The sequence below is a fragment of the Pinus tabuliformis genome, chromosome X (genome assembly GCF_031772625.1).
Source record: "Pinus tabuliformis cultivar Carrire ecotype Pingquan chromosome X, CPIR1, whole genome shotgun sequence".
Taxonomy (NCBI): Eukaryota; Viridiplantae; Streptophyta; class Pinopsida; order Pinales; family Pinaceae; genus Pinus; species Pinus tabuliformis.
The window spans coordinates 1,195,092,848-1,195,237,026 of NC_142308.1; the positions used below are offsets into that span (position 1 = coordinate 1,195,092,848).

The 144,179-nt window shown below is 35.9% G+C and overlaps 3 protein-coding genes across 3 annotated transcripts; all 3 read right to left on the reverse strand.

Annotated features, from left to right (window-relative positions):
- Positions 1 to 70,393: 70,393 nt before the first annotated feature.
- LOC149144229 (FBD-associated F-box protein At2g26860-like) lies at positions 70,394 to 70,981 on the reverse strand. Its single transcript, XM_089452076.1, has one exon. The coding sequence runs from the start codon at positions 70,979 to 70,981 to the stop codon at positions 70,394 to 70,396; it is 588 nt and encodes a 195-aa protein (XP_089308202.1).
- A 35,690-nt stretch (positions 70,982 to 106,671) lies between these two features.
- Positions 106,672 to 107,964, reverse strand: LOC149144230 (nematode resistance protein-like HSPRO2). The gene is made up of 3 exons (XM_089452077.1): positions 107,821 to 107,964; positions 107,418 to 107,655; positions 106,672 to 107,279 (listed from the first exon to the last, which is right to left on the reverse strand). The coding sequence occupies exons 1-3, from the start codon at positions 107,962 to 107,964 to the stop codon at positions 106,672 to 106,674; spliced, it is 990 nt and encodes a 329-aa protein (XP_089308203.1).
- A 6,352-nt stretch (positions 107,965 to 114,316) lies between these two features.
- Positions 114,317 to 115,441, reverse strand: LOC149144231 (F-box/FBD/LRR-repeat protein At1g13570-like). Its single transcript, XM_089452078.1, has one exon. It carries the CDS (start codon positions 115,439 to 115,441, stop codon positions 114,317 to 114,319), a length of 1,125 nt encoding a protein of 374 aa, XP_089308204.1.
- Between the last annotated feature and the right edge of the window lie 28,738 nt (positions 115,442 to 144,179).

Consider the following 144,179-nt stretch of genomic DNA (forward strand, 5'->3'; position numbering starts at 1 on the left):
GTTAAGTCTGGTAAGGACCAGATAACCAGGCACAAGTTGCATGTATCTTGTTGAGGGCTTTGGGCCTGCAAGATAGCTCGGGGGGAGATCCCAGTCCTGGCGACGGATCTCATGGTTGGGTGGTCAAGAGCAAACAAAGGATACAGGTGAACTTCTGTAGCGCATCTACAAACCCAGGCGGACCAGGTAAGTAGAAGCTTCTGGAGAAATTATTTTCAATGGTGAATATACTTCCATGATATTATTGTCAACTGAAAATTACAGTAGCCTAAATACAGTAGAATAGCTGTGAAATTATTTGAAAATATACATTTCTTTTATCGTTATTATGCATGCTGTAATGCTATCTGCTCAAAACAAATATTACAGAGGTACCAATAAATGACTGATAAGAAGGGCCTAATTCTGTTACGGTTATTGGTACTTCAAAACACAAAACAGAGGTCAATCATCACTGTATAGAATACTGAGGAATTAATTTACATATATAAAGGAAATAAATAAGCTTTCGATGACTATGAGTCTGTTCATCTTAGCAGAGGGTAAGGTAGCGGGTCCCGAGCCGGGATTACCAGAACTGTGGTAGAAAAACTCACCGGAACTAATAACCTTAACGGCTACAGTGTGAATGTTCATTAAAGGAATTCGGGAGACCATACGAGATTTTATCATATATGACAGTCTGCACAAACTGTAGAGCGAATATATATATATATATATATATATATATATATATATATATATATATATATATATATATATATATATATATATATATATATAACGTAAACAAGAAAATACATATGACAGAGGTAACTAGTAGACAGTGAAGGTGTGAGTAATCCTAAGGGAAGGTTCGAGAAAACAATGAACCAGACCCTAACTGTATCATTAGTTAATAAACATCGAAGCTGCAAACTGCATGTTTTCACCATAATCACAGTAGCAAAATGCGACAACGGTAAGGAAATCTACCGTTCGAAACCAACTGCACATTTATTTTCAGTAATAAACATAACCCTTCCATCATAATTATTACATCTTGATAGTAAGGAACGCTAGCAGTTCAAAGAAGAACAATAAGTCGAAACAGAACAGAAAGCCTACGTTTTTCCCTTAAAGACAATGGCAGTTACGCCGTAACATAGAATCCGAGAATATATATATATACGAGTGTAATGATATTATAAAACACATAAGTTACTACAGAAAGTCGAGTTCACAAGGTACCGGAGCCAAGGCTCTCATGAGTAAAGTATTGTCTGCTATTAAACTTTCCTGAAAAAAAAACCAAGAAATAAATTCACATTTATAGAGTTAAGAACTCATTTCGGAGACGACGAATTTGAAATAAACAACAATATTCATTGGAAAACAGAGAGGTTCCATATTCCACGACCCGGTCCAAGCTAGTAGTCTTTACTACTCTGTTTCTTAAATAATTACAACTGGATAATGGTTTATAAAATACAGAAAGGAAACCGAGATAATTTAAACTACTGGGACTGCCAAGGCACCTCCCGTTTGAAAGGAACTGACTGTTCCTCACAACCCAACAGGGCAAGCCGAGACAACGAAGCCTGAGAATATGAAAACCATGAGTAGCCTCGGAGGCAAACCCCAAGGACCCTGTCCTGGGTAACTTCTGTCAAGTTATGGAAATCTGAAAGCAAGTAAAAGGAAACGAGTATGTATAAATCTCGTAGCCGCAACAGTCAAAAGGGAAACCCCAAATACCGCACCCAGGAATCAATCGAGCATGAATTGCTTACCTGATATGCGGCGAAGAAGGTCGGGTTGCCGAGGGCCCATCGTCCTGCATATCGGAAGATTTCATTACCGTAGCATCCACCTTCATGCACCAGAGAAATACGAAAACTATTAACACACATATAAAATCAACGGTGAGACCTGTAAGAAAAGAATATTCATAATAGGAAACTGTGAATTCAACTGTGAGAAAATGCCATCACCTGCGTGGGTAAACCCCTGGGAAACAGTTGAATAACTCTTGGGTAGCGGATGGAACCTCGGCGGAGGATTGAATGGGAGAAATCCCCTGTGCGCGGAGAGACAAGCCAACCTCGGAGCGGCGCCAGGTCCAAATGAGCTGAGCGAAGACTCAAACAACTTAATATGAACCCTAAAACCCTCCGGCAAACCTCCACCCTCGGATCTAGATCGGTTGATCCACACCGTTGAAATGAAGCGGGAACCAAAGGCGCGAGGAATGAGGGTACGGGACCCTGCCTGTTCACATGGCCGAGCAGGAAAGGCAGGCCAGTTGTACTGAGGAGCATTAAACAACTGTCCTTAAAATTTAATGTAGTTCAACAACTCAATGCCGAATTATTACTCCGGTCACTATGTAAACATGCCAGCGCACATAACCGGTTGCCATGTATCATAACTGATGCATACAAACAAAACCATAATATAGACATTTGATTAGACTTTCGTTGGTCCGAATATTCCCTAACGAAATTGACGCTGTTTGATATGGCAGAGTGTATGCGGGTTAAGGGGTATGGTAAAGTTGAGAATGTAAAGACTAATAATATTTTTTTTTTTATTTATCTTGGGTAGGATCGTGACATCTTGGTATTTACATTTAATATTAAAAAAATAATATTTTTAATTTGAATTATGTTTTATAATTTAGTTATTAATAATTATGGAGTGGATGATAGGGATTTGATCTCCACACAAAAAGTAAGGGTAAAGAAATTGGAAGTGGATAACAACAAGGGATCAAAAGCAACAAATTCTCTAAGAACATGGATTGGCAAGGAGCGCTAGCTCCAGCTCAACAAGAGAGAAAAAGCATCTCCCTCAACCATTTAACTTCACTAAAGTTGAACCACCCAAGTAGCTTTCCTAGCATGTTTTTTGGCTCAACAAGAGAGAAAAGCATCTGCCTCAACCATTAACTTCACTAAAATTTTACCACCCAAGTAGTTTTCCTAGCATGTTTTTTGCAAATATATGTTCGACAAATACATTTTGTATTTAGGAGTCTTTTGGAAGTTAACCAACATAGATCCATCTTAACTCCAAATCTACCAAGCCCCTAGACAAGTCAAATCTCATAATCTCTTATCAAGTTTTGCATCCTTTTGCATTTTAAGATATTTGATCCCTCTAGATGCTTGATAAGTCCAAGATTTATGATAATTTATATATCATAAATACCCTTTTTTTTTTCTTTAACATCGAGAAAATTTAGGACACAAAAATGTTTTTCAGTGTGATAACAATTTACTAAATTAATATATATGAAACATTAATTATTTTTTACTTTGACAAAATTTGTCTTGCACCAAATTAAGCATTTTAGGCAACATTTTAGTTTTGTAAGTATTTAAATTGCATACAACATTTTTCATGCACTTAGAGTTGGACATTTTAGTTTTGTGAATATTCCAATTTCATGCAACATTTACAAACCATAAGAGTTAACCTATTTTTAATAAATTTCAATTTTTGGCAAATTATCTTATAATATATTTTTTTATAATACAAAGAAAAAAACAAAGAATGAAGAATGGGTGTTGAAAAGTTTTATATCCAAGTGAGTTTGTTGTCTCAATGTGAAGCTAGACAAAATTTACAAACATCTAATTTTATTTCATTATTATAGGTTGCACCTTATATAATTAAAAAATTTGAAGAACAAATATACTTTAAAGTTTTTTGGATGGATATCCTTGGCTAAAGAAACCTTATACTCTCTTTTTTTTCTTCAATTATGTCTACACTTGGTTTCTTTTTGTGATTAATAATATTATGGTATATATGTGCTTCTTGTTAAATAAATTAATTATACCAACATATTCAATATTATTCTTTTTTTTATTAATTAACCAACATATTTTTAAAGAAAAAAAATGTAACATTACATGACAACCTCTGCGTGGTATATACAATATTTCTCAACTCAATTAAAAATATATCAATTTAGTTTTATAGTAAATTGAAAGCATAATAAGAAAAAAAAACTTATTGTATATATAAACACTTGAAAAAATAGCTAAATATATATAATACTAGTCTTGTAACCAAATTGTACTTATAATATAAAGTTCTAACCATTTTTTTGCCCTATAAATATAAAAAATTAAATAAAAACAACATAAAGATTCATTCAAATAATTTTTTAGCAAAACCTGTAATAATTAAAAATTAGGTGCATGGTTAAGGGCTATAATGGACCATATATCCATTTTAATTCACTAAAACAATCCAAAATTTTCACTCCAATTCAACTTCAACTTTTTTATAAGATAAATCTACTCTCACTAAAACCAGATGCAATTCAATTTCAACCTTTTTATATAATTAAGAGAAAAATAAATAACATGGTATAAGAGAATAATTTTTCACAATAAATTACAGAATTTGGATAATTTAGTGAACTATCCTCAAAACAATTATTATAATTTTTCTACCCAAAATTAAATCTCACTTAAATAATTTTACCTAATATCATTTTACGAACCTCCACTAATTGCAAATTCCCAAGCCATACAATGCCAACAACACCAAGTAACAACAACTCCATTGAAAATAAGTGTTAATTTTATCGATACCCTAAATTAGAGTAATACAATCCATTGATCCAATAATAAGTCTTTCTCGGACACATGAAACTCAAAACACTTGTGCTTTGTTATGTGTAAATGTGCAAAGACAACACTCTGCACCATATCCTTGTAACACATCCCTGTAACACATTTGGTGTTAGGGAATTGTCAAGGTTACCATTTCTTTATAGAGAAAGGGTGGTGTCAACAAACACCATGAGCAAATGAGTAATAAAAAATAGGAGAACCAGTAACAATCAATTTGAGACCTTTCAAACAAATGGAAAACAAGTGGTTGCCCTCGATATGAATTCCATGGCACCCTGAACTTCAGTGGATCATGCAAACGACAAAGATTATTACTAGTTTTTAGGAGTAATTAGTAATGTAACATCATTTTAGACACGTTGATTGGTTCTTAAATTGGTGATCACAACTTTTTTCTAGATGAAAATATATGGCGTGCACTACAAAGCACAACTGAAACTGTGAGAACAAGCGTAACACAAATGTCGATAGACTAGCTATTATATTAAGCCAGAGCCAATGAAATATGGCAGAGCTCGAGTGGTACAAAAACGTTTGTGAAAAGGGACAACAACACACATCATATTATGATTCTTTCAAGAATGAAAATGATAGGAAATATATCGAGGCTAATGGGGGGAGGTTAAAGCTCGCAGAGTTTTGGGATGATATTATTGAAATTGTTGGGGATTTTTCTGGTAAAATCACAAAAACACACAAACAAACTGCACACAGAGACAATGCTCTGTTTTTCTCCAGGATCTTTTGCACAGGGAAGTTTAATCTTTTTTCTGAGAACAGAGTATTACACACCCATAAAATGATTTGTATTCCTTAAAATATAATGTTGTAAAAACCTTTTACATATACTGCCGTAAAAACAATTTTTACATATGCTGCTCCAAAAAGGAAAACATTATGTGCTTGCTCATTAAAAAAAACTTTACCACACAAAATATTACATGCTCTGTTCTAATCTTTCCTTCGTCTTCGCACTGCTGTGCGATCCATACATACAAAGTTAACCTCTCAAGAAAATCTCCCCTGCTTCTTCTTCTATGCACTGCTGTGCAATATTTGCCTTACATTATACAATGTTCGTCTTCGTTTTGTTTTTCATTCACACATTGCACTGCTGTGCAAACCTCGATTTTCTTCACAAAAAAAGTCAACTGAACAATTACATAACGCATTACATAAATAAGTGGAACCCTTGCAGGGTTGACCCATAAGTGGAAATATACAACAAACACTTCCATTACAAGATAAAAAATGTTGGGCATTGGATAATCCAACGCTCCTCGCATGTTTAGCAACATGGCTTAACCATCTCTCATGGATCCGTTAACTCTGGAAATGTGTTTGTTTACTAACAACTGTGAGTTTTGGTGCAACGCCAATCGTGATTCCAACAAGTGGTATCAAACTTGTTAGCACTCCATAAATTTCTCTAGGTTGAGGAGAGAAATCCCAGAGGTAACCACAAACCACTTTTAGGCTAAGGTCCAGTCCCCCTAGCCTAGAGAGGGCTCTCTTGCTATGCTTTTTTGTCAAGAAATTGAATGACTGAAGGGATTTGGGTTTTAGGTTGGTTATGATAATCAGAGTGAAAAAGTTTTTAAAATTGTGGCTACAAGGTGAAAGAGATATTCCATTGGGCACGGAGTCAAAAATAATGTTCCAGTAACCAATCACAATCAATAGAGCAATTTGAACTAGGGCGAGGTAGGTAGACTTATGGATCTACAAAAAAATTTGTAGTATGGTTGAGATTAAATGAGAGTATGGATCCATTAAATATAAAGAATGTATAAATGAATCTTATATCTAACTTCAGAAGAAAACACTAAATTGTTTAACAAGCATGAGCAGGTTACCAATGTAAAATCAGCAACATAATTTTCTTTCAAACAAATAAGACGAAAAGGTACATGTGAGAAATTGAAGGGAATTCAAATCACAAAGAGAGACACATCACCAATATGTTTGACACAAGAATCCTAGAACAAAACAATCCCTGTGTTGATGTACTGATCACTGCTTTAAAAATTTCTCCAATGTTTTGCAAAGTTTTCTCTTTTCACTCCCTAATTCCCTTTTACATGTTTTTACATCGTTAAATACAATAAGGAATTCGAAATTACCACTCTTTGTTGTCGAATTCACTTCAAAAAAGTATAATAGTCTAGATGCAATGCATCTGCAGAAAAGCAGGAACTACCATATCGAAGTTATCACAATTTAGAAACATCATTGATTTAAAACTTAAAATAGTTTAGAAACATCATGTCTAGAAACTCAACTAAACTAAATTATCCACACTTATCCAACCAACAAAATCACTTCTAGAAGGTCCCAAAATACAAATTTACAAAAATAACCATGATTGATAAACTTGCACAGCAGAGGGGACTGATATGTTTGTGCAACAAAGGGGACCGAATTTATGGAAAAATAGGGTTCAAATACAAGCTCATATATCCTGAATCCTGATAGATTTTACAAAACTGAAAGTTACTTTTGTAGATGGGGGTGTCTTTGAGAGAAACCTCTCTCAATTTCCAAATATTCTTCTCCAGCGCTTCAGAATATGTACCCAAACAACATAACTAAAACAGGAAAAGCCAAAACCTGAAACATAGACTGTAAAGATGCATTTGAATATTCCAATATATGACACATTTATAGAAGTTGAAGGAGGTTTTCGTTCTTTGGCCCATTCTTGGAAAAAACCTCTTTCGGTTTTCCAAAATTCATCTCCATTTGGTCGAAAACAGCTTTTGAAAATGATGACAAAAACAATCAGTTTCGCAGCAAATTCGCAACGATTCTTTGAACTCAACATGCAACCTCTCCTTCGGATTTCTTAATGATGTATTTCAATTTCAACTTAATCCAAAGCTAAAACTAGACTTTGGATGATATAAAAAGAGAGAAGTTTCAAACAATTTTGAATTTTTAAGCCGCCTAAATTCCTCTCATGTCACGATGATGAAATTTGAAATCATGGAGGTATGAGAGATATAAACCACTAACATACCCATGACAATACCCCTTCCACTCTAATAATGACCCCTCATGGACTATTGAACCTTTACAAATTCGACCAATATTTTTACCATTTTACACAAGGGACTCTTTAGACTATGACACATACTGACTCATAAGCTAAAATTGACAAACAAACCTCCAAAATGAAATAGTAAGATAGGAAAACACTTTCATTCCTAGACTATAGGACCAAGAGCCGAAGGTATCAAGTTCGAATCACACCCGGCTCGCGCTGGGGGAAGATTGTTGGGCATTGGATAATCCAATGCTCCCGTGTGTTTCACGACATGGCTTAACTATCTCTCATGGATCCATTAACTCTGGTGATGCGTCTGTTTACTAACACCTGTGGGTTTTGGTGCAATGAAAATCATGATTCCAACAAAAACCTCTCAGTCATTCTAGAATTATTAATGGCCGCTCGTCTGCAACAAACTATAACAACCCTGGTGAAATTTTAATGTAATAAAAGTTAATAAAGGAAAAATAATAACCATGGTTATGGGACCCTGATTCCTCACTGAATGTTGGGAAAAACATCCTAGTGTGGGTGTTCATTTGGTTTATTATGGCTAAGGAAATTGGCAAAGGCAAAGGAAAAGGCTTCGGAAAGACAAAATGACATTTTTGGAAATTTATTTATGAAAATAATGGAAATTAGGAGAAAAGGAAGGTGAAAGATCATAGGTTGCATGTGAAGAGGAAAAAAAGGAAAATCATGGAAAATTGAAGAAAATAGAGGTCTCATTAATAAAAAGGCTTCTGAGGATCAATTGGTACCTTTTTTAGTTCAGTTTCAGAGCTCTCTCTCTATTCTCTCTCACACATACTCTTAGACACTTTGATTTTTCTTGGAGCACTTCAGCATTGGATCGAGAATGGCAAAGAGGAAACACAAATCAAGCAAGGAAGAGCAGGATCAAGCATTTACAATAGGATTCTTTGCAGGTATCGTGTTGCATGTATGATTTCCTTGCTATTTTTCACATGCATGGTTATGCATCTGTGTTCTTGGTTCTCTTGTTGTCATTGGCATGGGTTTTTCGAGGTGTGACAATGTTCCTCAACCTTGTCTTTCCAGTTTTGGATAACCATGGTGTAATGGGTTTCTCATGATTTAATTGTGATGGATTGTCGAATGGGTTCTGTTGAACCTCAGAATTACCCTCTCCTTGACATTTTTTCTCACATTTTTCCCTCACTTTCTCATAAGATTTTAGACCCAATCAATGAAAAATGCTAGGTTTTGTCTTAAGGAAAGCATTAAAATGATCGCCATATTATATTTTCATGTTCTTGCTATTTGAATAGATTTTTGCAAATTACCTACAAAACGCAGCCTATTCTGCAACTAATTGTGAATTCTGTAGCTACTCTCATGGTTTGGCAGGTTCCAGGTGTCAAATGAAGAATTGGACCACATGGGCATTTCTACAATCATCTCCACATGGATTCTATCATATTCACTCGGTCCAAATTGACGGAAAAGCAAGCCTAAGGTCATGGTCAAAGATGGAGTCAAAGTACATTATCTGAAAGAAGGAGGCCTCTTGATTTTCTCTTTCATAGCTAATCAAGAGTCTAACAATTATGTTGCAAATATAATTCGAATTAGCCACCTGTAGCTAATCAAAAGTTTAAACAGTCCTATTGCAATTTGAATTAGCCACCTGTAGCAAGTTTATCTCATAAACAGACTTTATGTTATTTTCCTTTAAATATCGGTTGCATGGAATCGAGAGGAAGTTAGAAGTTAGAAGGAATTATGTGTTAAGTTCAGGCTTTTTGTTGATACTCTATATTCAGACTTCATTTTTTTCATAATACAAATTTTGTGTTGCCAATGATCGTTTAAAGTGCATCCTTAACTAGCTAGCATTCCAGCCACGTCAGTTGCGGAGGCCCCCTGCACTGAAGGAGGCTTTTCATTTGTTGTTTTTAGTTCAATTTCCATTACTCTGTTTTCAGCAAATCTGTTTTCTAAATTAGGATGATATTTCATTTCAGTTTTTAATCAATAGCATAATGATAAATCACAACTGTGTAGCCTTGTTCTTCTAAGATAATTCGTGGAGAAAAACGACTCTGTTTCCAAACTGAATTAAGATTTAAGTAATAAGAATACACAATTACTTAGCTTTCTTATTGTTTTGTCATTCATTTTCTTAGAACATAATTGTCAATTAACTATGTTAATGGATGTTTTCAAAAGAAATTTTAAGATGATGATGATCCTAAACTAAATGGTTAAATGTCTAATTCATATAGTGATTGAATTTACTCAATACATTGTTATTTTCCTAGGAACTTAGGAACTAAGGTATAATTGATTTCTTGCACAACACTTCAAGAAGGTAATGCTTCACATTTGAATGTTAGAGAAAGTAAAAAATACATTAGTTGTTTACAATTAGTTTTACATGATTTTACCTTTTTTCTTTCAGATCTTCACTTAGTTGCATCACTGATATTCCCAATAATCATTTCAAGGAGATTGATTTAATCATATTCCAAAATTGAATGGTTGAATGTTTAATGAATGTAATTACTGAGTTACCTTCTGCATCAATTGCATTCTTGGTATTAAAAATTAGATCCATGGATTAGGACCAATGATAAGATAAAATAGATGCTCTGTTCTTTATTAGGTTCTAACTAGCCAACAATTCTTGGTCCATTTTTAGGAAATTATATTAACTTAGGAACATTTCCTTCCCTTTAAAATTCATTAGATTCACTTAAATTTTCTCATATTTTTAGGTTGTACATGATTAGACATCAAAGAACAGAAACCCCCCAAAAACAACATAAAATACAAAACAACGAAGTAAGAAAAAGGTTAACTAAGCACATATAGTGCACCACACTTCATCAGATTACAAACCTCGGTTGATAATTTATGCAAGCAATTTAGGACACTAAATTGACTAAACAGGTTCGAAACTGAGTGAGGTTGTCTTTGAATAAGAACACATGGCTTAGTGATCCCTAAACCAAACTATGCATTGCGGTAAAGACACTAGCCTAGTAACCCCTGAACCAAACTATGGGTTGTGGTAAAGCCAGATATTCTGTGCCTTAGTGTGCCTAGGAATCCTTGACCAGTGAATGGCAGGATATATGATAAAGCCTAGAGGTGTGTGCCCTCGAGAAGGTCTAGTGATCCACTAGGGATTGTGGTAAAACTTGGAGGGTGGAGCCTTGCTTAGGCCTAGGGATACTCAATCGTTGTATGGCGGGATGTACATTCTGCATCAATTTCATAGAATTAGATCCATGGATTAGGACTAATGATAAGATAAGATAGATGCTCTGTTTTTTTATTAGGTTCTAATTAACCAACAGTTCTTGGTCCATTTTTAGGAAATTAGATTAACTTAAGAACATTTCCTTTCCTTTAAAATTCATTAGATTCACTTAAATTTTCTCATAGTTTCAGGTTGTACATTATTAGAAATCAAAGAATAGAAACCCCCAAAAACAACACAAAATACAAAACAACAAAGTAAGAAAAATGTTAACTAAGCACATATAGTGCACCAAACTTCATCAACTTACAAACCTTAGTTGATAATTTATGCAAGTAATGTAGGACACTAAATTGACTAAACAGCTTCGAAACTGAGTGAGGTGGTCTTTGAATAAGAACACATGGCTTAGTGATCCCTGAAATAAACTATGGATTGTGGTAAAGACATTGGCCTAGTAACCTTTGAACCAGACTGTGGGTTGTGGTAAAGCCAGATATTGTGTGCCTTAGTGGGCCTAAGAATCCTTGACCAGTGAATGGTGGGATATATGGTAAATCCTAGGGGTGTGTGCCCTCTGTTAAAATCGGCATAGTCATACCTCCGTCAGAGATCAAAAACTCTTTATTGCATTTCATTTTTAGGTGTCTCATTCAGCTCGATCATCTGCTTCCACTAGGAGCATGCCATAATCTGACGGGAGGGCCTTGTCACTCATTCCCCTCAGGTTATCTACCTGCTGGCTCATCATTTAAAAAACATATACAGTCTTTTCATCAAAGTTGCAAAAGTTGTCTTTAGGGTTTTAGTGTCAAGTAGGTCTAGGGTTTCATTAGGGTTTTGTCAATAAATGCTTCAGAGTGTCCGATAATCACCAGCAGGCCATGAGGATGTTCTATCGCCAATAAATTTTGTTAATAAGTATCCAAAAATGTGTTTTGAGGAAAAAACAGAGTATTTAGCTTTATTTGTACAAAATCATGTAAATTTTGTTCTCTTCATTGTAAATTCCTTCACCTGCACTTTGGTTCCTTTCCTTAGCCTAGAAGCTCCAACACCTGCAAAGACAAGCCAAGCTCAGGTCATTTCATTCATTACAAAGTGAAAAAGTAGTGAAAAAGTCCAAAACAGAGGTTGAAATAAAAGTTATTTGCAAAACATTATAAAACTGGGTTTTTGGCAAAATTAATTTGAAAAGCCAATGTATAAAGCATGTCTCCAAATTTTGAAAGTTCATTTGCATGCCAAGAACAAAGAGGTGGCAACTCAAAGTCATTTTTGTGAACGAGTGAGAAATTGGGCAAAAAATCGCTGCAACTTGCCGGCGTGGCACATTGGGCAGGAGGCACGGCACACTGGGGAGGCGCGACGCACTGGGAGCGAATACACAGTGCATTTTTGCACAGGCACATCGCACTAGCAAGGTGCAGCGCATTGGGTGAGCTGTGCAGTGCACACAGCAAAAGGCCCCAAACTGTTAAGAATTGTTCCAAATTTCCATTAACTCGCACGAATTTGCCAGGTAGAGCCTCCATCTTGGTGTTTCATCCAATTTTGTGATAGTCTATGGTGATTTATGGATGATAATGGTTAAAACAAAAACATCAAACCCTACCTCTTAAAGTGCCTCAAGGAAACTTGCTGTTAGGGTTTCAAAATCACTGTTTTGTCACCAAAATTAACTCTCTCATCCCATTGGTCCCTTGTTTTCATCATTTCCTAAGTTTCCCTATCCCCCTAAGCTCATTAATTCCCTTTCTCAAACCCCTTTCCCAAATTCTTAAACCCAAAACCTCAAACCCTAACCCTATACAAAAATTCCCAACCCTATACATAAATTCCCAAACTCTCCCATATTTCCCTAACTGATTTTATCCCAACAGTCCCAAAATTTCCCACTAGTTTTCTCCTCTCCTAACAGTCCCCTGTTTTCCTCTTGGTGACAAAAAGCAGTCCAACACAAAAGTCAGCCCAACACGGTTTCATACATCAGCACCTGTTTCTTCAAGCCAATTTGTCTATCAGCAGTTATGGCATCCGAGCATTCATCTGATTATGAAGTGGAAATCCAAAGTGACTCACCCATGGAGGGACATGAACCCCGGAGGCCTCATAGAGGTGGTAGACATATCAGAGAAGAAGCAATCGCCCTCACTGAATTACAGGCCTGCCCTCTTGCCATCTCTTGTTTCCAGCGTCAGTCATGTTATGAGTTTTGTGAGAAGGTTGCTAATGTTCAATTTCATCATGAATTGGCTCGTCTGTTTGTACTTCATTTACATGGTGATCAGGCCACTTTAGCTGGTGTGACTTTCACACTAACACCAGAAAGCATTTCATTGGAAACCAGCATACCAAACATTGGAGAACCATGGAACAAGAGGCAGAAAATTGACCAGCAACACTATGAATCATACATTAAACCTGGTTTTCTGAGGCAGCTTAAGAGAGTCTTTCCTTTTCGGTTTCTCAAGGATGAGTATGCCCCTTTAATGAAAGTCATCATGAAATATTTCACCTATGACGACCGATTTTGCTTATCACATCAGGTTGCTGATGCATTTCATTCGGGTACGAATGATGAACATTCCTTATTTCATATGCCAAAACATAGAAAGGATGACCACCCTTGTGCAACAGAAGACCCCTCAGTAGTAGCTTAACAGTGTTTATCATTTTTCTCTCATCAAGATTTTGGTTGTTCATCAGCTTGGATTACAGGGCATCACTTGGGATGACTTCATCTCACGTGAGTTTTTCAGAGCTTCACAGGTACCATCAGAGGTTAAATGTGAGACAGGTGGACCTTCTCATCAGTATGAGCGCCATGAGACCACTAGTGTGCCAGTATTCGTCACATATTAGAGGGGCACTAGACATTTGTTTGCAACAGCAAAGCGAGTGTTATCTCCACCCAGTGTGGAAGTGGCCTCGCTTCCGACATCAGCACCATAGGTACAGGACAAAGGCAAGAGGCCAATGCAGGATGAGGGGCCTTCAGGTGAATGAGAGACCAACTTCATTCTCATTCAGGATGACGATACTGACATGGGCTCACAAAATGCAAATCTTAAAGAGATCATTCAGGTGCAGCAGGCGGACATTGATGCCTTGTCCACTCACTTAGATAGAGCCTAGTGGACTATACAGTATTTGGAGCGGAGGAATAAGCAGCTAGAAGATCAGCAGGAGGTGATGGAGTTACAGAACATTCGGCAAAATCATCAAGCTGCCCAAAGGAGGAGGATTGAATTCACTTCATTGGAGCAAGAGATTAATGATGATCGGGAGTCTAATCTCGAGAGAGTTAACATCCACTTAGAGAGACTGCTGGACAAGGCCAATAGGGACAATGCATTGCTGAGACACATGGCTTTCCACTACATGGCGCAGAACAAGGTTTGCGAGGCACGAATAAGGAATCTAAAGGCAAAATTAAAGAAGGCAATAAGGAAGCAAAAGAGGCAAAAGGAGCATGATCGTCTTCAGATATTGGCCGAATCCTCTTTAGCCGACTGCTGGACAAGGCCAATAGGGAGAATGCATTGCTGAGACACATGGCTTTCCACTACATGGCGCGGAACAAGGTTTGCGAGGCACGAATAAGGAATCTAAAGGCAAAATTAAAGAAGGCAATAAGGAAGCAAAAGAGGCAAAAGGAGCATGATCGTCTTCAGATATTGGCCGAATCCTCTTTAGCCCAGCATGACACTTGATAGAGAAGGTCCAGCCCAAATTTCAAGAAATTTGGAGCAATTTTTGGAATTTTGAAATTTTTTGCACTAAAAAATAGGGTTTTCCTCCCTATGCGCCGCGCCACGTGGCGCTCGCTTTTGCTAGAGGGCTCCAAATCCAAAAAGATTGCATTTCTAGATTTTTCATCATAAATTATGGTTGCTTGTGCATGGCCAAGAAATTTGGGCAGGTTTTGAGCCCTCAAGAGGCTAAAAACACTCAAAAATGACCTCACTGCCCTTATTTTGACACATAGGAAGCAGTCTTGGGAGATTGAAGTTTTGGAGGGGCAAATGACATCCAAATTCCGAAATTCCACTTGGGTTGGAAAGTATACAGGTAGGGCTTTCGAACAAGCTATCTTGGGCTAAATTTGGACTTCAGAAAGTGCCTCAAATTTAGCTCCAAAGTGGCGCGACGCATAGAAAATTTGGGCGCGGCACATAGAAGATTTTTGCCTATTTTTCACTGTACAGCTCAAAAATTCGCCCAGTTTTGACCAGTTTTGCTTTTTGATGTTACTCTTGACCTTTCATGGTGTAATTCGATAACCATGATGTAATATTGGCACATTTTTACTTGTTCTAGAGGATTCATTCACTAAAAAGTGAAAAATTAAATGAATGAATAAGTTTCCTAGCATATAGAGGCAAGTTGTTTGATGGCCTAGATTTCAGTTCCTTATTTAGAATTGGTTGAAACAGCTCCTAAAATGATGGACTCGATCCCTAGAGGCAAGGGAATGAGTTAGGCTTGTCTATATCATGTAATTTCTCAGTCATTTTCAGGGTTGGATACTTGGGATTGCTTGGCACTCCATTGTACATTTTATCTCTGCATTTTTGGCTAAGGAAAGACCAGGGTTTTGCAGCACTTGTTGGGATCCATGTGGCTCTGTGCTTTGATGATGTTTTTCTCTATGTAATTGTAAGTTCACTGATGTTTATGTGTATCATTTTCCTTTCTCTTTTCTTCTGAAATTAAACAAATGAGTGATTAAGGTAGAATCCATTGACTGCTATGCTCTGCCTTGAAATTTGTTTAATTTTCCATGTTTTCATATGTTTGAGGAGGAATCTCGAGACTCTCTTTCCCTCCTTAGATCCTCACCAGTTTGATCAATCCATTCATTCAATCTAAAGCATCAAAACTATTACCTTCCTTTCCCCAATCAGAACTCTGCAAAAACTGTGCCTCATCCCCGGACCTAAATTTGCCTTTCCCTTTCTCCAACAAAACCCTTCCCAAAAATCAAATCAAAACCCTTGTACTTCATACCTAGCCTAAAATTAGCTTTTATTTCAGTCATCTCGAGCCCCATCGATTATCTTTTTCCGAGATTGACCCAGAGAGAGCCCTCTCTTGTCCTCGTAGGGCTAGCTACGAAGCTGAGCGTGGTTTGATGTCGACCTAGAACCTTTCCTTTTCAGCCTGAGGCAAATCTAGGCTCTAACACCCTCGGGAAGGTCTAGTGATCTAGTGGGGATTGCGGTAAAACTTGGAGGGTGGAGCCTTGATTAGGCCTAGGGATACTCGACCGTTGTATGGCGGGATGTACGTTAAATCATAGAGACTAGGAGACAATAAAATTCCTCACAGTGTAGGTGGAGAAATTTGGTGGCATCCATGCTTGTTTAGGGCCTAGTGATCCAATGTGGATTGCGGTAAAGCCCAATTCTATTGATGAGGGTGAGGTGGTGTAGCATCAGGAATCCCTGGTTGATTTTTGGTTATGATTCCCATATTCATGCTTAGAATATGCCATGGGGGTGATTGGTTGAAGAGAGATTTGGTTTCGTGAATTTATGGTCAGGTGGAACATGGAAGTCCTGAACCTGGTTGGCCTATTCATTCATTAATAATTTTTTCTTATCCTTGGTATTTTATGTGCAAATACATTGGTTCATATGTGGAATTTATGGTTTTTGTATCCTTTTTAATTCTATTGGTTATACGCTGGTTATGAGTACATTTTATGACAATTATGATGTATGACACTCATCATGTTTTGATTGATAAATGAATGTACAAGGAATATATGAGCTAATAGATGATAATGAAACCAATGTGATAAGGCATCAATGCTTCCTTATGAATCTCAGATAAGTATGAGACCCTTATGCTCATATATGTTGTTATGACTTGTAGATTACATCTTTGTGACAATTTTGACGAAATTTCTGTCATGGCTAGTAGGGGTCTAGTTAAGTCTTTGATCAAAGTTTTGCATTAGTACTTTTGTTTCAATGTTAATTATCATTTTTGAAAGTCTCTTGGAGTTCTGGGAAGTGGCCAGAGTCCTGATCCTGAAAAAGTGGTACAGAATATGGGGTCGATAGCACTAGACTACCTAAAAAAGTTCACAGTTGTTGGGATGGCCTTGTTGTGGGAGCGAGTGGAGGGTTCCAGTCGCATTGTTACCTTGTTATGGAAGCGATTGGGGTTAAGTCATTAAAGGACAAGTTGCTTCAGGGGTTAATCATCTGGTAAGGTTGGTTGGCTCCTGTAGGTTTTGTAGCTTGTGTGGATGTTCATTTTGGTTGTGTTCCGCCAGCTCCACTTCCTTATGGTCACCTAGGAGGTTGAATCACATCATAGTAGCCTCTTGTCACTTGTTTACCCCAGTGGACTAGTTATCTTAGATAAATGTTGGAGAAAGGTTTTACAGGGTGATAACAGAGCATCGTTCACCTCTTGGACTGGATGGGCAGTGTGTGTTGGTCATGCATTCATGTCGGTTAGATATGTTTTACCTATACTTATAGTCTATGTGCTTATTGCATATGCATGGTGCTGGTCATGGTTGTAGTGGCATCACAATGTTAAAATTTATGGTGTTGTTGTTACATGTGTCGTCATGAGTGTATGATTGGTTATGTATTGTTTATGCATGTCGGTGTTCACATGTTGTTATGCATACATTGATATGGTTGTAGTTGTCATGCATGAGGTCACGGTGTGTGGTCAGTATGGTCATGCATGGATGACTGGATAATGGTTGAAATGATGTTTAGATATGTTGTTATGATTATGATTATACATGTATCGTGCTAATTTGGTTGATCTTGTAGATAAGATATCCTTCCGTGAACTATACTGAGGTATGTTGGTTATTTTTATGTTTTAGTTTTAGTTGACATTGTATACTTTCCATGGAAAATTTTAGGGGCTAATATTCGTAGGTTGGTTAATTTTCCATTATTTTTCAAAAAAAAGATTCACCAATTTCCATTTTTTATAAAAAATGATTCGCCCAAATTTTACAATATAAAAGTATTTTACCTTAAAAATCGCCAAGATTATATAGAGAGTATATATAAAATCATTATAAATTTGAATGATTTTACAAATACATCAATAAGTATTTTATATTTTTCATATTAGGGATTACTAAGATTCGCCAATGTTTTTAAACTTCAAGATAATTTTCCATCCTTAAAATTTTCCCTGATTTGCAGGAAAGAGATTAAAGATGACTATCAAGATGGTAAACTACAATTCACAAGATTCTCCTTATGGGTCAGATGAGCAACATGGTGGTGGGAATTCTTTTGACTTAGTAGATACATCAAGGAGTTTGAAGGCAGAAAAAGAAGTTGCAAAGCAAACAATGATAGAATCATGCAGGCACAGGAGAAACAAGTAGAAGTCAATGCAGTAATCTTTCAGAGTTTGTTAGAATTGCAGAGACAAGGACCACTTTGGATCAACCATGAGCGGGAGGATAGGACTAATGGGATATATTCCTGTGTGTCACATGGTGGTCACAGGTCAGATAGGGATGACACAATTAGATATGTTAGGCCTTTGGATACACCAGATAGGAGGGGTGATGGATACAGGTACTATTCTAGTTCTAGTTCTAACAGGCACTATGATCATCATCATTATCATCCTTACAGGAGGAGTGATAGAGGATATTTGTTGGATGAGTTCAAGAAATCAAAGGCACCTACTTTTGATGGGGATTTGAAGAAGTCGGAGGATGCAGACACTTGGTTACTTGGGATGAAGAAATTCTTTGAGTTGCATGAGTACACAGAGAATATGAAGGAAAAAATAGTTATCTTCAACATCAAAGGGAAGGCAAACATCTAGTGGGAATATGTGAAGTGGGTCAAAGACATTAGGACAAAAGACTTGAGTTGGCATGAATTCAAGAGACTTTTCATAAAGAAGTACTTGTCAGAGAGGTACTACAACAACAAATCCAAGGAGTTTTATGAGCTTAAGATGGGATCGATGATAGACGATTTGTATACGACTAAGTTCCTAGAGCTACTGGGGTATATATTGTATCTTAAGGATGAAAAGGCTAAATTTAATAGGTTTTTCAGTGCATTTCCATTATCATTTAGAGATTGGATTGAGTAAGATGAGCCTTAGTCACTTGAGGAAGTCATTGGGAAATTGAAGCACCATTATGAGCATTCAAAGCGCAAGAATGAATATCAGCAAGGATGGAAATGGAAATACAAGGGTAAATGTAAATGGAAGATGAAAAGAATAAGGCCTCATAATGCAAAAGAGAAAGAAAATGTTGCACCATACAAGAAGTTCAACGTAGCTAGACAGGGACATGGGTCACAACCCAAAGGGCATCAGAATAAAGGTTATGGCACAGGACGGTTGGAGTGTGGACATGTGGTAGGGAAGATATTAAGAGGGATTTTCTATAGAATAATAGTGGTAGGCCTTAGATCTACAGCACATAGGAGGCACATACTCTTGAAGATGTTGGGAAAAGCATTGCTCATATCTTTACATCACTGGATAACAGGCAGGTGGATCATCAGAAATTTATCATTGAGATGTACGATAAGCTTTATGATCAAGTTGTTTATATTTTTATTGACCTTGAATCTAATTATAGTTATGTTAACCCTGACTTGGTGGATAAGTGTGGCTTGAATATAGCGGTGCATGTAGAATCTTGGTAAGTTCAGTTCGCTACAAGTACAAAGAAGAGAGTTCATCATTGGGTAAGAGCTTTTGCTTTTGAGTTGAATGATATGCCTACATCAACACATTTAAATGTTATTCCATTGGGATCGTATAGTATGATTTTGGGTATGGATTGGTTGTATCTTCACAGGACTAAGGTGGATTTTTATGACAAAGCTATTGAGTGTTTGGATGAAAATGGGGAATAAATATTTTTGTAGGGTAAGAATAAGGAAACATCAGTTATGATAGTGACAACTATGTAGGCAAAGCATGGTCACAAAAAAGGGTGTGTGTTATTTGCAGTGCACATTTATAGTGATAAATGTGAGGAGGAGGAGGATTCATAGATGTTGAGTAGGTATCTAGTTCTACAAAAGTTTCAGGATGTGTTTCTCGCAGAGATTTCAGAGTTGTCAGCTCACTGAGAAGTGGAATTTTCTATTGATTTGGTACTAGGGGTAGCACCAACATCGAAGGCACCGTATAGGATGAGCACTCTAGAGTTAGTAGAGTTGAAGTTCCAGTTGAAGGAAATGTTTGAAAAATGATACATTAGGCCAAGTGTATTGCCTTGGGGTGCACCGGTATTGTTTGTGAAGAAGAAGGATGGTACTCTTAGGTTGTGCATTGATTACATGAAGTTGAACAAAGATACCACCAAGAAAAAATATATGTTGCCAAGGATTGATGACTTGCTTGATTAGTTAAACGGAGGAGAAATGTTCTCAAGGATTGATTTGAGATCCAGATATCATCAAGTACACATAAAGGAATAGGACATATACAAGACATATTTCCAGACTAGGTATGGGCATTATGAGTTTGTTGTAGTTCCATTCAGTTTGACTAATTCTCCAACTACCTTTATGTGCTTGATGAATATTGTTTTGCATCCTTATCTAGACAAGTGTGTTATTGTATTCATTGATGACATCTTGATATATTCTAAGAATGAAGAACATACCGAGCATCTAACATCAATGTTGAGTTTTCTAAGAGAGCATTAGTGGTATGCCAAGCTTAGCAAATGCAGTTTCTGTCAGATAGAGGTGCATTACTTGGTACACGTTATTTCCAAGGAAGGCATAGCAGTGGATCCAGAGAAGATAAGGGCCATTATGGAGTGGGAAGATCCTAGAAATGTGGAAGAGGTAAGATCATTTATAGGGCTAGTAGGATATTATAAGAGGTTCATCGGGAACTTGTCTCAAATTTCATATCCTATCATGTCACTGTAGAGGCAAGGTAACAAATTTGAATGGAAAGAGGAATGTGCAACGAGTTTTGAGGAGTTAAAGAAGTTGTTGACAAATCCTCCAGTCCTAAAGATTGCAGATCCAGACAAAGAGTTTGCGGTGTGTATAAATGCTTGTAAGAGGGGACTTGGTGGATTCCTTATGCAGGAAGGATAGGTAGTGTGCTATGAGTTACCTAAACTAAATAAAAATGAGTAGAATTATCCAACACATGATCTTGATTTGACAATGATCATCCATGCATTGAAGATGTGGAAGCACTATCTTCTTGGCAGGAGGCTTGTACTGGTGAGTGATCACAATGGATTGAGATACTTGTTTGATTAGTTGAATTTGAATGGCAAGCAATCTAGATGGTTGGCCACAACTATTGAATTCGACTTTGAGATCGGGTACATCAAAGGTAAAGAGAACAGGGTTGCAGATGCCCTTAGCAGGCATATACAAGTGAATCATAGAGTATTTATGAGTTCCTATGGGATGGACTTATAGGATCAGATCTTATGAGCAGGACCATTGTTATAGCACCATTTACCACCCTTGGTATTTGTGATGCTTGGTTAATGGCTTAGGGCAACCCCTCCTTCCAGACTTGGTCCAAATATTTTAAGAACAATGTTTTATTCCCTGTATGCTACTTTCCCTTGAGATAAGAGCGTGTACACGTGGGTTAGTCAATACCCAACCCGCATATATGTGTTAAAACACTTAAAAAAATAAATTTCCTTAATTATGGGCAAAGTTCACGGTTTTTACCTGTTGATTACCTCTTATTTCCCATGGCCCAACTGTTTCCCAACTAAAAAACTAATTGGGAGGAGTATAAATAGATTTCTATGGGAAGGCCTTAAGGAGGAGAAGAGATAGAGTTATTATACTGAGATTATCCCTGACTGAGTCTGAAGTATCCCTGTGCTTCAGCACTTCCCCAAATTTCAGGAAACCCTTGTTTCCTTGATTGTTGATATTCTCCCTCTTGCTTGAGATATCATGGTATTGGTTATGGAAGGAGGCTGCTGAAGACTGGGATTGGATGGATTTGGAGGATGGTTCCACTTGGAGCCGGAAGAAATATACTTAGATGAATTCTCTTCGTGTTAGTTATAGCTTTCTACAATAAAAAGAAGCGTTGTCTTGTTCTTGAGATTAACTGTGTTTATGCATCAAATAGTGTTGTAATTCATATATGAATTGTTTTTGATATATAACTAATCATTTGCTTATATGATACAAAGTTAATTTCATTAAAATTATTTATCTATATGCTGCTATGTATGTTCGAATTGGTTGATTTGCAGATTCGAAGATCATCAGGAATTGCAGAGGGTTTGAACCCTGCTGGAACTACCCAAACGAATGACATCCGAGTATGGTCGCTATCACATAATTTGTTTATTTAAGCATTTTTCCAGAGTTGTATGAGTGTTTCTTACTGTAGTTTGCTCTTGCTCTGTTGGGGTTCCAACCCAAAGCCCTATGGTACTTATTCCCGTAATAGAATTGGCAACTCCACTGGGGATAACAATCTTGTTATTCCTAGTTTGGGTTGTTCAGTGTCAATCAGGGCTTAGTTCTTGGTTTGCTTGCTGTGATAGTATTATTTGGTCTAGTAGAATCTCAGACCTTAAGTTTGACCTTTTTTATTTGGCTTTGTTTCTTATTTTTCTTGCAAAGCTTTGTATACGCACTTTGGTCTGTTTTCAGTAGCGTACACACGCTTGTTTCTGTGAAGTGAACCCGCGTATATGCGAGTTTCCTCTATTAGAAGCATGTGTACACGCCTCCGTGCTTGAAAACAGTCGCGTATACCAATTTTTGCATTGTTTTTTCAAATCTCTCTGCCCAGAAAGATTTGTTTGTTGGTCTGTTTAGTCTCTCAGTGATCAATTTTTGTCTATAGAATTTTATTATTATGTGAGCTTATTGTTTTGAAGTCTCTTCCGCTTTGAAAATATTTGGCCTAGGTTTGCTTTTGAGTGAGTTTTATGATTTGTGTTTTGGCACACAAGACTTCGTACAGAGGTTCTTGATTGTTCTGGTCCTCCATAACAGCAAATTATTTTCAATCTTAGTGTCAAGCTCGGTTATTGGTCTACTTGCTTTGCTTTCCATTATTTTGTGGCCTTATACCTTTTCTAACTTTTTGAAAGTTTCTTTTTGAAGAATTTAAAAGTATTTCTTTCCTGACTTCTTGGTCAGTTTGTCAAGCTCTTTGTTGCTGTTTGGGTTGTTTAGTACAAGTTGAAGCATTTTTGTTCAAGTTTTCGTTCGTTATCGAATTTGTAACTTGCAAAGATTCCTTGTGCTCCTCTTTCAGTCTTTGAGTTTTAAGTGGCATTTAGAGTGCTTTCGAAAGGTTGTTTTCATTGCTTCTTGAAAAAGAAAAGATCTTAAAAAACATTGTTTTTGTCTTCTTTTTCCAAGTTTGACTTTGGTTTCTTTTGATTTTTTGAAAGTGAATTGTGATCTTTTTGGATTTCATGTCCTTCTTGTTTGGAGAAGATTTTGTATTCAAAATTTGTATTCTTTTCGAGCACTTAAGTTGGCTCATTAATAGTTATAAACAATTGCTTTCATTCCTTTTGGAGTAATTTAGGATATTGCATCTTCATTTACACCTTGCATTAGGGTAGTTTTGCATTATTAAAGCATCAATAGTCTTTTTAGTTTTTGTATGTGTGAAGTGTGTTTTAAGAAAAGAAAAGAAAAAGTTTTTTTGCTTTATAGAAGTTTCGTAGAACCCACGTAGAGATCTCTTTTCATCGAAGAACAAACGATTGCATTCATATAAGTTAGTTTTTCATTGATTTCTTTTGTGTCATACAAACACCCTTGGTTTCAGTTCCATTTATACCCTTGACTTAAAAGAACAACCATTAAAAACCAAGCGCTTAATAAAATAAACTAAAACTTTTGTATTGTCATCAGAATACACCAACAAATTTAAGTTTATTAGGGTCTTGGATTAGGCGAGAAGAGAGTTAATTCTCCAAGGCTGCTCTAAATTGTAAAACATAGAAGTTTGATTAAAGAGTGAAATCTAATAACATTAGGGAGACCGGGAAAGCTCCGTGACTGGGAGTAAAGCACGAGAGTTAGTGAAGATAATGACGAGAGATACCCCCTCTCTTACTTGTCGGATCCTACCTCACGATTGTTCCACCCAGCTTCTAATACGAGTTGGTGACCATAGTTGCCTATCCTAGGATCCACACAGGTGGTTGCGGAGGGGAATCCCGTGGCACCTAAGGTTGATGTTGTATCACGTTCAACAGTACTTTTGGAGGGCACCCTTGCGAAGCTTAGGGGCTTGCATCGGCAAAGGCTGTTGTCTAGAGGTCAGTGTAACTACCTCTGATACCTTCGATAGTAGGCCTAGGGCATAATTACCCCAGCCTATTTTCGGAAGGCCCTTATTATTAACTTTCTTGTATTTTGGTGTCTGGTCCTAATCACCTTGACTGGAAATACTTGGCAGTTGTTTGATTGGTGATATCTTTAGGGACATTTTAGTGAGTGTTTTGTGCTCCTAGTTGGCCTAGATTTATAATTTTATTGAGTGTTTAAGTAGATCTTTTAAATAATTTAAAGTGGCTGACCGACCATCTCGATGGTCTTGGAGACTTTGTGGGCTTTCACCTACGAGTCTGAAGCCTTCTCCTAGAAGGCGTAGGAGTGATTCTGCCAGTGGTTTACAACCAGTGGCAACAAGTGCATTGGAGATTGATCCTCAGCTTGGGGACATTAGTTCATAAGATAGACATGGTACTAATATAGAGTTAGAGAGGAACACACTAGTTATTTCTCGAGTACTCTTCCAGTCGAAAGATAGTATTGAAGTAGAAGAGCTTTCAGAGTCGGTTGCGGCTCTAAATTCTCCTCTCCCTCCTAATCATCCAGACGTTTTGTTATATGTCGGAATTCCGACTCACAAGCCTTCAAGCCCAGGTCCACATACATTTATCCCTTTAATGACCACTACTAGAAGCATGACTTCCATGGCAAGTGTTGCAAGCATGCAGACTCCCATATCTGTACAAGGGGGGGGAACTATTTCCATCCCTTCTAACACTCCCAGCACATCTATATTTGGGTCTACTTCCATTCCGTCGACGAGTGGAATTTCTCAGCCTAATGCATCCAGTTTTGGATTTTTCCCTTTTGGAATGCCCTCTCAAGGTATTCCTTTAGTTTCTTTGAATATACCATCAACCGCCTCTACATCCATGATGAGTGGATCAGCTTCTTTTCAAGGTTTCCCATTTGGAAGTGGTCATATACCACATTCCAATCCGACAATAGGGTCAATGCCTTTCCTTTTACAAGTCAAGGTAGTAACCCCTTTCAGAGTTGGACAAACCCTGTGGTTAGTGGGATAGGAGCTAGGAATCGATTTTTTGGCCAACAAGGGAATGTGTCATATTCTTCAGTTAATTAATTTCAAAGTTTTTCACACTTTGCTAATGCATGGAACCCTCATCAGGGGCTATCAGCTCCTTTCAATACTTTGTTAGGGGGTAACTTCACTAGTTACGGAGGAGTTTTGATAGGAGTTTGTCAAATTCTGAATTTTGATGGACCACAAGGATCGCCCTTTGGTTCAGTAGGCTCTATGAGTTATTTCGGGCAACCTGGTGCCTTTCTAAATCCAGGTCATTCTTTTCAGACCTTCAGGAACCCAACCCATTCTGGATGGAATTCCCAAGGTCCTCCACGACTTCCTTTTCTGGCCACACTTAATTTTCCAGACTTAACTAAATTGACGAATGATCCAGTTAGGTACAATCCGGCTTGGCCTCCGGTCCAAACTAAAATTCCATCGGATATTCCAAAGTTCGAAGGGCATAGCGGTGAAGACTCGGGAGACCACGTGACCACATTTCACTTATGGTGCTCATCCAACTCCCTGATAGATGATTCAATCAGGTTGAGGTTATTCCAGTGCACCATAACTGGGAATGCGGCCAAATGGTACATAGAGTTTCCAGGGGGCACCTATACTTCTTTCGTTGATTTGGCTAATATTTTCTTGAACCATTTTCAGTTTCTTGTCCGCTATGAAGCCAGAACCAAGCTTCTGGACAACTTTCATCAAGACACAGCAACTCACATTTTGGATCATATCCAGGAATGGAGACGGAGAAAAAGGCTTATCAAAGCCAAAATTCCACCAAAATTTCATCTTGAATGGTTTCTCAAATCATTACAACCTGAGATCTCAAAGGATGTTTCGCTTTCTGGTGTTTATTCGGAAGAGAAGGCTATTTTTTGAGCCCAACAATTAGCACTAATATATTCTTAGTTTGGGACTCTTCAGAAAATCCTACCTAACGCTCCTAGATCCAAGGTTGATTTAGCCAAACCAAAGCCAAGCCCTCACGTCGATGGTATAGTTGGATCAATTGACTCAAATACGATGAACCTTTTGAACCAATTGCAGCAGCTGTCTCTACAAACTGCTTCTTCTAACCGGGAAGCACCATATACACCTTCGCCTTCCCAGCCTACCTCCATAAACGTTGTCTAGACTTCTAATCCCAAGGGAAATCAACAATTTGATGGTAAGAAGAAGAACCATGAAGGGAAGGGTAATGTGAACAAGCTCGACAACAGTGCCGATGAGGGTAGAAAAGAGTCTAAGAAGAAGGTTAAATTTCCATGAAAGTTATGCAATGGAGATCATTTGACTCATCTCTGCCCTAAGATTCAAGATGCTCAATGCTTGTTAGTGCAAGAAGGGTCCTCTAGCTCTCAAGTTGTCCTGACTAACCCTTTTCCCCAAGGGTAGCAATTACTTGCTGGCGTGAACTCGAACGCTGGTACCTCCACAGGGGGCAACCAGGAAGGGGAAAATTCCTCAAATGTTTATATGATGAATTGTCATGTCGACGTTGCCACACGAGCACGTGATTATAGTGAAACGGAAACATCTAGGGCTAAATCTATTCCCAAAACCACAGACCCACTTCATATTGAGCAACCCTTTGTTAAGTCTATATCTCGGATACCGAAAGGTTCTGCAAAGCACTCAACTATTAACCCTAATGCTAGGGCAGCCTAGAACTACTCGATTGTAGAAGATCTGGCTCAAAATCCTTGTGTTATGTCTACATTGGAGGTACTCCAGTCGTGTCTTGCTCAGAGAAGTGCTTTGCTTTCGGCAATTGGGGCAGTGGATCCAAATAATTCTTTAGTGCTCACTTTTGATATGCTAAATGTCAAAAAGAGACTTCCTTACCATATGGCTTTCCAAATAAAGTCCACTTACCGAAAAATCAATATTTTTCGGACAGTTATAGATGAGGGAGCTTCCACATGCGTAATGTCTATGTCATGTTGGAAGGCCATTGGATCACCTTCATTTGTTCCTTCACCAACTCTCTTAACAACATTTGATGTACATTCTCATAGGCCACACGGAATTATCTCAGCCTCTCCTATATGTGTTGGAGGAAAGGTCATTAATATTGAGGTATAAATCGTTGATGCCAACCTAGATTACAACCTCCTCTTAGGAAGGAATTGGATTTATGAGACAGATGCCATAGTTTCATATTTATTCCGCATCCTCTGTTTTCCTCATGAGGGGAGAATTGTTAAAATTGACCAGTTAGATTATTCTCCAGGTGACTCTCATGCAACTTTAGATTCTACTGTTCCATTGGTGGATAATCCTCGTCAACCTATAGAGAATTTAGGAGTTGGGATGTACTCTTCCTTTTTGGGTATATTTGACCTTCCCCCTCCTACAGCTAGAATCAATGCAACTTCATCCTCCAAGGGGCCTTCACGGAAATAGTTCTTTCGAACTCATTATTTTTCAAACCCTTGGACCTTACCTTCATCTACGACCACATTAGATGGAGGGCAGGTTGGTGGAATGGCATTTCCCATGTCTGCAGTAGAACTTAACTATCAATCTATTGTTAACTCTAGAGACAACCATCCCACTCCTTTTTCAGAGGAGGAGTTACATGGTGATGTGGCTCGAGCTTGGACCCTTGACTCCACTTCTGCTCTAGATTGCTTAGATACAGTTCTACCATATGAGGAAGCAATTTTAGAAGCAATGATGGGTTTAGATCGACCTTAGGAAGATTTACATCATCGTTCATATTTTTATCCTCCATTGCATGAAGTTGAATCTAGGTTCTCCAATATTCTTACTAGCGATGTTCGTACAGTTTCAAACCCTTTGGCTCCAGCACAATTATTTGCCGAAGATAATATGTCGATTATCTCAAAAGTTGTACCTATAAACATCTATAGGAATACTGACGTTATACAAAATGTCTTCATTGGAGCCGATTGTTCCCCTAAAGAGATTCAAATTTACACCGGCCTCTTTAAAGAGATGTGTTCACTTGGCCTTATGAGGAAATGCCTAGTATTGATCCATTTATAGTCCAGCATGAGATCAAGACGTACGAAAATGCCAAGCCGATTCGTCAGAAGCTTCAACCGGTCAATCCTAAGAAAGCAGCAACTATTAAAGCTGAAGTTGAAAGGATGCTTAAGGCAGGTTTCATATACCCCTTTCCTCTAACGGAGTGGGTTTCCAATCTAGTCCCGGTAGATAAAAAGCAATGAACGATCCAAGTATGCATCGACTTTAGGGATTTGAATAAAGATTGTCCAAAAGACAATTACCCCACACCTTTTATTGATCAAATAGTTGATGAATGTGCGGGTAATGAAATTTTTTCGTTCATGGACGGATTCTCTAGTTATAATCAAATTTCTATCCGTCCAGAGGACCAGCATAAGACAACTTTTATTTGTCCCTGGGGCACGTTTGCATACAAAAAGATGCCTTTTAATCTTAAAAATGTTGGAGCTATGTTTTAGCAGGCCATGTCTTATTCTTTCCACAGCATCAAACATGTCATCGAATCATACTTGAATGATTTAGCTTCTCGTTCTCGAAAGAGAATCGATCATCCCAACCACCTTCGGTTAGTTTTTTAGAGATTTCGATTTTATAAAATTCGGTTTAATCTGTATAAGTATGTTTTTGTGGTCACATCTGGTCGGTTGTTAGGATTCATCGTATCGACTGAAGGGATTCAAGTAGATCCCTTCAAGGTTGAGGCAATAATTCAGTTGCCTCTCTTGGTCTTCCATCTGTCAACTTTAAAGTCTCCAAGGAAAAGCAAATTTCTTGAGAAGATTTATAGCAAATCACGTTGAGATTACCAAAGGATTTATGCGTTTACTTAAGAAAGGAGTTCCATTTTTATGGGACGACTTTGTGCAACGATCTTTTGATGCCTTGAAACAAGCACTAATCTCTGCCCCATTATTGAATTCGTTTGATTATGGCAGATATTTCCTTTTATATCTCGCAGCGACAGAATCAACCATAGGTATGGTTCTGGTTTAGGAGGATGATGCTCTCAATGAGCATGTGATTTACTACTTGAGTCAAGACTTAGTAGGTCCTGAACTATGCTATTCTCCTATCAATAAATTGGCCTTGGCAGTTGTCCATGCTGTGTAGCGGCTTCGTCATTATATTCTGCTACGCAAAACGTTCATCTTAGCAGTTGTCAATCCTTTTCAGTTTGTCCTTAGTAGGCGAGTGATTGGGGGCAAATACAATCGATGGATTGTTATTTTTCAAGAATTTAATCTCAAGTTCTTGTCAGCCAAGTCTAAGAAGTCATTGGTTTTTGTGGAATTAATTTTCGAGTTGCCTTGTGAGGAAGACATTGTTTACGAGGAAAATTTCCTCGATGAGCATTTATTCCTCATTTCTTCACAAGATCCCTGGTATGGAGATATCATCATATATCTCCAGACTTCGAAGTTCTCGCTTGCTTCCTCCAATGATGAGCATCGAAAGTTACGTCACCTTGCTAAAAGCTATGTTATCATTGGTGATACATTATATCGCAGAGGGGTTGATTCAATCCTTAAGCGTTGCTTAACTTTGGAGGAAGTCGAATCTGTACTCAATCATTGCCACAGTGGAGCTTGTGGCGATCATCTATCAGGACTTGCAACAACCCAGAAAATTTTGTGTGGCGACTACTTTTGGCCTTCAATTTTCAAAGATTGTATTTAAGCGGTCAAACGTTGCCACCCTTGTCAAATCTATACTCGGAAAATGTGTGTGCATCCAGCTCCACTTTTTCCTGTTATCACTCTCGGTCCATTTACGAAGTGGGGCATTGAATTTACTACTTGTAATCCGCCTTCAACGGCAAATCACAAGTACAACATAGTGGCCGTAGACTACTTTACGAAGTGGGTTGAGGCCATGCCTACTTACAAAAACGATAGTGAAATAACAGCCTTGTTTCTCTTCAATCAGATTATTTCATGTTTTGGTATCCCAAGAGAGATTGTCAGTGACCATGGTAGTCACTTCCAAAATCAACTGATGACCAAGTTGTTGGCATTTTGGCTCAGGTATGGCGCTATGATACAGGTGTTGTCCTTGATGGCAACTCTCTTTGATGACAGATCTCCGTTCAGTCTACAGAATGAAGAGAAATCTCATATACGCAGGTTAATTAAGTCCAAGTTGCGTATACACGCTGGTGATATGCATACTAAGTCGCGTATACGCAGGAGAGCTATATAATAAGGCGCGTATACACGCAGATGCATGAACAGAAAAGTGCGTATATGTCGGGAAGTTTCCTTTTGGTCCATGGTAGTTAGTCCTCGGTACTTGTGCCCATGTCTTTGGACCAAAGTACCTCGACAGTCGTGTAGATCTCTAGTTTCGCAGTTGATGGTTTTGGATTTCTATGGTTTTGGCTCCTGGTATTGAGCAAGGCCTAAGGCTATATAAGGAGAAGAAGATCATTAGGCAAGATCATCTTTCGAAAAGGCTTGAATATCTGAAAAGGAAAGAGATCTGATATGCAGGTTCTGGGTTGCTTGATCTAAGCCAAGGAGAGATCACATCGGTTGATGGAAGACTAGATCTAAGGATAGATCGGGATCTAATGGTTTGAAATGCACTATCATGATATGGTTGATTATGCGTATTTCTAGATCTGCATACTGTCGCAATGTTATGTTCTGGGTCTAACTGATGTCTGGTACAGCTGCAAATTGAGAAAGTTTATTTTTAGATCTGTACGCAGGTTGGCTTCGGTAAAAGCGCGTGTATACGCGGGTTTTGCTCATTGAAGTAGCGTATATCTTTTGAAGCTTGATTTTGGGTTTACAGTTGGGTCTGACTGTTATTGCAGAGTTCTGTAGTCTGTTCTGTGTTCTGGTAACTGGTGATTGACAGGGTTCAGTGGTTCAGTGATTCAAAGTTTGGTTGTTTTATGCTTCAATGATCTGTTGTGAAAGGTGAATGAATTGTGGCCTTCAGATTGTAATGTTGTGCTTCAGGAATATCCAGTTTGAAAATGTATGAAAGGTGGTACCTGAAGGAAAGAAGATTGTAGGTCAGCACCTACGTACTAGTATCTTGGCTAGTACAAGAGCAAAGGGGGTTGGAGCTCCCTTCCAAGGAAGTTTGGAGAACGAGAGAAGGTTGTAGCCTTCTGCAGGTTGTAGCCTGCGTACTGGTATAAGGCTGCACCAGTACAAAAGATTGTAAACTGAAGTTTCATATTAAAGAAAGATAGAGACAACTTGCAGCAGGTGGTTTTCACCCACATTGGGTTTCCACCTTATATCTTGGTGTTCATGTGTGTGGCTTTTGATCTGTTCTGTTATACTGCACCTATTTACTGTTAATGTGGTGAATAATGTCCTGATGAACTTAACTGAAGAATAAGCTAACTAAATTATGAGTTTTCTTCTTATACGTTGTTTTATTTAGTCACAGTAGCGTGTACACGCTGGTTCACTTAACTGAAGTAGCATATATGTTTCTGAGCATTGAAAAAGTTTGATTGATCTGATAATACTGATTCACCCCCCCTCTCAGTATTATTTCCAACACAAGTTGGCTCTTAAGTTGGACTTCCGGCAGAAGCATTCATCTCCGTATTATCCTCAGGCCAATGGGCAAGTTGAAGTCGTGAATAACTCCCTCAAGACTATCCTACAAAGGACAAATGACAAAAATCGCTCCAATTGGCACATCATGTTGTACCCGGCTCTCTCAGCATACTGGACCTCGGTGAAGACTACCACCGGTTTTACCCCTTTTCAATTAGTTTACAGGTTGGAATCTATTTTTCCTATCGAATGTGAAATTCCGTCCCTTAAGCTAGTTGTAGAACTTCTTTCAGAGAAGTCTAGTCTCGAAGAACGCCTCATTCATTTGGAACATCTTGATGAGTAGTGTCGAGATGCTGCCATAATAAATGAGGCCCATAAGAAAAGGGTTAAAACTCAGTATGATAAAGCTGCCCATCCTCAGGTCTTTTATGAAGGCAACCTTGTCTTAGTCTATGACCAAGATAAAGATGCCTTAGGGGCAGGCAAATTCAAGTCTATGTGGTATGTTCCCTTTATAGTAAAACGATTTGTGGGCAAAGGGGCTTATGAATTTGTTGATTTTGAAGGGAACAAGTTGGCGGAGCCCTGAAATGGGCTCTACCTTAAGAAGTATTTTTCTTAGGTTCCGACCGAGCAATTGCTTGTTTGTATATATTGTATTTTTGTACATATTTGTCAGGAATTTTGTCATATCGACATTTTTTGATATGCTTTGGCAAGTGTTGATGGATGACTTGATATATTTCGGATTCGCTGATGGTGCTAGTCAGCACACTCGGAATCTTGCTTCTGCAGCTTGGGTGATTTATTATCCATCTGGCTAGTTGATGGTGTCAAGGGGAGTATGTATTGGTCCTGCTTCAAATAACATTTCTGAATATACTGTCATTATTAATTTACTATCCAAAGCAATTTCTTATGGAATTGATTTGTTGGTAGTTTATCTTGACTCACAGTTGGTAGTGTCATAATTAAATAACATTTTTTGGGTTCGTGATCCTTATTTATATCACCAATTTTTTAGAGTGAGAGTGTTGCAACAATCATTTGTTTATATTACATATGTTCACATTCCATGATCTAAGAATTTAGTAGCAGATTCTATTGTTAATCAAGCATTAGATTGGCATATCAATCATTCATCAAATTAAACAAACATCAAAAATTTGGATCTATATATATCTCATAAACTACCTGTGTATAAATAAAGTGTTCAAAAAATAATACACAAAATTGGGAGAAATGCCCATAATCATGTCCAGTCTGTCTATCAACCCGGCTCAGGATGAGCGACTAAAAAGTTAACTACTGCATTGGCTACACGCCAAAGTATGCGGATCCAGTCCCGTAGTACTCCTACCACGCAATGCTGCATCTCCTCAGGTAGATCCTCTATGGCTATCATCGGTACCTGGTGAGTCAATCTCACCAAGTTTCCCTGAATTGCATATAGGACTCTCTCTGTCTCAACTGCTGCCTCTTCGGCACCTCTTCCACGACACTTGTGCCTCGGAAATCCATTTGGTCTCACTGGACCCACATCTGGAACATGGTAATTTTGTCAGTATTTTGTCCCATCAAAAATATTTCTAAATTCATTTCATATTTAAAAAAGAAAAAAATCTTAAAAATTTACAAAAAAGCTTAAAAATTGTTACCTATATCTCCCCATGCTGCGTTTTGTGGCAACACCAAGTCTGGATCTCCTCAGAAATCCATACCAGCATAAGGGTAGTTGTCGACTGTGATGATCTGTTGGTCCCACGAGGCGAGAAACTCATCATCAAAATTCGTTCTAGGCACGTCCCTGCCTCCAAGGCGTTTCATCAAGTCAGCCCATCTACCCATCCATGGATCTCGTGGGCTGCTGATGGAGACAGATACTTTGGGATGTAGCCCAAGTACCTTCTCGAAGAATAAGGAGCATAAGATAGTCCCATATCCAAAGTTCTTTGTCTAATCCTTCTGAATAGAGGTCAGCTGGCTCTTCATGTTGGTCAGAAGAGGTGTGCACCAGTCAAAAACCGTGGTAAGGCATTCCACTGCCAGGCTCATGGACACTCATGAAGCCTGATGCAGTGAAGCTGATCCATTCACCCTCGCAATGGTAAACAACAGAATCCTCAGAGATAAACTATCCATGTGTTTGATTGGAATCTGACTTCCAATCTTTTCCGGGTGCCCAAGACAGTATATATGTACATAGTCTTCTACTGAAAGACTATTTATTGTCATGTCAGTCGAATGCACAACCTCCCCTCTTCGGGAGAGACCTGTAATAAAGTAGATGTCTTCAACCTCAATTCATGGATACATCTGATCTATCATGAAGGAACCATCCTCTACACTTCAGTAGTGGATCAACAATTCGAGCAGGCGTGTGTTGGCTTTCATGTTTGGCATTTTGAAGAATTTCAATAGGCCTCACCCTCTCAATGCATCTAGTGCATTTTGGTCATTCATGACCTCATTGTCAATTGTGGTATGCTTTCTCTCTCTCCATGTGATGGTCATCTTGAAAAAAAATGAGTTTCAACCGTTAGGTTTTGTGTTTAAACTTTAACTCGCATACACGCAGGTTCCCTTTACACACAGTTGCATGTAGGGCTATCGTATACGCGGGTTGATCACATCCAACCCACATGTACACAGATTTGTATTTTTTGGCATGAATTCCCACGGTCAAATCTTAATGAAAACTTCTAAAAACTATCACAAAACATTGCAAGCATGATTTGAGGGTTACCTGATAACTTTGATGTGATTTGAATGGTCCAATTCTTCAGAGGCAAGTTTGCTCCCTTTTGATCCACAACTCTTTTTCAAACATAAATAAAGAAAAAATTGTGAGTCCAAAAGTCATTATATAACTTTGAAATTTCAAAATATTTTTTCAAAACCTGATTTTTCGTCTCATGAATTTGTTGACTTGTGGGCTTGGATTGTCGAGAATGGATTATTTTTCAGGATATTTTGGAGACTTCTTCGAGATGTTATTTTGGTCCCATGACCGCTAACCCTTCATGGCAGGTATCATTCACTCACTGGCATATAGGTTAGGAAAAACCATTTTTTCCATTGCATCTTGCATACTAGCCTCCATTCAGCGATACATTAGCCATAGGGTCGACCCCATTGTGTCTTGGTTATAAAAGCATGTTCACTCATCGATTTTTAAATAATGATGCGATGGTAGAGCCATCCTTTACATGGGCATCTTAGTTAGAGCCTCACTAACATTGGTTTCCCATGCTGTTATACTGAGTAGGCTCGGGAATCCTCTTTAGTCCCGCCATGACTTGTGCATTGAAGACACATTCTCCTTGATTCTACACTTATTTATGGCTTATACCCTAGAGGCTCCTTTGTGTTGAGTTGTACTGTTGCATTGCATTTTGACTATTTTCACCTTTTGGCCTTGAGCTGGCTTCACTTGGACTCGTGTTTAAGCCACTTATTTGACCATGTCTTCTGAAAATAAACCATGTAATCACTTAGCTTCTTCAACATGACACATCCTTTGACCCGTGGAAGGAACAACCCTTTGAGTCCCTTTGACCAGTTTCACCTCCCTACATTGAGCATAGGATTGTTCCCATCCTAGGAACTAGATCATCTATTTCTCTAACACTCGTTCTTCCACTGTACTATAGCATTCTTTTATTCTTTTTTCATCTTAAAGAAAAAGACAAAAAAATTATATATTTCAAAAAGAGCAAGAACGGGAAAACATTTCCATATATGGTTGGCAGCTAGAGTCAGTCGTGTCGCCCTTGAACAAAGCACTCAAAAGAAAGTCTCTCCTCCATTTTGGGCGGGATTTAGTTTGACTTAGGTACGCCTTAACCTTGTTATTGAGTCAGTTCTCCTCCAATTGGTTAACTCTTCCAATCATATGGAGAGTTCGCTCGTGCCTCCTGCATGACAAACTTATACAGAGTTATCATATGCTGCCATATAGTCATCATTGTGTCGTGCTTTTGTTCAAGGGAAGTAAGCCTGAGTCGGCCTCTCTGCGGTGTCTCTTGACCTATTTTTCGCTCGGCCATCCCTGGTTGTCAGTGTCATGTTTGTCATCACATTAGTTATATTGGTCCTTTGCTCATGCTGGTTTGAGAAGGTCTCCATTGAATTCTTGCTGGCGGGTCTTGTCCTTATTGACGATGACATTTTGCTCTGAGGGTAGGCTTAGATCCGCACCCTAGCCCTATTTTCATTATTGATAGGTCACCTCGGGCTCAGCATCGATCAGTGTCATGGGTCTTTGACTGAGTGGTTTCCCTTGTGTTTGACATCAGCTTTCATTAACACACATTGGGAGTCATGCAGTTCCTTTGTTTCAATTTGGCCCTATTGGTTGATTCCTCGCCTCTATGTTAGCTTTCATTATTGGTTGATTCAGAGGGTTTCTATCGTGCGCTAGCTACATCTTGTGTATGCCAGAAACATGCTTCGGTTGGGTTACTACATCTTTTTCATCCGATTCCTTCCACATTATTGGCCTACAGGTTACACTCACACTATATTGATGAAGGATGCCTTAATGCCTTCCTTCTAGCGATATTTTCCTATCGACTATGGCTCATTGCTCTGGGACAAAGATCTAGAGTCCATTTGGCAGTACCTTGGGGTTTGCAGTCATCAGTGGCAGATTCCTTCGCTATCGACAGTGGGAAACCATCATTGTCCCCTGATTGATAGATTCTTCTAGGTGTTCGACTTCAGCTCATTCATTCACACTTGTTAGATTGTACTGGGTACCTTGACTCTCATTATCATTATCAACGAGTAGTCTCGCGTTTGTTAATGGTATACATCAATGATTAGTAATCAAATGATTTCTCACATGGTCGACCTCAGATCATTTATTCCCATTGTGTAGAAATGTACCACGACGATTAGTGAAGACCTTGGGTTGTATCAGCATGTTTTGGTTCACTTGTCAGTTGCTCTTGCTACTGCTAGTTGACACCATCCACCGTATATGTTGCAGTTTTTCACAGCGACATCTTATATGCTGGCATCCGAGTTGCGATGTAGTATCATTTTATTCCATCATGTTCATTTGGTACTATTAGGATCATTTTTTGACATCAGTGATCAGCTTCATCTTTCAGCTTCATTGATCATCTTCTTATATGTGATATTCAGACAGGTACTTTTTCGATCACGATCAGATGATCCATTATGTACTTTCAGTTCTTTATAATTGTATGCATAGTGGATCCGCTTGTACTTGATATGCAAACATGCTTTACATTCTTTGAGCATGGGTATGCCCGCCTCAGACATCAGTTTCTTTTTGATCTCTTTTTGATGGCTTTGCAGGCTGAATTCTGGTGAAGTCCTTCTCAGTCTCAGCAGGGTTCTTTCCATATACTTATACATTTCAGCCATCATGTACCCCTTCTGACCTCATATATTAGGGGGAATCTGTTATAGCACCATTTACCACCTTTGGTATTTGTGATGCTTGGTTTATGGCCTAGGGCAACCCCTCCTTCCAGACTTGGTAAAAATATTTTAAAAACAATGTTTTATTCCTTGTACGCTACTTTGCCCTGAGATAAAAGTGTGTACATGGGGGTTAGTCAATACCCAACCCACGTATATGTGTTAAAACACTTAAAAAATTTAAATTTCCTTAATTATGGGTGGAGTTGACTGTTATACCTATTGATTACCTCCTATTGTCCGTGGCCCAACTGTTTCCCAACTAAAAAACAATTGGGAGGAGTATAAATAGACTTCTATGGGAAGGTGTTAAGGAGGAGAAGAGTTAGAGCTATTATACTAAGACTATCCCTGCCTGAGTCTGAAGTATCCATGTGCTTCAAGCACTTCCCCAAGTTTTAGGAAACCCTTGTTTCCTTGACTGTTGATATTCTCCCTCTTTCTTGAGATATCATGGTATTGGTTATGGAAGGAAGTTGTTGAAGACTAGGACTAGATGGATCTGGAGGACGGTTCCGCTTGGAGCCGAAAGAAGAAGACTCATGTGAATTCTGTCCATGTTAGTTATAGCATTCTACAATAAAAAGAAGCATTGTCTTGTTACTGAGATTAACTGTGTTTATACATCAGATAGTGTTGTAATTCATATATGAATGTTATTTTGATATATAACTAATCATTTGCTTATATGATACAAAGTTAATTTCATTAAAATGCTTTATCTATATGCTGCTATGTATGTTCGAATTGGTTGATTTACAGATTCGAAGATCATCAGGAATTGCAGAGGGTCTGAACCCTGCTGGAACTACCCAGATGAAGGACATCCAGGTATGGTCGCTATCGCATAGTTTGTCTATTTAAGCATTTTTCCTGAGTTGTATGAGTGTTTCTTACTGTAGTTTGCTCTTGCTCTTTTGGGGTTCCAACCCAAAGCCCTAGGGTACTTATTCCTGTAACAACTATAGAATGGCAGGTATAGGGAGATTATGCACCGGTTACAATAGGGTACAAGAGATCAGGATGTGGATTATCATCTTACAACAGATGGTTTGATCAGATTTAGGGAAATGATCTATGTGGCAAATAGTAGTGAGCTCAAGAAAACTATCTTGAGAGAGTTTCATGCAAAATCGTATTTAGGTCATCCACGATACCAAAATACATTTATAGCGGTGAATACGTTTTTATCATTGGGCACATTTGAAGAAGGACATGGCAGAGTTTGTATACTAATTTTTGGACTGTAAGCAGGTGAATGCAGAATGTAAGCATCCAGGTGGAATTATTCATTTTATTTTAATTCTAGAATGGAAATGGGAGGTCATTTTCATGGATTTCATCATAGGTTTTCCGAGGACATCTAGACAACATGATTCCATCATGGTTGTGGTTGATAGGTTGACAAAGGTAGTACACTTCATTCTAGTGAAGTCTACATATTCAGCTAATGACATAGCACGGGTATTCATCAGATATGTAGTGAGGTTGCATGGTGTTCCGAGGAAGATTGTGTCAGATAGGGCTTCTAAGTTCACTTCTATAGTCTATAAAGAGTTTTTTGCAGGTTTGTGAATAGAGTTAGCCTTCAACACAACTTATCATCCACAAACAAATGGACATACAAAGAGGGTCAACAAGATATCGGAGGATATGTTGAGGACGTATGTGATACATCAGCAACGGGGGTGGGAATAATATCTTCCACTGGTTGAGTTCACTTAAAACAATGGTTACCAAGATTCACTGAGGACGAGTCCATTTGAGGCATTGTATAGGAAGAGTTGTAATACTCCCATAAGTTGGAGTGATCTGGTGACATGGTGTTGATAGGACCAGATATGTTGGAAGAGATGGAACAAGAAATGCAAGTAATTAAGAAGAATTTAAAGTCAACATCAACAAATAGAAAAGTTATGTAGATCAGAACAGGTTTTTTAATGAGTTTCACATTTGGGAACATGTGTACTTGCACATCAAGCCTAAGAAGAGCTCCTTATGGATTGGATCATGTTCCAAGATGGCACCTCGGTTTTGTGGACCTTTCAAGATTATTGAAAGGATTGGACCAGTAGCCTATTGACTTGAACTGCTTCCGACAATGAATGTCCATGATGTTTTCCATGTGTCATTGCTTAAGAAGCATGTTAAATATGTTGATCATGTGATTGATTGGTATGTATTACAGGTGTAGCCAAAAGGAGAATTTGGTCGTAACCACAGTGTATTTTGCAGAGAAAGATGCTCATTCCCCAGAACTGAGCAATTGAGCAGGTTAAAGTGCAGTGGAAGCCCTTTAGGCTTGATGAAGTTACATGGGAGATGGCAAATGAGATGCGAACTATGTATCCTTTGAGCGAATGTTTTGGTATATGCTTTGGTATGATGTTTTGGTATATGCTTTGGTATGATGTTTTGGTATGTGTACATATGTATATGGATGTAAACACTGCCATGAGGGGTGTTATAAAGCTCCAATAAGTGGTATGGATGCCATGTCATTATAATTGTCATGTTATATTGTCATGTTGGTTTAATTCTCAACAGGTTGATCATTGTAAATACTACAACGAGCTAAGTTATAAATCCCCATGGGAAGTATGTTTTTCTTTAAACAAATTTGTTGGTTTTAGGTGTCATTAAACACCGAGGACGGTGTTCCCCAAAGGGGGAGGGTTTTGTAACAACCCTAGTGAAAATTTCATGTAATAAAAGTTATTAAAGGAAAAAATAATAACCATGATCATGAGACACTTATTCCAAGCTGAATGTTGGGCAAAACATCCTAGTGTGGATGCTCATTTGGTTTATTATGGATAAGGAAATTGGTAGAGGTAAAGGAAAAGGGTTTAGAAAGGAAAAATGGCATTTTTGGCAATTTATTTATGAAAATATTGGAAATTAGGGGAAAAGGAAGGTGAAAGGTCACAGGTTGCATGTGAGGAGGAAAATGAAGGAAAATAATGGAAAATTAAAGAAAATAAAGGCCTCATTAATAAAAAGGCTTATGAGGATCAATTGGTACTTTTTTTTAGTTCAGTTTTGGAGCTCTCTCTCTCTATTCTCTCTCTCACACACTCTTGGACACTTAGAGTTTTCTTGGAGCACTTTAACATTGGATCAAGAAAGGCAAAGATGAATTAAAGATCGAGTTGCATGTACGATTTCCTTGCTAGTTGTGGCATGTGTCTTTCTACGTGTGGCAGTGTTCTTCAACCTTGCCTTGCCATTTCTGGATAGCCATGGTGTGATGGGGTTCTCATGTTTTGGTTAAGTTGGATTTTTGGATGGGTTTGAAACTGAGTGAGGCAATCTCTGAATAAGAACACATGGCCTAGTGATACCTAAACCAAACTGTGGATTGTGGTAAAGCCAATGACCTAGTAACCCCTGAACCAGACTGTGGGTTGCGGTAAATCTAAATATTGTGTGCCTCGATGGGCCTAGGAATCCTCGACCGGTGAATGGTGGGATATACGGTAAAGCCTAGAGGTGTGTGCCCTTGGTAAGGCCTAGTGATCTAGTGAGGATTGCGATAAATCCTAAAGGGCGAGTCTTGATTAGGCCTATGCATCCTTGAACATTGTATGGCGAGATGTACGGTAAAGCCTAGAGACTAGGAGATAGGAAAATTCAATGTAGGTGTAGAATTATGGTGGAATCCATCCTTATTTAGGGCCTAGTGATCTGGTTTGGATTGTGGTAAAGGTTGGTTTTATTGATGAGGGTGAGGTGGCGTAGCCTCAGGAAGCCATGATTAATTTTTGGTTATTAGTCCCACATTCATGCTTGGAATATGTCACGGGGGTGATTGGTTGAAGAGAGAAGCCATGATTAATTTTTGGTTATTAGTCCCATATTCATGCTTGGAATATGGCACGGGGGTGATTAGTTGAAGAGAGATTTGGTTCAACCAATCTATGGTCGGGTGGAACATGGAAGTCCCGAACTTGGTTGGCCTATTAATTCATTAATAAAAGTTTCTTCTCCTTGGTATTTTATGTGTAAATCTATTGGTTCATATGTGGCATTTATGGTTGTTGTATCCTTGTTAATTATGTTGGTTATGAGTATGTTTTATGACAGTTGTGATGTATGGTTCTCATCATGTTTTGATTGGTGAACGAATGTACAATGAATATATGACCTAATAGATGATAATGCAGCTAATGTGCTAAGGCATCAATGCTTCCTTACGAATCACGGATAGTTATGAGACCCTTATGCTCATATTTGTTGTTACGACCTGTAGATTACATCTTTGTGACATGTTTGACGAAATTCCTATCATGGCTAGTACGGGTCCAATTAATTCCTTGATAAAATGTTTGCATTATTACCTTTGTTTTAGTTTTAACTATAATTTATGAAATTCTCATGGAGTTCCGAGAAGTGGCCTAAGTCTTGGCCCTGAAAAAGTGGCACAAAATTCAGGGTCATTGGCATGGGACTACCTGAAAAGTCCATAGTCACTGGGATGGCCTTGCTGTGGGAGCGATTGGAGGGTTCCAATCACACTATTTCCTTGTCATGGTAGAGACTATGGTATTAGGTCAGTGAAGACTAGTTTCTTTGGGGGCTAAGCACCTGGTAAGGTTGGTTGACTCGTAAAGGTTATGCAGCTCATGTGAAAGGTCAGGTTGGTTTTGTTCCATCGGTTACACTTCCTTAAGGTCACCTAGGAGGTTGAATCACATCATAGTAGCCTCTCGTCACATGTTTAACCCAGTGGACCGATTAGCTTGGGTAAATATGGGAGGAGAGTATTACATAAAGAAACAACCCTAGTTATGCCCATTAAGGAACTGAAATGAGATAAAGATGACTAGAACCCTTGGAGGGTTGTCCCATAAATGGAAACCTAAAACAAAGTCTTCTTGTAAGAACATGGGTGTGTAGAATGAATGCCAAAACCCTTCCTCTAGGTATCTTCCTACCGACAAAATATACTTGCAGTGAAAGGAGCAAGGAGTGAGTCGAAGGGCAAACTATGAAAACAAATAGGGCAAGAAATTAAAATGAAACCTCCCTGGTCAAAATTCCATGTAATAAAGTTAATAAAGGAATAATAATAACAATGGTCATGGAACACATAATCCAAGTTGAATGTTGGGCAAAAACATCCTAGTGTGGGCGTTCATTTGGTTTATTATGACTAAGGAAATTGGAAAAGGCAAAGGTAAAGGCTTTGGAAAAACACGAGGTATTAATTGGCATTTTATTTATGAAAATAATGGAAATTAGGAGAAAAGGAAGGTGAAAGGTCACATGTTGCATGTGAAGAGAAAAATGAAAGAAAAAAATGGAAAATGAAGAAAATATAGGCCTCATTAATAAAAAGGCTTCTCTGGATCAGTTGGTACCTTTTTTCAGTGTAACCTTTTGTTAGTTCAGTTTTGGAGCTCTCTCTCTACTCTCTCTCTATCATACTCTTGGACAAGAAGGAGCACTTTAACATTGGATCAAGAAAAGAAAAGAAGGCAATGGGAAGCAAGGATCAAGCAAGGAAGATCATGATAAAGTAGATACAACAAGATTATTTGTAGGTATCGAGTTGCATTTATGATTTCCTTGTTGGTTTAGGCATGCATGGTTATGCATGTGTGTTCTTGGTTCTCTTGTTGTCATTAACATGGGTTTTTCCAGGTGTGACAATGTTCTTAAACCTTGCCTTGCCATTTCCGGATAGCCATGGAGTGATGGGTTCTCTTGTATTTGGTTGAGTTGGATTATCGGATGGTTTCGAAACTGAGTGAGGTGGTCTCTGAAAGAAAGAGCACATGGCCTAGTAATCCCTGAACTGGAATGTGGATTGCGGTAGTACGGATATTGTGTGCCTAGATGGGCCTATGAATCCTCGACCAGCGAATGGCAGGATATACTGTAAACCCTAGAGGGTAGATTCTTGATTAGGCCTAGGGATCCTCGACCATTGTATGGCGGGATGTATGGTAAATCCTAGAGACTAGGAGATAGGAAAATTCCTCACGGTGTAGGTGGAGAAATCTGGTGGCATCCATTGTTATTTAGGGCCTAGTTATCTAGTGAGGTTTGTGGCAAAGCGTGGTTCTATTAACGAGGGTGAGGTCATTTAGCCTTGGGAAGCCCTGGTTGATTTTGGTTATGAGTCCCATATTCATGCCTGGAATATGACACGAGGATGATTGGCTGAAAGAAAGATTTGGTTTAGCCAATCTATGGTCGGGTGGTACATGGAAGTCCCCAACTTCGTTAGCTTATGCATTCATTAATAAGGATTTATTTTCCATGGTGTTTCATGTGTAAATGTATTGGTTCATATGTGGCATTTATGGTTGTTGTATCCTTGTTATTTTTGTTGGTTATATATTGGTTAGAGCATGTTTTATGACAATGATAATGTATGACTATCATCATGTTTTGACTTGTAAATGAATGAACAACGAATATATGACTTAATAGATGATAAGCAGCTAATGTAATAATGCATGAATTCTTCTTAACGAATCTCAGATATGTATGAGACCTCTCTGCTCAGATATGAATTTATGACCAGCAGATTACATTTTTGTGACATGTTTGACGAAATGCCTATCATGGATAGTAGGTATTATATCAAGTAATTGTATATAAGTTTTTATTAGTACCTTTGTTTCCATGTTATTTATCATTCCTAAAGTTTTAATGAAGTTCTGGGCAGTGGCCCGAGTCTCGGCCTTAAAAAAGTCGCACAGATTCTGGGGTCAATAGTAAAAAACTAGCTGAAAAATTCCACAATCGCTGGCATGCCTTGCTATGGGAGCAACTGGAGGCCTATCGTCGCATGAATGGATTGTTAAGGGAGTGAATAGGGCATTATATTAGTGAAAAGTTAAGTTTCCTTAGCGGTTGGTCACCTAGAAGGGTCGGTTGGGTCCTGGAGGTTCTGTAGCATGTGTGGAAGGTAAGATTGGTTGTGTTCCATTGGTTCCACGTCCTTAAGGTGACCTAGGAGGTTTAACCACATCATAGTATCATCTTGTCACATGTTTACCCCAGTGGACTAGATAGCTTGGGTAATTGTGGGAGGAGGGTGTTACATAGTGGTATCATAGCATGGTTCACCCCTTGGACTGGATGGGTGGTGTGTTGGTCATGCATTCATGTCAATTACATATGTTTTCCTTATACTTTTGGTTTATGTGATTGTTGTACATGCATGGTGGTGGTCAAGTTTGCCAGTGATTATGTGAAAGTTGATGGTGTTTTTGTTGGAGGTAGTCCTCATGAGTGTATGTCGGTTATGGATTGTTTATGCATGTCAGTGCTTGCATGTTTTTATGCATACATTAATATGGTTGTAATTTTCATGCATGAGGTCATGGTATGTGGTTGGTATGGTCATGCAATGATGACTAGATTTGATTGAAATTATGATTATATGCTAATATGATTATGATTATACATGTATTGTGCTAATCTGGTTGATCTTGTAGATGAGATATCCTCCCCTGAAACATACTGAGGTATGTTGATTATGTTATGTTTTGGTTTTATCTGGCATGATATACTTTTAGGAAAGAGAGGAAATATGACTAGCAGGATGGTAGACTACAATTCACGAGACTCTCCCTATGGATCATATGAGCAACGTGGTGGTGGGAATTATTTTGACTTAGCAAACACATTAATAAGCTTGAAGGAATAAATAAGAAGTTTCAAGGCCGATAATGATAGGATAATTCAGGCACAGGAAAAACAAGCAAAGTTTAATGCAGTAATCCTTCAGATTTTGTTAGAATTGTAAAGACAAGTACCACTTTGGATCATCCATGGGCAGGAGGATAGGACTAGTGGGGCATATGGCAGTAAGTCTCACGGTGGGCACATGTCAGATAGAGATGTCACGATCAAAGATGGAAGGCTCTTGGATACTCCAAATAGTAGAGTTGATGGACACATGTACTATTCTAGTTCTGATTCTGACAGGCACTATGATCATCATCGTTATCACCCTTACATGGATGAGTGACAGGGGATATTTTTTGGATAAGTTCAATAAATAAAAGCCAGCTACTTTTGATGGATATTTTAAGAAGTTGGAGGATGCAAAGGCTTGGTTAATTGGAATGAAGAAGTTCTTTGAACTTCATGAGTACACAAAGAATATGAAGGCCATAATAACTATCTTCAACCTCAAAGGGAAGGCAAACATCTGGTGGGAAGATGTGAATCGGGTGAATATGTGGATTTGAGGTAACCCAACATTTGAAGTTTATATTCCTCTCTTAGAATAAGTACATTGGAGATATGTTGAACATGTTTGGCATGACTGAGTGCAATCCTTTAACTACTCAAAAGGAACACAATTTAAAGCTCACATCCATTGAAGGAAACTAATTTGAGGATGAAACAAAGGATAGACAGTTCGTAGGAAGTCTCAACTGCCTGACTACTACCAGACCATACATTTCATTTGTTGTTGGAATCGTCTCTAGGTTCATTTCTTCCATATTTTATACCCTTGAAACTGCTTCATTTTCAGTTGCACTTTCTTGATGTAAGGTTCATATTTCTTCACTTGTTGCTACTGCAAATTTTCTTTGGCTTCTTTTATATTTGTTCTAAATTTTTTTTTTGGCTTTCATAACCTATCTTCTATAGCTTCCTTTTGAAGTATTCATTCACTCATGGACTACTACCACAACTCTTCATCTTCAAACTATGGACATTGCCATGCTTCTTCTGCTTCATATTCCTGATCTTCTTTCTGCCATATTTCTTGATAGTAGAATTTGATCTCTTCTTGAATCCATTGTTGAAATATTGTTTCAATGCTTTATTCTTCATATTTAGAAACTTCCATGCCCTTTCCTACATCTTTTTCTTCATCTTCTCTTTCATTTATAACTATAATTGGATTATTGTTTTGTCTACTTTCACACTTGAAATCAATGCTAAAAACATCTTCATTATGCTCTGCAGTGAGAGTTTTCTCTGCTTATTCTTTTTTGTCTTCCTCTTCAACTACATTGAGGTTATCTTCCAACATTATGTTGTTAGTGGATATTCTCATAAAAAAATCATGAATCACTTTATCCTGTTCTTAATTATCAATTGCTGTTATATCGCGCACTACATGAGAAATTATAACTATTGCTTCATAACTTGATGCTATAATGATAACTTCAACCTTCAATTATTCATCAAACATGACACTTTCCATATTTCCACAATCAATCCTTGTTTCAAAAGAGAGACCATGAATTTCATCAACACAATTTTCGTCCACTATGTGTTGAGATATTTCAGCATGCATGTGTTCATTAATAATTTCAACTACATCAAATTCGTCATTTGTTGTTGGATTCATGAGAGATGCACTTTCAGCTCTACAAACCATTACTTCATATGAAAATTTGTCTTTGTTATTCACAAACTTAAATGTCTCAGACTTTGATGCAAAGAGGCCATCATCAACTATGATCATACCAACTATATCACACATGTTATTCACTTCTTTATTGGAAGCTTCACCATCATCAACAAGGTCTATTGTTGGATTCACAAATTCACAACTCACTTTGCAGTCACCATCCACGTGTCTTGTGACAGTGGGATTCACCATCATATTCACCATCCATGTGTGGGGTTCTCAAGTATCTATATGCCTTTTCTATACTTCACACATAGAGGCTTAAACTTCTCACTCTACAATATTTTCTATGTCTTCTTCATCCATATGAATATCTGCATGATGAGCTTCACTTTTATAGTATTTATGACCATCATCCACATTTGAGTGGGATTCTCCAAGCTCTATTTTCCTCCTAGATTCTTGCTCATTTATTCTCAGACTTCTAGTTGACTTTCTATTGATTCTTCAACAAACTGTAACTGAATTTGCTACTTTATGTCACTTTCTTTTATACCAAATTCTACTTCTAGGTTCTTCCATGCTTCCTAGGAAGATATAGATTTTGCTATCTTGCACAAGGACTTCTCATCCAATTCATGTTTTAAAAGATCCAATAGTAAGACATCACATACTTCATCACATGGGTTATTAGACCAATACTTAACCAACTCTATCCTGATCCATTCATCCTCGAATTGCTATACTTCATCTACTTGCCTTTGAGATGCCTCAACTATGGTGAGAACCTCTATGAGCTCCTCAAAATAATTTGGCTCTTCCTTTTGATTTGCTTTCTTGATTTTCTCTAGTCTTGCTTTGTGACCCATGACTATTGTATTTATTTTGTCTTTTATCTTATTTCCTTATTGTGTCAGCCTTCTAGAAATGAACATCGTGTACACTTGATTATCTTTAAAACTAAACATTTTAACCTTCACTTTAATGGTGGCTCCCAACAACTACTAGCAACTTTGCTAAGCTCTTCCACGCAAAATCTAATGGATGCTCATGACTACAAATTACAATCGAGTCTCCTTCTTTTGTCAGTCACAATGGCTCTTTCCTCTTGACATAGTGGTGGCTATGTAGGCTACTCACCCTAATATTTTAGTAGTTGGGTTTACAAACTCTCAACGAGCTCTAGTTTCTACTTATCGACCAATGGATGCAAACTTCAATTTGCGGGCTACTCACAATAGCTAAGGCTCTTAGTGGAAGTAGCTCATGACCTTCTTAACTCCTTTGGTTATTTGAAACCTTCCTAAAACTTTCTTTCATACCACTTGTTATTTAGAGGTAGAGATAAACATGTAAACACAAGACAAATAAGTACACAAACTTATATTTGAATAAATAAGTTTTATTCATTAATTATTCTCTCATATACATCCACCGAGTTGCTATTATTCTCTCTTCTTACTTTACATTACAATAACCCAACCATGAGTAAAATAAGCACTAAACTTTCTAAATATGGAATCATGCAAACTCTAGTTTTCTTGTCCTCATGCAAACTATGACTTAGTGCTTTAACTAAAATGTTCTAACTTCACATTAACATAATTCGACATTTTTATTTTCCTTAACTCAAATTTTCTTGACAAGGCATTAACTTTTTAACCCTGACTCACTTGACTTCTAATATTAGACTTGACCTACTTTCCTTCACTTAACTTAACTCTTCAGACATTGCATGCATATGAGAGTACTTATTATTTCTATCAAGTGAAACGTTTTTTATCTATGACAAAGTTGTGATTAACGGCAGTAAATCAAATAGGAAATTTGGGGATAGAATTGTATGAATTGTGTGCTCTTATAATTTTTAAATTGCTATAGGAGGCTAGAGATCACTTGGTTGTAACACATTTGAATATTTGACAATTGTTAGGCGAGTTGGGTTGTTGATTCTATAGGATTACTTTCCTTCATATCATTTGCATATTGGTTATGTTAAGGCATAATTTTATGGAATGATTATCTACATACTTCACTAAGTGTTAAACTTATGAATTTTAATAATCATGAAACATAAAAAGTGAGGTGTAGTATGGAATCATGTAGTTTCAGATTGAGAAAACTGATGAGATGAAATGAGTCACGATGCGCCACAAACCTATATCGATGGACCATCTAGGTGTTCTAATTCAGCCTCTGATGTGGGTGACTATAGGGGCATGACAATGCCTTTTTAGGTTAAATTAAAGTTTATGCTAGAGGTACTCTTTCAACCTCCCTCATTATTTATTTATATATATCTCTATTAAGTGAGGAAGATAAATCACATAGTCATTATTCCCTAGTTTAAAATGACATCAATTACTAATATTACTTGGTTTCTTAATAATGCATTCATGGTTTTCTAATTACTAGATGAAAATATTTACCAAAATATTAATACCTAATAATAACTTAATATAAAAAAATACTAAACTGCATTTTGTATATATATATATATATATATATATATATATATATATATATATATATATATATATATATATATATATATATATATATATATATATACATACAATATTAGTAGATTTTTTTTTACAATAAGAAAAAATTTAAATACTAAAATATTTTTAGATCTTAGACCTTTGTGATCCATATTGATAGTGAGATTGTCTTTCAGTTTAATAATGTGATTAATCTAAAAGACAATGTCACTACTAAAATAGTAACTAAGAACTAATTCAATAATTGTTATTTATATCTTTGATATATTTGTTCAATAGTGAAAAGAAAATTGAGATGTGAGTATAAGACATATGCAAGAATATACAAGGATCAAAGTTTTGACTTTTCATTTAGAAAGAAAAAATGAAGGTTTAAACTACATATATTGATGTATTTATATTTTAATTCTTTTGGATTTCTTTATGTATAGTTTTGAAAAAAAAAAAGAAAAAGGATATATATATATATATATATATATATCTATATATATATATATATATATATATATATATATATATATTGAGAATTTTTTATTTTTTTATTTTTTTTATCATCATATTATATTTAATTTCTTGCATATTTATATCAAAGTTTTAGTTGAAGTATTTTAAAAAATTTCACCCCCCGATGGGGGTGACAGACAACAGATCGAGGAGGCTTTGAGATCCCCATCGTATGCCAATTGGTAATCATGCGAAGAGTAATGAGACAGGACGAGGGGCTCTTGGCCCGTCAAAGGAATTATCACGAGAACGGAAGGCTTAAGTGCTTGTGCTGGTGGAAGATGGTCGTAGTGTGTTTGTGGCAGGTGATGAGAATGGGGGGAGTGGGGGGATGTGGGTGAGGCGGGAGTGGAACGGTGATGGTTTTTTTCACTATCTAGGCCTCTGGCGAAAGTTGAAAGGCCAAAGTGGGAAACTATTGGAGGGTGCCATAAGTTTGTGCATCTGGAATTGCCTTCGAGAATTTGTCTGGGATCCTAGAGAACCATTTTCAGAGATTTGGAGTCGAGTAGCGATCTGTACCTTCATCAGATTGTGACATTATCACCTGTTGGCCACTCGTAGACTACTTCTATGGAACTCAACCATTTTCCATGCTTGGGTAATTCTCTTGTGCCTGGTTTGGTTTCTGTGGGCTGGTTTGGATTTCAATTTTTTTGTTAATTTCTGGGTCACTAGTCGAGGGGGTGGGTGGCTTTAGCGGACTAAGTTTCCTAACCACCAAGAGAGGGAGTATGAGAGTGCAGTGAATTGGTATGGGAATTACTGGTGCAGGCAAAATTTTAGAGTTATAGGCTGGATGTCTAGGCCCCTTGTAGACCGAACTCTATGCTTCTTCAGTCCTTGTGGTGGGTTTCTTATTTTGGCCCCTATGTTCATTCATTGAATTGGTCAATGTATTGTGGTGTCTTGGGGTTTCGAGGAGACAAAATTATATATGTGGGAGTGATCTCAAAGTGGGTGCACCACAACTCCAACCCTTCTTCAATTTGAGTGGTTGTCTAAGAGGAACCTGGGGCAGTGTGCTAGTTGGCTGTCGTGTTTCTCTGAATTTGAGAGGTTGGAGTGTCCTTGTGGAGTTCGAAGGCGGGGGGCAGCATGGAGTTGGTCGGGCGACCCCCATTATTGGATCCTAGGATGACTGAATAGCGAGAAGAGGGTGGAAAAAGCTGAGTTTCCGTGACTATGGGTGTGTAAGTGCTTGAGCGAGAGAAGGGAGTTCCTGGGAGTGTGGGAGCCTGAGGTTATTTTTCTATAAGAATGCAACGATGAGGGAGGGCCCATCAAGGGGGTGGCCAAGGTGGGCATGTAGAAAACAGAAGTGGCAGTTCCTCTTCCTCCAGCGAATTTCATTCAACCAACCTGGATAGGGATCAGGGGTTCACTTAGATTCCAGGTGTTCCACATGGCCATGTAGTCCAGGCTAACACATTAGAATCCATTGCAAAACAACTGAGGAGGATTAAAGCCAACATGGACATCCTCTGGGACCACAGTTATGAGGATTGAAACGAAAATGTTGTCTACTAGAATGACATCCAATTCATGCAAGAGGAAATTCTAGAGCAACTAGCTCATGTCCTTCATAGTTAGCATAGAATTCATGATTGTCTGCATGAGATTGAGGAGCATCTAGAGCACATTGAATTTCACGAGCATGAACAGAAAATGCTAAGGGATCAACCAACTCATGTAGATATGCATCCATCGCGCCCACCTCCTTGATATGAATATACTTGGCTGTGTCTTAATTTTGGTTGTTTTTTGGCTTGTATGGCTGAGAAGCCCTCCGGAAATAAGGTGCAAATTGAAAAATATTATGTTGTATATTCCAGATCTCCTACAAATAATTTCTAAATGCACTTCAAATTTTGTTCACATAAGAATAACAATATAATATAAGTACATCAAGTTATGTCTCGAGATAGCTAGTCTATCTTGGACATACAATCTTTTGGTTGAGTGAATATCTCAACCACACACAAATCTAGGAAGCTAACTAGTTGGAGAGAATCTCTCAACCAACTAGACCTCAACCAACTCCTAACTAATAGGAACAAAATCCTGTACATAGAATGAATCACAACAAAGACAAGTAGGAATTATATTTCCCAAGTCTCCCCTTTAATGACTACTTGTCTCAATCTCAATCAACAAAGTCCTAACTGTGGTCCTAGTGTTTACAAACATTATAAAATAGAACATGGTGACATCCATATAAAGGAACAACCATCTACCAAAATGCATGAGTACCATCTACTGCAAGCGCTAGTTTACTAGGATGTCCTTCATGTACATGGTTCAGTCAACCATTATCTGCATGCCTGTACCTATACCTGTAAACCCTCCTCCATCATCATCATGGGTTTTCTTGGATTACCCATAACCATGCTCTGGGTTTTATCGACTTACCCTAAACCATGCCCAGGTTTTTGTCGACTGAACCTAAACCTTGCCCAGGTTTTTGTCAGTTGAACCTAAACCATGCCTACAAAAATCCATGTCCACGTCACTCTCACGCGTGGTTTTTGGCTTACCATAGACCTACACCGAAAAGTGATTTTTGACTTACCATAAACCTGCACTTACATACACTATCATAGGTGGTTTCTGGCTTACCACAAACCTACCCTTCCAAATTAGTTTCTGGCTGACCACAAACCTACACTTATGAAGTGGTTTTAATATTACCACGAACTTCATGGGGGTACACATGCCTTATAAGGCTTACAACACAACTTCAGATACACAATATTACAAACTTTTCAAGGACCACTATAAAACAACATAGACTTTCTCATGTATGTGACACAAAATAGACTTTAATCGTGAGTCTATTCCACAAATTCACACAAACTTTCACTTGGTTGTCCATCATCCTTTAATCACTATTGATGCTCCTTTACCTCATCTTTTGAAATTATTCATAGCTTGGGCATCTTTGTCTGTGTTGATTAAGTGTTGAAACTCCATGCTTAACGTGTCATTTGTTAGAGTCACAAATTCTAACAAAATAACTTTACCTACATTGACTTATCTAGGCTCAATAAGACTCAATACGTTTATTCATGGTTCCAAGACATAAAAATAATTTTTAAGATTAACAAAGCATCAAATTTCTCTATCTCTGCCCACAAATGACTTTATAACACTATTTGAAAAACAATCATAATGAAATACAAGGTTCAAAAACTACACCATATACCCCAATGACGCTGCAAGCTCTTCTGGTGCAATGATATATGGATTAAGTCCTTGTGGAAAGTGAACATTACAAATTTGGTCATCGTATTCATTGCTTGATCCATCTATGTTTTCCCTTAATTGTTCACTCGATGAAGTGGGAAAATCTTGCAAAGTTGTTTTATTACGACAAATTGATTTTGCAGAAGCACTACTCAAACTGTTGTAAGGCCCAGGCTTTGGGTGCAAATTAGATATGAATAGAACATCAATTGTTCCATTTGGTTCCTCTCCAACTCAGCAAAGGCTCTATAGAGTATCTTTTCTCCTCAAGCTTATATTTTTCTTGAAAAAAAAAGTTGATTCTCCTCAAGGTGAAGCCTTTCTTTTAGCTGCACAATCTTTCAGCATGAATCAGTTTCTAGTGTCATTGTTCATATGATTCACACTTAGCTATTAGTTTCACATCCAACCTTTTAAGTAATGAATCACGATCACATTGCAACACATTAAGAACATTATAATTCTCATTTAGCCCGCAATTCACACAAGAAAATTAAACACGAGGGGGTTGTGTTTCATGTTAATCTTCAAGTCGGCCCAACAGGAAAACTTTATGGCATTCATGCCGACCCCATAGGAAAATTTGAGAACATCCTCCACAAACTATATTGAAGCCCCAGGCCGCAACTTCACACCCAACTCAACCTTCAAACAACTCAACAGTTCAACAGACCACCAACATGATCAACTTCACTCTCAATTGACCTTCAGACATCTCAACAACTCAATAAATCACCACCAGGCTCAACTTCATGCCAACTCAACCTTCACATAGTTCAACGGCTCAAAAAATCACAACCGGGCTCGACTTCCTCAAATGCACTCAGGCAACGAATTTCAGGCCACAACAGTCCGCAGGTTTTCCAACAAACATGAGGGGTTGAATAAAAAATTGAGCGACATGTTTGTAGTCGCACTTCTTTTCCTTGCTAAAAACAACACACCTATGTTAAACATTGGTCTAGAACTCCTTTCCACCATTCAAAATCTTCAAGGTTGAATGTTTCCAAGGGGGTCGACATGCTGAAAGCATAGCTCTACCAGTCATAGGGCTCTTAAAGCTATTAACTCATGCAAGTTCAAGGTCACAAACCTTGATTTCCAACAACCATTAAAGGAAATTTGAAGGTTAAAATGGGCCTCCTAAAGAAATAATAAAATAATAGTGGAAATAGTAAGATAAGATTAAATTACATCATCAAATTTTAGAGGGAAAAATAAAAAACTATTTTTTCAACTCGAATTTTCAACTTATCTCCCTATGGGTTTACTTAAATTTCAAGCGGAAACATTCCTTGAATGCAGAATTTGATTCCTCATCTAAGGAGTACCCATGTTGCACACTTTCGATGGACCCTACTACACAAAAAATGAGAAATACATGAAAAACAAGATTGTAATCATGTTTTTTCATGTATTTTCATTCTTCATGTGGCATGGTCCATCAAAAGTATGCAACATGTGTACTCCTTGGATGAGGAATTAAATTTTGCATCCAACAAATACTCCCACTCAAAATTTTAGTAAAACATTAGGGAGATAAGTTGAAAATACGAGTTGTAAAAATAGTTTTATTATTTTATTATTTTTTAATCTTTTTAATTTTTTACTCCAAAAATGGTGAATCATCCCCCACGGTTGACATCATCATCTTGAATCCTATTGGTTCGTATAAAGTTTATTTTGGTCGTACATTTTTCTTAGTAGGCCCATTTTAGACCTCAAGATTTCTCTAATGAACTCCTTCTATGGTAAAAGCCGACAATGAACCAATGCCTTGTCCACAATTGTCATGCTCCACTCTCCTACACATTATGCACATATTCACACCAATTACATGCAGTGAAATCTTTATGAGAGTCTCCACACAAATTCGATCACCTCCAATCAGCTCTTCAATTGAGCATTTCACACGCTGCCATAGATGACTGCTCTCAGGTTCACAAATGCCCAAGCAGATTAGCGAGCTCTCATCAATGAGCCTCAACAACCACGCTCAGATATGCAATCACGTAGAAACAACAAAGGATGGGAAAACAAACAAAATACACATCAAACTCTTTATTTCCCTCAGCCGAGAAGGGGCCAAACCCCAGGGCCTTACGAGATCTGATACCAACAAATAATTTTAAATGCACTTCAAATTGTGTTCACATGAAAATAGTAATATAATATAAATACATCAAGCTATGTCTCAAGATATCTAGTCTATCTCGAACATACAATCTCTTGGTTGAATAAATATATCAACCACACACCAATCTAGGAAGCTAACTAGTTGGATATAATCTCTCAACCAACGAGACCTCAACCAACCCTTAACTAATAGGAACAGACTCTTGTACATAGAATGAATCACAACAAAGACAAGTATGAATTATATTTTCCAAGTCTCCCTACCAACAAATCCGATCAGAGTGAGGCAGGACGAGTTGATGACCAACAATGCATACTTGTTTTGTCATCAGTGAGATAAAATTAGTGTTTTGATCGACAAGAAAAATAATAACTAAATTTCATATATTAAAAAAGAAATAGCTCATGGAGTGTAACTCAATTGATAATCACCTTGTTATGAACTATTATGTAAAAGCATGAGATTCAAAGTTCAAATCCATATGACTTAAGTCGACCAAAAAATAATAATTTTTATCTATTTATTTATTGTATTTTTAGAATGTGGTATGTATATTGTAATTAGTTTGAAATCAAATTATCTTTAATTTATCACTTTTATGTAATTTTTAAACAAATATACATTAAATTAAATACTTAAAAATTAGTTTAAAATATTCTAAATTTTCAAATGTTATATTTTTGTAACACCCTCCTCCCACATCTACCCAAATAATTAGTCAACCAGGGGAAATATATGACAAGAGACCACTATAATTGGATTCAACCTCCTAAGTCACCTTAAGGAAGTGGAATCGATGGAAACACACCACACAAAGCATCCAGCTCAGCAACAAAAGTCCCATGAGCCATCACAACCACTTAGGCAACTAGCGCCTGAGACCAACTGAAGTTTTAGTGCATCAAACCCCTAGACACTCCCTTAATATGGACCAAGGTGTGTATAGGAGGCTCTAGACACTCCCACAACAAGGGCAAGCGAGCGTCCGGGGAATTTTTCCCCGGTGTTGTTCCTGTGACTCCGAGATTTGTGCCACTTTTTTCCCATAGCCTAGGTCACTACCCATAACTCAATGACAGTTCAGAGATGAATTTACACAACCTGACAATGATACATTTGTAAAAAAATCAACAAGGACTACATTAAACCCCCACTAACCATGACAGGCGTTTCGTCAAACATGTCACAAATATGAAAGCTACAGGTCTTAATAATAAAACTGAGCATAGAGGTCTCATACTTATCTAAGAATCGTGAAGAATCATTGTTCCCGTATGTCATTAGCTGCATTATCATCTATTAGGTCATAGATACATTGTTCATTCATTTAAAAAGAAAAACATGAGGAGAGTCATACATCATGACTCTCATAATACATTCTTATAACCAACATAATAACAACATAAATATCACATATACATTAGCTATATATTCCACATATAAACCAGTACATTTACACATAAGATACCATGGAAAGAGCCTCTTATTAATGAATGCAAAAGGCAAACTAGTATGGGACTACCATGTTCCACCCGACCATAGATTGGCTGAGCCAAATATCTCTTCATCCAATCACCCCTGTGTCATATTCCAAGCATGAATGCGGGATTCAAACCAAAAGAACACACCAGGGCATCCCGAGGCTAAACCACCTCACCCTCATCAACAAAAACTAGGATTTACCACAATCCACACTAGATAAATAGGCCAAAACAATAAACATGTAATAATTGACTTTACCATGATCTCCACTAGCTCAGTAGGCCAAAACAAGCATGTATGCCACCAAATTTATACACCTACATGATGAAGAATTTTCATGTCCCCTAGTCTCTTAGGTTTTACCACAATCCACACCGGATCACTAGGCCTTAAACTTAGACCCCACTCTCTAAGATTTACCGTATATCTCGCCATTCACCGACAAAGATTCTGTTGACGGGCTGGAATTCTCTGCCAACAACAAGGATATCTCCCCGAAGTAGAATACTAAATAGATTCTGCATCGTTTTCTTTAAGTATCTCGTCTGGTATGTAGGCCCAGCTACGTACAGGTGGTTTGAGTTCGCTTCAAACAAAGGTGGGAAACTGACTTAGTTGAACTTATGGACTTCAACAAACACAAGGAAATAACTGATGATTGTTCATAATATGAATACCATAAATAGAAGCATTAGAACTTGACAACATGATTCTCACATAAAGAAATTGTTATCAAAACTTCAAATAATATCATGCCTATATAAAGAATACGCTTAAAAACTATAAAGTAGTTCACAATAGCTAAGCAATAATACGCATAAGGAAATGTATATTCAATGAGAATATCATGCCAATATTAACGAAACAATTCATCAATACAAGCACAGAGTTAGCATATCATATACCATCCATGTGTTTCCAAACAAGATTCATAGCACAGGAAGACACATGAGGAGACTAAACATCAAAAAACTCATAGGAACCTTCGATCCATCGAGAAAATAATATCCATGGTATCACAACATAAAGTACTCATCTGATCCAATAGTGGAAAACAACTATTACTCCTTGTATTTATTAGAAGAGCACAATTCCTCTCAAAACAATATGTCCCAAAATAAGTCCCAAGCTAAAAGTCCTTTACAATATGCCATGAGGATGTATTTATAAAAAGAGAGTGACCTTTGGTCTACCCTTGACTCTTGGACTTCCTCATGACCTTTCAACTTCCTCATGACCTTTAGAATTCCCCATGACTCTTTAGATTCTATTACTGCCCCATTCTATCCTAATTTGCTAATTACATAAAATAATAAAATTATATCCTATCAACTTGACAATAGACAATTATGGGATGTCTAGGTGGAGCTGGTCCACTAGATAAGTGTGCTAAAGCTTGTACTCAATAGCTATGGGAGCTATCTGCGGTTGTTCCTCGTCATGTCTGTGTAGGCATTTGAGGGCATCCGGGATGAGACTGTTTCTTTTGGCGTTGACCTAATTGGATAGGGTCACCACCTTTGTATACATTCTCACCGATTCCACCACATACAATGTGATATTCTCCTTTGTCACTTGTAGGTTGTATAAGTCAGCAGCCTGCCTGAATGTGTCGATGAATTCCTAAGCTTCTTGTGAGATGTCTTCCTGCTTCTTCACTTGCCTAATTTCCCTGATAGATGGAACCCTGTGGTTTTTTATCATCGAATCTAAACCACTGAAAAGGTGCTTGTAAGAAGCCAACACTCTATCCACCTCTTTGGATACTTTGTCTCTTGATCAGATCTTTATGTGGAACTGGACTTTAGCATTTTGCATAGTGATCAAGTTCCTTTTTGGGTTACTGTCGATGCACCTAGATACTTGGTGGACCACTCATTCATGCTATCCAAAGCTGCAACGACTTTCTTTAGCATAGTAGACCTTTCCTTTGTGTTTGTTTGTATGGCCAAGATTGTGGATACCATATGATGTAGTTTCGACATTTCTTCATAGACCATCACCATGGCTCCACCAAGAGTTTCAGCATCATCCTTGATTGCAGCCTGTATCTCTTTCATACTAGAGTGTACCAAGCGAAGGGCCGCATTTTATTCTTCTTCCTTCTTTTTATCCTCTTCTTCTCTACTGGCCTTCTGCTCTGAGGCGTAAATCTTGTTCTAGAGTTTCACGATTTTTTTTCTCATCCTGGAAACATTGTGTTTCATTGTGGTAAAGAAAACAACCCCGACCAAGGCGATCATCTCAGGGTTAACTGTAGTGTCTGGAATAATTTCTCTCTTTGGTCACCGAGATGGGTTCTGCAGGGTTTCTGGCATAGCACTTCCTCCTCTCCTACATGATCTTGAAGCTAACCTGATCGAAAATGAGCTTGGTAAGATCCATCACTTCCTCTTCCGCTTCCTCAGGAATTCCCATCTCTTTGAGAGGAAGGTGGCCTCAGGGGAGGGCAGTGGATGGGGGAACATCCAACAAAGACAACTCAACTTTCTCAGATTCTTGTTGAGCTTCCTTATTGGCCTCTTCTCGTTTCTTCTTTCTTTATTCCTCCTCTTCTCTGCTCTTTTCCTCCTCTTCTCTCTTCCTTTACTCTTCCTCAAGTCGCTTCTTCTCTTTCTCTTCTTGCTCTTTCTTCCTCCCGAGTTCCTTGGCTTTCCTGCGTATCTCTTCTAGTTTTCTCTACTCTTTCTCCAACCTCTTCTTCTCTTCTTCTTCTTTGTCCTTTTGCTCAGCCTTTTCCTTTAATCGCTTCTCTTCTAACTGCCTCTTCTTTTCTTCGTCTTCCAACCGCTTTCTTTTCTGAAGCTGGTCCTCAGAGTGTTGGCCACATGAATCTTGCGATCACTTGAGCTCTTCTTCTCTCTTCCTATTGATTCTTCCTTGCTAGGGATACATTTCTCTACTATAATGTTTCATCATTCCCACCTGCCTCTTAGTCACTTGGGGAATCTTCTACCTCTTTCTCCTTTTGTTTCTTGAGTTTCCCAATTGCCTTCTACTACTGCTTCTTCTTCTTAGAGAAATTTATCTCTTTTGAAGGCTCACGTTTTCCTGGGAATGTTCAAGTTTCTCATCATATTTTGCTTGTTTCTTGTTGGGGCTGAGCTCCCTCATGGCATTGTACCACTTTCTGATCCCATCTTCCTGATCATGATTAAAATGTCAGTATGACCAATTGAAATTGGCTCTTTTGTAGTGAGCTGCTACTACTCTCTCGAGATCATATGTACGATGGTTCAGGGTCACAAAATGACATCCCTTTAATTCTTCAACCTCTGCCTCCACTTCCTTGAAATTTTCCATTGTGTAGGCCTCGATAACAAGAGGGAATGCATGCCAAGGATTCTTCTTTCCCTTGCTGAGTGTTTTTGAGAAACCCTATGTCATTTGATAGCACACTTCCTGCATGAGTACCATGTATGTGGTGAACCGAGGAAGTGCGTGCGAGGTCTTGCAGGAACCAAAGACTCTTGTATACCCTTATAGTCAGGGTTCCAACATTTATTGTAATGATGGTGTACTGGATCTGCTGCAATCGTGATCCAGTTGTAGCTCCAATGGTCAAATTGACATCGTGCACAGACCGCATCCATGAGATATGAGGCCATATAGAATTCTGATGGTTGCTCTGGGTCAGGATGTTTGGTTGCAACTATTTTTGTTCTTAGCGCTGAAACAAGGATGTTGGCCCAGTTGAAGACTGTACCCCTAGTAGCGACAATGTACATGATAAGGACCCATGTCCCATGGATGACATCACAATCTTATCTTCTGTACACCCAGTTCATCATGGTAGAAATCAATGATAAACCTTCTTTAGCCCGTCCGTCGTCTATATCTAGTCAGTTATAACCTGGAAATTGGATGGGTCTTTCCACCATTCTCTGAGAATCTCCTTAGTAGGGATCAGAAAACTGGAGAGCCATCAGGGGTTGAAGGACGACTCCTCGCGAAATCTATAATATGTAGCGATATCTACAAAGGAGATAACTATGAGCAGTGCACCAACGTGATCCCTTATCATCCATTGATTTGTATTTGTGCTCTGTATGATCCAATCAATGGTTTCGGAACATGGGAAGACTAGAGGATTTGATGCCACTTTGTGAAGCCTTGACCTTTTGACATGTATATACACCAGGAAATCCTCCTGGTCTTCTGGGATCTCATGTTTAGAGAAATCTACGTAAATGTCATACCAGGGGAGCTTGATTCTCTTGTTGATGTTGCATGAAGTAGCCCCGTAGATGGGGGGTAGTGGCTCCTGGTGAACTTCCTGCGAGCTGCTTCCAGAGCTCCTGTGGGCATATTTTGCTACTAAGGGTGTCATCTCATCTTCGAAGGAGGAGATCGAGATGCACTCAATATTGAAGACACATGAAATATTGAACAAACAATCCCACGATGAGAGAAATGACATAAAAAATAAATCCTATTGAAAAGTACAGTTATAATTTCCAGATCTCGAGAGAAATCCTTTTGGGCATGTCGAAAGGTTGGAGGGATCAACGGGTCACTTAGGTCGTGTGGCTGAGTGTGCGACTTGGCGATTGCCGGGCTAGAAGATATATCGCTAGGGTCATAGGTCGTGAGGTTGCAAAACAAGAATGGGTCGTAGGGTCGCTAGTGAGGCGAGGTCGCGAGATCGCGGGGTTGCGTGGGTCGCGACATCGGGTGGGTCATGAGATTGTGTGAGTCACGAGGTCGTGCCTGTTAGCCTATCACGTCTTTCAGCCTGTGACCAGCTTCCTTGGGATATTTTAGAGAGTGAAATGAGGCTCAGGATTGGTCCTTGAGCCTCTTAAGAGCAGATGGATTGGTCCTCAGGGAATGCAAGTCAATTTGGGACGAGAATGGCCATGGAAAATGTCCAGGGAGGCTCATGAGGAACACAAAGACTTGGCAAAGTTTTATTGGTAAAAATGGGGCTAAAACAAGGATAAAAAAACCTTGGAGTGGAATACACAAGGTCAGGGCGGAAGAAGGAGACAATTGACAGAAATAAATGATACCCTGGGTAGGGGAAGCATCACTTACTTTGCGGAGTCGCCCGCCTCTTGCAGGCGCTGAGCTCCTATGTTATTTGTGCGACCTAAGCAAGTTGCTCAAATGACCGGTCGAGGCCAATATTTATAACTTTGGTCGCACGTGATGGGATTGCACTTGCTTAGTTTCAAACATTTGTGACCCTTGCAACCTCGCAACCTTGCGAACTCAAGGGATCGTTAAGTCGCGGGGATCGTCACGGCACAAGTGTGCGACTTTGAGACCTTTGTGTTCTTGTGACATAGTGATCTTTTTGGTCGCTCAATCGCAAAATCACATAGGTCACATGATGTGCGGGATATAGCCCTTGCAAACTTGCGACCTTGCGACTTGGAGAGGTTGCATAGTTGCAAAGGTCGCATGAGAGGCCATAAGTCACAAATTTTCATTGCGACTAGACATGATCATAATTTTTTGGTTAGGTCGTAGGGTTGCTTCTTTGGCTTACGAGGCAAAGATTCAGGGTTTCGAAGCCTTTCAGGATTTAGGTTCATGGGATGAAGGGCGATTAAGGCTTCCGAATAGACTCTAAGAACCGGTGAAAACTATGAGAATAGTATAGGGGCTCCGAAATTTTGAAGGGTCATAAATTTTGGAGGGGTTGTTGCAACAACTACAACAATTGCTGATTCACTAGTAGGATTCTAGAATCCTTGGTTTCCCATGACCTTGGGTAAGGCAAACATCGATGAGTGTTGTTCGTTAGAGTTGCAGGTCCCGCTGATGCTTCCAAGTCTTTCCTTGATATTGATCAACTATCTCAAGCTGCTACTACTCAAACTCTTGACACACACAAGATGAGACCATCCTTATTGGCTTGATGTGGAGGAGTTGAATAATGATATGCGCCTTAAGTATTTTCGATATAGTGGTTACAGATCTCTGGTGTTGCTCCGCTGCCATCGAGCTTGAACAGTACCTCAATGGAGTCACTACCTAAAAATCACATACATTGCTCCACTTCTAGTGAGCCTAGATAATACCTCGACAAATTTGTTGCGTCGCCTCTCTATGCAAGAATCATTTCTCAACCATTTTTCCCTTATTAGTTTGATATATGTGCTCATTGGCACTTATTCAAATGTGCTTTTTTGCACTTATTCGTATGGAAATTGTTTGATGGAGAGGATGAGAGATCCCAACTTATTTTACTTGCAAGAGAAGTTGTTTCTAGTTTTTCAGAGACCTTATTATTTTATCGAAATATATATGCAAATTCAAGTTTTCTTCCCTTCCACTTTCAAGCCAGTGGGATAACCCAAGTCGTTGAAAACTCCATCCAAGTGAGCAACTAGGATTAACTATTGAAAGATAGGACACCAAGGATGACATCGAGTTCCCCACTACAAGAAGGTTCAACACCCATTCTGGTCATGACTTAAGGTCCATTCAAGGGCACACCTAGACACACATATCTTGACCAAAAGTGTAGGGGATACCTCAACTACTGAGTGGCATTCCAGATGCTGTATTCGAGGTAAAACAAACTTCAAAACAAAGGTAAAGGCGAAATAAAACTGACGGAAGGAAAGGATAAGAAAATAAAAAAAAATCTATAGTACAAGGTATGTGAGCAGCCACAGGGCCACTAGGTGAAGTAGAATTTGAGGTCTTGGCCATTGACAGGAAGGGGTTCTACCCTCCCTCCCAGAGTCTGCAATCTATAGGTGTGATGGCCAATTTCTTCTTTTACTTAGAAAGCACTGATCCACATTGTATATTACACTTGTTCTATTAGATAAGATGAGCATGGTGAATGTGATTGGTTATTTAAATTTATAAATAAAATAAAAAAATATTATTTCAATTTCAAAAGTTAATTTCATTTTAATATTAATAAATTAAAATAATATATATATATATATATATATATATATATATATATATATATATATATATATATATATATATATATATATATATATGTATGTATGTATATATATAATCTGAATTTAAATTCCATAGATATCTCACAGATCATGCCTCTCGTCACGTTAAATTATGCCAAAATAAAAATAAAATGCCATATAGCTCAATTTTTTATTTTGAAGACCCATCCAACAATGTTCAAAATCAAAGTTCGAATTTGTAAATCCCTATTGATGTTTGTAACAACATAAACTACATTTTGGTCGGACATAGTGAATGTACTTTGAACAAAGGATGTGTAAGTTGCTATGTCTATATTTTTTTATTCTATATGACAGGGATGGTGAATATATGGTTGGTTATTTACAATTAAATTAAAAGGAAAAGAAAAGAATGAAAAGTGATATTTCCATGTGAAGGGTTAATTTCATTTTAACTAGTCTATGATAAGCCTATAACAAGTTATGACAAGCCATCTCACAAGCCGACTGACAAGTTAATGACAGGGACACAACAAAATAGTAGCTAAGTCATAATGGGTATTATGATAGGCTCATGGTAAGTTATGTGAGGTCTTCTAATTGGTCAAGGGAAATGTATAATAGGAATGTGATTGATTTATTATAGGTGGTGACAAATTGTAACATGATTACATCAACGTCAAGATGTGTATTATGTAGGACTATAATCACCCAAGGCATGGTCTTTGAATAAAGTATTGTGACTATCTGAGAAAAAAAATGATATCATGTGCCCTAATGAAGGCATTGTATTGAGATTGTAGCAATGAACTGGCAAGCTCTGGTTTATTTCATTGCTAGGATGGATATGCATATTAGGTCACACCGATGGGAATTTGTAGTGTGAGGCAAATATTTATGAAAAATTCACATGGGTGTAGAATGGTTTATGAAAACAATCAAGAATTGAGTTAAGATGTTGGGATGTGTGAAATACATTAATGACTTCTAGGTGAACATGAGGAGGCCATAGGTGATATATGTGGGAATTCCTAGCCTACAAAGTTGTGTTATGGGAAGCTTCAAGGTAATTGTAACATAAACATGAAATTGAAGTAGACAAATAGGTTATGGTGGATTTAAAATCACCATATATAACTTAATTTGCAACATGAGCTATAATAGTGATAATGATGGTTATGAACACAGTTGGCTATTAAGATATAAATAAATAATGGAGAAAGCCACAAAATATGATAGTCATGCAATGGAGTACCAAAATATGTACCAAAAGGAAAGAAGAATCCCCTAACCACTCTCCTATTGATTATTATGAATGTGATATCTCATGCATTTAAATATTTGATCACTGAAAATTTCAAAGATTAAATATGGTTGAGTTATGCATGTTGTATGTATATTGGAAATAGGTAATGAGTATATGCATATGGTGCACGAAGCATACATACATTATGTCATGCCGCTCAATAAGGAAAAAAGCAAGTGATTTTTATTCATGACTTGTGAGAAAGGGAATAAAACTTAAGGCTTTACCCAAGTTGGATACAAAACAAAATGCAAATGTATGTTGCTAATATTTTCTTTTAGTGGGCATGAAACAAAAATACCATGATGAAAATTCATTATTATCTATGGTCTTTGAAGCCTTTATCATTAAGCAAACTAACTTAACATTATGCCAAGATAAATAACAACAAAGCATATGGGTTCTTTTACAGGATGGAATAATGCCTATGGGAACAATTTTCTTTTTTTTTTAAATAAAACTAAAGTGACGAGCAATGAAAACCATAGAGGTAGAAATAGTAAAAAAGAAATTTGTCGTATACAAAACTAGCAGTTGGTGAGATTTTACGAGCACTGTATGCACAAATTAAATGTAGAAATTGTATACAAGGACGACATACAAAGTTGACATGAAAGAATAGTGCTTCATAATTGAGATATAAGAATGCCAACATGGCATGCATTTTTGCACCACTGTAACATTTCATGAAAATTGTAAATTCATGTTTGGTTAGATGAATGATTGCATGTATGAATTTTCTTGTTTCTCTTTTGAAAGAAATAAAATGTATGTCCTTATCTATGTGTGTGCGTGTGTAAGTTAATTGCTACAAATATTAAAATTATGTATCTGATGTCCTCTAGGGGTAGTGATGATGGTGTTGAGCTTACATGTTTGTTAGCATGGGGTAAGGACATCCAAATTCAGTTCATACATATATGTCACTAGAAGCATGGAGGATGTCCTACAATGAAGCCATGCACGAGGACATGGACTTCCAACTACAAAGTGGGAGCTTAAGTCAATTTGTAGCAACAAATTTAGATTATTGACATATGATGCATTAAGGATAGTGCATATTTAAAGGGGGGAGAATGTAATACCCGTGTTCGAACAGTGTTGTACATGTATGTATGTGATATTGAGGTTGGCGTTTCTCTGGATGTATCCACATGATTACGCTAGTGCACTAGAGTATATTATGTGGCCTACGCGCCCATCTAATTATATTAGATAGATTTTGGGGCCATATGCCATCTAATTATTTTGGTTGTTTAGCACTTACTCACTTAAGTAGAAATAGAGCTCTTGGAACTACATGTTGAGATCGTTCTAATCAACTATAAGGCACCATGGAAGATGGGCATTGTCAAGGAACTCAGGTTATGTCAACTATGTGTGGGTTTGGGGAACATGAGCTTGTGGCTGAAGACTAAGGCTATTGTGTTTGGTATCTTGGCCAAGGTTTTTGTTGTTCATTTTACAATCGTTTCCTATGGAGTTGAAACCCTAGTTCGATGGTGACCTATGGTTGAAATTATGAACCGCACAATTTATGGTCGATTGGAACATGGAGAGCACATAGCTATTCGGGTATTTTTTGAGTACTTTTATTTATGTTTATATGTCTTGATAACAAACCCTAAAATGAGTATTTGTTGTATTTATGTGTTATTTGGTTGTAGCAATATTGTAAACCATAGTTGCAGTTTGGTTTATATGTGTATTAATTATGTTATGCGTGTTTTATCTAACATACATATAATCATTGGTTAAATGTGTGAATAAATGGTAAAATATAGCATGGTACATAATGGTTGAGTATTTCTATATTATACATGTCGAGAGGCAAATTATAAATAATAAAATGATGCCATGTATAAGTACATACGATAGAAGCACTGGTGTGTTCAAATGGCTCTAGATATGAGCTAGGGTTTTGGAATTTATATGAGTATTTTAAAGCTTCCGTTGTAAAATGGAAATACTTGGCCACTTGGTTATGGTAGCATTGTGCCGCTAGTGGCCAAGGATGTTATAACCTCTCTCTCCTTGAGCTATACTTTTGAGCTATTCCTTTGATAATCCACGAGGCCCTCTCTTTCTTACACATAATGATTACTAACATAAAATATCCTAACAAAAACCCAAGCTATTTGGACACATGTCCCTACAACCCACACCTTAACCTAACACTTGTTGAATTTACAAAGGCCCAATTTGGCCATAATACCAGATCAATAGATAAACTAATAGCCTAACGGTCCCAATTTTTTCTAGAATTAGGACTCATTTATTTACATAAGAATCCCAGTTTATACAAAACAAAAATGGAAGAAAATTGATTTCCTCTCGTGAAATTTCATGGACCTCTTGAGTGTAGACAAAATTGGTTGGACTTGGGGTTTGATGCTCTTGCATCAATTTGCCATGTTAATACTCGTGCTTCTAGAGATAAGCAATTTGACATATGAGAACCATGTCATCCATCATCCCATTCTCCATCATCCAAATCATTTTATGCATAATCTCAATCATCTTATAATGGAAAACTATACACTAATCCAATCATATTTGTCATGGATTCATGGTCTCTTTCTTTTGTTTAGCTTTCTTGGCTTGAAGAGACTAAATTTTCATAGCACCTTCTATCCTTGATCCCAACAACAATCCTTGTTTGGAATTTAGACTTGTATGCAAGGATTTTCATGGTTTTCTAGTTGACAACCACCATTTAGCAAATTGAAAGGATCGCTTCCAAAGCCATCATGGGAGACGACATAATTCTTACATCCTTGTCTTAGAATTCAAAGAGACCTAAGATGATTTAGCACAAATAAAGTTGAGATGTAAATGATGCATAATTATCATCCACAATGGATATATTAATTGAGAAGAGACAATAGTCTTAATGAGAAGAAGATGGAATCAATAGGCTAAGGAGCTAAATTGAAGAAATAAAGCATGTTAGGGCTGAAGATACTCTCTTATCTCTTCTATAAATTCTTTCAGTGATTCTATCTATTTTCTATTAGATTTGAATGTAGAAGCTTCAACTTTAAATCCTATGTTTGGACATTACTCCAACATTAATATAGTTTAGGATGGAAACAAAATTTTGTTTGATACTTGAAGTCTTTTATAGAGACTTTTAGATTAAATGTATGTTTACTAATACTTTGGTTTGAGGTAAGACCTTTTTTAGTTTGAAGTTGGAAATATACAAAATGCTCTGTAAATAATTATTGCTTATTCAAATAAGATTTTGATCAATAAAATATTTTCAGTAAAAAATTCAGTAAGAAAGAAAACAATAAATTTTTGAAATTATTTTCATTACATAATCTATAATTTTTCCATTTGCAATTAGGTTATTTAACTTTGAATTATATATATATATATATTAATTATACTTTTTCATTTGCAATTAGGTGGTTTAACTTTGAATTATATATATAAAAAATTAGGATTTTAAATTATCACTTCGATCAACAAATTGTCATTATTTTATTTTATTGTATTATCGCAATATTTTCTTTTCAATCATATTACTCCGCAAAATAATAAATTAAAACTACATGAGAAAATAATTACAGAAAAACATAGAAAGTCTTTAAAAAAAAAATGATTACAAGCAATATTCTTTACGAAAAAAACAGCTTAATTGTCATTAAAAAGTATTGCAAGGAGCTTACATTGCCTTTTTAAATCAACGAGACTTTTCTTCGAGAAACTAACAACCCATGAAAACTGCCAGCCAAAAATCTAAGATGAAGTGCAACTCATATAGTTGATAACACCATGCTATCTGATTTGTAATGGGCAAAGATTTTCCAAAAGCCGAGATTGAAGGGCAAAGTTCAACATTACATCAAGGAAACAGAGATTGATCTTCTGATATATGTAAGTATTTATGATCAGACGTAACTAAATAAAGATGTAAATTACCCAGAAATATTATCAATAACTAACACATTATCAATACACAGAATTATGGTCTAGATATATACATTATGCAATCGTAACACATTAATCTATCGCAATAGTTAATAATTAACGCATTCTCAATACACAGAATATACAATGGCAACACATTAATCCATCGCAATACAAATAATTTAGGAATACATATATTATAGGATGACAATTCAGTAATCCACTTAATATAATAACTCATTGATTAGGAATACATATATTATAGTATGACAATTCAGTAATCCATTTAATATAAAAAGTCATTTATTGGTTATAGGAGGGTTTATTTTGAAATAAGATTTTTAATATTTAATTATTCATAATTTTAAATGAGGGTAAAAATGTAATATTTTTAATAGTAATTTCAGATTAAAAGTTAATATTTATTTAAAATAAATGTTATATGAATTAGCGTCATATAAAATTAATCATAATTTTTTGGGATGGGATATTTATAACTTATTATATTGACTCATAGTGTTACTAACAGAACATATTTATAAATTAAAAATTTGCATGGCTAAGTGGGAGTTGAATATCTAGGATTAGAATCTTGTATATATATTTAATTCATATATTACATTTTTGTATAATAATAATAATAATTATTTAAAATGTTATAATTTGATTAATTTATATGATTTTTTTTTAAACTTGAAAAAGTGAGATGTACTCTAAAATTATGTTTAATATGAATGGATGTATATTATGGTTTACCACCTATTTAAATTTAAATTATATAACTTCACTGGTAATAAATAACAATTACAGTAATAGACATTTTATTCTGTCATTTGATCTAAATCTTTATATTGTGATTGTTGTTTCTTTTGTATTAATATAAATAATTTTACTTATTAACTACATTACATTTTTAAATTTATATTTATCCTTTTACATTTATTTCAAATTATAAAAATTATAATAAATAATATTGTGTAAATAATTTTATTTATTAACTATATCACATTTTTAAATTTATATTTATCTTTTCACATTTATTTGAAATTATAAAAATTATAATAAATATTATTGTGTAAATCTGCGTTTACTTTTCAAATTTAACTGATATAGTTATCAAATTACTATGCAAATTATTAATATATCCTCTGAATCAGCGCGGAAAAAAATGATATAAATCCATAAATCATATCCCAATCTATATAGACAGGTCGATTCTCACTTTTTTTATTTGTCCGTGAACACACCACAAGACACTACGTTGCGGTTAGGCCACTCATATAGTAGCAGAAGAAAAAAAACATCACCATTGAAACATGCATCGCAGATAGTAAACCAGTAAAATAATATGTTTTTGGCCTTACCAGATCAAACATGCCGCTCAACCATAATCGCGCAAGTCTAGGAAGCCTCTCAAGCGGATTATCAACTAGAACACCCATCTGGTTTTGCCTTCCCCATCGATCATTCTGGTTTCGCCTTCCCCACCGATCATTGATGTCGAGCTTCTTCAATGTTTTGAAATCCCTCACTATCTCAACAACTCTCTCTACTGAAAATCGCAAAACGTCCGCATAACTCAAATCCAACCACAATTCAGTAACATTGCTCCCACACTGCATTTTAATTTTAGAGACTAAATACGAAAGTTCGCGAAACAACACTCCATTTATTCTCAGATCATGTATGATACTTGACTCCATCTCCAGATTCCTAAGCTTCAGACAGTTCAGCGTTAAAACCTCCAACTTACCACGATGTATAGAAAAATGTGTAAGGTTGGGGGCGGAGATAACCAGCTTCCTTAGGCCAACGTAGGAGCGTAGGGTAAGTGTCTGAAGAAATGGGCTATGAGAGAAAGCTGGATAAAGAGTTGTCTGTGAACTCCATGTTTTTGAAGGAGGAAGCAATGAGATGGTTGAATCCAGAGAAATAGGAAGGAAGATCTCTACGCTTGTAGTGAGAGAGCCTGAGAGTAGTGAGACGAGTGCCTGAACAAAGGGCAGGCGGTATTTCCATTACGAGTGCATCGGAATCACAGTAAATTTCGGGCGACTCACAAAGAGTCAGGTGTTGGACATTCTTAGAGGCTGCATATCTCACCCATTGCCATAGGCTTTTGCGAGTAAACTGCAGATAGTCATTATTGGTAATGTTTCTGAACAAATGAAAAGCCTCAATATCTGGCGAACGCAACAGAAGGAGGTTGGAGATTATTTTCTCCACCCTTGCAAAAGAGAGTGGATCTGGATCTGGGTTAATATTGGGCAGAAGAAGAATGGGAGAGATGGTAAGTTGGGGAATTTGGGTGTAGAGGAATCTCCATCTCTTCGACAGAACGGAACATCTGACGGCTTCTCTTATTGGAATTTTAGAGAGGATGAGGCCAAGCAATGGGTCTGGAAGGGCAGAGAGTATATCTGCCGCAGCCGGCATGACTGCAATTGACAAACCTTGAGGTAAAATGAATGAAGAGGATTTAAACAGGTAAGAGGACGTAGAAATGAAAGAAGTTGCAGCAGAACAGAAGGAAAGATTAGAGTAGTCGATAATGTAAACGGACTGATATGTTATCTTACCAAATCAATTTCCGGGTTTACTCTTCTCCGGCTGTCTATTGAGAAAATCTGGGTTCATAATAGATTATTCATATGAGCTGTTGTATACTGAGGTTATTTATGGTATTAGGAGCCGTTGTTTTTTGAGGTTATTTATTGTATTCATACAGCTAGAAAATTTTAATGGCTTTATTTAATAGTTGAAATTGATGTAAACAAGATTTCTAAAATTTTTATCTAAATCCTACCAAAATTATTATAATTGTGCGGACCATATTGTGGCCTCGTTATACTACCCTCATCACGGCATTCGAGACCCGGGGCAACTATTCGTACTCCAATATTAACTAGCGTGTGAGAATGTGTTCTCAAGGGACGGCGGCCAAACACTTCCCCTTATATGATGTTGATGTTTGAAAGTCCATCGACAATAAATGGACGTACATCTCAGGATTTCCGTTTAAATTGCATGCCGGGCAACCTTCCCACGCGTCAGACTCTGCGGCGGAATGTCCGTCCATCACATGGTCCTTCCACCCCGCCGCCACTTTGTAATATGAGGGGGGCTAGAGCTAACCAGTGATATATTGGGTATTTAATCCTTCAGAGCAGCACGCCACTTAGCCCGATAACATATTATTTAATGCCGAATTTGCTCGCACCCGTGTTATCGCGTTAAGTCACGCGCTGCTATGAGGGCATTAAATATCCAATATATGGCTGGTTAGCTCTTTCCTATGAGGGAGGGCGATTCCTAAATCCAACACTAATGAAAATTTAATGCGCCGGAGATAGTCAGATATAACACGCGCCCGAATGACTATAGGAAAAAAAAAAACATAGCGTATTACAAGGGGCTATCTCTGCCGCATGTCAGGAGCAATAAATTTTCTATAGTGTTGGATTTAGGAATCGCCTATGAGGGAGTAGTTTAAAGATATAAATTTTTGGAGGTTGATGTGACATTTGTATAGATGGATGTCATAGCCATGAATGACCATACATCAACTCTCTGGTGTATTTTCAAAATTCGCAATTTTAGACCATTCCTTTTACGTCACATTATAATGAACGAGAGCCCATACTGCCACCTCCATAGCAAAGTTAATGCTATGTCCTTACACTCTCTGACAGCCGCAGACAGCCTCCTTGACGTCATGGCGCCCTTACATGCTCGACCATGGATCATGGCATGCATCCCTCTCCGGCGATTACAGGTCACGCAGCTCCGGCGACTCTGCCGTCTGCCCTGCTCCTGCCCATCGACCCTGCCCGCCTCCACTTTGGCCTCCACTCTGGTGTATTGATGAGGCACATTTACCAACCTGAGGCACATTTACGAACCTTACCAACCATCCTCCAGGCAATTCAAACCCCCGACAATTCACGCATTGAACTCTGGCGAACAGAGGAGAGGTTACAACCATTGAACTCTGGCGAACAGAGGAGAGGTTACAGAAGGTGATTCAGTGCATGCAGCGCTTCGAGGATGGAAGATTTCAAACGCTCTTTCGACCTCTGTCTTGCGCGTATACAGGTATTATCGTATACCCCTGCATACCTTTCTTTTTCAGCATGGTCTAGCAGTGGTAGTAGCAACCTAGCCGGCGTGAAATTCCTCCCAATCTTCAGTAATTTCAGCGCATATAGCCCAATTGACATTCCAAGACAGGGCAATTTCATATATTTCCCAAATGCTTCATTAAATTTTACTTCTGCAATTGTAATTCCTATCAAATGTAACACTGGCTGCGTTTCAACTTGATTTATTTACTGTAATTAAGACTGGAATCGATCTCCAGCGATTTGGATTCATAGCACAAACTCAATAGGTGAAATGATCCTAGCAATTAAGCATTCTGCAATTCAACGCAATCAATGTCGATCCAGCACATAAAATCTCCATTTAATCAACGCACAACACATAAAATTCAGAATGCGACACCCGATCTGGAATTGGAACTATCACTGTGAGGGCTCTCCACGGGTTATAGGAAGGAACAAAACCAAGGCCCATCGTTTTAATAATGATAGAACTTTTACTGAATTTTTGAAAATGTAGTATACAGCTCAGTTTTTCAATAATAGAGGAGCTTTTACTGAAAGTTTGAAACAATATGCAACTGGACATTGGTGATCGAAAATTGCTTTTCGCAAGGTTAGTGCGCATCCTTTTCATGCCTCGAAGCCGTATTTTAAAAAGCCATATGCAACGCGACAAAGCCCTAGCATTTCAAATAGATTCCGAACGACATTTCATGTTTTATGAACTCTTCCCTGGTTAATGATCTGTAATTGATTTAGCACAGATTCCAAAACACGTTTCGATTGATTTAAAGATTTAAATATATTTTAAAGATTCAGAGGTTACAGCTCAATTTTCTCACTCTGCAAAACTGTCTCGTAAAAGATAGCAAATTTATTCTGGAGCAGTAATATATGGCAAAATTTAGATCGCAACTGGACTCACAGTTCGGAATAAATTTTATTTGACTCCTCAAGAATGCGGTGCCATGAAGAATCTTGTTCATCATTCTCACAAGCATCGGTCCTGGTCACGGTTAATTATAAGGAGTATTCCAAAGCCAAATGGCTGTGAAAATCTTATTTTGGTTGGAATTTGATTAATAAAAGGTTCAAGTTTCATTCGATTAGATGAATTTTTAAAAAATTAGGGTTTTGATGAAGTCAGCGCTCGCAAAATTTTATGAGGCAATGAAGAACCGTGTTCCGGAATTTTAGTTAGGAAAATCGAAATTTCTTCCTAGTGACGGAAAGTTAAAGTTTTAAAGAATCTTTTTTCTGCATGTTTAGTCAAATATCTTGTGACCGAAAGCATTTAAATATCGTAAATGCAGTAAGCAACCATTTAAAGATTCTAAATAGATAGAAAACTAGAAGTTTTTCCTCGCTCAAATATTTTTATTAATTTATTTTTTCCAACCTGATAAAAAAAGATTTAAATTTTTGAATATAATTATAATTTTGTTACGATTCAAATTTTTCTCCTAATGACTTGTTTTTCTCAAAAATCTGCTTTAGGATCGTAAAAATTTTCAATTAAATGTTTGATTAATAAGTATTCGTGTTTCCTATATCCGCAAAATCTTACAACAAATCATCTATCCTCATTTCATTCAATTTTATATTATACAAATGAATTATGAATACTGTAGGTATATTATACGCAGTGGAATCGGTAGATGAATCTGGTGTCATTTGTTTGGATGGAGAAATGGAAAACCATAGTAAAAAATCACAAAACAATTGCATAGTCTAATAAATGTGGAATATTGTTGTTAAGGAATCTGTTTAGTTATTAACGCTGTGAGTATATATACACAGTGGAAACAGTAGATAAATTTGATCTAATAAGTATAAATGGAGAAATAAAGAAATGAGGTACACATGGAAACAACAGAAGGTTCTGATGTCATAGGGAGAAATGGAGAAGTAAAGAAATGAGAGTTGACATTATTTACATTAAATATTAACACTTTAGATATTCAGACTAAAATCAGTTGATGAAAGCACTTACAGACTTTGTCCTTGCCGGATGTGCAACAGTAATGGCCTTACAATTGCCGGAGGCTTACAAGCCTTAGCTGTCCAAGCTTTTCTTCTCCTTTCTAATTTTAAGTGGAATGATGATGCTGGGATAAGCTGGATAGTTATGGTAACCACAAAAAAATAGATATGAATATTGATTTTTACTTTAAAGTGTTTTTATGATGTTTTTAACAACATTGTTGTTTACATATTCATTTATACGGAAGTAAGAAAATGGAGAAAATTAGACATGAATGGGAGGTAACTATCAAAGGGACCAAGCAAGTGTTCACTTGTCTTGTTGGTGGCTGTGCAGGGAATTTGAGTCGATCTAAGCTATCTGGCCTTAATCATCATCGGGCTACCACCCACAATCTCCCACCAATTCCTCCACGTCAAAGAGGTCGAGTAAGAGATGCAAATGCTACATGGGTGGTCAAATCAACAAGTGCAATTAAAAGGCAAAATGCCAAAATACAATATGATTTAGATGCAAGGCTATGTCGTGCACGACAACAAGCATATAAAAGATTTGTCAATGAAGAAATTCTTTCAGCTGTAAGTATTTATTAGTATTTATTTGTATATGATTTTTTATTAATATTGTCAATGAAGAAATTCTTTCAGCTGTAAGTATTTATTAGTATTTATCTGTATATGTTTTCTATTAATGTTTTCACAGTCAGTATTACATTTGATCAGCTTAACGATACTTCAAAGCAAAGGATTTGTGAAAAAATTCAACATTGGGATCAGAGTCTACCTCGTAGACATATGGAGACAATGAAGCACATAGTATTGCTTTAAAAGAGAAAGCAAGCACTGAGGTTCCCGATGATGTGGGGGAAGAAGGATTAGATGGGCACAACCATATATTAAACTTTGATGAAACTAATCAGGAGAATGACAACACAGTTGAGTCCATTTTTTTGCATAGATTAATTTTTTAGACATTTTAACATTAAATAATATTTATATTTATTATAATTGTATACTAATTTCTCATTGTTATTGATATGCATAGCCTAATCAACAAAATTCCCCAAATTCAAGCCACCAACTATTACGACGCTCACCTACATTTCAAGGTTTTCAAGGGGTTACTGGGCCAGTAAGTTTTTAATCCATATAACCTATTCCACTAAAAACATTAATATATAAATTGTTATGTTTTACCATAATTATGGGATGAGAAATGGATGTTCTGTATTATATATCGTTATCTTTGATTTTTTATTATTATGTGTGTGTGTGTTATTTCTTATTTATGGTGCAGGTGTTCCCTTTGGAACCATCACAATCAATGAAAACCCCTTGTCGAAGCCTTAAGAAGAATGGAAATGAAATGGTTCAAATGCTACAACCATATTCACGTCCAATGTCACAATGCAAGGTAAGATTATATTTATTTATACTCTTATAATTTTATCATATTTTTACATTTAATTCTATTTGAGTCACATACTTATATCTATGTATAATCTAATGTTCAGAGTAATGAACATACATCTCCTAAAACACCTTTGCACATGTATGATGGTGGACATGATACTCAGCAAAAATCACATTCTCCTCAACCATTGTGGCATTCACCTAGACTTCAAGATAAATTAAGAGAGGTAAGTTATATACTACATATATTAGCTCATAATAACATTGACATATTTTTTTATGACTAGTTAATGCATTTTCTTTTCATATTTGTTACATGTTCACCATATTCTCATTATATCTATATAGATTTTGATATTTATTGATAGCTAGTCAATGAATCGTCTTTTCATATTCGTTACATGGTCCGCATATTTTCATTATATCTATGTGGATTTTGATATTTATTGATAATGTTTTAATTTCCACATAAAACAAAAAAGATAAATGTTGATGCTGTGGTTAAAAGGACCAAAATCACGCCAAAGGACTTGAAAGCACGTGGGTTCAAGTCACGCAAACAATACATAGAGCATATATGCTCAACTACCATTGCTCTCACTAAACCCACTAGGTTTGCTATTTTGAAGGCTAAACATTCCAGCAAGTTTAAATGACTTAGGCTACAATAATATAACTTTAGCCATTGTTTTGTCTATAAAGGGGCTACAAGGACAATTTCAATATATTAACTTTCTTTTATAAGATTGCTGATCACAGTTTTACTTCACAGTAAGGTACAACAATACACATAAAGCTTTTATCCGTTGTACATAAGTATTTTAAGATATTCTGATTTTGTCTAGTTGAAGGCATCTGTTATGTTGAGTCATACCACAATATCAAAACCGCCTTGGGTGATGAAAACATTGTTTGAATAGAAAATGTTGAAGGAGCCAGACAAGTAGAACACACTAGGCACAGAACAATGCTTCACAATATAAGTTATATCATCTTATGTATTCATAGGTGCTGATCTGTGGCATCAATTCCCTGTTTTTTTAATAAGAACTTTATCTTATTCTCTTGAATAAATGTTTAATAAAATAATAAAGAATTACTGGAATGAGGAATCCCTGCTTTACGGATCATTATGTTTGTGATTCTTCTGTGTGCTGAAAGGCTGGATTTATGATTTGTAATGCGACATGAATTTTTACTAGTCATACTGTATTTACTGAAATGGAAATTTTGTTGGAAGTGCTTGGATGATTTTGGTAGTGAGATATGTAGGTGTGAAATTTGTATTTTCTATATATAGTGGAAACCATTTCCTTTTGGTAGTACTTATTTCTTGGATAGTTTGGCTAGAGTTGAGCATGTTCAGTGGCAAAGCGAACATGACACTTTTGTTACAGGAGTTGGTCTAGAAAGGACTTTATTGACATGGGTTTTGGTTGGTTTTCATCAATGTCTCTCACATGTAATCTCTGTATTCTTTAGACTTTTCAATACATCATTTTTTTTCCAAAAATTGTTTCCAGGTGCTAAATATGTCTTTAAAGTGCCAACATCATAAATATTTTAAATATATTTGCATGATATTCCTCTGAAGTACTGCCCCTCACTAGCTACGTTTGCCCTTATCTGTCTAACTTTATCCTAGCTGCTATCACATCAATCCAAGAAATAGTGAATCCGTGACTTTAAAGGCAAAATAATGCACACAAATATATACAAAGGAATAAAAACAGGATAATATATTCCTAAACGATTCAGTGCTCAGTCTCCTGGCATCCTTATCTAAGCATAATTAACAATATCTAATGTTATTAATTATTAATGTAGTAAACCGCTCCAAGACGTCATTATCTCCATATGTGACCGCATTTTTGAGCACCCATTTCAATCATCCCTCTGCTCACGTAGATAGCTTCTGGTTATGTTAATAGGTGTGATAGGTCTTCATAATTTTAGTTTTAAAAAAGGAAAATAATAATGTTGTAGATTTCAACTATATATCTTATAATTTTTAGTGGTTTATTTTAGAATAAGTTTTTCCAAAATTTTCATTCTTTAAAGAAAAATTATGACTGTTATAGATTTCAACTATATCTCTGTTCACATTAATCTAGTTATATGAATAGGTGTAATTTATTTCCACCTCGTGGTTTATTTAAGAATAAGTCTTCTACAATTTAGATTTTAACTATATCTTTGTCTACGTTAATCTAGTTATATGAATAGGTGTGATTTATTTCTACTTTAAATTTTTAGTGTTTTATTTGGTTTATTTTAGAATACATATTTCAAAATTTTTATTTTTTAAAGAAAAAATATAAATACTTCATAAAAATGTTGCAGATTTCAATCTTATCTTTCTTTTTCCTTTTTTTTTTCCCTTTTTTTTTCGTAGTTGGTTTTAGTGCAATTTTTTGGATTTTCTAGTGTAAAATTTGGTGGAAAAATCTGAGGTGAAATCTTGATTTGTGCTATTTAAACTAGTTTTTTTCACTGTATATAGGGACTCAGCACCCTCGAAAACCCCTAGGGCACTTCGTTTGCACAAGATTACCCATCTAGCTTGTGATTTCAATAAATTTCTGCTAGATTTTAGAGAAATTTGACGGAAAAAACCCTAGGGCACTTCTATTGCACAGGATTAACCATCAAGCTTGTGATTTCAATAAATTCCTCCTAGATTTTAGAGACATTTTATTAGAAAAACCCAGCATAAAAGCCTCCAAAAAGTAGCACTAAAGACAACTCTTTTTTTTCTACCGAAAATAGACCAGTTTCTTTAGTTATTCAAGTAAAAATAATAATAAAAAATACATACTATATCATTTATATAGCTCAGTGATGCATCTGGTAAGGAAAAAACATATAGCTATCAAATGGCAAAAAACTTCTATACATATAATTTTTGGTTATGTCAATAGGTGTGGTTTATTTCAGAGTAATCTTTGGTTATGTCAATAGGTGTGGTTTATTTCAGAGTAATTTCTAGTTATGTCAATAAGTATTATTTATCTCAGAATCAGCGTTTCAAAATTTCCATATGAATAGTATAAATTTCATAATATAAAAATATAATTTTTCTCATATAAAATTCTATGGGCAGGTTTCTAAAAGTTTTTACCTCCATTCTTTAAATCAAGGGTTTCTAGAAAGTTGTTTCTTATCTCTTAAGGATTTGCAGGAAGTTTTTTTGTGTCTTACCTCTAAGGGTTTCTAGGAATATTTTTAGAGTCTTACCTCCAAAATTCCACGGGTTAGTTAAATCACTCCATTTCCAATGTTTAAAATATGTTTCAATTTCTAACCTCCATTCTGATTTAAATTAAGGGTTTGTACAAATTTTTTCAATTTCTTACTTTCTAAATTTGGAATATTACTTACTCCCAATATTAAATGACATTGATATTTTAAAAGCTATGTTACATGGGAACGACTCCTAAGAGTTGGGAAACCCATTCCAATGGTTCCTGCGTTCCGTGGAGCTTTGGAGCTTTGGAGCTTTGGTGTTGCATGGGAATGTTCCCTTTTCAGGGGGAGCTGCAATGGGAGCTTGGGAAAGCTCTGAGCTTTGGTGTTGTATGGGAATGTTCCCTTTTCAGGGGGAGCTGCAATGGGAGCTTGGGAAAGTTCTGAGCTGTGGTGTTGTATGGGAACGTTCCCTTTTCAGGGGGAGCTGCAATGGGAGCTTGGGAAAGTTCCGAGAGCTTTGAAGACTATTTTTTTTAGTTCTCGCCTTCCTTGGGGTTGGGGAATACAAAGCCTATAGAGAAATATGTTGAAATGTCCACAAAACATGAGCCTAAGTTGAAAAGGTCAAAGACCCTTAACACCCATATCCTTAATTGAGAAATTGGAGCAATCTCTTGATGGGTTAAGGAAGTGTGTGACACCTCGATGTAAGGGCGATAATGAACTTTAATACAATCCAAACTCATGTATATTCGATTCCGTATATTATAATAATGACAATTATCTAAAGCATTTTGTGTATCTGTCATTTATTTACATATGCACTTTTCACCAATTTTAACAAAATTGAAATCAAATACTTTAGTTAAGATTAAGGTAAATTTGATAATTGTGAAAACTTAATTATTATTAAAATGTAAGTTTACAACAATTTCAATTTAGATTTAAATAATGTTTTGTTTCAAATTTAATGCATAATTTATTCAAAAAATATTAAATATTAATTTTAAAATGTTTTAATAAAATTAGTTTATTTATATTATATTTTTAAATAATAAATTTAGGTAAAAGTTTTACTAAATATATTTTTGTTAGTGCTTATTCATGTTAATATCAACTATGCTCTTTGGTACATTGACACCTCGATGTAAGGGCGATAATGAACTTTAATACAATCCAAACTAATGTATATTCGATTCCGTATATTATAATAATAACAATTATCTAAAGCATTTTGTGTATCTGTCATTTATTTACATATGCACTTTTCACCAATTTTAACAAAATTGAAATCAAATACTTTAGTTAAGATTAAGGTAAATTTGATAATTGTGAAAACTTAATTATTATTAAAATGTAAGTTTACAACAATTTCAATTTAGATTTAAATAATGTTTTGTTTCAAATTTAATAGATAATTTATTCAAAAAATATTAAATATTAATTTTAAAATGTTTTAATAAAATTAGTTTATTTATATTATATTTTTAATAAATAAATTTAGGTAAAAGTTTTACTAAATATATTTTTGTTAGTGCTTATTCATGTTAATATCAACAATTTTTTTTAATAAATTATTTTCAATGTGTTAAATAGAGTTATATTAATGTAGATTGTTCTATGGTATGTTGTAAAGGTTTCAAAAAATTTGGCCAATGTTATATATGAAAGATACCATCATAGCCATGTATTACCCTCCTATGTGCACTAAGGTAGGTTAAGTGGTATGTTGTAAAGGTTTCAAAAAATTTGGCCAATGTTATATATGAAAGATACCATCATAGCCATGTATTACCCTCCTATGTGCACTAAGGTAGGTTAAGTTATTTTATAAAATAATATTTATTGTACCTTCAATATAATAAGTGGGGCACCATGGTAGGGTTTAAAAAGATATATCCCATTGAACTTTTCATTTTAAATTGTATATAGAGCACCACACACATACAAGCACCGATGCTTTATATTCTAGTATGAGCACTTCTTTGTCTTGTGTTATTGAATTGTTATATTTCAGTATTCCTTCTATTCCATAATATATTTGATTTATTTTTAGAATTTTGGCAAACATATAAATCTATAGTTTTCATCTACATAGATACCATATATTGATAGTTGTTTTACCTAGCTAAACATTTAAAATTAGCCTACATTTCTATTTCTTTATTTTTCTTTTAAAAAGTTCTTAATAGTGTCACCTTGGAATTCAAACCATGCTAACTCTAAGCATGTACACATGTCACATCAATTAACAAAACTCACTATCGTTTGAAGTGCATCAAATAGTCATATATGAAATGTGCATAAATTTACTATGCTCTTTGGTACATTAACAAATGTATGGGAGCACTTATTGCAATACTCCCATATCATAATGTGTATCACACATCTTTGATAACTACACTAAGTGAATGAGAAGTGCATATTGATGGACATGGGATAATTAGGGTATAACACAGTAGGTGTTGCTACTTTACTAGAGAAACACACCACCATCCCATTTTTTTCTTTTTGTAAGTCATGTAATGCATTATCATGTAACAATAGCACCTCTTTTAGTGTTACTATGGATGGCTAAGTGTGTCATTAATGGTGCTTCTCATTCACATAGATACATTGAAGAACTAACAAACAACATTAAAATGAAAGTTAGCATATATATATATATATATATATATATATATATATATATATATATATATAACAAACAAATCAAAATACAAAGAAACTTTTCTTGGGAAAGTCCGGGGTGGTTGACAGAGAATGATCCCTAGTTTATCAGGGTCAAGTTAATGACAAAGAAAATAAGAAGACTCATTACTCAACTTTTAAGATTAAGTTATTATGCCAAAGATATAAATAATGGACAGGGAAGAATACCTTTCACCAATTAGTTGGTCCCTTGGTTGGATTTGTAATTGTATAGATAAAGTCTTGCATGCTCCAAACTTCTATAGAGATATGCTCAAAATCATCACATGACATTGCTCAAACCATTTACAATATAAATTATTAATGATATTAAAACAAGAACACTTGTAACTAACTAATATTAATTAATATCAAGTAATTAATTTCTCTTCTAAATCATGTATTTAATAATTAAATGAATTACAACATAGTTTCTTTTGGGAGAGAAGAGATCGCTTCGTATGTGTGTGTGTGCACGTGTGTTAATGTGTGTGGGCAATACTTGACATAATTCCAATGCCTTCATCAACAAAGGTTGTGTTCCTCCTAACTTAGACCACTTATAGACTTCAACTTTAATTACAACTCCTCATTATATGTGAAAAGGAAAACCAATAAGGGATTACATATCAAATTTGAGTAAGAGAGTCAACTTTATAAACAAAGGTTTGTGTAGAAGAGAACAATAAAATCCAAGGTTAAATTTTCAATATAATGCTCCAAAATAAAGGTACAAAAATGGTCAATTCCCCCTTCTCCATCACATAAACCTTATTTATACTCTCATAAGTTGTCTAAGTTCATTGGGAATAGAAATTAGGGTTGTTTAGTGTAACAACCTAGTCACTTGCACTCAAGAGCATGCAATTAATGTGAATTTATTATTTTTTCAAAAGTTTGGAATGCATACACACCGAGCATGAAGAGTACATGAACGACGTGCATATACGGAAGATATGCACATATATGAAAGTTAGGGATATACGGAAGATATGCGCATATCTTTCGTATATGCACAATTTCCGTATATGCGCATATCTTCCGTATATGCGCAATTTCTGTATATGGAATTTGTGCATATACGATGTAGATACATGAACGAAGATATGTACAAATTCCATATACGGAAATTGTGCATATACGGAAATTGCGTATATACGGAAGATATGCGCATATTTTCCGTATATCCCTAACTTTCCTATATGTGCATATCTTCCGTATATGCACGTCGTTCATGTATCTACATCGTATATGTGCAAATTCCATTACAGAAATTACGCATATACGGGAATTGCGCATATACGGAAGATATCTTCCGTATATGCACAATTTCCGTATATGCACAATTTCTGTAGATGGAATTTGCGCATATACGATGCAGATACATGAACGACATGATGTAAGCATGAAGGCCACTCTCCTTCCGTCATGTTCAAGAAACATGAATGCTACCTCTCAAGAACTGAACCTAGGATCATGACACAACAAAATATTCTCATTGAAGGAATGCATAGAATAAGAAAACACCTTCATTGCTTCCTAGAATACCTTAATGAATCTCCTTCTCTCCATTTATTTGCACACAAAATACAACCAAACAATTGATTTCCTCTTGGTCTAATTGACTCATTTTGATGGATCCCTCCCTAGTTTCCACCACTAACATATTTTAAACATGGACTCCCTCATAGGCTTGTCATGACCTAAGGGATTGTTTTCCTCCCTTTGTTCAGGTCACTCTTCCACAAGTCCTGTAGTTTAGTATTCAAACACCAAACTACTATTTGTGGGTTCACAAGTTGTTATCACTCTATAGCATGTGATGGTTCATAATTCACACACAATGTATCTCTAGTGAAGATTTTCCCTTCTTTTTTCATGACCATTTTCTTTGCATGAGAGCTCCAAGGTCCCTCCTTAGACTGTGGAGACAAACAGGACTTGCACAGTTTCCGTATATGTGCAGATACATAAACGAAGATATGTACAATTTCCATATACAGAAATTGGGGATATACAGAAACTGTGCATATATAGAAGATGTGCGCATATACGGAAATTGTGCATATATGGAAGATATGCGCATATACGGAAATTGCACATATACAGAAGATATGCGCATATCTTCTGTATATTCCTAACTTTCATGTATGTGCATATTTTCCGTATATGCACGTCGTTCATGTATCTGCATCGTATATGCACATATTCCATATACAGAAATTGTGCATATACAGAAACTGGGCATATACGGAATATATGCGCATATCTTCCGTATATGTCCAATTTCCGTATATGGGCATATCTTCCGTATATGCACAATTTCCGTATACAGGAATTGCACATATACGGAAACAGTGCATATACGGAAGATGTGCGCATATACGGAAATTGGGCATATACGGAAGATATGCGAATGTCCTCCGTATATCCATAACTTTCCTGTATGTTCATATCTTCCGTATATGCATGTCGTTCATGTATCTACATCGCAGATGCGCAGATTCCATATACAGGAATTGCGCATATACGGAAAATGTGCATATATGGAAGATATGCGCATATACGGAAATTGGGCATATACGGAAGATAGGCGCATATCTTCCGTATATCCCTAACTTTCCTGTATGTGCATATCTTCCGTATATGCACGTCGTTCATGTATCTGCATCACAGATGCGCAGATTCCATATACAGAAATTGCGCATATACGGAAACTGGGCATATACAAAAGATATGCGCACATCTTCCGTATATGCACAGTTTCCGTATATGTGCAATTCCTGTATACGGAATCTGCGCATCTGTGATGCAGGTACATGAACGACGTGCATATACGGAAGATATGCACATACAGGAAAGTTAAGGATATACGGAAGACATGCGCATATCTTCCGTATATGCCCAATTTCCGTATATGCGCACATCTTCCGTATATGCACAGTTTCCGTATATGCGCAATTCCTGTATACGAAATCTGCGCATCTGTGATGGAGATACATGAGCGACGTGCATATACAGAAGATATGCACATACAGTAAAGTTAGGGATATACGGAAGACATGCATATCTTCGGTATATGCCCAATTTCTGTATATGCGCACATCTTCCGTATATGCACAGTTTCCGTATATGCGTAGATACACAAATGAAGATATGTACAATTTCCATATACAGAAATTGCGTATACACTGAAACTATGCATATACGGAAGATGTGCGCATATACGGAAATTGCGGATATACGGAAGATATGCGCATATACGGTAATTGCGCATATACGAAAGATGTGCGCATATACAGAAATTGGGCATATACGGAAATTGCGCATATACAGAAGATATGCGCATATCTTCTGTATATCCCTAACTTTCCTGTATGTGCATATCTTCCGTATACGCACGTTGTTCATGTATCTGCATCGTATATGCGCAGATTCCATATACAGAAATTGTGCATATACAAAAACTGGGCATATACGGAAGATATGCGCATATCTTCCGTATATGCTCAATTTCCGTATATGCGTATATCTTCCGTATATGCATAATTTCCGTATACAGGAATTGCGCATATACGGAAACTGTGCATATACGGAAGATGTGCGCATATACGGAAGATATGCGCATGTCTTCCGTATATCCCTAACTTTCCTGTATGTGCATATCTTCCGTATATGCACATCGTTGATATATCTGCATCGCAGATGCGCAGATTCCATATACAGGGATTGTGCATATACGAAAACTGTGCATATACGGAAGATGTGCGCATATACGGAAATTGGGCATATACAAAAGATATGCGCATACCTTCCGTATATCCCTAACTTTCCTGTATGTGCATATCTTCCGTATATGCACGTCGTTCATGTATCCACATCGTATATGCGCAGATTCCATATATAGAAATTGCGCATATACGAAAACTGGGCATATACGGAAGATATGCGCACATCTTCCGTATATGCACAGTTTCTGTATATGTGCAATTCCTGTATACGAAATCTGCACATCTGCGATGCAGATACATGAACGACGTGCATATACGGAAGATATGCACATACAGGAAAGTTAGGGATATACGGAAGACATGCGCATATCTTTCGTATATGCCGAATTTCCGTATATGCGCACATCTTCTGTATATGCACAGTTTCCGTATACGTGCAATTTCTGTATATGGAATCTGCACATCTGCGATGCAGATACATGAACGACGTGTATATACGAAAGATATACACATAGGGTAAAGTTAAGGATATACGGAAGACATGCGCATATCTTCCATATATGCCCAATTTCCGTATATGCGCACATCTTCCGTATATGCACAGTTTTCGTATATGCGCAGATACATAAATGAAGATATGTACAATTTCCATATACAGAAATTGCGCATATACTGAAACTGTGCATATACGGAAGATGTGCGCATATACGGAAATTGTGCATATACGGAAGATATGCGCATATATGGAAATTGCGCATATACGGAAGATATGCGCATATCTTCTGTATATCCCTAACTTTCCTGTATGTGCATATCTCCCGTATATGCATGTCGTTCATGTATCTGCATCGTATATGCGCAGATTCCATATACAGAAATTGTGCATATATGGAAACTGGGCATATACGGAAGATATGTGCATATCTTCCGTATATGCCCAATTTCTGTATATGCGCATATCTTTCGTATATGCACAATTTCCGTATATGCACAATTTTCGTGTACAGGAATTGCGCATATACGGAAACTGTGCATATACGGAAGATGTGCACATATACGGAAATTGGGCATATACGGAAGATATGCGTATGTCTTCCATATATCCCTAACTTTTCTGTATGTGCATATCGTCCGTATATGCACGTCGTTCATGTATCTGCATCGCAGATGCGCAGATTCCGTATATAGGAATTGCGCATATACGGAAACTGTGCATATACAGAAGATGTGCACATATACGGAAATTGTGCATATACGGAAGATATGCGCATGTCTTCCGTATATCCCTAACTTTCTTGTATGTGCATATCTTCTGTATATGCACGTCGTTCATGTATCTGCATCACAGATGTGTAGATTCCGTATACAAGAATTGCGCATATACGGAAACTGGGCATATACAGAAGATGTGCGCATATACGGAAATTGGGCATATACGGAAGATATGCGCATGTCTTCCGTATATCCCTAACTTTTCTGTATGTGCATATCTTCCGTATATGCACGTCGTTCATGTATCTACATCGCAGATGCGCAGATTCTGTATACAGGAATTGCGCATATACGGAAACTGTACATATATGGAAGATGTGCGCATATACGGAAATTGGACATATAAGGAAGATATGCGTATAATTTCCATATACAGAAATTGCGCATATATGGAAACTGTGCATATACGAAAGATGTGCGCATATGGGGAAATTCGACATATATGGAAGATATGTGCATGTCTTCCGTATATCCCTAACTTTCTTGTATGTGCATATCTCCCGTATATGCACGTCGTTTATGTATCTGTGTCGTAGATGCGTAAATTCCATATACAGAAATTGTGCGTATACTGAAACTGTGCATATACGCAAGATATGGCACATATGTTGTGTATATGCACAATTTCCGTATATGCGCAATTCTTGTATATGGAATCTGCGCATCTGCGATGCAGATACATGAACAACGTGCATATACGGCAGATATGCACATACAGGAAAGTTAGGGATATACCGAAGACATGCGCATATATTTCGTGTATGCCCAATTTCCGTATATGCGCATATCTTCTGTATATGCACAATTTCCGTATATGTGCAATTCCTGTATATGGAATTTGCACGTATATGATGCAGATATATGAACGACGTGCATATACGGAAGATATGCACATACAAGAAAGTTAGGGAGTCTTCCGTATATCCCTAACTTTCCTGTATGTGCATATCTTCCATATATGCACATTTTCCATATATACGCATATCTTCCGTATATGCACAATTTCTATATATGGAATTATTTTAAAAATTGGCATTTTGAAAACCATTATCACTACTTTGAAAATCCAAATTTACACTTCAAAACAGCTAATATTAACATTTAAAATAAAAACTCACAATGTTTTACTTTAGATTTTACTTATTATTTCAAATTTAATAAAATTAAAGTTTTAAAATTAATAATTATTTTTGAAATCAAAATTCACAACTTCATAATTAAATTTTAGAAATTAATAAATATTTTTAAATCAAAATTCACAACTTCATAATTACTATGGACACTTTTGGAATTGAAAAACTTATTTTTGATAGTGAAATTCACTATTTTTTAATTTAAATTAACAACTTTGAAATCAAAATTTTTATTTTTGAAACCAAAACATGACACTTAACACTTTAGAAATCAAAATTCACAGTTTGGAGGTTTGAAATTAAATGGAATTCACATTTTTGGATTCCAAATACATACTTTTATACATCGATATTTCCACTCTCAAAAATCAACATTTCACTTTAGAATATTAACCATTTCAAAATTTAAATTTACAACTTTTAACTTTATACTTCCTTACTATTTCAATTGTAATTTTATTTTAGTAATCTTAATATTCCCTCTTCTCCAATCACACCCTTAACCCCATAAAACAAAAATAAAAATCAATAAAGGTTAAAGAGGTTAAATAACAAGTACATGTTTATTAAATGGGTTGATTCTCACATGTAAAATCTATGGAATATGAACATAAACTATAAACTATAATTCATATGTAAAAAAATAAATGAATATTCTAGGGTTGATGATGTGAAAATATATTTAAGCTTTCATATTTTTTTCGATATATATTTTGTTTATACTTAAGAGTCGTTGTTGTATGGTAGCTTATGATAAAAATATCTACGGTTACATATTTGTTAAGAGACTTGGTAAGAATATTTTTAAAGTGATATTGGATTGTAATGTGTGGTTATTGTTTTTTTTATCTAGTATCAAGTTTGAAAGGCATATGTATTTTTAGACAGATTAATCTTGAGGTGCGAGGTATAAGTCTTAAGATTACATTTTAAACATCAAATAACATATAAATATAAAAGTAACTTAACTTATAAACTTGATAATTTGTAAATAATAAAAACAAAATCCGTTACAACTATTCATCAAAAGTAATGTAACATTGATAGAATATAACATTGCATCCACATAAGGATTTAAAATTCAATGAAGATGTTGTCATAAACACAAATATAAATTTATGTATTTTTATTCAAAATAGGTCCAACTATACATGTTTCTTTTTTACAAAATAGAACTTCATTTCCAACATAAATAATAGAATCTCATGCCCATAAATGACATAATGGAAAAAACAACATCATGATCGATCTAAAGTATGGGTCTATAAGTCACCCTCGTCCCTCTTGGCACTCCCAGGTGGATTTCCAAATTGATATCTCTGCAAAAAATTACAATAATCAATTAGTTGTAAAAATTGAAAGGCATATAATCAATTTCATTAATTCATGATGATATTTTGATCAAATACTCATTCTCACCGTGAGGATTTGAGGCAATGGAGAAGACAACCCTTCCTGGGTAGATGGCGGAGCACTTGGTGACGGATATAGGCATGGTTCAGGGGCAATGGATAAAGGCATGGTGGATGTGAAATAGGGAAAAGGTAGTGGGTGCGGGCGACGATACACCCCCACCAGTTGTACGATAGTGGGAATCACTGTAGGCCAGAGGATTGACCTAGGGGGGAAATTGGAATGTTAAGGGTGGACGATTGAAAAAATGAGAATGGTGGATGATTTAAGGGTAGGGGTGAGCATTGGGAAGGTATTACAGAGGTGGTTATAGGCATGGAAGAATTTATGGAGGAAAAAGGTGGTGGGTGTGGGCGATGATACATCTTAATTGGTTCAACAATAGGGGGGAGCACCCTTGGGGAGGATATTGGGGTGTTAATGGCTGAAGCAGTGTTCCCAATGCTAGATCTTTTTTCAATAGCATGTTCATCAAATAAACGAATTCGACAATTTGGAATGTTGTGAGATGTGGGTCCCTCAGCTGTAACAATAAAAATAGTTCATATAGTCATGCAAATGTGTTGAACATGCTAATATATCGCATTTAACGTAAAACAATGCATAGCATGAAATTTCCATACCAATATTGGGTATAATAGAATCTTGCATTATCTCAGGCGCGTGGTCCACATTTCTTTGTTTTTGAGAAGATGACTCCAATTGTTCATCCATTCTTTTTTTCCTTGCATGAACTCGTCCAACCCTTTCAAATTGTAGTATATCTGTCCCTGATTTTGACTTGCGATCACATCGCCTCTTTTTATTTACTGGTCTCAAGAAACTATGTTTTCTCTTGGTAGTGATCTTGGATGGAGTTATAGTATTGAAAAACATTTTGTTGTATTCTTGACATGCTTTATCTACCAAGTTGTTCAATGCATATGTCTGTTCCAAATTTTTAGGTATTATGGATCTCAATTTCTCAAGAGTTGATGAGTTAACATGTTTCATCTCATCATGTTCAGAGAATGCACCATCTTGTCATACATTGGTCGATTCAACATTGTATGAGAAATTCTCTAGATTATCAATGCTTGTTTCATTATGATAATTTAGATTGGGAGGAGAAATCAAAGCATGGTGAAAGCTTTGTTTGGATTTCTGGGACCAATATAGGTGTTTCATTCAAATCAAATAAAATTGTAGGCCTTTCTGTCATGGGATCAGTGACACTAGGTGCTACATTTTCACCCAAAATAGTGTTACTCACTAACATCTCAACTTTCAATACATGTTTACAAATATTTCCATTTATGGCCCAATTGCAATTGCAGAAGTGTAGATTAGAACCCTTATATATGACATTGTACCAAATGTCACGAGTATCCTTATTTTGGATATGAACCCAGTAGTCATTACTCTTTTCAACAGGCACACAATTTTCATTTGGGATTTTCTCAGCTCTACACTTGGATGAATTCAATTGTTCCTGTATTTTTCTGGGTCGTACAAAACCAGCTTCTTTTAAACGGTGCATATGATTGTAAAATAATACAACCTTTGTCAACAAAACATAGATTAACTAATCAACCCTTCTGTGGCATGCATTGTTCTTCTCACATAGGTACCTTTCCTTGATATACCGATGGTAAGATTCAATGGCATTGTTCGTATCTTGATTTGAATGTGGAAAATTTTTGTATGCTTTTGCCCACATATTTGTAGAAAGAAATTTATTAGTTATATATTAATAAGTATACATATGACATGAAAAATAGAGTCATTAAAACCACCAATAAGAAGCTTACATATTTTGTTGTTGGACAACCAAGTATTTCTAAAATATTCCAAAAATCTTTTTTGTTCACTGAATTCTTCAAATAAGCTTTCAACTTTCTTTCTCACAGATTCATCATCTTTACACATGTGCATGATTTCTCCTAAACCACGAAAAATGCATATTTGGTTTTCCCTCCCTTTGACCTTGTTTCCAACATTTTTCAACCATGCACGACGAACATGCCACACACATAATAATACTTTGCACTTGATTGAAGACCTGCAATAACATAATTTTTAGAGAGATTATACATTAACAATATTTTTTATGCCTCTTATAAAAAAAATAAACACATCACCTCAATGCTTCAATTTCGGCAGTAGCATCATCTGTGATGAAGGCAAGGACATGCCAATCTGGTCGCTCTTTGTTTCCAATTGCAAGTAAGGCCAACATCCATTTAGAAAGATTAGCTATAGTATTGCGTGATGATATCACCCAAGCTATTGGAACCCCATTGTGATGTTCGTCGAAAACCATTAAGGTGTAAAGTTGATACGGCATTACAAAAAATGTGCATAATTATATTTATAAAAGATACATGCATTAATATGAGGTTAAATAAATGAATCGGATTTAGGATAAATATGTACTCACCCCGTACTTAATTGTACTAAAGGTTGAATCCATTGAGATAATATTATTATGAGAGTATTTCAGCATCATTGAGCACATCCACTTTGTTTGTATGCCTATGATAAAAGGGATATTTTCAACAAGATCTTGTTTTTGGTAGAAGAAAAAACTCTCTGGGTTTTCCTTATACCAGCACTCTACACTCTTTGGATCACTTTGATCTGTAACATACTCTAGCCTTATGATATCATTGTAAATGTTACTTATATCTTTTTTTGTCATGTAGGTATCTCGAGGTATCCCTGTGTGTAACTCACCAGATCCATCCTTCACATCAGAGATGAACTTGTCCCATATCATTGTAACATTAAAACCTCTTTTAACGAAATGTTGGACACTAGATCGCATATCCCAACTTAAATGTGGTGCATAATTGAATCTCATGGACCTATCGATTTCATCTGTCCCATGACAAATAACATTGGATTTATCAATATGTCTACATGCAGTATATATTATTACAGCATCATCTGGTCTCATTTGAAGTCGTCGCACAAAGAAGTGACATTGGCAACCAACTTTAATACTTTCATGTCGATTGCAGTTTGTCTTTGGATCTGATGATGCACTCCTAATTATCCTTGTCAACTGTGGACCATATGAACACCAATAACTGTACATAAAAAAATTACTACAAATTAGATATAATATTTATGCATATTGAAAAAATTATATGTATCTTGAAAAAGAATATAGAGACTCACACACTGTACTCCAGGAATGTTGAGTAATTGGTGTGTTTGATATCCTGTATTTTGTTACTTCGATGATTCTTAAGAAGAAATTGAGTGGGTGCACTTTCATTTGATTCCTCTCCACTTATGAAATCATTAAGTCGACAATATGGAATAACTGCAACTTGGTCCCCCTCAATCTCTGTTCATGTTAAGTCTTCTGCTGAAAATTGTATCATATCTTCCGGGTCTTCAACTTCCAACTCGTTAATCCTCCCCCACTTATTCATTCTTAAAATACCTGTAGAAATTGCATTGAAAATAACTTAGTTTGAGTAAATAATATGGTCTTGATCAATGCATAGCGTACTAAGCATGGAAGTCTCATTTTTTAGTAAATATTTTATACTTTTCACGTAAACCACTTTGGGATTAAGTAATATTCAGGGGATCTTAGATGACATTGTACGATAACTAAGATCATAAGAAATTGGGTCATTAATAAGCTTAAATATCTCTGGCAAATTTAGACTAACCCATGCATGACATATGAATTCTTTCAGGAGGTGGGGCCACCATGTTATTGTCGAGGGGGGACTTGTGATGAGTCGCTGAGCTGGAATTGGTCAAAGGGAACTGCCTAACACTGACACATAAGATGGTGCGTTAATGGGTCCCTTCAAATAGGGATGAAAGGGAGAGACATAAAACCTGTCCCCAACAAACCCCCCAATATCAAGAGTAAAACCACTAAATTTTTTTGCGAATTAAGACAAGAGGAAATCCCCTCTATTAAATCTTCTTTGAGAAAAAAATACACGGTGGTGGTGACTTAGTAATGTTATAGAGTAGGATAGGGACTCGACTAGGATATAATAGGATCAACTAGCTCGAAAAGACAAGACTCACCAAACCACACCTCAATTTGCAATCTAGTTCCTCTAGGTAAAAAGCCAAAGCCTATAACCATCATCCTTGAAGAATAAAGGGTGGCATTGATTTGCATATATATATTGATCAAAGAGTTTTTGAAGGAGGAACTTACTTCTATGCAGCAGCTAGACTCTACATGTGGCCATGGATGATGAATTTTGTTCCAGAACATGAAACTTTTACTTCAGTATCGGTTTAGGTAAGGCTCTATTCTCTACCTCTTGATTACTAGCAAAATGAATTGTTAGCCACTATCGGAAATAAATTAGGTCGTTTTGTTAAAGCTTCTGAAGCCACAAGAAAAGAAAAATATACTTCATTTGCCAAAATATGTGTGGAAATGGATTTATCGGGAGCTCTACTCTATGAGGTGATCTTGGAAGTTTTTGATGAAGAATGGATGCAAATAGTAGATTATGAGCACATTCCATTCAGATGTCGCAAATGTCATGAACATGGACACCTTCTTAGAGATTGTCCACTCAATAAAGTAGTAAGCAAGAGCAAAAATAACACAATGAAGGAAACATACAGCTTTCAGAAAGTGGTGAATCATGGAAAGGGCGACAAAAGAGGACCAAAACAACATCAAGATGAAGGTCAACAAATCAGTCAGAACAAATTCCAAGTGCTTGAGGAAGATGAAGAGATCTCAAAAGAAGATCAAGCAATGGAAGGAAGTCCTGCGGACAAGGAATCTGAAGAAAACCGGGAAAACACACAGGACATCGATTATCAGAAGGAAGCCATAATGAGTGATGCAGAACTGGAGATGGATCAGGAAATGACCCAAAATGAGATGGACTTGGAGGATCATGAACTACAAGAAATTCTTGATAAAGAAAACCTAGATCTGGAAGGGTTTTTGATACAGGGAACCACGGGAGGAGTAGATTCGTTACCACAAGAAGAACTCAATAAAATACAACAGTTGTTTCTATGGAAATCACAGGCTGGCTGCTAAAATACCTAGAGTCAGTCAGATGAACATCACTGTTCATTGGCATGAGCACAGCGGATACCATAGTTCCTTAATTAATGGAGAGCCTCTCTTCTTTTCTGGGATCTAGGTTTAGGCAAGAAAGTTGAGCAGGCATGGAAGGAATCCTTATTTTACCGGCAGCCAGAATCTTTACATTTTTGGGCCTCGTAGAGTAAAACCACTTCCTTGGCGGTTTTTGGATGTTCGCATCGCTCTAAAGTGGGAAACGGTTTTAGCGATTTTGCAGCGATCCCATCCAACCTCCTACACGTGGCAGATAGAGGGTTTGGAAAACTGCCCTCCATCGCACACTAACGTCTGGTCCACTTGTTCAGTGCGATATTATGCTCTTCCATTGGATTTCTCTATGTGGATCAACAGTCAAGATTGTTCGTATTAAAGGGACTTTGCCGGGGACAGAATTGCGGGAGATCTCGCGGGCTACTGGGGGCGAGTGGCAATTTTGGGTTATTTTGAATTCGGGTTCGGATTCACTGTTATCTTCTGTGCATGTTGAGCCTTGAGGTTGGAATTGGTGGATTTTGGGAGATTCACATGCGCGAAGTTTATTCCACCATTCGGACTCGAAATCTGTTTAGTGTGGTTTCTATTATTTCATCGGGTCCGTTTTTGGAATCTAAGAATATGCCTTTTTTGGCTCTGATTTGCGTCTCATCCGTCAGAACTTTGCAAACGGATTGGCCGGTTTGGGCTTTTGTTTGTATTTTGAAGGTCTCACAGTTAAATTTGTGGGCTCGTGGCTCGGATGTTAAGCTTTTGGCTTGGTATTCAAGCCCTGAGTGGATAGTTGACTCCATGTCCCTCAGGTCTCTTTGGGTAGTTGTATTATATGTAATTTGTTTCTTTGTTTCTAATGAATAGAAGGTACGAATCTTGCTTCAGCAAAAAAAAGAATTTAAGTTAGTCGTCCCCATAATATCATTGTTCACCCTAGCTTACATACTTAATATTAAACAATGAACCAACTTAACATAAGCTGATGCACCCCGCATCTTTGCTTTATTAGAAGCATAAGTTAGAGGCTTATTTAGCCTAATAACACCCCTCTTTTTTAACTAAGTAGATTATGGAGAGTCCTTTACCAGATCTCAAGGTATGTGGTTATAGATGATAATGCGTCATTGAGAAAAGTAACTTTTAAGTGTAAAAGCATAGGTTGAGGCTTCTCGAGTCTAATAATACCCCTCTTTTTTTCGTTTTTTACATAAGTAGATTGGAGAGGTCTTCACCATGAGATGTCATGGTATTGAAAGTTGAGAGTGAATTTTTCAAAAAGTAATATTAAGTTTTTGTGAACAATATATAAATTATTGTAGATATTCACCCGAAGTAATTTATTATAGCCTACATTGTCATTTTTGAATTTTTATTATTTAATTTATTTTTTGAATTTTAATTTTGTTTATTATTTTATTATTCAAATATTTGAAAATAATTTAAAAAAATAATAAGTAAATGGAAATATTAGTTATATGATTTAATAAAAGATGTAATTTATAAAATATGATATCAGAGAAATCTAATTAAAAAGCAGACTTATATTCTATTATATTTTATTTAATTATGAAACTTTACATACAGAAAAACAAGTATTTATTACAGAGTTTTTTTTGACATTGTATTCTAAATGGTTCTTATGTTATGCTCTTAAATCTAACTCTCAGATGCTCTACTCTACCACGAGACAATACAATGCTAGAAAGATGGAACCCCCTCTTTCTAGTGACCTGGTGTTTAACATAGTTTGATAATGATTTCAGATTAGGGTTTTCACATGTCTCAACACTTCGTTAGTGTTAAATACATATAAATATTTAAACCAATAAAAGAAAAAAATGTAAGTGAATATAAAAATCATATAATTTAATACAAGATATAACTCAGGGGATATCATATAAAAGAAAACCTAATTAGAAGGTGAGGTTTATACTCTACTTTTTTTTATTTAATTATGGAAATACAAATACAAAGAAAGGGGTATTTACAATCGATTTGCCTATGACATTGTTGTCTATATGGTTGTTGCAAATTATCTTTATCCTTTGTTTTAATCTCAAATCCCACTCCTAGATGTTGTGCTCAACTATGTTTTAATACAATCCTAAAAAGATGGAACCCCTTCTCTTCCTAGTGACGTAGTATTTAACATAGCTGGGAAACTATTTAAGGTTTAGGGTTTTCACATTTTTCAAGTCACTATTAGTGTTACGGTTTTGGACCTTTTAGGATCTTCTTGAATGTCCACACGTGACTAACTCCACATATCTAAGTAATGGTGTTGATGCAGCGTCCACTTGGTACCACCGTATGAACAAGTTAGCTGAACTTGTGGGAGGCATAGCTTCTGCATATGAAATTTGATTAAGGTGATTTTCACATTGTTTGAAAGCTAGAATTGGTGTGTAAAACGACATCAAGAGGCAGAGAGCTATGCTCACAAAGCTTTCACTCATTTCATATCCCAAAATAACTTTAGAGGACTTTAAATTCTAAATCTCAAAATTAAGACATATCATAAAATACGTCACAAAAGATAATTTCTCCAATTTTTCTACCCAAAAATATCAAAATAAATAACAAGTTATCCAATAATTCATTTTAAATCAGTTAAAAAAATGTTTCATTTCAATTTTTATTTGTAGAATTTATTTTAATGTATATTCAGGTGAAACAAGAATTGGAATGTTTTGTGTAGCATTGTCTTCTTATTCTTAATATGAAAAGGTAAAGTATTTATGTATTCTTAAAATGGAATGTGTGTCACTTTTGTGGTGAGGAGAGGAATGTGTATAAAAAGAAATTACATACATAAAGCAAAATGAAAAATAAAGTGTTACTTTCCCTTTAAGTTAAGCTATGTGATCAATCAAACAAGGAAAATATTTTAGTTTGTTTTGCGTATGATAAAAGGTCCTATGAAGACCTATTCGTCCTTTCCACTCTATAAGTAACTGGGCCTTGCGGAGATATCTTTTGTGACGGGTACTGGGGCTATGTCCCGAAAGAACTGGTGATGCTTCCAGCAGCCAAAAAATGACGGGTACTGGGGCTACGTCCCGAAAGAACTCGTGACGCTTCCAGTAGCCAAAAAATGACGAGTACTGGGGCTACGTCCCGAAAGAACTGGTGACACTTCCAACAACGAAAAGAATCAACCAAGGTATTGAATGAGGCTTTAGTGCTTCCCACACCTCCACCTATAGGGAAATATGCCCTAAAATTTGGCCAATAGGATACCTTCGTCTCACGAAGGCAGTCGAGTCTTTAGCTTCTTGGTAATCGGTTATCAGTACGAGCACTATACAGGTTGGGTAGCCCCATATAGGACCGCATGTACTGAGCCTAAGACGAACCCCCTCTGAATTGGGTCTCTGTGCTGCCTGGGTTGTCTTTTCCGTGGACTGATTGAAGGATTTGAAGCACCCTAAAAGACAACTTCTATGTTTCAAAATGTAACATGACCATGGCGGCTTATTGGATGCCTACCCCCAACAGTCCTAACCTAAACTATAAATTATTTTGTGGCCCATGTGGGGAAATTTAGTTGTTCAAGTTATGATTGCTTTTACGTGTCTTCCTTCGCTTATGGTGTGAAAAATTAAGCTTAAATAAACTAAGTACAAAAGGTTTTTACACTTGATTCCCTTTGTTCAAAGTTTAGAGTAGCTTAGTGCGTGTAGTGAAATGTGTGTGTAAGTGACAGAGTGAACATACAAAGTTTGTAGTCATGTGGATATTCGATGATCCTTTTCAAATTTGTCTACTTACACTAAATTATGTTTGTTCCTTACCTGCAAATAAAATAATGTGTGGTTGATGGGCCACTTACTTCCTTCCTATTACACTATGTGAGCCTAAAAAGGGAGATGAAAAACTGAGTGCTTTCAGAAAGATTTCAGATGCAAGCCCAGGATCATCTAAAAGACGCAAGGGAAGCAGGGGCTACTCCCTTTCTTTAATAACACCAGTTCCTAGTTCCAATGCTAATGAAGTAAATATGCTTTGGTTAGTAAAAAATATGAGTGAATTATGGGCCACTTATGTTATGAAACCAGCTCAAGAAAAGATAGAAAAGATAGATCAACGCCTTAGAATTCAGCCTCTTCGAGGGGGCAACCTCCTTTACATTACATAAATGAACAATTCTTGGATGATTCAAATGACAAAACCTCCTTTCTATATATAGGAGTCTAAGGAGTCACAATATAATCCAGCCGACCTAACAATAATAATATAAAGCCACAAAAATAACAATAGAGGGATTCTATGGGGCACAGTAATAACAATATGGGGGCAATAGGGGCACAACAATATTAATAAGGGGTATAACTACAATAGTAATGGGGTAATCACTAGTATTATAGGGACCCAACATGCCCCTCTCCTTCAAAAAAGTGTTGTCCTCAACGCTTGAGTAGTTCTGGATACTTCTGCATAAAATTCTCATCCTCCCATGTGGAATCTTCAGCGGATAAGTTCTTCCACTTGATAAGATACTCTGAAATTGATCGATTTCGTAGCTGTCGAGTTCTTGTTTCTGTGACTGCTTCCGGTTCCAATATAATTTTTCCTTCCTCGTCAAGTTCTGGCAATATTGTTTGAACTTGGAGCTTGTCGCCTATAACCTTCTTTAAACATGAAACATGGAAAACTGGGTGCAATCGAGAAGCTGCAGGAAGCTCCAATTTGTATGCCATAGTACCAATCTTTTGCAACACCTTGTACGGACCATAATACTTTGGTGATAATTTATTATCCTTCTTAGCTTGCTTGAGGGACATTTGCTTATATGGTTGTAGCCGTAGGAATACCCAATCACCTACATCAAAACTTCTTTCACTGCGATGTTGATCTGCCTGTTGTTTCATTCTATTCTGTGCCAACACGAGGTTATCCTTTAAGAGTTGGAGGACTTGTTGTTGATGTTCGATGTGATGTTCCACTGCCTGAACCTTAGAATTTTCTCTTAAATATGATGTGATGGATGGTGGTTGATACCCATAAAGTGCCATAAATGGGGTCATTTTTGTTGCTGTATGGAAGGAAGTGTTATACCACCATTCAGCCAGAGGCAACCATTTGACCCATTGTGTCTGTTTATCAGATACAAAGCAACGAAGATATCCTTCCAAACATTTGTTTACTATCTCAGTTTGCCCATCAGATTGAGGATGATAAGATGAGCTATGAGCTAACTGAGTACCAAGACAAGAAAATAATTTTGTCCAAAAATTTCCAGTGAAAATGGGATCTCTGTCACTTACAATAATCTTTGGGTTTCCATGTAGCTTTTGAATTGTTTCCATAAATGCAGTAGAAACTGTACTGGCTTTAAATGGATGTGATAATGCACAAAAGTGTGCATACTTGGTAAGTCTGTCAACTACCACCATGATGACACTCTTTCCCTCAGACTTGGGTAAACCTGTGATAAAATCCATTGAAACCTCCTCCCAACGTTGGCTTGGAATGGATAAAGGTTGTAATAGACCTGGTGTCTTAATTGTTTCAACTTTATTTTGTTGGCAAACCAAACATTCCGCCACAAACTTTTGAATATCTGATTTAAGGCCATCCCAAAAAAATTCCTTCTTAACCCTGTGGTAAGTTTTTAAAAATCCTGAGTGCCCTCCTAAGGGAGAAGTGTGCAATTCCATAAGAATCTTTTGTTTTAGCTGGGAATTCTTACAGAGGTATAAGCGATCTTTGTACCATAACGAATCATTTTGCCAGCTAAATGTATCAGACGTACTGGAATCTTGTTGTAACTTTCGAATAAGTGCCCACACTTCTTCGTCATTCTTCCATTCCTCCCTTGCTTCGTTTATCCAATCTGGTTGGATAATAGAAATGGCGCACAACAATGCTTCCACATCCTCATCCTTTCTTGAGAGTGCATCTGCCACCACATTTTGCTTCCCTTTTTTGTAGATGATTTCAAAGTCATAACCCAACATCTTTGTGACCCACTTTTGTTGCTCTTCAGAGGATAATCTTTGTTCTAAAAAGTATTTAAGGCTATCATGATCCGTTTTTACCTTGAAGTGTCTTCCCATTAGGTAGGGTCGCCATTTCTTAAGTGCATGGAGTATTGCCAACATTTCCTTCTCATAAATAGCTTTGCTTAAAAACTTTCCCTTGATTGGACGACTTTCAAAAGCAATGGGTCTTTCATCTTGCATTAGAACAACACCAATTCCATTTCCTGAAGCATCACATTCCACAATAAAGGTTTTTGTGAAGTCCGGTGTAGCTAAGACCGGTGCTTGGCACATTGCCTCTTTAAGATGTTCAAAGGCCTTTGTTGCTTCCGGAGTCCATGAAAATGCATCTTTCTTCAATAATGTTGTTAGAGGTGCTGCTATTCTCCCATAATTCTTAACAAACTTGCGATAATACCCTGTCAACCCAAGAAATCCTCGCAGATGCTTTATGGATGTGGGGATTTTCCATTCCTTAATGGCTTTAATTTTGCTAGGGTCTACCTTAACTCCTTCATGAGATACAATATGACCCAAATATTCCACCTCCTGGACTCCAAAGAAACATTTGGATCTTTTTGCATATAATTGTTTCTCCTCCAATAGTTGTAGCACCCTGTCAACATGTTCAACATGATCCTTCCAAGACTTGCTGTAGATTAGTATATCATCAAAAAATACTAACACAAATTTTCTAAGGAATGGTTTGAAAATTGAATTCATCAAACCTTGAAATGTTGAAGGTGCATTGGTAAGGCCAAAAGGCATGACCAAAAATTCATAATGACCCTCATGAGTTCTAAATGCTGTTTTCGGAATGTCTTCAATCTTCATTCTGATTTGATGATATCCTGAACGAAGATCCAACTTGGTGAAGTAAATTGATCCATGCAATTCATCCAGTAATTCATCAATGACAGGAATGGGGAACTTATCTTTAATAGTGAGCTTGTTGAGCTCCCTATAATCTGGACACATGCGCCATGATCCATCCTTCTTGTGCACCAATACTACTGGAGCAGAGAAAGAACTTTGACTCGGTTGAATTATACCAGCCTCTAGCATTTCTGCAACCATACGTTCAATTTCACTCTTTTGGACATAGGGATATCTGTACGGCCTGATGTTTGGAGGAACACTTCCTGGAATCAGATGAATAGCATGATCATGATCACGCATAGGTGGGAGACCTTTGGGAGTCTCAAATACCTTGGAATGATTGTCCAGGACTTTTTGGAGATCTGGAGAAATAGATGATTCCAATGTGGAAACATCTAGCGAACATAATTGTGCAATTACACCTCTTTGCTCCTTTTTTAGAAGCTTTGTCATACCATTAGAGCTGATTATCTTTCCTGGTTTCCCTGCAATACCCCTTAATTCAACTTCCTTTCCTTCCGTAGAAAATTTGATGAAAAGTTCTTGAAAATTAAAAGCTATTGTACCCAAGGATTGTAGCCATTGGACTCCTAGTACAACATCAGCACCTCCCATTGGAATGGAAAGCATTGGGCTAGTCAATACATATTCTCCCATGGATAGCTTGATATTATGGCACTTTCCAGAGCAATTTATTGTTCCTCCATTTGCAATCATCACTTGACACTCTGGTGCTGGATATAGGAAGCAATTCAATTCTTTTGCTACCTTACAATGAATAAAATTGTGGGTGCTTCCTGAATCAATCAACACTATTACCTTTTTCTTCTTGATTTGTCCTTCTATCTTGATGGTTTGAGGAGTGGTAATTCCCGCCAATGCATTACAAGATATGGTCGGATTTATTTTTTCTTCATCTAGGCTTTGTTCCTGGAGTATATCCTCTTCTTTTGACCTTTCTTGCTCCTTTTCTTCTTCCTCTTCACAATCTATGTAGAATAATTTCTTCTCAGCACACTTATGACCTTTAGTGTATTTGCTATCACAACTGTAACAAAGCCCTTTTGCTCTTTTTTCTTCCAATTGTTGTGGTGTCAACCTTATAGGTTGTGGAAGACTAGGGGCAACAACACTTCCGTCTTTATAGTTGTGAGTGGTATGCTTCCTGGTTGCCATAATTTTGCTTTCCATTTTTCTTGCTAACCTGAATGCCTTCTCTAATGAATCAGGTTCCCAAAGGCGAACATCATGTTGGATATTATCCTTTAAAGACCCTATGAACACATCAATCCTATGCTCCTCTGGAATATCTTTTACCCTTATGTTCAATTTTTGGAACTCCTCAATGTGCTCCATTATTGAACCCTTTTGTTTGAGACTTATCAATTGGCTAAAAAAAGTGTTGCTTTTTGTATCCTCATAATGTGCAAAGCCATTGATACCATACAAACTGATTTGGTTCCAAATATAAAGTTGCCATACGTACCTTTTGTGTGTTTTGCACATTATTGAGATCGAAGAATTGCTCCATCTGTAATATCCATGTGGCGGGATCCTTGCCATCAAACTTCCTCATATCGATTTTTGGAACATGGTGAGTCTTCGATCCAACATTAGAGTCTATGGAATCATGATTAACATTTCTTTTTTTCTCATCATGAGTTTCCTTTACTACCCTTTCACCCTTAGTGACCATTTCTTGTAGCAACTTATTCATATTTATCTTCAATTCTTCCATCTTATCATCCATGCCATCAATTTTAGCGTCCATGCCATTCACCTTAGCTTCCATGCCATCCATCTTAGCTTCTACACCTTTCTTTAAACCATCCATCTTAGCTTCTACATCTTTCCTTAAACCATCCATTTTAGATTCTGTTGCTTTTTGTGCAAGTGACATTTGTTGCACTTGTTCTTGTAATTTTGATATATCATATAGCATTTCTTCTTCTTCTTCATGAGTCATGCTAGAGCTTTCAGGTTCCTTACTAGGTGTTTGCATTTTCTTTCCTCGGGGCATCAGTTACCGATAATAATGCTCTACTATGCCCTTTGAATTCCTTCAAAATAAATTTTCAAACCAAGCTTAAGCAAAAATTTAAGAAAATCTACACACCTTTTTTCACTTTGTAGGAGCTTGATATTGCCTCTGATGTATCTCTGTACTTTTCGATCATCTAGTTCTAAATTTGTGACCTGTAGTAGCCCTCTGTGTCCTCTTTCCAATGCCACAAGTCTGACCCAAATTGGATTCTCCAAGGAAGAGTTATGCGAAATCTCCCACAGTGACTTGATTATAGACTAGTTCAGTAGAGCGAACTTGTACGACGTGCCACGAGTCACTGTTTCAACCTTTGGATCTGAAAATGCATACAAGAAACTACAGTTCTTCCTCTTTCTGTACCTTCTTACAAAATTTCAATCCGATCCCTAGAGAGAAAGTTATGACGATTTTCCCCAGGTCACCTGTTTTGAATGTAATTCAGGAGTCTGCAAAAAGACCAACTTCCTCAGATCATATCTCCGCAAATATCGCGCGAAAAGCTCTGAAATTCTGACCCAAGGTTCAGCGCGATTTCTTCTCAAATGGGTTTTTTTTGTGACTTCTGAAACGTCACAGAAAAAATTTATAGCGAAAATTCCACGATGACCTGTTTGGAGCAGCGAAACCCTAGAATCCAAAGCTCTGATACCAAATGTTATGAAACCAGCTCAAGAAAAGATAGAAAAGATAGATCAACGCCTTAGAATTCAGCCTCTTCGAGGGGGCAACCTCCTTTACATTACATAAATGAACAATTCTTGGATGATTCAAATGACAAAACCTCCTTTCTATATATAGGAGTCTAAGGAGTCACAATATAATCCAGCCGACCTAACAATAATAATATAAAGCCACAAAAATAACAATAGAGGGATTCTATGGGGCACAGTAATAACAATATGGGGGCAATAGGGGCACAAAAATATTATTAAGGGGTATAACTACAATAGTAATAGGGTAATCACTAGTATTATAGGGACCCAACAACTTACTCCTTTGCTAATTAAGCTATTTGACTTGGGTAAAATAGCAAAACAAATTGAAAAAATGTGTGGATTATGGCCACTTACTTTTCCCCTTAATTAAGCTATGTGTGAAATGTAAAAATTTTAAAGTAAAGGCTAAGTAATTGCCCTACTAATACTGATTATTAAAACAATCTGAACTATATGGAAAAAAATTGCAGAGGTGAAGGCAATTCACTAAAGGTTCCCAGTCACCCACGAAAGAAAAATTACAATGATTGTTTTTGTTCTTTGTAAACTGTGGGGTTAGGCTCTGCACAAGCGAGCGAACCGTGTGTCAATCTGCAAGAAAATGATAATTGTTAAGCCAAATTATAGATATTAAGAGTGAGAATGATTATAAGCAATATGCATTATCAATGTTCTAAATTTAAACTTATATGATTAAAGAACAACATATTTTATAAATGATACTATACTAGAAATAATTTGACTAAAATTTACAATCTCACTAAAACAAATTAGTATTGAAGAACTAAAGGCAAAATTTATACCTTTACCATAAATTCAGTTAAATTAAATGACATCCTAAGCAATAACACAAGGCCATGTGCAAGAAAATTAAAGTAGAGTATAAAGAAGTATCAGAGTACTTTGTAAAATAAATGTAGAGATAAAAAACTATACTAATTATATGTTATTAGTCAATCCAAAATGAATTATCTAATATTTTTCTCAAAACTTTGGAAATGAGTGGATATTTATGGTAGGAATGTAGCTTGAATACAAAAGAGGAATAATCAAGAGACCAAGTCTACTAGAACCATTGTCCATACCAAGTGAGTGTTGGGAAGAGGCCATAATGGATTTGTTACAATTATACCAAAGTATGAAGGAACAAATTTCATTATGGTTTTGGTGTTTTGACTTACAAAGTATGTCCACTTTTATAGAAAAGAAGCATCAAAATGGTTTCTGAAGAACAATCTGCAAAGGAAGAAAATCACTGTCAAAGTAGAAACCCACCATGAAAAGCGTTGCAGAGATGATGAGCAAGAGACAACCTTTAGAATAGTCTCATTCACCCCTTACTACTCACTCAAATTTGTTATGACACAAACATGTAACACAGAAATGTCAAATGTAGGGAAAAAAGGAAAAAAAACATAACGGTATGATGTCAATATATCCAAAAAATTGATATATATATATATATATATATATATATATATATATATATATATATAAAAGATAACTATCTTTGTCAATAAGAGAAAATTGGATAAAGCCACCGTATAAGATGACTCATCAATAGTATAATGATATATCTTATATATGGTTAAATCAATAAATCAGAACAAGATCCAATAAGACCCTTGGATAGTTGGTTCACTCATATTAATTTTGAAGCAGAAAATATTCAAATAAAAGAATTATATTTTTTGAGGCCTAGTTTAAAGAGATAATTATTTAGTATGACCCGTAATGAAATTGTAATGTTTCATCATTTAAATTATATATTTAAATATGATATAGATTTAATACATTAAATTTTTTATGATATATTCCATTAAATAAATTCAATAATCTAAAATTATAATTATCTCAATTTCACACGGTGAATTAAAAAATCTTAAAAAACAAAAAATCCGATTAAATATAAAAAAAAAAATAATGCATCAAAAAAATTATGATGCATTCCATTAAATAAACTTAACAATTTAAAATTATAATTATCTCAGTTTCACACACTGAATTAAAAAATCTTAAAAAAAAAAATAACAGCATTAAACTACATTTCATGTTAAAATTTATAATGAATTATATAAATATCATTAAACTCATCATACAATTTAGGTAAAGAATTAAAAAATTAAAAAAAGGAACAACTCGTAAAATTTAATAATTTTAATAATTACCTTTTTAATTTTGGACAATCTTTTACAGTATTTAACGAAGGAGGAATTGCACACTATGAATCCTTAGTATCATATCCATGTTGGAGAGGGATTTTTTTTTTTTTTCCAAATTTCTAGCACTGTTCTATTGATTGGTCCTACTGATGGGGATGAACAAAAATGAGTCTAATCCTATATCCAATATAATTCTATGTATAGTACTCAAAACTGTCAATGTAAGAAGTGTATGTATGAATTTGGGGTAATACTTTGAAAAACTGAACACATTGTTCTTTGTCTTGTAAACTTCACTTGATTTGTCTGTAGATCTTCCAGTGTACCATCCACCATAGTTGTAGACTTCTAGTGCCAATAGTAACCCAAAAATGTCTTTGCACCATCCACACTAGGGAAATAAGGTGGTTCAAAATATATCTGACGCAGGGCATCACAAGCACCTAGATATGATGGACCCTTCATTTCAATGCTACCCATGGCTGTTACTACCAGCTGCTGATATGAGAAGAAAAACCTTTTCACCGCGGCTTCTATTGCCTGGAAGGCCAACAGAACATGTATTGTTGCAACATGATAAGCACCTAAAGTGTTATGTGAGCGAAGTCCATGTGAATGAAACAAATGCATAAGTGCTTCCTGGAGCCTTGGTCTACCCTTTGGATCAGCCTCAACACCCATGACTTTGGGAACCAGATGCCTTAGTTCCTTGCATGCATTTGTAAGGTCTCTAAGGGGGCCAGACCGAAGGCAATATGCGCCTGCAAGCGTACTAGTGCTGCTAATTGCCAACTGGTGTTTAAGGCAAAGGAAATCATCTGGGTCCATCACTACAAGCAAATTCACAATTTCTGTGAGCATGTTCCACATCCTTTCAACCAACCAACAATCTGTGGATTCTCCTACGAAATCCCCAGAGTCTATTCTTTCATATACTCTGTGCAACAATTCTTGGCCTACAAATACCCAGGCCTCAAAGATCTGGAGGATATTGCAAAGTTTGGCATCTTATGGATTATGGAGCTGTTTATGTTGTTTTAAAGAGTGCAAATATCTTGGCTTGCAGATTCTATCATATTCAAGAAGAGGCTTACTTGACATATTTGGTTCCCCCGGACCTAAAGTGAAGGGAGTCCTCTGCATATGGCCTTCAATGGCAAGCCATATTCTAGAAACCATAGCTTCAGCGCTTTTCCATGTACCGAAACGAGGAAGTAAGCTCTCTTCACTTGTTCTGCTAACCACAGGTAAAGCACCAGGTCTCTGCCATACCTCATGGAAAACTTTCCATGAGAGAACACCACTACTTATTGACAACTGAAGAGTGGGAACCTGCTTGTCATTTTCACAAATCATTGAAATCAACTCAATCTAGGAACTAATTAAGGATTCAAGCCTTCTCTTCCATTCCTCTTTGTCAATGTAAGTCCTTGTGTCACAGAGGATAGACGAAACAAACCAAAAAGTAATCTCCAATGACTGTAAGGCAGCCTTTACCAACCCCTCTCTAGACCAACCAGGCCATTCCTTGAATTTCCACATGGCACTGAGCTCGGGGAGATGCACATACTGCTCGTAATCCGCACACTCCATGGGGGAGGGCTCTATGGATTCTTCAAAAAAGGCAAAATAGGATGCCATTTCTTTACAGGACATATTTTTTCCCTGCAAACATAACCAGGAGAGTAAAGACACTAATGCTCTCCATATACCATAATCTAAAAAGAACAACATAATAATAGAATAAACACTCAAATCCTTTTTAAACACTAAAATTTTGAAAACTGGAATAGAATAAAATGTTCTTAAATCCTTGATATATTTAAAAAGTTATATATAATATGTTACTGGACAGAAAACATATCTATTTGTTGCAACTCAACTTTTGCTGTAGATGATAAAAACTGAACACATAAATAATGAAAAGAGTTAAATAATGTCAACACATAAATATATATTTTTCCAGTTAACAAAGTGAATAGATATAAGCTAAATATACGGTGGTTGGTATGTTGGCACTTAAATTCTGAGCACATTACTGTTGCACATCCGGCAAGGACAAAGTCTGTAAGTGCTTTCATCAACTGATTTTAGTCTGAATATCTAAAGTGTTAATATTTAATGTAAATAATGTCAACTCTCATTTCTTTACTTCTCCATTTCTTCCTATGACATCAGATCCTTCTGCTGTTTCCATGTGTACCTCATTTATTTATTTCTCCATTTATACTTATTAGATCAAATTTATCTACTGTTTCCACTGTGTATATATACTCACAGTGTTAATAACTAAACAGATTCCTTAACAACAATATTCCACATTTATTAGACTATGCATTTGTTTTGTGATTTTTTACTATGGTTTTCCATTTGTCCATCCAAACAGATGACACCAGATTCATCTACCGATTCCACTGCGTATAATATACCTACAGTATTCATAATTCATTTGTATGATTTAAAATTGAATGAAATGAGGATAGATGATTTGCTGTAAGATTTTGCGGATATAGGAAACACGAATACTTATTAATCAAACATTTAATTGAAAATTTTTACGATCCTAAAGCAGATTTTCGAGAAAAACAAGTCATTAGGAGAAAAATTTGAATCGTAATAAAATTATAATTATATTCAAAAATTTAAATCTTTTTTTATTAGGTTGGAAAAAATAAATTAATAAAAATATTTGAGCGAGGACAAACTTCTATCTATTTAGAATCTTTAAATGCTTGCTTACTGCATTTACGATATTTAAATGCTTTCGGTCACAAGATATTTGACTAAACATGCATAAAAAAGATTCTTTAAAACTTTAACTTTCCATCACTCGGAAGAAATTTCGATTTTCCTAACTAAAATTCTGGAACACGGTTCTTCATTGCCTCATAAAATTTTGCGAGCACTGACTTCATCAAAACCTTAATTTTTTAAAAATTCATCTAATCGAATGAAACTTGAACCTTTTATTAATCAAATTCCAACTAAAATAAGATTTTCAGAGCCATTTGGCTTTGGAATACTCCTTATAATTAACCGTGGCCAGGACCGATGCTTGTGAGAATGATGAACAAGATTCTTCATGGCACCGGATTCTTGAGGAGTCAAATAAAATTTATTCCGGACTGTGAGTCCAGTTGCGATCTAAATTTGGCCATATATTACTACTCCAGAATAAATTTGCTATCTTTTACGAGATAGTTTTGCGGAGTGAGAAAATCAAGCTGTAATCTCTGAATCTTTAAAATATATTTAAATCTTTAAATTAATCGAAACGTGTTTTTGAATCTGTGCTAAATCAATTACAGATCATTAACGAGGAAAGAGTTCATAAAACATGAAATGTCGTTCGGAATCTATTCGAAATGCTAGGGATTTGTCGTGTTGCATATGGCTTTTTAAAATATGGCTTCGAGGCATGAAAAGGATGCGCACTAACCTTGCGAAAAGCAATTTTCGATCACCAATGGCTAGCTGCATATAGTTTCAAACTTTCAGTAAAAGCTCCTCTATTATTGAAATTCTGAGATGTATACTACATTTTCAAAATTTTAGTAAAAGTTCTATCATTATTAAAACGATGGGCCTTGGTTTTGTTCCTTCCTATAACCCGTTAGAGAGCCCTCACAGTTACAGTTCCAATTCCAGATCAGGTGTCGCATTTTGAATTTTATGTGTTGTGCGCTGATTAAATGGAGATTTTATGTGCTGGATCGATGCTGATTGCATTGAATTGCAGAATGCTTAATTGCTAGGATCGTTTCACCTATTGAGTTTGTGCTATGAATCCAAATCGCTGGAGATCGATTCCAGTCTTAAGTACAGTAAATAAATCAAGTTAAAACGCAACCAATGTTACATCTGATAGGAATTACAATTGCAGAAGTAAAATTTAATGAAGCATTTGGGAAATATATGAAATTTCCCTATCTTGGAATGTCAATTGGGCTATATGCGCTGAAATTACTGAAGATTGGGAGGAATTTCAGGCCAGCTAGGTTGCTATTGCCACTGCTAGACCATGCTGAAAAAGAAAGGTATGCAGGGGTATACGATAGTACCTGTATACGCGCAAGACAGAGGTCGAAAGAGCATTTGAAATCTTCCGTCTTTGAAGCGCTTCATGCACTGAATCACCTTCTGTAACCTCTCCTCTGTTCGCCGGAGTTCAATGGTTGTAACCTCTCCTCTGTTCGCTGGAGTTCAATCCGTGAATTGTCGGGAGTTTGAATTGCCTGGAGGATGGTTGGTAAGGTTCGTAAGTGTGACTCAGGTTGGTAAATGTGCCTCATCAATACGCCAGAGTGGAGGCCAAAGTGGAGGCGGGCAGGGTCGATGGGCAGGAGCACGGCAGACGGCAGAGTCGTCGGAGCTGCGTGACCTGTAATCGCCGGAGAGGGATGCATGCCATGATCCATGGTCGAGCATGTAAGGGCGCCATGACGTCAAGGAGGCTGTTTGCCGCTGTTAGATGGTGTAAGGACATAGCATTAACTTTGCTATGGAGGTGGAAATAGGAACTGCCTCGAAGCTGACGCTGAACGTCGCCGTAAATATGACGCTTATGTATGGGTATGTATATTGATGAGAGCATTCACTAGACTTGTTTTTAAGAGTTGCCACAAATTTCCTCCCGACTTAACTAACCGAACCATCCAATTTTCGAATTCTTTGGTTTGATTCTGCCAAATTTGATAACTATAGTTAAATGTATTACTTCTGAACATAAGTTATTTGACATATCACAACAATATCATCTATCATTTCATACTTCATTATTAGTATCTTTTTATGCATCATCACCAGATAATATTATATATTATTAAGTTAATAATTGGCTTACTGTATAGTGAATATATAGTGGGTGTTTTATCTTTAATCCTAACAATAACTTTGCTTGGCATTTAGTTTTACATGCAAAACTTTGGCACTTCTATATGATCATATCCAAAGCCGTAATGGACATAGGACATGATTCTTACATCTTTTTTAAAATTAAGGACCTCTACCATGTTTTGCTGAAGTTGAGATATAACCATTAGTGGCACAATTATCATTCATAATGGAAATCTTAATTGAAATGAGACAACAATGCGAAAAATATAAAATCAATAATTTAAAGAGCTAAATTAAAGAATTAGAGCATGCTAGAGCTTATGGTACTCTATCTCTTATATCTTCTATTAGTTTTATCAATTTTATCTATCTTTTATTAAATTTGAATATAGAAGTTCCAATTTTAGAGCTTATTTCTTTTCAAAGTCTAGATATTAATCCAACATTGATATAAGTATGAAAGAAAAATTCTTTCTTAACATATAGGCAGTCTCAATTTTTGGAGACTCAAAAGTTATGGTGGATTATGCCTCTAGGAAAAATAATATTCTCATGCCTCATCTCGTTGGATGGATGGATAGGATTAGGTTTTTCTGGGGTAAAATGGAAAGAGCTTCAATTCAGCATATTAACAGGGAACGCATGCAGACTTTTTGTCAAAGGAGGGTCTTCAATCGGCTCCAGGTTTATGGTTTATGCAGGTATCTTCTGAAGGGAAAAGTTTCTCCATCCAGGTTTGCACTAGTTTATTTCTTTTCTACTTTACTTTCCCTCCGTTTTTGTTAAACGATGATACATCATGAGATTTTTCTATGTATCGTGTTTTCTTGTTCCGCATCCTGCCTCTCCTATGCCTCTTCTATGAACAATGTAATCAGGAAGCTAGTGGACAGTCTATGCTCTGTTGTTTTTCTGGGCAAATGTCTTGCTTTTTGTGGATTTCACTCCATGCTTTTCAGCTTGTCAAAGATCCAATCCTATATGGGTCATTTTCAGAATTACAAGCAATGTACTTATCTGCCTCTTTATATATCTTATATAAAATGATCAAGCTTTTTTCGTTTCTGAAAAAAAATAAAAAATAATTATGTTTAATACCCGGAGATTTCTATAGAGACTTTTACATTAAATACATACTTGTTAATACTTTGGCATGAGCTCTGGGTTTCTGAATAGTTTGAAGTTGCAAGTTTACAAAATGCTCTACTTATAGCTAAATTGTTTTCATATTCAAAATTAAATTTTGATCAATACAATATTTTTCAATTATTATTAACCCAAAAAGTATAACCGTCGTATATTATATATATATATATATAAAAATAAAATTTATAATTAAATTAATAAAACGTAAGAATTAAACTTAATGGATTGCGACTATTTTAATTTATCGTACTATATAACTAGATAGTTCCTTTGAAATCATACTGTTCTACATAATAATAAATAAAAACAAGATGAGAAAAAAGTTATTGAAAAACCCAGGCGGCCTTTGAAAAAGGTATCGCTAGCAAAATTCTCTATGACAACAGCCGCTTTCATTGCAGTAAAAAGTATTGCCGAGGAGTTTACCATGATTTTTTAAATTAATTTGGACTTTAACAACCCTGGAAAACAATATTGTCAACCTAAAAGTTAAAGTGATTTAAATTAATAAGGATTTTTCTTCCCCTAGAAAATAACAACCGATGAAAACAATATAGTCGACCTAAAAGCTAAGGTGATTTAAATTAATGACTTTTCTTCCACGAGAAAATAACAACCCATGAAGACAATATCGACAGCCTAAAAGCTAAGATAAAGCACAACCCATAGCTGATAACGCCATGCTATCTGATTGGTAATGGACAAAGATTTCCAAAAGGTCCACATTGAAGGGGAAAATCCAAACATTGATACCGTAATGCATCCAAAGTTGCATAAGGAAACAAAGATTGATAGGCTAACATAGCTAAGAAATATACATAACTAAACAGAGATGTACATTACCTAGAAATATTTTTACCGCTAGAGACACTCAAATAGACTACTTAGAGATCGCATCAAGACGGTCAGCACTTAAAACAAAGGTTATAAGTTTAGAGTTTCTGTCTGACATCGCATACCATGTACAAGTTAACACTGGTCTTCTCCGTAACTAACACATCATCAATACACATGATTATGGTGAGATACTATATACATTATACAATGGCAACACAATAATCCATCCCAATACAATAATTCATGGATACTTATATTGTAATGTCAATTCAGTAATTCATCCCAATATAATAACTCATTTTTTTATTTTTATTTTTTAATTTAATTGTCACTAATTTTAAATTACTGAAGTAAAAATTTTATATTTATAAAATATTTAAAAATATATTTAATAGTAACTCTAAATTAAAAGCTAATATTTATATTAAAATTAATTATGTTTTTTCTAATTTTTATTTTTTTATTTTTTTAGCTAAATTGATTAATTAAAAAAATATTATATAGACATATTTCATATTAAACGATTTTTTTTGAGTATGTATTAATAATAATCATGATATTGATTCATGCTGTTATAAAAAAAATATTTACAAAATAAAAGTTTTAAGTGAATTTTTATAATTCAGAATAGTTTTAGATATTTTTGTAAATATATATATATATTTAACTTATATGTTAACTTTTTGATCCATGGTCTTATAAATAATTTACAAATTAAAATTTTAAGTGAATTTTTATAATTCATAATATTTTTACATGTTTTTGAAAATATATATATTTAACTCATATGTTAATTATTTTAATAATAATAATAATTATTCAAAATAATATTATAATTTAGTTAATTTTCTATAAGTGTTTTTTTTTTATGCTTATTTATCCATCATTTAATTTATATTACTCTACTACTTATAGTGATAAACCATAAATAAATATAGATCTAACTAGTAAATAATAATTATAATGATAGACATCATCATCTGTAATACAATTATGAAATTAAATACAAATTTCTACATCTGTAATACAATTATGAAATTAAATACAAATTTCTACATTAGCTCATACATTATGAAATTATGAAATTACATTCAAATTATCAAAGGATCAAATTCATTTTCGCACAGCTAGATTTGTCCGTAAACACAGCGCAAGACACTACGTTGCGGTTATGTCACTGATATGTTAGCAGAAGCAGAAAAGTGTCACCATTGAAAAATCCATCGCAGAGAGTGAAGAGCGTAAAACTGCAAGTGAAATAATACTTTTTTTGCCTTACCAGATCAAACATGCTCCTCACTCGTAGTCGCGTTAGTCCAGGAAGCCTTTCGAGCAGATTATCAACGAAAACAACCATCTGTCTTTGGCTTCTCCACATGTCATTGATCACGAGCTTCTTCAATGTCTTGAAATTCCCCACTATCTCAAGAACTCTCTCTACTGAAACATAACCCGAAGTCAACCACAATACAGCAACATTGCTGCCACACTGCATTTTAATTTTAGAGACTAAACATGAAAGTTCGTGAAACAACACTCCATTTATTCTCAGATCGCCTATGTTAGTTAACACCATCTCCAGAGTTCTAAACTTCGGACAGTTCACCGTTAAAGCCTTCCACGTACCATGTACAGATAAATGTGTAAGGTCGGGAGCTGAGATAACAGGCTTCCTTAGGCCAACGCAGGCGTGCAGGGTAAGTTTCTGAAGAAACGGACTATGCGAGATAAAACAGGATAAAAACTCGTCTGTGAACTGCATGCCTTCGAAGGAGCAAGTAATGAGATGGTTGAATCCAGAGAAATGGGTCGGAAGATGCTTAAGATTGTAGTTGGAAAGCCTGAGCGTAGCGAGATGTGTGCATGTAAAAAGGGCAGGCGGGATTTCTCTTCCAGGGGTATACGTACGGAAATTAGAGTAATGGTTAGGTGAATCACAGAGAGTCAGGTGTTGGACATTCCTAGAGGCTGCGTACGTCACCCATTGCCATACGCTTTCACGAGTAAACTGCAGATAGTAGGTGAACAAATGAAAAGCCTCAATATCTGCCGAATGCAACATCAGAAGGTTGGAGATTATTTTCTCCACCGTTGCAACAGAGTCTGGATCTGGATCTCGGCTAGTAGTGGGCACAAGAAGAATGGGAGAGAGAGTGAGTTGTGGAATTTGGGTGTAGAGGAATTTCCATCTCTTCGACAGAACCGAGCATCTGACGGCTTCTCTGATCGGAAGTTTAGAAAGGATGAGGCCAAGCAATGGGATTGGAAGAGTAGAAAGTATATCTGCAACAGGCGGCATGATTGCAATTGACAAATCCTTAGAAAGGCAAAATTAATGAAGGGGATCTGAACAGGTAAGATAGAGTAGAAAGCCTTTTTCCCTGCGGCTGTCGTTTGCATCTCGCACAACTCAATTAATCCATTAAATGAAACCTACCGTGTCTGGCACACTCTATTTCAAATTTGGAATTTGAGCGCGCCCAACAAAGCATTGTTTCAAATTTGAAACTTGAGCGCGCTCAACAAAGCATTGCATGAATGCCCATGCCGGGGAGGTTAGCTTCTTGGTGTGTTTCTTATGGGCCTTGCTGGACGATTACGCCTTCGATTTTTAAAATTCATTTTTGTCTAAATGTATACTGAATTTCTGCAATAGCATAGCTATTCTGCTGCTGTTGGTTTTGATGCAGGATCTAAATGTTGTTGTTGCATTGATCGATCGTTGGTTTTGACGTAGAGCTGCAATTCCCTGGAAGAACACTTTCGCAATAGGCTCACCTGTGACACCAACCAGTGTTTTCTATTACTGTTTGGTGGATCCACCAAGGAATGGCAATTATCTGATTGAAAAAATAGTAATGGAAGCCTCGAACACTTCAGAAACGATACAGGAGGAAAGGTCTGCAATAACAACGTTCAGCAGGAAGATGGTGCTGGTGCAGTAGACTCGAAGCTTTTCAACAGAGCGATTGGCACCGTGGAGCCTATGTGCTGTGTGCTCAATTATTTTATGCGTAGGACTTATCTTGGTCAATGGGGGCAATGATGAGCATGGAAGCACTGGCTACTGCAACAGTTTACCATGTGGAAGAATACACCTGGACAATATTGCCTTCCATGAGTCAAAACCGCGAAGTTTTCAGGCAGAGAAAATTTATGGTAATCAGTGGAACCAACAAGGGTAGGATTTACATCCTCGAGCATACATAAGTGCCGAAGTTTTTGATGCGAAGATGGGTGCTTGGAACACGTTGGAATACATGTGGATTTCAAATATACCTATAGGATGCTGTGAGAAATTTTTCTCTACCGGTAAGAATTTGTAAGCAATCGATGTGGAACAAGTAAAAAATTATGATGCTCAGAAGAACCTTTCGAAGTTTATTGCTTTCGTCGAGGGGCGTTTTTCCATTATCACCTCTGTTGCAGCGTGGAGTGATCAAATTTTTGTGAGTGGTATTAATGGTGATCCGATATCTTATTTATTTCAGAAATGAATCATGCATGGGTGTATAAAATTTACTGTTTCTGATTTGTAGTCGCTGCATAGCATTTGTGATTTCGAACCCATTATTATTTTTTATAAGTGGATTATTTTAGTATAGTTGTAATTAAAATATACATTTCGATTTTAACGTGATCATTTTATTTTTCAGGTTCTTATTAAGTTCATATGCGGTGGTTGTTGAGATGTGCTAAAGTTGGCAACGCGATTATGTTATTAATTATTTACCATTTTTCTGAGTTTGGTAATTGGTGTGATGGGATACATAGAATTAATGAATGAATAAAAGAAGAGTTGAGAACACTAAAACAATGTTTTAGTGTTTTTATTTTACTAATTTTTGTTTGGTGTGTGAGTGAAAATATGCATTCAACTTTATCCAGTTTATTTTTATTTATTTTTGAATTTTTAATAGATTTTATTACTTTATTTTATTTTCATGAATTTTTAATAAATTTTATTATATTAAAGTAATTGTTTTATTCATCAATAGTTATATTTGAAAGTTGACATAAATTTTAAGTTTTACTAATTAATGAATTAATTAATATCTATATTTATATATTCAATTCTACTAATATGTCATAACAAATAATAATGTCAGACTTAAATCTACATTACTGGTAAATATTGTGTTACATTCTTGGATCATTTTTCAATATTTACAATAAAGGAATTTATATCAGTTACATGACTACAATATGAATTGGATTTGGGGCTCTAAGGTTTTTTAGTTGTAAATTAAAGTATCATTAATTTTTTTGCAAACATTTAAAATTAATCATATTTTTCTCATAATTTCATAGCAATAACTTGGAATGTTTCCATGGTAATAAATCATTGAAACTTAGTCTCTTACCAATAGAAATTTATGAAAATTGAATGGAAATACCTCCTTGAATACTCAAAAATATGAAAAATAGCTTAAATGCCCATAGACATCACAAATTGTACCCCATGAGCTTACATTGTCAAAAATTTCAAAAATTAACCAAATTATAACTTTCTTTTAAATTATTTTAATATTATTAATAATTATTCCATGAGAGGGGAGATGTGTAGGATTAGATGTCATATATGTAAGTGTTAGATGTTAAATGTGAATATTTTTTAAATGTAAGGCTCATAAGTATAATTGGTCAAATTACATTAAAAAATTAAGAAACAAGATAAATTAATAATTAATAATTAAAATAAAATTGAGATAAAATAGTAAATTTATGGATAAAGGTTTCTGGGTTCCAAGTTTTCACAATCCATTGTTTTTCATGTGGTATTCTTCTCTAATGTAGCCTATTCAAAGGTGCTCTTACCTTATGTGAAAAGAGCTAGAGCAAAGTTAAATCTTGGGAAAAATAATCTTTCTCACTTTGTTGCATTGCCTTCAAAGATTATGTTTTTACATGTCGTTTTGTATGATATTAAACCGGTGATAGTAAATTGTTAGAACTAGTGAGCTTATATGTTTCAAACCATCCTAGATCCATCTTAACTCTAGATGTATTGAGTTCCTAGAGAGATTAAATCTCTCAGGGTGCAAACTTTTCCTCAAATTTTACACTCAAATAAGAGGTTTGCACCACAATACTATGTGCCATAGTTTATATGACACATGCTCATAACACATTTTTTCAACTAATCAATTTAATTAAAAGTGAAGAAAGAACAAAACTACTTTAGAGATAAATCTCAATATTTAATCTATAAATATGACTAAGAATATTCTAGAATATTATGTCAAAACTAAATAGATATTATCTACTCAATAATTATTGATAATAAAATTAAAATATTAGAAGCTATGTTTCAAAATAGAAAAAAATACACTATATACCTTTATAAAAATTTGTATGAGTTATCAACTAAATTTAATGTTAGAATATCTATATATAATTAATAAAACTAAAATTAAAAAAACTCAAGGTAAAAATAAACTAATTGAGAATGCCTATGCCTTAAGTCAAAACATGAGACAATCTGCTTAGTAATAAACAGTGGGCGACTAGAGTTCTGGTTATTGGCACAGAAATACGCTACCGATTTCTATTCACTGTCATGGAAGATGCGGCTATATACCATTCAGCACATGAAATCCCATTAAACAGAAACTAAAAAACTGGCTGGCGCATCTCTAAACCCCGTACTTAATAAAATCCATACACAAAAAAAAATACGCTACCGCCATTCAACGCACCAGCAGCAGCCAATTAACCAGCGATACGCACCACCAGCAATCGTTTGCAGACACGCAGGTCACATACGATTCACCTCCACGCAGGTTCACACAGCCACCGCTCCACAGCCACAGCTCAATCACGCAGTTCCACTGTTCCACAGTACCACCAGCAGACTTTGGGCCCGTCACTCCTCCGCTGCGCGCTCCTCCAACATGCTCTGATACCAATTGTTAGAGCCAACGGTGTGCAGCAGACAAAACATATACACAGCAATTCAATCATATACAAATGACACAGTAAGTCAACGTGATTTACTTAACCAATCTGGGCTACGTCTACCAAACAAGGCATCGGCAATTTTATTATTAATCAGGAGATTACAAAATAATCATTTTCCTCACAAACTCTCACACTCCAATATCTGAACAAGGCATCCGCAATTTTATTATTAATCAGGAGATTACAAAATAATCATTTTCCTCACAAACTCTCACACTCCAATATCTGTATGGTCATGTATTTTATAGTCGAGAGAATCTAATTGACCCATAAATCCTCTGACAACAAATATAAGTTAGAGATTTTTGCCACTTTGTGAAACATAAAATCTCAACATTGTTCGCTTGACCTACAATATTTAATAACCGCGTATTGTTTGCGAAGGAGAGTATCTGTCACTGAATCAAGCAGAAGATATGGCGTTTACAGTTTGCGAGATGAAATACCAACTTCAGTTTACTGTTTTGTTTTTCCTTTTGGTTGGGAGTGGTCATTTTGTCACACCCATCAGACCAGCTGGTACGTCTATCTTCTTAATTCTTATTTTAGTGTTTTTCGCTGTCATTTTTAAGCTGGTACGTTCAGGTCTTTTCTAAGATGAAGCTGGTACGCTCATTTTGTTACGGTATTTTGTTTTAGCAGTATGTTCGTAATTTTGATATAAGCTGACCTGAAATCATGGCTATGTTTTTTTGTGGATGGGGGATTGGTTTTAGGTCCGGTATCCAGTATGCATCCCTCCAGTATTCATCCCAACGAGGTGGGTGGCAAAGATGGATGTAAGCTGACGTGGAGCGAACTATCAAAATTTCCTGGCAGGCAGGTCACCTCATATATATGGCTGCTGAAAAATGAGTGTAAATCTTGTGTAGCTGAAAATGTAATTGTGGAGATCCGCCCCAAAAATCCTGAGGATGGATATACATCACAGCTTTCTGTTGTGTCTCAGCCTATTCTACCAGGAAAGGAGATGGATAACTTCTACGCCCTTCCTACAGCATTTCAAATTGCTGAACTCTCTTTCTGGAATGTCAAGTATGTGTGCTGAGTAAAGTCCGATGGGAGAATAGGATATTCATTAGATGCTATTATTGATATCGTTTTTCAAGTTATTGATATAATATGCCTGGCTTCCTCTCTTATTTTTGGAATCTGGACTATGCGTGCTGAGTAAAGTGCCATGGGAGGATACGATATTCATTAGCTGCTGTTCTTATTATTATCGTGATATAGTTTTTCAAGATATTGATATAATAGTTCTGGTTTCATCGCTTATTTTTGAAGAGTATAATTATTTCTGGTATTTTCTTCAATTTATTACCTAAATATATATCACTACTTTTTATTTTGGATATGAAGTTGTTTATATATTTTCCAAGTAAATTGATTTTTGCTTTCTGATATCTATATATAGTTTGTGTTTAGATGCCTTGTAATATCAGCGGTTATATTACAGTAATTGATATCTGTTATTTTTATTTCTTGCCTCTGTAACTGAGCTTATATGCACACATATACTTTTCTATTCTCCCCTCTTTCATGCTTATTCTTGAAATAACTCCAAATTTGTGGCACCTTTTATTTTTTATGCCATATATAAAAACATTGAAATGCAATTAAATTTTGGAATGAAATAGAAAACCATATTACCAAATCCAATTATGATCCCTCTGTATATTATTATCCTTCATGTGTTTGTAGAAGAACTAAAAGCAATGCTAAGTGTAAGCTAATTCATGACACCTATTGCCTCTCTAAATCTATTCATAGTAATTTAGCCTCAACAACCTATTTTGATGAAACAATTATTATATTTTCATTAAAGCTTAGAATTATATTTCTCTCTAAAGATTTCTTAATATTATCTTGTGATGGAGGAGAAACAATAGTGATACCCAATGTGATAAAATTTGGATTGACCTCTCTTGAAAGCCTACATTTTTTAATACCTATCCTCTCATTTTCTCTTCCTTCAATGACCTTTTCGATTGGATTCTCTTTCCTCAAATGATTTCTAATTGATATTTCCATTCTCCATGTTTACATCATTTGCCAATATGGAAAAGACAAAAATATTCATTCCAATTACATTAAAAAAAAATAATTGTCTTCCAAACACACAAAAGAAGTTCAGTAAAGCAGTAGATAGGTGAGACAAGCCAACGTGGGTATGACGGGTTAGTTGAAGAGAGGTGAATTTGGAAGATGAAATGGGTAGGTGAGAGAAAGTGGTGAGCATGAATGAAAAGTGAGGGGTTGGCAGAGGAAGTGAGTAGTGAGGGAATGTACATGGTTATGGGAAGTGAGTAGTGAGGGAATGTACATGGGTATGGGAGGAAAAGAGGGAAGACATGGGTATAGTAGGAAAAGAGGGAAGATGCAATAAAATCCAAAGATAGTTGAGACTCAAAGGAATGAGAATTATTGTGTGAGATGAGAGAAACAAAGGAAGAGGAGGTTAGAAGAGGTGAAAGGTGATTAGATATGGTAGGGGGAGTGGTGGTTGACATTGTTTCTATATGTTTTCCATTAGGATAAGAACACTTGTGCATTTAGCTTCTCAACCAAGGTCTTTGATGTACTTGTGAGATGTTGTGCATTGTATGTATAGGCTACAAATACTTAACTTGAATTAGTTTGTCTAATATTCTTCTACATAGAAGGAACTTACCTTACATCCCAATCACTCTTGTCAATGACTATATATTTGAGAAATGATGATGCTAATGGGAACCCTACCATTGCCAAGAAATCATCTTGCATGATTTGGGGACTTCCCAATTTCCATAAGTCACAACTCTTCTTGTGGAAAATATTTAGTAAAAATAATCTATGAATTGAAAAATTCATTGCAAAAAATAAAAATAAAAATAAAAATATTACCAGACTATATAATACTTTGCTCTAATGGAGTGATCTCTGCCTTCCAAAATAAGGCATTGTATTGAACAATAAAAACATAACTCAAACCAAATCACACATCACCACAAACTATACAGTTGGAGTGGGAACAAGATCTCATGAAATTTGTATTCTATACCATGATAGTTGGGACTATGCATAAAAATAAACTAATATTTTATTTCCGTTGGAACTTGGGTTATAGGTCTCTCTTTTCACATTACCCAATGTCAACTCGTAGCCTTTATAGATATATATAGTTTTTAAATAATGCATTTTCTACTTATAACCATTTCATTATATAGATAGACATTAATAATATGGAAATAAAACTTTGAATGATAGTAAATTCAATTGGTAAAAATAAAGTTATTATGTTAAATTTAAGGGAGTGCTTTCTTATTGTTTTATATCGCCAAGGAAGTTAGGGAAACATATATTTACAAAGATAATATTTAAATTTGTGAATTGTTTTATTATGTCACTACTTGCCTAGTGATATATATGATCAATCGAGCTCTATTATTTTGTGTGTATTGATGAAATTTTTTCGATTTATATAGTTAACATTATAGTTTTGCTGAAAAGACGTCAGCCTACCGTTGTATCCTCGACTACAGGTTTCGAGCATGGACGTCACCCTACATGTGTGATACAATGGGATCGCATACTTTGCCTATCATGTTCACCAATAAACATTTCACTATGGTACAACAATTAATTAATTAGAGTGTAGGGACAAAAAACAATAAAATCTATTTAATTTTTAAAAACATTATTCTAAATTACATTGTCTGAATTATTATAATGGTTCTTTAATTGTTTTTTATATTATTTTTGAGTTGAAGCTTGTATTTTGTCTTATTTCACTACAAAGTTTATGGACTGAAACACAGTCCATAGGCTTTCACAGCCCAGAAAACATATATACAATTTGTTTAAATGTCTAGATAAAGATCAGGGAGTGGATCTTGGATTGAAGGGATCTAAATTCATTATCATGACTGTAACTCAAGACATGACATATTTTAGCTATAATAACAGCTGGGCTTTCTGTAACAGTTTCCAAATTTTTTATAAATCTCGTTACATTGTTCAAGTTTAACCAAGGATGTGCTAACTGTGCCAGTTTGGTGCATAGAGATACAACGATTATAGCATAATATTATTCTAAATTTCGGAAAATTAATTTTATAAAATGAATATTGATTTGTTCATTCGAAAGTTGGGCTCTCGCTAGTCACATCCATCGTAATCGAGTTTTCAAAGAAGTTGGGTACAAACATAATCATTAGGAGGGAACAAGTCATGAATCCGACCTCATGCGGTGGGTCCCATTGGTGGTCGATAGTCAAGAAAACCGACATAATCTTTTTCCAAAGGATACAAGCTTGACTCCCGACCTATGTAGACTAGTCAATGAGAGGTAACTTGTATCTTCAGATTGACCCTTAGTCGAAGCTTGGGCCTGGGATCTTTGACATCGCGTGAAGGTAGATAACCCCAACTCCTGAACTACTCTAATGGGAATCATAAATGGATTATAATCGAAACATATTGTGCAACAATTTGATGGTGGAAAGCATGGAAACCCTCACAGAGATTTGATGGAGGTAGAATATACATATACATACATATATATATATATATATATATATATATATATATATATATATATATATATATATATATATATATATATATATATATAATATCGAACTTGCGTGTAAAAACCAGACCCAACACATATGGTGATCCCAATGCTTTCAGATAACATACCAGATAAAAACAAATATAGCGTTTTAAAAGAGATCTGGCTCCCGCTAAGGCCCTCGGATCACCATTCGATCTCTCATCAATCTATAAATATTGTATACCAAGGCGCAAACACTGAACAAACTATTATGCACTTCTATATAGACTTGTATTTTTTCCCCTCATTTATTGAAAGGAGTTGTGTCTTTTGGAGTATCGGGTTATGGTCCTTGGGAGTGGTAGTGATCGAAATTATTTATCCATGTTGTGGGAAGAATCCAAACCTTAAACCTACCTTCCTTGTTGCATGATTGCTTTGACCAAATACCTGAGAACTCCAGGTTTTCTTTGAACTAAAATATAAGCATATACATTTTCTCTCTTGATTCATAAACCCAATGTGGTCAAGCAGAGCAAACCCAATGGTGAGAAAAGATAATGTAGTTACCACAGAAGAATGAAGAATTAGTATGTAGTTACTAGTGAAAACTCATATGAAAATTTGACGGTGTTTATATTTTGATGAATACTATTGCATACTTGCTACTGAACGAATTGGATTAAATCATAATACATAGAAAAATAACTTCAGTTCCTTATTCTTCAAAAACCCTAATGTTAACTCTCTCTTATTGATAATTTTTATACAACTGACATCCACTTCAATGTGAGGCTCTTGGGATTGGGGTAGAACACAACTTTTGTTTATTCCTTTATGTTATGTAACTCCTGCCATTAAAAATCTATTTTGTTCTCTGCCATATTCTCTATTCCTCTTCCTTGTGTCCCTCTGCATCGATCATATTGAATCGTTGAAGGAAACAATGTCCTGGTCATTGTATTACTCCTCTGAGTTGATTATGGTCATGACCTAATGCGTTTTGTGCAAGGTTGTGCATTGGTAACTCCTATGTTTGGTGCATTTCATGGTGAATGTTGTGCATTGAAGACCATGTAATGATATATGTTGTACATTGGAGACCATGTAATGGCATATGCTGCATATGGTTGGTGTGTTTGCTGCATTTTTTGTATGTTTGGAGCATAGTTTTTTGAAGGTTGATTACATAGAGCTAGAGTTGTTGTATGCTATGCATTGGAATGGTATGATTTTTTATTATATGTTGCATCAATGAAATATGAATGCTATGTCTGATTATGCTACATTGAAACCCGATCTTAATGCAAACCATGAGCATTATACATTGAGAGTTGTGTGTTGAATTTTGTGTTACTAGTTACGAATAAAGTATCGAAAATCGCCAGCTTAAGAATTGATACATATTTCTAAGCAGATATAAGCTACTGTAGATGCGGGTTTGGATATCGATCTTCTACTTCAGTGACTTGTTTTAGTAATTAATTCATTATTGAGAAAAAAATTCAAAACAGAAAGACTTTGATATACCAATTCAACATTTAATTAACGATATTAAAATTATCCACCATATAAACGCTAGTTAGCATATGTCGCTTTCAATCTAACCAAAACAAAATGCATATTTACAGTCATTAAATTAACAATTAATTGTTGAATTTAATTTATATTTAATGATTTCATTTTTGATTGACTTTGATCATTTTAATAATTAGGTTGCATCGAATTCTTGAGCATTCGTAAGCCCTACACATCACACTTTTCATCATAATCTGATGATTTTATTTTTTTTTAAGCTAATGGGTGGAAGATAAAGCTAATCCATTTATGTTTAAGTAGTAGGAAAAATAGTAGATGATATTTAAAAAGTTTTATTATTTATGGTTGTTACGACTAGGTTAATAAACTTTCGGATAAGTTGCTTGTGGTCGTTTTGAAATCAACACCCTCACAGTCCCACTCTAAGTCGGGTGTCAGGGACTCTCACCTCACACATTTCATGTCTTTCTCCAAAACTTGACCTTCGACTGGTGACCCACTAGAGGGGTCAGAGATCAACTCTCTTTTCTGTTATCCTCTTGCAATTCACATCAAAGAAAAATAATTAGGGTAGTTAAATAATATTAAACTGACTTATTAAAAAAAAAAAAATTGGTTGGATTTAGGTAACATGATCAACAAGATTCAATTTTAACAAATAATTGTTGATGTATTTTTTTTTTTAAATTACTGCACAAAAATGGAGAAAAAGTCTTTTATGTATCGAAGACAAACAAGCGATTAAAAAGGGCATACAAAGACAATAACCCTTTCTCTAATGAATGCAGGCGATGCGAGGTCATCCACAAAGTGCTTCTTACGCACTTGTACAATCTTCCTCTGAAGTTTATCGTACGAAATATTGTACGTGTCTGCCACTATCACCCTTTCTCTAATGAATGTAGGCATTGTGAAGTCATCCAGAAAGTGCTTCTTACGCGATTGTACAGTCTTCCTCTGAATATCATCGTATGAAAGATTGTACATGTCCATAACCAGATCATCATCAAGAGGAACAACTTCCTCTTCCTCGCCTGCAGCTAAATATACTGCTAAAGATGGTGGAGACTTAATGGTGACCTGTTGTGTACTCGGCATCAGGTCGACATTCTGATTATTTGGCTCTGGTTCCATGTCTACAATCTCAATTAATTCTTCAATCTTCTGAGCAAGCTCCTTGTCCTGTATATATCCGCTCTCCTCCTCTGTTGGTGGTCAGTTTTGTTCTTTCTCTTCATCTTTCTTATGCATTGTTTTACACCTCGCCTCTCTTCTTCTTCCTTCTTATTCTTCTCTTCTTGTTCTTTCTCCTGCTTTTCTTCCTCCAATCTCCTCCGCATTTCCCTCTGTCGAAAATTTGATGGCTCTTTCACCCATCCTTTAACAATGTCTTTTGTGCTCAAATAGTTGTTGGTGGCATAGAAGTATGAATCCATGAGTGCTTCTGGCTTGGGAAAATGGTACATAAGACGATAATCTTCTGCTAGAAAAGTAGCAAGCATCTGTCTGTTGGCACTGTACAAAGTCATAATTTTCACATCAATATGTGAAACAATCCAGTTGATGACATTTGCACATGGAAAGGTTGGATATCTGCATGCAACCCTGTGTAATCCTAACTGTTGAACACTGGCATATACCTATCGGTCCTCTAGATATGCTTTGAAGCCCTTTGTCGAAAAAGATTCATTCACTTTTTGCTATGTAAGATTTGATTCCTTTTCCACAAACAGTTGAGTGTCGAAATACACTGGTAAGTTAACTGGCATGCTCTCAACTGCTTCCCTGGTACTACTTTTTTTGGTATCTTTTTAAGCAGCTCTCTTGGGTGCCATGGTAACAGTGATTGCTGAAGAGAAGTACTAAACAATTCTTGTACCCGCTAGAGGGAAAAGGCATTCATGGCAAGAAAACATTAGCTTTTGCAAATCAACTTTCAAAGCTAGATCAAGTAGCAAACACATAGACTGATGAGAATGATTGCACAATTTTCATGATCAAGTGAGGGAGACTGGCTAAGGGAGCTGCGCATTATCCAGTCCCAGAAGCCAAGGGTGAATCTTGAGGCTTGAGACTGCGCAATGCGCAGTTCATCCTGGGAAATGACTGGATACCCTTCTTGCATAGATTATCCCATGTGAGGTTTTTATTTTGCCATAACAACCAATTAAACAAAGTGATTTTGTGAGGAATATGAAGTTTCCATACCTTATGGTACCAGTTTGGCTACAATCCTTAGGAAGGGCAGATAAGGTGTTTATATATATCCACAACCACAACTCCTTTTGAGTTAAGTGCACCCACCCAAGCAATGTGATCCTCCTCCCCCTGTTGCATAGTCACGCTTGCCTGAGTGTGAAAATGAATGTTTCCCATTCCAAAATCAGATCATTAGGTATGCCAAAATCCTCATCCCATCTCCACATAGGTGTGTTATCATTCCATCCAATGATAATATGATTTAGATAGAATATGTCATGTGTGTGCAGACTGTGCAGGAGATGTTCTGATAACTGTTGTGTGCCAACGACATCCTTAATCAAATCTGTACCAATAATGATCTGTGAGTCACTGCCGAATTTCCAACAAAATCTCCGAAGAAAAATTCCCTTCACCTTTTGAAAACTCCTCCAAATATATGATCCAGTTACCTTCCCAAGTGTGCTTGTCCTACTCCATGCCACAAGGTCCCTCCTATTCAAATATTTTGTAAATATGATGTCCCGCCACAGATCTTCCATGTGTAGACCTCACCAAAAGGACTTCAAGAGGAGTGCCCATCCAAATACCTTAGTATCCAAAATGCCCCATCCACCCACTTCCCTCAAAACTGTTAGATTATCCAATTTTGTAAGGTGATATTTTCCTTTAGTATTTCGACCCGCCCAGATGAAGTGCGCCAAAATAGATTTTATTTTATGGATGATGGTTGCATGAAGACTGAATAGGTATGCCCAATACATTCCCATCTGTAGAATTACTTCTTGTACAAGAATGAATCTTCCCCCAAGTGACAACCATTTGTGAGTCCAGGCATTTACCCTCTTTTTAAATTTATCTAGAATCCAGTACCAGTCTTCATTGTTGTAATTTACTGGCTTTAAATTACATCACAGATATGTGAGTCCCTCCAACAATGGTTTACAGTTGTATTTGAACATGTTGGAAATGTCGGTGATATCCCTCATATCCCTTGCAGAGTATAGGATGTATGACTTACAGTCATTTGACATCAATCTTGTAGAAGACCTGAATCAAGCCAATATGTTGTGGAAGTTTCTCCATAAGACCCTAGACAACACACCAAATATCAATATATCATCTATAAATACATTGTGAGAAACCGATATACCTGAGCATATATGGACTCCCTTAAATGGACCTCCTGCAGTAGCTGCTCTAATCTTTTTGCTTAAACAGACCATTACCATTATGAATAAAAGTGGTTATAGAGAGCATCCTTGGTAGAGTCCCCACCCATCACCAAAAAAATTCGATGGGTAACCATTAATGAGAATAGAAAAGTGTGCATCAGATACATATGCCATAATCCATTCAATGATAGGATTTGAGAGTCTAATCTTTAGTAATACAAATCTCAAGAATTCCCAATCCAAGCAGTCGTAAGCCTTACAAAGATCAATATTCATCACCAGATCTTTTAAATTCCTGGAATGTATTGAGTGTATAGTCTCTTATGCAATGGCGAGCACATCATGTATCTACTTGTTATGCAGAAAACCTGATAGCTCTCGGTTGATATGTATCGAGAGGGTGCCTTTTATGCACTCCACAATAATCTTTGAGATAATTTTATACATAATATTGCAAAGGGATATGGACCGGTAGTCCAAGAAGGACTGTGTCTCCAATGTCTTCAGAACCAGTGCAATGAATGTCAAGTTTATGGAACCATATATGCGACCTAGTGTTCTAGTATCTTCCACCATATCTAGGAGATCCTTTGCAATCAAATCAAAGAAGTATAGGAAGAATTCCACAGTCGAGCCATCTGGGCCTAGACTTTTATCCTTAGCAAATATTTTCAAGGTCTGGTGGATCTCCTCAGTATTGACCAGTCTGTATACCAGATTATTTAAGTTCTCATTGACCATTTGAGGATATTTCAATATACCCTAAACTTGGTCCTCAATGTTTACATTAGGTCGCCTCTAGAAAATTGTCTTGAAATACGTGACAACCTCCCCCTGAATATCCACCGTCCTGTGCACCATTTCTCCATCTTGGCCATGGATCCTCCATATTGTATTTCCATTCCTCTGTTGATTTTCAATATGGTGAAAATGTTTGGTATTTTGATCACCCTCCTTTAACCAAATGGCTCGACTCTTAAGTCGCCAAGTGGTTTCCTAAATATGTAAGATCTGCCTTTTTTGATGTTCTAGTGCTTTTAGTTTTTCCCAGGAATCTAATGGAGGTGAATCAAATTCCATTGTTTCCATCAGACCTACTATATCTCTTGTAATCGACTGTAGCTCTTGTATGAGAGCCTTCTTCTTCATTCGTTCCCATGTTCAGACTCGATGCTTCAATTCATGTAGTAGAGAGGTGAGATTTAGACTAAGAGATATGTCCATCACTTGATGATGTGACTTCAGAAAATCAGTGACGAGTGTGAAAAAGCTGTCGTCCTCCAACCATGTATGATTAAATTTGAATGGAATACCTAGGCGCGACGCATCCAATTTCCATTATAATACAATGAGCATGTGATCAAAGATGTGAGCCTTAATAACCCTCGAGCGCATAACACCGAATTGTCCAATGAGGTTTTCATGGACAATAAAACGATCCAATCTTTTGTCGATGTGGTCCTCACCCGATCTACCATTGTACCAAGTCAGGGTAAGAGTGAGAGGGTGGATATCCCGCAAATGATTTGTCGTGAATAGTAGGGATAAACAGTTTGGGAGTGGATCCCCCATACACCGTGTCCCCAACATTCTTGCCTCGATATTGGCATTGAAATCACCAGCCACAATCAATGAGTCTATTTTTAGCAAGTCACATGCTTCCAATCTGTCCCAGAAATCCTGTCTACCAACATAAGGAGCATATAGATTAAGGATGTGTATTTTGGATGAAAAACCTCTGATATACCCTGAGAACAAAATGCCAGCAAAGAAATTGTACGCCAAGAAAGTGGCCCATCTGAGGTCCCAGAAATCAGCCAAACCACCCAATAATCCATTTGAATGTGGTTTATATATATGTTATACACTAATTATTTATATATAATACTTTTATAGTTAAACTTCAAAATACTTAATATATACTAAAAATAAATTTGAAGAAATAAAAAATAATTCCCAAATACAATAATTACTTCTTTTGAACATATCCTTTTATTCACTAGATATATCATTTAATTATAAAAATAAAAATTTTATTATTTTAAAATTTAACTTATTTCCATTTCCATAATTACTGAAAAGAAAATTGAAACATGGTATTTGGAAAATCATAAAAATAAAAACAATTCACAAACTTAAATATTATGCTTGTAATTGTATGTTTCTCTTCCTTACCAATATAAAACGATAAAAAAAAACGCTCATTTAAATTTGACATAATAACTTTATTTTTAACAATTGAATTTACTTTTATTGAAAGTATGATTTCCATATTATTAATGTTTATTTATATAATGAAATGGTTAATATCAACGCTATGAGTTCACGTTAGGTGAAAAAAAGCCCTATAACCTAAGGAAAGTAAAATATTATTACTTTATTTGTATTTTGAGTTTTTTTTAATAAAAATATAAAGTGTTTTTTTTGCTATTTTGAAATAATTTTTAAGATTTTAATTTTATTATCAATAATAATTATTGAGTAGATAGTATTTATTTAGTTTCAATATAATATTCTAGAATATTTTTAGTCGTATTTATAAAACAAAGGTTGAGATTTATCTCAGATTCATTTTTAATTAAATTGATTAATTGGAAAAATGTGATATGAGCATGTGCCATATGAACATGAATTATTTTTTTTTGGGCATTCACGGTTAGTAAACCATGACACATAGTATTGTAACAAAGCCTATTTATAAAAAAATATACCTCTGTCTTAACTAAAAGCTTCATATAAAAGCTTTTATTGCAATTAATGTCTCACATTAGCTAAGAGCACCTTTGAATAGGCTACATTACAGAAGAATACCACACCACAGGCAAAACCAACCATGAATACCTGGAGCCCAGAAACCTCCATCCATAAATTTACTATTTTATCTCAATTTTATTTTAATTATGAATTTATTTTGTTTCTTAATTTTCTTATTTCAATTAATTTTATGTAATTTAATAATTTGAGTCCATAAATTTACTATTTTATCTCAATTTTATTTTATTTTAATTATGAATTTATTTTGTTTCTTAATTTTTATTATTTTAACTAATTTTATGTAATTTAATAATTTGAGAAAAATATATGGCAAAAACCATGGGTTTTAAAATTTATTGTTTTATTCAAATTATTTTAAGTATCATTTATTTATTTAAACTTTATTTTTTTATGTAGTTTGACCAAGTATACTTATGAGTCTTATATTTAAAAAATATTCACATATATTACTCCCACACATATAACATCTAACACCTACATATCTAACATCTAACCCCACACATCTCCCATACTAAGTTGTACAGTGGAACAATTATTAATAATATTAAAAACTTTTAAATAAATAAGAGATCGGATCACCATTAATACCACTCACAAAAATCTGATCTCGCCACGCTGCAACAGACGTGATAATGGAAATATGTCCCTCAACGAAAGCAATAGACGTCGAAAGGTTTTTATGAGCATCATATTTTTTCACTTGTTCTGTTGGAAAACATTGATAAATCCAACCACCAACATTAAATGCAGAACCTAGCGTCTTCCAGAGAAGTCGGCATCTTCTGGAGAAGTCAGCGGAAGTCTCAAGAGCTGCATAGCTTCCTGGAGAAGCCATCGCCCCACTGACTCCAGAAAGTTCTCTGCTATGTATAAATACCTGTTCAGCCATCAAATGAAGACAAGTTCTGTTCATGTGTTTAACTGTGTGTGATCTCTGATTTGGTATCAGAGCAAGTTAGTTGTGCGCAGTGGCTGAGGCTGTGGAAGTATAGTCAGACTTCCTGAAGTGTCTGGTATGTGTGAATATTGGTGAGGTTGTTTTGTGCTTGCTGGCCATAAGATTGGTCCGTTTTGTTTGCTGGCTGTTGGGAAATCCATTTTGTTTTGTGCTTGCAGCCGAGTGTTTTGTTTGTTGCTACTGGGAAATCCGTGGTGGGGTGAGGGTCGTGCGGTGACCAGAGACGCGTATGACGGTGGCTGCTCACCCGTAGAGGAGCCTGTAGACAAGCCTCCAGCCACAAAGTATTTGGAGTGAGGTATCGGACCATGGTTTATGTTTTTTGTAAAGTTCTTTAAATCTAGTGAGTGTTTTCACATGCTCGTTTTGTAAGGAGAGGCAATTTATTTGCCAAGTGTTTATTTAATCTTTAACGTTGTAAACACTCATATTTGGGCATTGTCTGCTGATTGAGTAGTCTGCCCATTTCAATCTCATTAGCTCTGGTAGTTTGGGACAATTGTTGTTACCAACGCTCATGAGAAATTGCATTTTATTGTGCCTTTAACCTATCCATGGATTGGAGAATCCCTACTTCACAAATCCTGATTCTCACGGAATATTTCAGGAAAGCAGGTTTTCTGTATTTAATTTTTTAGCAGAAATTATCCATTTGCAAGCACATCGTAGGGTCAAGGATCGGACATTGGTAAATGCAAAAGGGCACATTTTATTTTTGTGGATGTGATATTATTTAACTCGAAGTTTGTAATTTTAAAGTGAAAAAAGAAGAAAAAGGAGGTAGCCATATTATCTAATAATATTGGATCAAATTTTTTTGCTTGAGGATTTATATTTGTAAAAAATTTGTATCTTGGTGGTTGGTACTTAAGGATTTATCAGCTTATTGATAATGACTAATATATTGGCAGGATCTTATTTATATGAATCTAACAATTTAGATGGTGAAAATTATGCAAATTGGAAGTTTAAGTTGCAGACTTTGAAGGAAGGCAGCGATACATGGGCGATTGTGTCTGGAGCTGAAGTTAAGCCAGTGTCCCCTCAAGCCACAGATGCTGCAATTCAAGATTGGGAGCGACGGGAAAACAAAACAAAGGTGCTTTTGCGGATGACAGTTAAAGACAACATTATTCCACACATTAGAGAGTGCAAAACATCCAAGGAGACATGGGACACTCTCAAAATTTTTTTTGAGACAAAGACTACAAATCGAATATTGTATTTAAAGAGTAAGCTTCTTTCAATTAAGATGGAAGAAAATGAAAGTGTTAGTGATTTCATTTCTAGAATTAAAGATCTAAAGGTAAACTAGGTGACATTGGTGAATCAATATCTAGTACAGACTTGGTTACTATGACATTAAGTGGAATGCTTGATGAATATCAAATGTTTATAACTGGTCTTTCAGCTAGAGAGAAGGCTCCTAATTTTGATGAGCTGGCAGGTATACTTATGCAAGAAGAAGAGCGGAGAAGAAGCATTAAACAAAAATCTCCTAATTCAGATTTGGCATTGATGGCCAAAGGGAAGAAGTCCTTCAAACAGTGGGAGAAAATAAAGGCAAAAAGCCACAGGTAAAATCATTTCAAGGTACCCCTTTACCAAGGACAAATACCAAATCAAGTAGAGATGATGTGTGTTATTACTGTGGAAAACCTGGTCCTTTTGCTAAGAATTACATGAAAAGGAGGTCTGATCAATTTAAACAAAGAAGGCATTCAGGAAATTATGTTGATAGAGATGAAGCAATTAGTCAAGATGTTCGCAATCTTAAATTGTTTGTGACCAATGCTGCTTTATCAACAGAAACTGATGATGATAATGCTTGGTTTATAGATTCTGGTGCATCAATCCATATGTCATGCAAAAGAGATTGGTTTGATACTTATCATGAGATTAATAATGGTGGACACATCTATTTAGGAGATAATAAATCACATGAAATTAAAGGATATGGTAATATAAGTGTTATGATGCCTAATGGACAAGAAAAACAAATTCAAAATGTGGTGTATGTTCCTGGATTAAAGAAGAACTTAATTTCAGTCTCTACTATCACAGATCAACATTTAAAAGTTGAATTTGTGAAATCACGTTGTTTGGTAAAGGATGTGCGGGACAATTACAAGGTTGTTGCAAAAGGAGTGAGAGTTGGAGGCTTATACAAGTTGGATGTAATGAAGAATGGGCATCAAACTTTGGCATCAAAAGGCATGTCAACTATAGAACTTTGGCATCAAAGGTATGGACACTTAAATCATAATGCCCTAATGTTACTACAAAAGAAACTGATGGTAGAAGGTCTTCCAATTATAAAGGGTGAACACTTTGAATGTGAAGGCTGTGCACTAGGAAAACAACATAGGGAAGAATTCCCTGTGCATGAAAATAAAAGAAAACGTGAAATACTTGAACTAGTGCATACTGATGTATGTGGTCCAATGCAAACTAAGTCACTTGGTGGAACATATTACTTCCTTATATTTATTGATGATAACACTAGATACACCTGGGTATACTTTATAAGAAACAAAAGTGACATGTTTGAATACTTTAAAAAAATATGATTGAAAAGCAAACAGGAAAGAGCATTAAAATTCTTTGATCAGATAAAGGTGGTGAATACACTTTAGGAGATTTTATCAAATATTGCAAACAAAATGGAATTATGCAACAATTTACAGTACCACATACACCTCAACAAAATGGAGTAGCTGAAAGAAAGAATAGAACATTAGTTGAATGTGCTCGAAGTATGATAAAAAGTAAAGGACTTTCTAATAGTTTTTGGGTTGAAGCCATTAATACATCTGTATATCTTAAAAATAGAAGCCCTACTAAGTATCTTGAGCACAAAACACCATTTGAAGCATTGTATGGTTTTAAACCTAAAGTTAGTCATTTAAGGATATTTGGATGCAAGGCCTTTGCTCATATTCCTAAAGAGGATAAGAGAAAGTTAGATGCCAAAGCCATCAAATGTATTTTTATTGGATATTGCACTGATCAAAAAGCATATAAAATGTATGATCCAAGTACTCACAAGGTCTTTGCAAGTAGAGATGTTATATTTCATGAGCATGTAGATAAACAAATAAAAAAAGATGAACATAATATATGGCAGTCCCCTTATGAAAGCTTTAAGGAAGAAGAAGAAGTTGTGGAATCATTTCAAGTACAAGAACACATGGACATTCCAAAAGACACATCAAGGAATCAAAGTCCACAAAGAAGTGATGTAGGCACTCCACAGAGAAGAAAAGGAAAAGGTACTCCACAAAATAATGAACCTCTAAGAAGGTCAACACGACAGATTCAAGCCCCCATCAGGTATAAAGATTATGCTTTAATGTCTCAAGTAATGACTGTTTTTGAGCCCTTAAATTATGAACAAATAAAAAATCATAAAGAATGGATGGAAGCTATGAAAGAAGAATATGACTCTATAATAAAAAATGAAACTTGGGAATTAACAGAATTACCTGAAAATAAAGTCCCTATAGGATCAAAATGGTTGTACAAGACAAAATTTAATGCAGACGGTAGGATAGACAAGTATAAGGCAAGATTGGTTGCAAAAGGTTATTCACAAAAAGATGGTATAGATTATGAAGATACCTTTGCTTCAGTTGCAAAAATGAATACAATCAGAATAATGATAGCATTGGCAATTAAATATGATTGGAAGCTACACCAATTAGATGTAAAGTTAGATTTTCTAAATGGTGACTTAAAAGAAGAGATTTATCTTGTTCAACCATAAGGATTTGTAAAGAAGGGTCAAGAACATCTTGTATGCAAGTTAAAAAAGGCCTTATATGGACTAAAACAGGCCCCTAGATATTGGTATGAGAAAATTGACAAATTCTTCTTTCAACAAGGATTTAAAAGGAGTAAAAATGATCCTAATTTGTATGTCAAGACAGACGGAAATGGGGATATAGTATTACTTTCTATATATGTTGATGATCTAATAATAACAGGGAGGGAGTGCTGATAAATTAATTACAGATATAAAAAAAAGTTATCACAGGAATTTGAGATGAAGGATCTTGGTGAGATGCACTATTATCTAGGTCTTGAAGTATGGAGAAATGATGGAAGAACCTTAATCACACAAAGCAAATATACAAATGAAGTACTAAAGAGATTTCATATGAATGAATGTAAAGCAGTGAGTACTCCATTGGAACAAAATATCAAATTAAGAAGTGATGACGGAACAAAAGAGGTGAATGGAACATTGTATCGACAATTAGTGGGAAGTCTGAATTATCTCACTACCACTAGACCAGACATTGCTTATGCAGTAAGCATACTTATTCAATTCATGGCTAAGCCTCATGAAAGCCCTTGGATAGATGAAAAAAGGGTCCTTTGATATTTAAAGGGAACTATCAATTTTGGTATTGAATATACTAATGCTTGTAATGTTGAATTGACAGGTCATTCTGATTCTGACTGGGCTGGAAATCCAAATGACAGGAAATCCACCACTGGATACGTCTTCAACATAGGATCGGGAGCTATATCATGGAGCAGTAAGAAACAGGCAACAGTTTCCTTGTCATCAACTGAAGCAGAATATAAAGCATTATGTAGTGGCACCTGTGAAGCTATATGGCTCAGAAGAATACTTGAAGATGTTGGTGAAGGTCAACAAGAACCTACAATGATCAGATGTGACAATCAAAGCACCATCAAACTGGGGAACAATCCTGTATGTCATGCAAGGTAAAAACATATAGACACACAATATCATTTTGTAAGAGAAAAGGTCCAATCAAAAGAAATTTCTCTAATGTACTATAATACAAATGAGAAAGGTCAAAACATATAGACACACAATATCATTTTGTAAGAGAAAAGGTCCAATCAAAAGAAATTTCTCTAATGTACTACAATACAAATGAGAATGTAGCTGACATATTCACTAAGCCTCTTGGGAAGGCAAAATTTGAGTTTTGCAGAAGTAAGTTATGTGTTGTTGAAAATCAAGACTATAATGTAAGCCTAGCTGAGACTTAGACCAGCAGGCATGACAATTAAGAGTATGTTTACAGTGTCTTATATATTGTATAGTTGTCATATGGTTGTATTTAAGGGGGAGTGTTGGAAAACATTGATAAATCCAACCACCAACATTAAATGCAGAACTTAGCGTCTTCCGGAGAAGTCGGCGTAAGTCTCAAGAGCTAGATAGCGAAGCCACCACCCCACCGACTCCAGAAAGTTCTTTGCTATGTATAAATTGTTCATGTGTTTAACTGTGTGTGATCTCTGATTTGTTCCTCATCGATCATGTACAAATTCCCACCTGTAGAGAAAAATTTCTCACAACATCCTATAGGTATATTTGAAATCTCACGTGTTCCTACGTGTTTCAAGTACCAGTCTCAGCATAAAAAACGTCCGCACTTGTGTATGCTGGAGGATGTAAATCCTTGTTGGTTCCACTTATTACCATAAATTTTCTCTCCATGAAAACTCTATAGATCCTTCGCGGTTTTGACTCATGCAATATTGTCCATGTGTCTCCTTCCACATTGTAAACTGCTGCAATAGCCACAGTGTTTCCATGCTCATCGTTGCCTCCAGCGACCAAGATAAGTCCTATGCAGAAAATAATCGAGCACACAACACGTCGGCTCCACAGTGCACCAGTACCATCTTCCTGCTGGACGCTGTTATTGCGGGCCTTGCATTACTATTTTGTCAATAAAATAATTGCCATTCCTTGGTGGATCCACCAAACCGGAATGGAAAAAACTGGTTGGTGTCACAGGCGAACCTATTACAAAAGTGTTCTTCCAGGGAATTGCAGCTCTACGTCAAAACCAATGATCGATCAATGCAACCACAACATTTAGACCCTGCATCAAAACCAACAGCAACAGAATAGCTATGCTATTACAGAAATTCAGTATACATTTAGACAAAAATGAATTTTAAAAATCAAAATCATAATCATCCAGTAAGGCCCATAAGAAACAAACCAAGAAGCTAACCTCCCCCGCATGGGCATTCATGCAATGCTTTGTTGAGCGTGGTTAAGTTTCAAATTTGAAATAGAGTGTGCCAGACACGGTAGGTTTCATTTAATGGGTTAATTAAGTCCTCCCGCCAGGACAGTGGCGGCGGCTGTTGTTCCCTGTTCGTTGTTAGACCTTAGGGAGATGCAAACGACCATCGCAGGGAAAAGGCTTTACTGGGAAATCAAGAAAGTCGATAATTTTTACCATACCATGTATGACCATAATACATGTCAACCTCACATCCACGTCATAGTAGCTAGGATGCAGAGGGTGTCCATCAGCATCGGGGTCGGAGGATTGCCCGCAGGAGTTGGAGGTTTTTCCGTGCGGGAACAGAAATCGGGCAATTCCACCTCGTTAGACTAATCCTTTCTAAACTTCTGATCAGAGAAGCCGTCAGATGCTCGGTTCTGTCGAAGAGATGGAAATTCCTCTACACCCAAATTCCACAACTCACTCTCTCTCCCATTCTTCTTGTGCCCATTACTAGCCGATATCCCTATCCAGACTGTTGCAACGGTGGAGAAAATAATCTCCAACCTTCTGATGTTGCATTCGACAGATATTGAGGCTTTTCTTTTGTTCAGCTACTATCTGCAGTTTACTCGTGAAAGCGTATGGCAATGGGTGACGTACGCAGCCTCTAGGAATGTCCAACACCTGACTCTCTGTGATTCACCTAAACATTATATTAATTTTCGTTCCTGTACCCCTGGAGGAGAAATCCCGACTGCCCTTTCTTCATGCACACATCTCGCTACTCTCAGGCTTTCCAACTACAATGTTAAGCATCTTCCGATCCATTTCTCTGGATTCAACCATTTCATTACTTGCTCCTTCGAAGGCATGTAGTTCACAGATGAGTTTTTATCCTGTTTTATCTTCGCATAGTCCGTTTCTTCAAAAACTTACCCTGCACGCCTGCGTTGGTCTCAGGAAGCTTGTTATCTCAGCTCCCAACCTTACACATTTATCTGTACATGGTACGTGGAAGTCTTTAACAGTGAATTGTCTGAAGTTTAGAACTCTAGAGATGGAGTTAACTAACATAGGCGATCTGAGAATAAATGGAGTGTTGTTTGACGAACTTTCATGTTTAGTCTCTAAAATTAAAATGCAGTGTGGCAGCAATGTTGCTGTATTGAGGTTGACTTCGGGTTATGTTTCACTAGAGAGAGTTCTTGAGATAGTGGGGAATTTCAAGACATTGAAGAAGCTCGTGATCGATGACATGTGGAGCGAAAGACAGATGGTTCTTTTCGTTCATAATCTGCTCGAAAGGCTTCCTGGACTAACGCGACTATGGGTGAGGAGCATGTTTGATCTAGTACGATAAAAAAAGTATTATTTTACTTGTAGTTTTACGCTCTTCACTCTCTGCAATGGATTTTTCAATGGTTACAATTTTCTGCTTCTGCTAACATGTCAGTGACATAACCGCAACGTAGTGTCTTGCGCCGTGTTTACGGACAAATCTAGCTGTGCGAAAATGAATTTGATCCTTTGATAATTTGAATGCAATTTCATAATTTCATAATGTATGAGATAATGTAGAAATTTGTATTTAATTTCATAATTGTATTACAGATTTCTATCATTATAATTATTATTTACTAATTAGATCTATATTTATTTATGGTTTATCACTATAATTATTACTATTGTAATATAAATTAAATGATTAATAAATAAGCATAAAAAAAACACTTACAGAAAATTAACTAAATTATTATATTATTTTGAATAATTATTATTATTATTAATATAATTAACATATGAGTTAAATATATATATTTACAAACACATGTAAAAATATTTTGAATTATAAAAATTTACTTAAAATTTTAATTTGTAAATCATTTTTTTATAATATCATGGATCAAAAAGGTTAACATATAAGTGAAATATATATATTTGCAAAAATATCTAAAACTATTCTGAATTATAGTAATTTATTTAAAATTTTTATTTGTAAATATTTTTTTTATAATAGTATGAATCAATATCATGGTTTATTATTACTACATACTCAAAAAAATCATTTAATATGAAATATTTCTACAATATTTTTTTAATTAATCAATTTAATTAAAAAAAAAAAAAAAAAAATTAGAAAAAACATAATTAATTTTAATATATATATTAGCTTTTAGTTTAAGGATAATATTAAGTATATTTCTAAATATTTTATAAATATAAAAATTTTATATTTACTTCACATTTTAAATTATTGTTAGTGATAAAATAATAATAATAATAATAATAATAAAAATAAAAATAAAATAAAAATAATAATAATAATAATAAAAATAAAAATAAAAGAAAATAAAGTAAAAGTTATTATATTGGGATGAATTATTGAATTTACATTACAATATAAGTATCCATGAATTGGCATGGATTATTGTGTTGCCATTGTATAATGTATATAATATTTGACCATAATTATGTGTATTGATGATGTTTTAGTTACTGAGGAGAAGACCAGTATTAACTTGTACATGGCATGTTAATGCAGGGGCTAGTAAGAGATCCAATACTACCATGTGTAATCTCTCTACTCGGTAATATTCGGAAAGTGAAGGTATGTATAAACCGATTTGCTAAAGGGGAAATAAGTATATTGGATAAGTTGCTTAAGAGCGCTTCTGCTCTTGAAATACTGGAAGTGGAATTACCATGTTTATCCGAAAGGCAATCTGATGTTGGGACAGCTTCTTCCGAAGAGCGGAAAGCAAATGCCTTTTTGCAAAAGCTATTGAATTTGAAAAGTGGATGTGCTTCCACTCGTGCAAAAATATGTGTGACCTTTTAATATTGTGAATCATGGTCGACAAATGATAGAACGAAAGTATGTGATCATATAGAAGTGCCAACGTTCTGCATGTAAAACTAAATGCCAAGCAAGGTTATTCTTAGGATCAAAGATAAAATACCCACTATATATTCACTATACAGTAAGCCAATTATTAACTTAATAATATATAATATTATAAGGTGATGATGCATAAGAAGATACTAATAATGAAGTATGAAATGGTATAAAAAGATACTAATAATGAAGTATGAAATGATAGATGATATTGTTGTGATATGTCAAATAATTTATGTTTAGAAGTAATAAATTTAACTATAGTTACCAAATTTGACAGAATTAAATCAAAGAATTCGAAAATGGGATGGTTTGGTTCGTTACGTTGACTAATGCGTCAAAATTTGATTCTTCTCACATGCCCCGGTAACCTCGCATGTAAACGCAGGGAGTTAGAATATTTTTTATACAAATTACCCACAAGTAATTATCCAATTCACAACTCTACAATTCTTCATTAACCATTGATATAATGTTCATTAGTACATCAAGTAAATTGCAATAAAAGACAGTAAGTTGCATAACCATTAACCACCACCGTGGTAGTGTAATAACATAAACTGTCTCATGAATCCTTGCATCCATTTCATGATTTTCCTTAACCATATTAAATAATCACGTACTAGGACATTATGATTATCACATCAAATAAAGAAACATCATCATCAAGGATTCAACATCATCCAACTGACACAAAAGGCAATCACACCATTGAACACTGATATACCCTAGAAACCCCGTAGGGTGAAAACCAGCAAACGTTTAATCTTATTATTAAACACTCGTAAGGGTTTTCACCCCTCACTCAATGGCTTATAAGGGATTCCATCCCATAATCATTATTATAAAATCATTACAATGAATTATCATTAAGATGTCACATAACTAGCTAAAAGCTAATACAATTTCCATGTAATCTTTTACTTACATACTGCCACATACAACATTCCTTGTGGCATGATTGTTCTAGCAATGGACGATCCTGCAACTCAAACTCATCTGCATGGACCATTAATCTTTTTCCTGCCACAATGTTAAACATCACTTTTCTTTGGCACCAACCGCCATCGTTTCCTGTCATTGTTGTCATCCACAACCTTTGGCAACAAGATTAGATACAATATTAATCAATCAATAATCAACCTCTAAAAGAGATCTTTTAACATCTACTCATATGCATGAGCAAGCATGACATACTATTTAACTAGTACATATACTCAAGTAAATATTGTTTTACCTCCACAATATTTATTCACACTAATGCATAATTCTCTTTAAGAGATCTAACTCATTAGTTCTACTAACATTTATAACACAATCGTTATATCTTCATACATGTAATAAACTGTTGTTTCTATGCTTAAGCACATATGTTCTTTTCACATAGTTATTTTTTGAGAACTCAACATAGTTTCTCTATCATACAAAGAACATAACTCTTATATCACAATATCACAATGACTATTCTTTGTGCATACATTAGCTTATCATAATAGGCATTCTTTAATATATGCAACGCATATTCCTTTCACTAGAATACTACCATCATTTCATGTAACAAATCACATACTTCTTTCTTAAAGGAAGTCTTTATAACCCCATTTCTTTATCTTCCTATAAGTAAGTGCCTCATGCTTTATCTTTCAAAAAAATATTGGGAATACTCATCTTTATGCATAAAAATCAAGACACAATAACAAGGTTAACTTACCCTTTTTATGCACCAGACTAGAAATCGTCCCAAACCATCTAGCAAGACAATCTTTTCAAGAGATTAATATTTCCAAGATAGTTAACTTAATACTTTCTCTACGTACACCTAAAATCATATTTCCAATGTCACAACAGCTACCCTTATGTGCATGCAACATGTGTTTTTTCCTAACACAATTACTTTTACTTCAATGCACATAATCTTTTCATGAAACAAGTAAGGATTCTTGATATGATATGAACACTATTCATATGTCTTTTAAGGAAAGAACCTCCTGTTTTTGTTTCCAAGAAAACTCTCATAAAAGTCTTCATCTTCATACATGAAGTATGCACTCTTTTATCCGATTAGAAATTATAGAAATGAATATCTGTGTGCCTAGAAACACATCATTAACTATTTCTATCATGCATGTAATGCATAATCATTTCACAAGAAACTTAGAGATTAACTAGTATCACGATGCAATAGCATATATCCCTTTTGAAGAAACCTTTATTAATTAATACACATTTTAATTCAAAGAAGACTTGGCCACCTTTCACGCTATGTCCTCGGGAAGTTTATATGCCTCATCTTCTTTTGTCAAGAAGATATTTTGGCTATATTTAGCAAGGATTTTAAAACAAGAAAATGACAATAGACAAGCGTTTCGCACACAAGACTCACATGTAGTCTTTCTAAGAGGAACTACCTATTTTCTTCACCAAGAAACATATATAAAATAATCAACCTTTAACATATTTTCTTTACGCAGAAAACATGTTAAATATTCAATCTTTTACTGCATGCACTAACATATTTTCTTACCAAGAAAACATACATTTTTTTACTGCATGCATTAACATATTTTCTTACCAAGAAAACATACAAAACAATCATTCTTTTTACTGCATGCACTAAAATTCTTTCTTTACCAAAAAATATTCAAAACAATAAAAAGATTCCTAGTTTCATGAGAGAAACCCTTAGAAACTTAGGCACTTGTAGAGGAAAGAACCTTCATGCCAAGACGTTGTGCCATGAAACCCTTACATCAGAAAAATACTAACGAACCCTGCTCTGTCCTCTTGATGTATTACTTCTGTGTTAAACCCGTCAGCAAAGGAGGGCACGGTAAGAGACTCTCTGCGAATGAAAACATTTACAAAGAGGAACGAAAGCTACCTTAAAGAGCATGTACTTTAGTTGAAGGATGTATGATGCCAAACCCTTACTCTCCCTCTTACCTGGAGGTTTTGGTAAATGTGAAGAGGGGTTGAAGAGGAGGTG

Coding starts and splice junctions, on each gene's coding strand:
- LOC149144229 (XM_089452076.1), bottom strand. CDS start 70,981: ATGCCGGCTGCGGCAGATATACTCTCTGCCCTTCCAGACCCATTGCTT.
- LOC149144230 (XM_089452077.1), bottom strand. CDS start 107,964: ATGGCATCCTATTTTGCCTTTTTTGAAGAATCCATAGAGCCCTCCCCC. Junction 107,656..107,820: donor GTTGGTCTAGAGAGGGGTTG/GTAAAGGCTGCC, acceptor AATGACAAGCAG/GTTCCCACTCTTCAGTTGTC. Junction 107,280..107,417: donor GGGGGAACCAAATATGTCAA/GTAAGCCTCTTC, acceptor GGGTATTTGTAG/GCCAAGAATTGTTGCACAGA.
- LOC149144231 (XM_089452078.1), bottom strand. CDS start 115,441: ATGCCGCCTGTTGCAGATATACTTTCTACTCTTCCAATCCCATTGCTT.